General features: G+C 36.3%; 2 protein-coding genes across 13 annotated transcripts; one reads left to right on the top strand and one right to left on the bottom strand.

Moving 5' to 3' along the window:
• Positions 1–4,662: 4,662 nt before the first annotated feature.
• Positions 4,663–88,309, bottom strand: SLC30A7 (solute carrier family 30 member 7). Of its 2 annotated transcripts, XR_008997077.1 has the most exons (12): positions 88,061–88,309; positions 87,740–87,841; positions 75,092–75,205; positions 70,960–71,047; positions 70,163–70,289; positions 52,405–52,548; positions 48,835–48,885; positions 45,205–45,340; positions 27,100–27,172; positions 26,216–26,306; positions 18,435–18,584; positions 4,663–8,559 (listed from the first exon to the last, which is right to left on the bottom strand). XR_008997077.1 is itself a non-coding variant. In XM_036883825.2 (11 exons), the coding sequence occupies exons 1-11, from the start codon at positions 88,138–88,140 to the stop codon at positions 8,512–8,514; spliced, it is 1,131 nt and encodes a 376-aa protein (XP_036739720.2). In that variant the 5' UTR covers positions 88,141–88,306; the 3' UTR covers positions 4,663–8,511. The 2 variants fall into 2 exon arrangements, 1 of the variants encoding a protein (XP_036739720.2); XM_036883825.2 differs by lacking the exon at positions 27,100–27,172 and having other exon boundaries at positions 88,061–88,306.
• On the top strand, positions 87,732–115,730 carry EXTL2 (exostosin like glycosyltransferase 2). Of its 11 annotated transcripts, none has more exons than XM_057500478.1 (6): positions 87,732–87,860; positions 89,034–89,119; positions 89,405–89,554; positions 109,899–110,326; positions 110,950–111,020; positions 113,756–115,730. In XM_057500478.1, exons 3-6 carry the CDS (start codon positions 89,421–89,423, stop codon positions 114,242–114,244), a joined length of 1,122 nt encoding a protein of 373 aa, XP_057356461.1. In that variant the 5' UTR covers positions 87,732–87,860; positions 89,034–89,119; positions 89,405–89,420; the 3' UTR covers positions 114,245–115,730. The 11 variants fall into 11 exon arrangements, with proteins under 11 accessions (XP_057356461.1, XP_057356460.1, XP_036739724.1 ...); XM_057500477.1 differs by having other exon boundaries at positions 89,034–89,134; XM_036883829.2 differs by having other exon boundaries at positions 87,754–87,860; positions 88,974–89,119.
• Positions 115,731–121,998: the final 6,268 nt, after the last annotated feature.

The following is a 121,998-nucleotide window of genomic DNA, read 5'->3' as shown; positions in this document are numbered from 1 at the left end:
GCCACTCAAGGTACCTAAACTGGAGGACAAAGTGGAAACTGGTAAGATTACTTTGTCACTGTAACAGGGTGGCTCCTGTGGGGAAGGAAGCAAGAACTTTAAAGAAAGATTGTGTAGTGAAGTATTGTAGTAAATAACTTGCCTAAACCTTTGTGTAAACAGAAGAGGCAGCTCTGAGGGGGCAGTGATAGGCCAATGTAGACTTTGCTGAGGCCAGAGGCTAACTCCGGACAACATAGTCCCTGACAGGTGCTCTAGACCCAGTGGGTCAAAGTCCAGTGTGCTGAAGGGCCAGCAGAAGGTAATCAGGAAACCAGTGTTGGGGAGATGTTTTAAAAGGGCCTGACCAAAGTCTGATTCAGCAGAAATCCCTTATACTTCCTAAAGCCAGAATTGTTTCTGTGTTGGGCGGGAAGGTGGGGGGGACGTCAAATGGAGGTGGCTAGAGCTGGGTGTGGAATAGATGGGAAGCCAGTTCCTCATAGTGACTGTATGCAGTCATCTCATCAATGATGTCCTGAAATAGGGCAGCAGGAATGGAAAAGGTGAATTGGTAAGATTCCAAAGGAATGAAGGGAAGGACTTTTGTGATAGGGATTCAGGAAAAAGAGGTGGCAAAGGCAATGTTTAGGCTTCTAAGAATTCCATAAAGAGTTCTGACAGAAATTGGTTGTTGGGATGAGAGACGAGTGGAAAAGATAAATATATTGTTTTTTCTTTGTTGAATCTGAGATGCTAGGAGTTCTGCCATGGATGTAACAAGAAGCAAGCTGCTGATGACCAGTGATTAACTCCTGCAAACCAGAGGGAAGGGAGACACATTACTGGGAATATGGTTAGAAAGGAAATGTTAGAAGCACACATAGACCACATGAAAGGTGTTTGACAGCACACAGAGGATAAAGCCCTTATTGTGAGGCAGAGACTGAAAGCAAAGAGGCTACTTTGATAAGAATATATTTGAGAAGGTGGTATGAGTGGGATTTGGGGTTTTGTGGAGCATTTAAAAAAGAATTGCTTCTGATTAGAGGGGAAAACATTTGGAAGGATAATGGAGACTTGATAATGTCAGATGCTTTTGGTATTTATTTCCTATAAGCTGAGGTCATCCATAGAGAATGAGGTGAAACAATAATTTGGGGTTAGTTGGAAATACCTGGAAATAAATCCTTCGAGATGTGTTTATGAGGTGAAATAAAGAGTAAGAGCCACAGTGAGGATCTTCACAATGTCGAGACATTTCCAATCTCCTAGCACTTTACTTCCGATGAGTTTTGTGTTTCCTGGCCGAGAATATCATTCATCTTTCCCTTTCGTTCCTTAAGTTCTCTGGAATCATTTCCAATTAACTGTTAGGTTCACAGTGTTGTTAGTTCATCAAACTGATAAACACAGTTCAGGTAAAGATTTTTAAACAAATTTTATTGGAAGAATTTTGATACAGTTGTTTTCTTTTTAAATACATCTGAGATTAAACAAAATACATACATTAATGTCTTCAAGTAGAAAAAAGTGAAATACACATGATGGATTTGTTGTATTATACTTAGGCAAATCATAATTGCTCACTTTAGCATATTCAAACCAAATTACAACATAGTCTTTGAAATTTGACATTATAACCTAGCCATGTACTCAAACTTGCTTAGAAATGTTTTGATGCCATAATCTTCGCCAATGAAATCAAACCTAATCTCAAACTTGGCCATATGTTTAGATATTAAAGACAGGGAGATAAAGTGTCATGGTGTTTAGAATATACTAAGTAGGGACTTGGCAATTTTTTTTTTTTTTTTTTTTTTTTTTTTTTTTTTTTTTTAATAATTATTTTTTATTGAAGGGTAGTTGACACACAGTATTACATTACATGAGTTTCAAGTGTACAACACAGTGGTAGAACATTTATATACATAATTCTAGGTTCCAGCTATCACCCTACCAGGCTGTTACAATATCTTGACTATATTCCTTATGCTATACATTACATCCCGGTTACTAATTTATTTTACCATTGGAAGTCTGTCCTTTTTTTTTTTTTTTTTTTTTTTTTTTTTTTTTTTTTTTTTTTTTTTTTGTGAGGGCATCTCTCATATTTATTGATCAAATGGTTGTTAACGACAATAAAATTCTGTATGGGGGAGTCAATGCTCAATGCACAATCATTATTCCACCCCAAGCCTAATTTTTGTCAGTCTCCAATCTTCTGAAGCATAACAAACAAGTTTTTACATGTAGAACAAATTCTTACATAATGAATAAGTTACATAGTGAACAGTACAAGGGCAGTCATCACATAAACTTTCGGTTTTGCTCATGCATTATGAACTATAAACAGTCAGTTCAAATATGAATACTCATTTGGTTTTTATACTTGATTTATATGTGGATACCACATTTCTCTCTTTATTATTATTATTTTTAATAAAATGCTGAAGTGGTAGGTAGATACAAGATAAAGGTAGAAAACATAGTTTAGTGTTGTAAGAGAGCACATGTAGATGATCAGGTGTGTGCCTGTAGACTATGTGTTAATCCAAGCTAGACCAGGGCAATAAAACATCCACGTATGCAGAAGATTTCTCTCAGAACGGGGGGGTGAGGTTCTAAGCCTCACCTCTGTTGATCCCCAATTTCTCACCTGATGGCCCCCCTGCGACTGTGCCTGTCTTAGGTTGTTCCTCCCTTGAGGAATCTTACCCGTCTCTGGCTAACCAGTCATCTTCCGGGGCCATACAGGGAAATGTGAAGTTGGTAAGTGAGAGAGAAGGGGACTTGGCAATTTTTTATTCACAGTATTTCCCATATAAAAGATCCATTTTGTTTACCAATCAAACTCATAAACGTTGGGGCAAAATATCATTTGGGAAGAAACAGCACTGAATTTGCTATTAGAGGAAGCATTGGGATTACTAGCAAACTCTTGACAGAATGCATCTAGTTCAAAGTAGAATCTTCACTGAGGCTAACTAATGCATGATATGTGATACATAAAATTCAAATACTGAAATTCAAAATGAAGCTTTTTTTCACTAGTAAAAAATGTAAGTTTTATGGTGGCACCAGCAATGACAAGAGATGAAAGAAAGTGAAATACAGAGGAGCTCTGCTAAAATTTAGTAGAGAGGAAAAAGAAAACAGCTATCCTAGGAATATTTAAATAACTAATAACTACATGTAGTGTCGTTTTTATAGAAGCACCCTCAAGATACACCTCTGAAAGAGTTTTGATTGATAATACATCTAGGGATAAGTGAAATAGAAAACATACACAGGTCCTTAAAGTAATATGAATATGGCAATTCTCCATAAAAACAAAGGAGACAAGGTGGTTTCTCATTTGGCAATACAAAATAGGAAAATGCAAGTGACCCAGGTTCCACAGTCCCAATTCTGCAAATTCCTGTCCAACAACATGCAAAATGGGTAACATTGCTATACTTCCACTGTTCCTGTATTAAAATGAATGAGCAGCTCACGGGCTACTTGAAAAAAAAAATGGCCAAAGTGAATATAAAGCCACTTATTTGTGCAAAAATGCCAAAGAAAAGCTGAGGTGTCTCCTGCAATAAACAGTAAATTATTGGCTTTACCTGTCCCCAGTTCTTACTTTTGTATCCACTACTATCAACAGTATTTACTCACTAGTTAACCAAAGATGTACTAAGCATGTAAGTGTAAATTCATTCTAAGTTTGGGGATAATAGGATTTATGAGACAGTCACATTCTTCTTTTTTGCAGACTTCCAACATCACAAAACACTACAAATACCAAATTTTTAAAGCCTTTTTCAGTTCCTTTTAAGCAGCTTACTCTGTCAGTAAAACTTTTTGTAAAGGTCTTAAAAGTGCTTTACAGGAGCTCCTATTTATTGCTCATTAGCCTGCTCAGTTTATGTTCAATGGCAAAGGTAGGAAGCGGTATGAGAGCAGTGAAAGAAGGAACAAGCAGGGTAGAAACAAAGTATATATAACAACTGTCCCCCATAACAATCTTGTCATGATAATTGTTTACTGGTTTTACAGGAGAATGTTTAGATCTGCTAAAACTTCTTGGATCTCTAATGACATTAAAAAGCAAAACAAAACAACAGAGTAGTCTTCAGAAAAAGCACTGGATTTAGCCAGTGCTCTACCACTGGCTGTCCCCCACCCAGGCAAGTCATTTAAATTTCCCCACAATAGCTTCCTCATCCATAAAATGGGGTTAAGAATTCCTTCCAAAGATGTTAGGAGAATCAGAAGAGAAAAATATATTTGAAAATGCTCTGTCCATCATAAAATAATGCAAAATCCTTTCTTTATAGAAATGTGAGGATTTTAAATGTGGTAACATGAAAAAGGGTACACAAAGAACCTGACAAATACTAAATAAAAGTTAAACCCCACCCTTTGTGTATAATTTGTGGTTAGGAAATGCTTAAACATAAACCAAAAGTGCCCTTATCAAAAAGATTCACATCCATTTGGTCTTCCAGAACTGTATTTCTCTGCAAATATTTTTTTGATACCTAATTTTTCATTGTATTACATCTCTCCATCCTATGGTGATGTGGATCACTGAAGCTTCTGAGGGAATCATTGCATTAAAACAATCCTCTTCCATTAATAAAACTTCTAATGAATGTTCTTCAAAGAATAAAATAATTTCCTTTTTCTGCCAAAGTTCTTGTGAATTGGAAAATAATGTGTTTCAAAGACAGTAACAGAAAACAATGTAATGAATGCTTTTAATGAAGAATTGAAAGTAGCAGTTTTGTTCTGAGATTCTTAAATTTTCACCCTATCGAATTAAAAGATTTGCTCTATGTAACATTCAATGCCCAATTTGGGGTGGCTTTTGGAATAATGTGAAAAATTCAAAAGGTCTCCAGTGACTGAAAACTAAAGTAACAAGACTGAAATGATACGACCTGTGAATTAGCCTCGTTTCTAAAAAAGTACCCGTTCACAAAATATAAATGAAACAAGAAACTAAGCAATCCTTAAATAGGACTTTGATTTATCCTAGGGCAATTAACAGAAAACTTCACTCTCAAGTTAAAAGTATCCAATGCATAGATGTTACTTTGTAAAAATCAGGAACTAGTTTCACAAGAGTAAAAAAGTAAAAAAGGGTAAAAAAATTAATTATAGCTTCCATAAAGAATACTATGGAAGATAATATTCTAAACCTCATAATTAGATATGAAAAATAAAACAATAAAACTCCATTTATAAAGTGCCTTAATGTACCAAAAATGGAGGTCAGATGTCCCTTATTTACAGATGCTTTTCATCACGTTTACAGAAAGGCAAATCTTCCAAGGAGGGACAGGCAGCATGACGGGGTCGAAAGAATTCTCCCTAGACTTGGAGTCAGAAGACCTGGATTCTAGCCTCGACTTTACCACTATCTCTGTGACCTTGAGTAAATGAGAGTTTTTCTGAGCTTCTAATTTTCTCTTCTGTAAAATGAGAGGCAGAATGAGACTCTTTCTTAGGACACTCCCCTTTGATTTAAAATTCCATGTTAAGCCACGAAATATTTTTGTTCTTGAATCCCAACATTATATAAGAGGATGTGATCATATTAATAATCACTATAAAATTGATTATTCCATAGTATATGGTAAAAATATAGAACTCTGATCAACTACCTTTGGCTGCTTCACAAAGGTGCACAAAAGCCACAGTATTTTGGTTACTGGTGTATATGTGTGAGCTTAACTTAAAGAATGCTGAAGCATTCTGGATAAGGGAAATCACAAATGCCAGTATCATCTGCCCCTACTTCCTGTGTCTCTGCAGAAGATAGGGTAGGATGACAGTGTGAGGAGCACTGAGCTACAGATAAATACTGCCCTTCACAAAGGGACACAGGAATAGATACTGCCCTTCACAAAGGGACACAGGAATCGGCAAAATAAGGAAGTCATACATACGTTATATAAGCCCGTCATCTTGATCAGTAAACTCTAAATTTAAAAACACAAAATTAGTACAAGTATATTTCTGCTTGGGTAAGTTTACCTGCAAAGTAAACTTTCCCTGAGTAATACAGGCTTGTTCTCTAGGAATATTTTGGTTTTCAAAATACTAGCAGAGATATTTTTTCCCAAAAAATTTAACTCAACAATAGGGACATCTTACATTTATTTTATGACAATAATCAGGTAGTATTTCTCAATGAAATTACCTGTTTTTGCAATACCTCTGTGCTAAGAACACTGATAAGACACATTACTCAGAGTGAGAAAAGGTTGCTTTTTCCTCACACTAATTTTTTACTGCAGCACATGTAGGTTGAGGACACTGAATTAGAACATAAATGACAACCTTCTAAATGATAGGAGCTACACTCTATTGTAACAGGTGCAAAATTAGGTTTCCTACCAGTCTAATACTCTGTATACTCTGTCTTATCAAGGAAAAAACATACTCATGCACTTCATGTATTCAGAAATAAAGTGACGCACATTTTGACAAAACGTCACTTGGAATGGAGGGTTCAGGGAAGGGTAGAACTGGATCTTCAAGATGCACTGGCAAATTTTGTAAGACCGTGCAAATACGAGCCCCATATGGGAAATATCAGTACAATTACACGTAACTAGTTATTAAAGGCACACACCAAAATCCCTGCCTCCCTCTAGATGTGCCATTTTCCAACATATGCCAAAAAACACAGAACCCAGGCTTCTATCAGGCTTGGTTAGTGGATGCAAATTTCCAAATGACTACTTAACATTTATAATGAAAAAACCAGTACCATTATCAGGACATTTCCTTTTATATTTTTCCTCCTAAAAACATCTCAACCACTGTTTCAGTTAAGCACATTCTACTGCAAGAATTCTTAGCTTTAGAACTGCCTGGCAGTAAGTAAACATGAAAATACTACTTAATCATCTGCAAAAAGGGGCCTAGGAACAATTCAGGGCAATCTGTTACAATTTAGAAAAGCATTAAGAAAGTAGCCTAGTTTTCCTAATAGAGGACAGTTCATAAATTGTAGGTCAGAAATAGGGGGGAAAATTATCCAAAACTTAGATAAAATCAACAGCAATTTCTTCCACATCAGTGAAAAACTGATTATTGATCTACAATCTAAACATTTCCATTCTGCAGGTTTTTTTCCCTAGCAATTTCAATTTTTTAAATTTAAAAGGGATAAGATCCATTGTGATAAAATGAAGTACAATGGAAAAATGTCTATCCAGATCCCTATTTTTTCATAGAACACAGAGAATATTTCAGTGTTCAAGCACCTGTCATCTCAAAATGCAATTTTATTTTTCAAATAAAGAAGAACCTAAAAATAAACTTATTTACTAACTTCTAAGATACCTGGGTTAGGAAGAGTTCCATATTACCACATTTTCTCTATACCTTTCATAGTTCAAATGCAATAAAATGCTGCTTTAAGATTCCTGAAAGCAACTGTATTTATGCAATGCTTGCACCAGAAAACAAACCAAATGACTTGGCATTTTGAAGAATGAAAAAGTAAAATAACATTGTCACAACTATGTCTGCCTTCACTCTACATTGTTTTTTCCTTTCACTAATAAAATCCATAAATGGCAAGAAGAGATAGATGTTTACCTTAGATACAGTAGTTTTTATAGAAATTTGGAATTTCAAGGAAATCAAAACAACTGTCTTTATCAGATGAATTTGCAAAGGTTTGAAAACACAGGCCGCAAAAGAATTTAATGTGATAATTGAATTTGATTTAAAAAGCAAAATGACACCTTTAATTTTTTTATGATAAAGCACTAAAAGGAAAATTATCATATACTTAAACCTAAGCTGGAAGTACATAAAAAGACAATCTTTATACACTAATGTGAATCTTATTTTGTACAAATTATAGAATATTCATTAAAAAAAACATATATGACCTTTGATGATACATTTCTATGCTGGCAAATACATTTTCAGATACAAAGGCACTTTGAAAACCCAATATGGTTTGGTTCATAAGTTTGCAAGGTACAAACAATTTTACAAACATATGATTATACTGAAGAACGTCAACAATTGTGACATTACATATAAAACAGATTTCCTTTTTTTTTTTTTTTTTTTTAAATAACACTAGTTTTGTGGGAATGAAAGCAGTGGTTTCCAGCAGCTTCAGTGATGACATTCCAGATAACCAGAGGCCTACGATCTTGATTTTTTTACTGGTTAGGAGAGGATAGGAGTAAGGGCATTTGAAATACGGACAAAAAAAAAAAAGAAAGAAAAACAACCTCTTGGAATAAAACTAAAAACCTCAGAAATCAAAATGGTTTGGAGGGAAGAGCACAAAAGACAAGACCAAAAGTCCAGGAGAGATCCTCTTAATTCTGATCCCTTAGCTGTGAACTCGCATCAGAGAACACACAGCTGACTGCCCGGTCTAGCTGGTGCTGGGAAGGTGCAGTGATGATTTGTCTATTTTAAAAAGTTAGGTACAATGTTTTGGATTGTGCAGTACCAATCCAAAAACTAGGTCCCCCAAAAAGCATAATTTCTTTTCATTCATTACATGGCCGCAAAGTCAATCTGTACATAAAGCTGTCTCACTCCAGCCTGAAAAGTTAAGAAAAAAAAAATTTAGAAAATCAAACAAAACTCATGTTGAAAACTCATTTTTTTTGAAAAAGGAAAGAACTGTTTTTTTCTTCTCCTTCTGAGAAATGATTGTCCATTTTTCATCATGAAGTGCCTGTAATTTTATTTTAGAAATAAGAATATTCATCAGCTGCAATGAAGATTCTCCATTTACTTCTACAAAAGAAATCCATGCTACTGACTACATACCCTGAGCAAGTGAATTTTGGAAAAATGAGGTTACCCATCCACCATTACTCTGCTAAAGGACACCACAGTGCTTTACTAGTTGGCTACTAAAATCATAAATTAATCTAGTCTAAATCTTCCCATGATCACTGATGAGTAAACACTTAAGTATAGCTATCTACTAGTTATTTAGTTATTTTCATTCCAAATCCTCTCTTCGATTTTGAGTATGACCTCACTAATCAATGTTACGCTCTCAAAATTGCCCCCAGCTCTCCTGTATTACTTACTGTATTTGCTCTCTACAATTCCTGTTCTCCCTTTTCTCTTGAACCATTTCATATAAACCTTTGTTGCCTACAGCTCTTTGCAGAGCTGTTTGTCAAGGGCACCTCTAAGCTGTTAAGACCAGTACTCTACTCTCAGTCCTCATTTTAACTGCTTCATCTACCAGCAAGGACACAGGTGACCACTGCTTTCTACTGAAACACTTTTTCCCTTCTTGGCTTCCAGACAATACTCACTGGTTGCCCTTTTAGCTTATTTATCAGTCTTTCTCAATCCCCATTGCTGCTGCTTCCAATTATTCTCTTATCTTTGAACACTAAACACTGAAATATCGAAAGGCTCAGGTCTCAGATCCCTTCTTTTTCTATACTTGTTCCCTAGATGATCTCATGTAGTATCCAGACTTCCAGGACCATCTCTATGCTCGCACCTCCCAGATTTGTATTTCCAGATGGAACCTACCTACCATTTGCTTAACAGTCTGACAAGCATCGCACACAGCCAAATTGAACACTGTTTCCTCCCCTTAAACCTGTTGATCTTATTTTTATCTCCTATAGCTCAGTTCCACCCTAATGATGCAACTTAAAGACCTATTTTTCTCTCACAGCCAACCCATGAGCAAAACCTGTTAGCCTTATCTTTGAAATAACTCAAACCCAGAATCCACCGTCTCTTGCCTAGATTTTGCAATGGCCTCTGATACAGTTTTTGTGCTTTAATAGTAGAGCAACTACAATGATGTCATTCCATCACTCAAAACCTGTAGTATCTTATCTTCCTTAGTCCTTCCAAACGCCTACAAAGCCCACCCATGACCTGGCCCCTGATCTCATGTCTTACTCCTCTCCTGTTCACTCAGCTCTAGCCACACTGGCCAGTCTGCCTGGAACAATGTTCCTCGAGACAGCCACGTGGCATACTCCCACTCTTGTCGTATCTCTGCTTAGATGTCAGTAAGGCCTACCCTGACCATCCTATATAAAATTCATTCAATTCATTCATCCAACAAACATTTACTGCGACTCTAGTATTCTCTGGCACTGTTCTGTCCCCTGGGAATACACAGTGAACAAAATAGATTCTAAAAAAATTCCTTGCTCTCATGGAGTTTATATGCTATTGGGTGCTAGAGAGGAGGGGAGATGGTAAAAAGTAAATATAATATGTCAGATGATGATATACATGCTATAGGAAAAAAAACTTGGTACCAGAAACAGTAAAGGCCTCATTATTCCCAGTCTCTCTGTGCTGTTTTCTCTATGCATAACACTTATTACCTTCTCATATAAAACCTATTTGCTACATTGCTGTGATTATTGTCACTGTCCCACTACAATGTAATCTATCCAAGATAAAGGATATTGTCTTTTTTTTTCATTGCTGACTCCCAGAACAAGTAGTACCTGGCACACAGTGAGTGATCAATAAATATTTGTTGGATGAACTGAAATTCTACTAAATTCCTTCTTTCAAATAAAAATGATTTTTTAAAAAATTAAAACATACAATCAGTTATAAGCACTTTCTTCTCAGTAACACAGAATGAGAGGTAAATCAGAATATCTTCCAGAAAGGGAAAACACAGAGTGGGAGCTAAAATCTATTAATACTACCTTCTTACAGTAATTTCTGGCATGGCTTTTTTTTTCCATTCAAGTGGAGGGCTCTGCACAGCACTAATGAACTCTTGCAGGGAGTCAGGACCGACTCTAATGAACTAGAAGGCTGCACTGACCTTAGAAACTTACCAACTGTGGGGAGGTTGGGTTTCCTATGGCCAGGATCCTCACTGAACTTAAACCACCTGAATGATGTAACTGGCCTGTTGCTAGGCTACCACCTCTACACCTTTAGGCAATAAGGTATTATTGCGCTATATAGAGAGCTCGGCCCAGTGCTCTGGGCAGAGAAAGAGATGGACCAGGAGAACAAACTGGGTAATAAACCCTTTCACCCCAAAGAACATTCTGCTGTCAATTTCTTTGGACACACTGAATCCATAGCGAACTTGCCCAGGGCTGAATCCCTTTGGCAAGACACCAACACAGAAGAGTTTTTAGCTTTTTTACCTCATTAAAAAAAGAAAAAAATACATGCTAAAAGTTAAAGCTGTTATTCAAATTTACAAACAATACATTTACTAGCACCCTCAAAGATGCTTGTGGTAGAAAATAGACAGAATACCTGTATCATCATGAGCTAAAATTAAAACGAATCCATTTTATCATTTTTAATGTGTTGATAAGTACCAATCATACTTATCTCACAAAACTGTCATATGCTCATCCAATATTTAACAAATATTTAATAAATCCTTGCTACATACCAGGCACTATTATAAGGATTGTGTGTGAAAAAGAAAGGATTTCATAAGCTAAAAAAGGCTAGTAAAACAAATAATTATGATTGATTACAATTATATTTGATTTACTCAACCAAGATGGCCTCTGAAAGAACTGTACTGAGAAACTCTTCTGCAAAATACTTGTATATCTAACCTTATGAGAAAACAACTATTGCCCAATAAACTGGCTTAATTTCTTCTCTTGTTTAACAAAATTATTAACGAGAGTAAAACAGGCAAAGTTGGGCTATTAGTGATCTGCCACTTTTCTAACCCCCGACTCTAATGCCCTTAAGATGGTAATAAGAAATGAGGTTGCCCCTGGCAATAAGAAAAAGGAAAAACAAAGAGGCTAGGTAAATTGATCTTTGCATAATCATGAGTTAATCACTCAAGCTGATATCATTCCCCTGAGGGGCTACAGCTTTACACAAATCTCAGACTAACAAAATCATTTTGTCTCATCCATCTGTCCTGGTGGGGACAGCTTTCAGTTTTCCAGCTTCCCATTTCCCTTTCTAAATCTCCTCAATGTAGAGAGAAAAGCAGGATTTCCAAAGGATCCTATAGTATGTCATCTACTTAATGAATGCAAACTACATTTGCTATACAATCTATTCACACCACAAAGACCTGAAAAATACTCTAGCAGATCAAAACAGGACTCCATTCCATCAAATATTCTACCAGTGGGGTGACACCAGGAGTCAGAGGCAGACTGAGGGGTTGTTTTTAAATAGTGTAAATCATATAATATTCACTGTGTCTTATATTTTGAGAATAATGTATAAACCATAATTCAATCAATACTTCTTTAAATTGGAGAGACAGCTCGTTATATTTAACACATGTGCTCCTGAGAATATAAATGTTAACCTGGTGTCACAGACTTAGAATATCCTCAATAAATATTCATTTGTTGCAGAAAGAAAAACAAATCAAAAGTAGACCATTTAGAAAAATAAACAGGAATATGGCTATAAAAATTATTAGTTTCTTGCAGAAAAGAAAACAAATCAGAAGTAAAACATTTAGAAAAATAAACAGGAATATGGCTATAAAAATTATTAGTTTATTTGTATTCCCTACCTATTCATCAAAACTATAGAAACTTTCTACTTTAGTTTTAACTGAACACATGATATTAATCTTTATCCCTTTAAAATGAAGTCTTAAAAAACTGCCTTACTCTTCAATATGAAAACTGAATCATCTCAGAATTAGTGACACAGTGAGTGAATATGGCAAAACTACAAGCCATGAACAGCGATTTGGGCCTGGGTTCCCTTTTGCATAACCTGGGCATAATCCCACCTGTCCTGTGAGGACCGCTGAGTACGTTAGCGTCTGGTACACGGTGATCTCTCAGTAAAAGCTAGATGCTGCTTCTGTTAATTGTTCCCGCCACTCAACCAACCAATGAGCACTTAAACCTTGTGCATTAATTAAAAACAACAAACCTAGGGATTTGTTTGCTTCACAGCCTATGGACATTCACTCCAACCTCTGCTGGAGGTTGGGTTCTGGTGGACATCAAGTACATATGATGAAGATAATGGGGTGGATAAGGCCAAAAATGCAGAGCTGGCAAGCAAAACCAATACTTACACAAAAAGATTCAAATCCCCTACAAACTGGAAAAACAACAGAAAGATTAGAAAGATAACTAGCTACCCAGAAAGGGGCAACAGCTTCTCTCATTCCCTACTCTACCCCTCCAGCAGCCATGACAATGTTGGGTGGGTGCCGTGGACAGACAGGAAGGGATTAGGGGCCCAGGAGCATGGAGGAGGTGGAGGTGAAGGTGGAGGTTTCTGACACTTGGGGAACTTCCATTTGGGCTGTGAGAAGGCTTTTTGGTTCCTTCCTGCATATCAGTGTCCACTTCTATTTTGAGGCTCAGGAACAGTACACAAAAAGCTGAAGCAGGAAGCTGGGGGTTTAGGACTTAACAGGCATAACAGAAACAGGCAAAGAGTAGAAACGATAGAAGAAATCTAGGTAGAATTTCTATCAGGGAGTAAACAGCATGTATTTAGGCTTGATTATCTTCTGTGCTTTGGGGAACAGAGGAGGATAATGAACCCCAAGCACATTCTAGATTTTTCTCCAAACATTATTTCTAACAAGTGTATTTTAAAACTTAACAGATCATAACAGTCAGTTTAAAACAAGAAATATAAAATGTTTTATATACATGTTTAAACCGAGTATCCCAGTTTCTCTTTCTGTTCATATATTAAACATAAAAAATAAGCTTATATATTTCCACAATTCCTAGATGATAACTCATATTTTTAAAATAATGCAAAGGGAGAATGGGAGAGAGGATTCTTCTGTGCCAACACAAAACCTTGTAGTTTAAAAATTGGATTATCACTTAATAATCCCAAAGGAATATAAATACTGAAGAGACTTCACCAATTCTCTTGTATTATTCTATATTCATACACAGCAATCCAACTTCTTTAGCCATTAAATTTTAAATGATGATTACGCAAAATGAGAATAAAAAGGACACACCTAATATGCAATTCTAAAATAGTCATTACGCTTAGTTTTATAAACAAAATAGGAAGCTATAATTCACAAACTTTGATGTTGGTCTTTTCAATTTACAGTTATCCTCATATAAATTTTAACAAACCCAAACTATTTTTTCTTTATTAAGGTAGCATTGATATGCCATCTTATGCTCAGGTTTCACATGAGCAACATTGTGGGTACCATATTCCCTCCTATTATCAAGTCCCCACTACATACCCCATTAAGTCACTGTCCATCAGCATAGTAAGATGCTACAGAGTCAGTACTTGTCTTCTCTGTGTTGCACAGCCCTCCCCGTGACCCCCTATATAATGTGCACTTATCATAATATTCCTTAATCCCCTTATCTCCCCCCTTCCCACCCACCCTCCCCAGTCCCTTTCCCTTTGGTAACTGTGAGTCCACTCTTGGGTTCTGTGAGTCTGCTGCTGTTTTGCTCCTTCAGTTTTTGCTTTGTTCTTATACTCCACAGATGAGTGAAATCACTTGATACTTGTCTTTCTCCATCCTGCTCATTTCACTGAGCATAATACCCTCTAGCTCCATCCATGTTGTTGCAAATGGTAGGATTTGTTTTCTTCTTATGGCTGAATAATATTCCATTGTGTATATGTACCACCTCTTCTTTATCCATTCATCTACTGATGGACACTTAGGTTGCTTCCATTTCTTGGCTATTGTAAATAGTGCTGCAATAAACTTAGGGGTGCATGTCTTTTTGAATCCGGGATCCTGACAAACTAAAAACTATTACATAAATTCTGATTTAAGATCAGATATATAAGAAAGACACCTAAATGTGTCATAAAATCAGAAAGTGTAATTATTGCTGAGAAAATCCTTCTTTGGGATTTTTGGAACTAAGGCATCTAAAGCATTAATGTCATACTTTTCTCAAAAATAGAGCAATTTGAGATTTATTACCTTTGATAAATAAAATCTATAAATAATTTGTTAATTTAAAAGTTTTTAATGTAAAAAAATTTAATTTCACTTCATATAATGAAAATGTTACTACAAGCTTTGGTATATACCCATAGCATACAGATATGCATTACTAGGGTATAAGCAAGGAAGGAAAATACATTAAGAAAATATTTCAATTCTGTATATGTCAGAACTAAAACAATGATCACAAAAAATTTCTAAATCATTAAATGTATGGAATGAAAATACGTAGGGTGACTCCCCTCTCCCTACTGGAAAAACATCTGTTGAGCCATCTTCACTGCACACCTCGGAGTCCCCAGTCTCCGCAAAGAATGAAATAAAGCTGGCTTGACCTTGGTTGATAAAAAAGGCTTAAAATATTTTTTAGACCTTAAAATTTTCAAAACCAAAATACAATTTCCATAACTAAAGAAACAGCTGTATAAACTTTCAAAGTCAGCCATTTTAAAAGCCAAGACTTCTAAGGTTACCAGAAGCACCTCCCTCCACCTACTGCAGTTACAACTTCGGCAGCTCCTGAGCCACAGACACAGCTGTTCATGCATTTCTATACCTAGACTTTGCATTTCTTCCAAAGGGAAAATTGTGACTAAATGCCAACATCTTAGGAGACTATTACGAGATGTCCCAGAGATCAACAGAAGCTCACACCATGAATGTGAAGAACACAGTATAACCAGGAGAAAACTTAAAGGAGAGATTAGTGATCTAGAAGCTGCAATGCAGAACAAGGGTATTTATGAGTCCCATTCTCCTGTTGCCTCAAAAACAGGGAGAAGGTGTGAGAAGGATTCAGACAACCTGCGAAGGTCTTGCATGCTTCGTTTTGAATGTCATAATGTTACAGACTTATTATAGTGTCTGTTAAAAAGAGATCTAGTTCTTAAAATTCTGGAGCGATACCAGCATATGGTTTTGTAGTAGAGTAATTCTTGCTGTCACCTCATATAAGATTACATCATTAATTATTCCCAAAGAAACATAACTGTGTATTTTTCTTTTTAGAGAAGAGAGATTGTTTAATTTATGCTAAGGTCCTGAATTTAACTAAACTGCAAATATGTTCTGTGGTCCATGTCTGAAGAAATGATGTATCTGTCTGTCTTTCTCTATTTCTCTCTATATATACATCTCTACCATCTTTTGGTGCTTGTGGTTAAAAAGACCAATGGGAGCACAACAATATTTTTTCTGTACTTAGCATATGTAAAGATGGGTTTTGGTCAAACACAGTTTTAAGAATTTGTTTATTCAAAAAATTCATTATATATGTATATTCTTCTATGTATTGGGAATGTAAAATCATGTTTATAAAGAACTTGCAGACAAATATGGCCAACATCCAAAAGACAATGAACAACAAATGCTGGTGAGGATGTGGAGAAAGGGGAACCCACCTACACTGTTGGTAGGAATGTAAATTAGTTCAACCACTGTGGAAAGCAACATGGAGGTTTCTCAAAAAACTGAAAGTAGAAATACCATTTGACCCAGGAATTCCACTCCTAGGAATTTACCCAAAGAAAACAAGACCTCAGATTCAAAAAGACATATGCATCCCTATGTTTATCACAGCACTATTTACAATAGCCAAGATACGGAAGCTACCTAAGTGTCCATCAGTAGATGAATGGATAAAGAAGATGTGGTACATATACACAATGGAGTATTATTCAGCCATTAAAAGAAAACAAATCCTACCATTTCCAACAATATGGATGGAGCTGGAGGGTATTATGCTCAGTGAAATAAGCCAGGCAGAGAAAGACAAGTTCCAAATGATTCCACTCATTTGTGGAGTATAACCACAAAGCAAAACTGAAGGAACAAAATAGCAACAGATTCACAGACTCCAAGAAGGGACTAGCAGTTACCAAAGGAGAGGGCTTGGGGAGGATAAGTGAGGAGGGAGGGAGAAGTGGATTGAGGGGCATTATGATTGGCACACATGGTGTGTGGGGGTAATGGGAAGATAGTGTGACACAGAGAAGAAAAGTAGTGGCTCTGTGGCATTTTGCTACACTGATGGACAGTGACTGTGGTGGGGTGTGAAGGGGGACTCGATTATATGGATGAATGTAGTGAACACAATGTTGCTTATGTGAAATCTTCATAAGATTATGTGTCAATGACACCTTAATAAAAATTAATTAATTAATTTTGGAAAAGTTAACTGGGCCATGCTAGATAGATTTTATCCTGTGGCAACTGAGGAGCCTCCAATGTTTTTGTTTTCAGTTTTTCATTTTGGAAAAATTTTAAGTCAAGAATAGTATAATAAATACCTATTTTCCATCACCTATAATCACCAATGTTAGTTAGACATACTGATACTTTGCCTCTAAATCCTTTTGTATATATCTCCTAAGAATAAGAATATTCTTCTATAACCACAATACCATTCTCACACCCAATAAATTGAACACTTACACAATTATATTAACTATTATTATGCAGTCCATATTCAAATTTTCTAATAACCCAATAATTTCCTTTGTGACTATTTTTCCCCATCCAAGATCCAATCAAGGATCACACATTGCATTTAACTGTGAAATCTCCTTCAATCTAGAATAATCCCTCTGCCCTCTTATTTTATTTTTTCTTTCATGACATTGACACTTTAAGAATCGAGGCTAACAGTATGCAGAAGTTTCTACTAGCTGGATTTGTCTAGTTGTTTGCTAGTGATTAGATTCACACTAACCATTTCAGGCAAAAGCACTATACAGGTCACGTTTTGTTCTTCCCATTGCTTTACATCAAAAGGCAAGTCAGTTTTTAAGCACAGATTTTCAAGGCACAGAAACAGTTCCCTCATTAAATCTATATGGCAGCAATGTCAACATCTAGATTTTTTTACCAAATATTCCCAGCAAACTAGATAAGAAAGAGAATTTGTGTCCTCTCTCTCTCTCCTTAGATGTTTTTGACATGATGTTCTTATTCTTCCAATATATATGGAATAACATAGTAATCACTCTTACTTTGATTAGTCTCATGACTATGTCAATTTATGATGGCATAAGCATTAACTGAAATAATTTGGTTGCAGGCATGCACTCACTAACACATGATTCCAAATACAGTATTAACATACTGTATAATAAAAACAGCAATATTAAGTTATTAAATTCACAGAATTATCTTTGGCTTTGCTAGCACACAAAAACATTAACATAGTCGATTTTTAGTTAAAGCATTATTCTTATTCCAAATGCTACTTAGAATTTTTGGCTTCAAACAACACCTAACATGTCTTATAAAGGTATCACTAATGGAGAATCTACTTTTTCTTAAAGAAATTAAAATCAGGACAATGATGAGTAAATAGGATTATCTTCCTTAAGAACATAAACCAAACTAGGGATTCCAAAATTTGTGGTTGAAAAAAAGTACTTATATGCTTACCTTATAATGTAGTATACATATATATTTAATATGTTAAATAATACATTTTGTGGTACATACCTTTATGTAAAACTAGTAGATAAATTCTAAGATCCTTAAGAAGTTAGTAAAAAAGTCATACCTGTGTAAAAATATTATGTGTTTGGCTTAAAATCCACCTGGCATCAGCATCAGGTGCTACTACTAATTTCAAGGTCCCAACATAAACGTCAGAACATAAGGTCCAGAAGTGCTGTTCTTGTAAATTGTAAACTCCTTGCAACTGCTGCACCTAAAATATAAAGGGAGTTATTAACATCATCATCAAGTATAGCTCCTCTCCACTGCAATTATTATGCAACATATCAGTAAACATGGTCTACCCTCTAGTTTAAAATAGAGGTTGGAGCTACTTGAATTATTAACAAATATCTATTAAGCACTCATTATGCATCAGGTACTGTATCAGGTGTTCAGGAAATATGCACGAACACATATCAAAATAACAAAAAAACACAGGGCACAGATGAGAGAGCCCTGAGAGTGAAATTCACATTATCAAATACAGCAATCAGAGAAAAAGTATGAACACAAATGAGCTAAGAACTAGAAGAAGAGCAATAAAGTAAGCTCAAAGAAATAAGAAAGAAGGAAATAAAGGATAAAAACCAATGACTCATAATTAAAATACTAATGGCATTTTTCATAGAATTAGAACAAATAATCCTAAAATTTGTATGCAACCACCAAAGAGCCTAAATAGTAATCTTGAGAAAGAAAAACAAAGCTGGAGGTATCACACCTCCTGACTTCAAACTATGTTACAAAGCTACAGTAATCAAAACAGTATGATACCAGCACAAAAATAAACACATAGATCAATAGAATAGTACATACAGCCCAGGAATAAACCCATACTTACATGGTCAATTAATCTACAACAAAAGAGGCAAGAGTCTTTTCAATAAATGGTGTTGGAAAAACTGGACAACTACATGCAAAAGAATGAAACAAGACCCTTTTTTACACCAACAAAAAAATTAAACTAAAAATGGATTAAGGACCTAAATGTAACACCTGATATCATAAAACTCCTAAAAGAAAACATAGTAAGTTCTTGGACAGTGGTCCTAGCAATTTTTTTCTGGATATGTCTCCTTAGGCAAGGGAAACAAAAGCAAAAATAAACAAGTGGGATTACATCAAACTAAAAGGTCTCTGCACAGCAAAGGAAACTGTCAACAAAATGAAAAGGCAACCTACTGAATGGGAGAAGACATTTGCAAATGATATATCCAAAAAACAGATAGTACAATTTATAAAAATCTAAAAAGCAAAACAAATGAACAAACAAGCAACAAGACAAAACAAACTCAGAAACAGACTCATAAATTCAGACAACTGGTGGTTGTCAGATAAGCGAGGACAGGTGAAATAGGTGAAGGGAATCAAGAGGAAGTTTATAACAAACTTCCAGTTACAAAATAAATAAGTCATGGCAATTACAACTATAGCATAGGGAATATAGTCAATAATACTGTAATAACTTTGTATGTGACAGATGGTAGGCAGATGTCAAATTCCTATCTTGTACCCCTGAAACTAAAATATTACATCAAATATTACAAACTTCTTTTTAAAAATTCAATGATCCAGAGATTTAGAAACTGATAAAATTCAAAAATATCAAAACAGTTCTTTGAAAACATTAATGAACTAAGGAGTCAGTGTTTCTTAATGGGACATATTTTAGACAGGACAATTCTTCACTGTGTCAGAAACTACAGGACCTTTTGCATCCCCAGGCCCCAGGGAACTAAATTTCAACATACACCATATCTGAATCATGTGACAACAAAAATGCGAGGATGTCTCTAAGCTTTTCCAGTGGGTCCTTAAGGTTTCCACAGCCTTAAGTGGCAAGACACATGCTGATGGAGGTTACACACACACACACACACACACACACACACACACACACACACACACACGAGTTGAAGACAGCATTAACTCTAGTCTGGATTATTGTAATAGCTTATTAACTGGTCTGTTTCCAGCCTCTTCCATCTACTCTCAACAAAGTAACCCGAGCAAGATCCTGTTACTTTAGGTCAGATGCTTCAAGTCCACTTTTCAGTACCCTCCAACAGCTTCCCATATCACTCTGACTAAAAACCAGTGCTTTCACAATGATTTACATGGACCCATGTCACGTGGCCCCCTTGTCACCTTATTTACCTCATTCCCACTACATTTCCCCTTGCCACCTCTTCCTCAGCTACTCCAGCCTTCTCACCATTCTTTGAAAAGTCAGGCACACCTCTGTCTCAGAGTAGCTGCCATTCCCTCTGCCTAGAGTGTAACTTCCTTCCAGATTTCTGCGTGGTCCACTCTGGGTCTTTACTCAGATGTCACTTTCTGAGTAAGTTACTGTTACTCCTGTGGCCTAAGTCTCCTGTTACTACCTAAAATCTCAATGTTTCATTTTTACATTTCTCTACTTTGTTTTACTTTTCAACATATAATATCACACATTCTATTATTTATTTATACATTTATATGTTTTACTGCCTGTCTCCTCCAGCAGAACTGAAGGACAGAACTTAGAAAGGGCAGAAACTTATATCTGTTGTTTTTATGTTTTGTATCCTCAGCACTTAAAACAGTGCCTGGCCCAAGTAAGTGCTCAGTAAGCTGTGTATGTGTGTAAAACGAATAAAAACACATTTTAAAAACCCAGACAAAATGGATAAATTTCTAGAAATACAGAAAATGCTATAATATGAGAACAAAGTAGAAAATGTGAAAGGACCATTAACAATTTAAAAGGTAGGCGTTAATATCCAAAATATATAAAGAACTCATACAATGTAATAGCAAAAAAAAATCTGATTTAAAACTGGGCAGAGAATCTCAATAGACATTTTTCCAAAGATACAGAAATGGCCAACTGGCACATGAAAATATACTCAACTCACTGATCATCAGGGAAATGTAAATCAAAACCACAATGAGATATCACCTTACATCTATTAAAATGGCTATTATCAAAAAGACAAGAGATAAGTATTGGTGAGGAGGTGGAGAAAACAGAACTCTTGTGCATTGTTGGTGGGAATGTAAATTGGTACAGACACTATGAAAAAATGATGGAGGTCCCTCAAAAAATTAAAAATAGATTTACCATATGATTCAGCAAATTCCCTTCTGGGTATTCATCTGAAGAAAAAGAAAACACTAGCCAAAAAGACATGCACCCCCATGTTCACTGCAGCATGATTTACAATGGCCAAGACAGGAAAAGAACCTAACTGTCCATCAGATGCTAAAACGTGGCCTGTGTGTTTATGTCAGTGTAAATCTACACATCTATAGACACACTTTATCCACATCTTTGGATTAGTCAGTTTCTGTAGGCATCACTCCTTCATCTGTTCTTTAGGATAACTATAAGAATGTACTTGTACTGCTGTTTCTATGCAGATAGAAGAAATCTATTCAGTTAGGTTGCTCTTCTACTAACAGTAGACCATTCTGTGAGGATGCCATTAGAAAAATGTGGAGGGATACGGAGTTCAAGCCACTGTGTCGTCAGAACCCTAGAAGAGGAAGACAAAGGCTACCATGACCTCTTTCTCCAGTACAAGCAGTTTTTTAAAATGGCACAGTGGATATTGTCTCAACTTTCCTACCAACTGTTTTGAAGTTATAGAAAATAATGCCTACCTTCATCAAATTCTGATAAAAATAAATATTTCTGATAGATATAAGTTCAACTTTTTCTTAATTAATGATTACTTAAACATCAGAGAATCTCAGAATTGAAAAAGATTTTGTACATTTGGTCCAGACTTCTATTTATTGTAAGAATTCCTTCTATGACATTTAGTTGGTCATCCAGCTTTCTGACCATTTCCAGGAATCAACAGTTAACCTCTTCTCGAAGCAATCTCTCTTTTTAAACTGCATTAACTGTTACAAAGACCTTTCTTATTGAGCCTGTCTTTAAGTTCTTCAGATCTGTTCAGAGACATTAAACAATAACACTGACTTGGGCATCTTTGTCTTTTTTTCTGATTTTCAAGGGAATACATCTAATGTTTTACATATTTTCTGCATATTTTTGGTAGACAGCTTTTATTAAGTTAAGGGAGTGGCCATCTAATCCTTTTTTTCCTCTCATCATATGCTGAATTGTATTAAGTAATTGTAATGCTTTTATTGGAATAACTATTCTTTCTTCTTATTACTTGAAGAGTAACAGCAATAGAATTTTTTATGTTTATTCTTTCCCTCTTATGATAAACCCAATCTAGTCACGATGTTATTTTTTAATATAGTGTTGGATATAACTTACTTAATTCATAAGAAAAATTAGCTTATGATTTGCTATCTTTATCTGGTTAGGGGTCAAGATTATTTTTTACTGATAGGAGGTAGCATCTCCTATATTCTAGAAAAACTAAGAGGTTTATTCCTTGAAAGTTTGCCCTCTGGGACTGGGCTTTAAGAGAACTTTAATTACCTTTTCAATTTTTTTTTTTTGTTACCATTAAAAAATTATTTTTTTCTATTTTAAAAATTGAGGTATAATTGATATATTAGTTTCAAGTGTACAACATAATAATTTAATAATTGTATATACTGTAAAATAATCACAAGTCTAGTTAATAATCATCACTACATACAGTTACAGAACTTTGTTTTCTGGTGATCAGAATTTTTAAGATCTACTCTCTCAGAAACTTTCAAATATGCACTATTATTAATTATAGTTGGCATGCTGTACATTACAGGCCCATGACTTACTTATCTTATAACTGGAAATTTGTACCTTTTGTTTCCCTTTAACCATTTCGCCTACCTCTACCCCCGGCCTTTGGCAACCACCAATCTATTCTCTGTACATCTATGAGTTTGGGTTTTTTTGTTTTGCTTTGTTTTAGAGACCATATGTAAGTGAGATCATATGGTATTTGTCTTTCTCAGTTTGACTTACTTCACTTAACATAACGCCTTCAAGGTCCATCCATGTTGTTGCAAATGGCAAGATTTCATTCTTTTTTTTTTATGGCTGATAGACAGATAGACAGGTAGACAGATGACACAGTGCCTTGAACTTGGTATCCCTCCACATTTTTCTAAATGGCATCCTCATAGAATGGTCCACTGTTGATGAAACAACCTAACTGAATAGATTTCTTCTACCTGCATAGAAATAGCAGAACAAGTACATTCTTGTAGTTATCCTGAAGAACAGACTAAGGAGTGATGCGTACAGAAACTGATTAATTTTAAAATGTGAGTAAAATGCATTTATAGATGAAAATCTGTGTTGCTTTTTCTATTATGATAGTGTGATAGAAGGAAGCACATGAGCTTTAGAGTCAGAGTGATAGGGATCCTGGATCAGCTACTAGCATTTGTGACCTTGGATGAGATACTTAAATTCTCTGAGCCTCAATTTTTCCTATGGGAAGGCAGATGAAACTTAACCCTGTATGGTTACTGTTAAGAACAAAAACAATATACATAAACAAACACATAATTTAGGGACCAGATTATAGTAGACATTCAATAAACGGCCCCTTTCTCCTCCACAGTTATGCTGACTGGCCCACCTTAAAACCATAACCATGAATATCAAACGGGCAACACTTCACTTTCTCTCTCTCAGAAAAAAGACTATTTTACACCTTCTTTTCCCTCTGACTTTCTAATCTCTCTACATTTCATTGCCTTGTAAATCACAGAGAAAACAGAAGAACACAGACAACCCTTATCCCAGAGCACCAAATTCTCCTCAACTATGTCAGCACTCTCTGCCTTCCCCCTGAGGATACAGCACCCCTGGATTCCATCTACATTAATTCCTCCACAGTGCTTCGGATCCTATCCTTTTTCACCTTCTCAAGAACTTCACTCCTTCAATAACTACCTTCACTACCATATCATCAATTTCTTCCTCTTGGCTGGACTGTTTCTATCAATAACAAATACACTCCAGAACAGTGCTGTATAATACAAAAGTCACTAGACACATGTGGCTATTTAAACACATGAAAGTGAAATTACATTAAAAGATCAGTGGTGCTTGTCACACTTCAAGTGCTCACTAGACACATGTTGCTTGTGGTTGCCATACTGGATAGTGAGGATCATGGAACATTCCTATTATTGGGGAAAGTTTACAGGATGGCACTGTTCTAAAATATCCTATTTTGAAAACAAACAAATACCCTCACCCCTGATCCTACATCCATATGGAGGCCACTGACTCATTTCTTTGTCCCCTTTAACAACATTTCTTAGAACAGTTACCTGCAGACACTACCTCCACTTTCCCAAATCATTTTCTCCTTAATCTACTCATATCATGCTCTCCTCTCCGAACTCTAATGAAACTGCTCTTATCAAGGTCATTAAAGATGTTCATGATGCTATACTCGTACCTCAGTGTCCCACAGAAATATCTGGGGCAGCTGATTCCTCCTTCCTCCTTCCACTCTGGGACACTACACTCTTCTGGTTTTCCCGGCTCCCTTACTACCACTCCTTTCCTGTCTTCCCAGCTGTTCTCTCAATCTGCAGTTGAAAGAAGAGCTAAAGAACAGAGCATGAGTCTTCCAAGGTAACCTCATATAATCCTCATGTTTTAAATATCATTCATGTATTGATGACTCAAAACTCTTCTTAGTCCTAATCAGTCTCTAAAGCACCAGATCTGCATATCTGCTACTTAACTGACATTTCTCTTAGAAGGATAATAGGCATTTCAATTTTAACATATCATGAACAGAACTCTTGATCTTAGGGATTTTCTACCCTCAGATTCGCATTAATTCAGCCTCAATCTCAACAAATGGCCTTAGCATCTATTTAGTTTTGAGTCAACATTTTTTCTCCCCTCCACTAATATAATCCATCTCCAAAAACTTATCCCGAATGTTTACACATTTCCATCTTCACTGCTGCCCCTGTAATCCCAGCCATGATTTTTTTCCCACTTAGATGACAAAAGCTTCATATCTGGTTTTCTTTGCTTTCACTCAGCCTAGAATTTGTTCTCTAATAGCAAGCAGAGTGAGTGAGCTTTTAAAACATAAGCTTAATGCTTAATGATGTTCTCCCTGCCTAAAAGCTTTCTAATGCTTCTCACTGAACTAGAATTAAACCTAAACCTCTTAGTAAGACCAAAACCTCTATATGATCTGGCCCCTGCTATTCTCTCCAAACTTTCCAGCCACTTTTCCCTTTATTTATTATGCTTCAGCCATAGTGGCCTTTTTTCTGTTCTTCAAACGCTCTAAATTAGCTGCAGCCACAGGACTTTTACATTAGCATAAAGTGTTCCTTTGCCTGGAACACTCTTCTCCAGGATTTCCATAAGCTGGTTCCTTCTTCAGTCTTCTTCAATATGACTTTCTCAGTGAATCTCACATAGGCACCCATGTCTATCTACCACATGACTTTGTTTTGTTTCTATTATAGTAGTGATCACCGGTATTTTCTTATTTATCAATTTATTGTTTAGTGCATTTGTTTGCCCCCTAGACTATAAACTCTTTGAGAACAGAGACACTGTCTTGTTTATCATTACATCCCTAGTGCCTTATCTGGCACAAAGTGGGAGCTCAAAAAATATGTTGCATAAATGCTTATATCACCTGCTACTTTTATCTACATTTTAAAAGAAGTGTTTGATTTCTAGACAAGGGCAATTTCTACCATATTTTCTTTAGAAAAGTTCAACATTTTCCGATGATTTTATTCTAGTTTGTATAAGTGGCATTCATGGTCAGCATTCAATCTTGGAAGAAATACTAAATTATACACACATGCTACCCATATTTGTAAAAGTTAAAAACCCTAACGGCTTAGAAACAACATAAAATTCAACGGTTTAGAAGCTTTGAAACTTACCCTCTGATAGCACTGAGGCAGAGTATTTTCCAACAAGGGAGGAGTTCTCTGCATTAATATCCCAGCAGACTCTTTTAAAAGAGGAATAACGCTAAAGAAAAGGAAGACAACAAATTCACTAAATGCACATGCTGACAATTTCATCCTCTAAGAAAGTGATAAAATACCTTCCTGTAGAATATAATAAGATTTGAGGAAAAAGAATTCAATCATTGTTCTAAATTTTTCATGTGATCAGTAAGTTATTATCCAAAATAAAAGTTATAGGGCTAGATAAAATATATCAATGTATGAAAAGCTAAACTTATACTACTGAAAAGTATTGGAACATCTGAAACTCAAGACACAGATGTTCAACTGTTGTTTAAAATACAACTTCAAATGGCCAAAATCCTCCAACACAGTTTATAAAGCTTATCATGGCTGACTGATACTTAACAGTTATCAAATATTTCCATGCATTTATCTGGATAGTACTGTTAAGGAAAATACAAAAAAAATAATATGGCACATTAGTTCATTTGTCCAATATTTTTCCAACTTGATTATATACCAGGGTTTTTTTTCATTATTTAAAAAATAAAAAAGCCTGGAATATCTAGTGAATCAGCACCTCTAATGATAGGGCTAAAAAGTCTGTATGTATTGATGCAACTAGCCCTCAACCAGTACTTGGAAATCACCACTTTATACTATCTGGATGATTATATTAAACTATTGCATTAAAATCACCCTCTCCCTTACAAAAACAATACTGTAATGTGAGGGTGATTTTAATGCAACAGTTTTCTACACTAGCTACACATCAAATTCACTTGAGAGTCTACTTTGTGTTCATCTCTGACACTGAATCAGAATCCTTGAGGGAAGGTCAAGGTATCCACGTTTTTTAAAAGCTTGCCAGGTGATTCCACTGAGTCAGCATGGTTAAGGCATTGCTCTACTGCTTGAGGCAGACTAAGAGAGGAGATCAGAAATAGCTTCATTACACTTAATAGCTTAAATCAGTGCTCTCTTTTAAACTATAGAACCTCAAAATTTCCAAAGTAAAATCACTCCTGGTTATAGCTTTATGAGATGGAGATAAAAGAAACATATACTTTTCAAGGGAGGTAGAAGTTGAAGTGTACCTTAAAAGATTACTGGTACTTCTCATATAAAGAAAGGAAAGAGAAGGTATTAATGAAGACCCAAAGGAACAGATGCAATGCCTGTCTTGTGCACTATTTTTTCCTAAGTTGGCCTAGTAAAGTGCTGGTTACAAAGTGGGCCCACAATAAATACTTGTTGGCTAAATGAATGATAGATAAATACATATTAGATGTCTTAGCATCTAAGTTAAAAGATAGCTAACAGCCACAGGGAAGAAATTAGGAGACTGTTCCCATACTTTAAGTATACTTGGAGGAGGAGAGTAACAACAGGACCAGAGACATCTTGGAAAATTAAACAGATATTGAGAGAAATAACTGGTGTCTAACTGGATATAGTATAGAAATAATGAAGTAACATCAAGGATAGGCCTAGAAGACTAAAAGTGTGGAGGAGATGGCAGGAATGAAGATGAAAAGCTCACTGTGGAGAGAAGTTTAAGTCACATTCAAATGGTGATATACTTTAGTCAGATAGTAATTTAAGAGCCAAGAAAAATTACGTTACCCTTGATTCCTTCTTCTCTTAAGCCCTCCCATGCTATAAATCACCAAGTTCTCAAGATTTAACATCCTAAATCTTTCTTGACTCCATCCCCACCCCTTCACTTGACTATACATGTCTACAATAATATCTGTATCTTCAGCTGGATATTGTTATAGCGGCCTAAGTGGTCCCTTTGCCTCTGGTCTTACTTCTCAAGTCCTCTGTGACAGGCAGTGTCAAAGATGGATTCCAGACCTCTGTCTGCCTAGTATTCATGCTCTTGTATAATCCCCTCCCCTTGAGCAAGGCCTGGACACACTGACTTGCTGCTCATGAACAGAGTATGGCAAAAGTGATGACTTGTCACTCCTAGGATTAGGTTAAAAGACTGGCTTTCATGCTGTTCAGCACCCTCTCTTGCTCTCCTGCTTGCTTGCTCATAGCTGCCATGTTGTGAGTGGTCCTAAGAGGCCCAAGTTGCAAGGAACTGAGAGATACCACTGGAGAGGAACTGAAACCCTCAGTCCAATGCCCAAAAGAAACTCAATACTGTCCACAACCACTTTAGTGGGCTTAGAAGTGGATTCTCCTCCGAATGAACCTTGGTATGACTGTAGCCCTGGCTGAGACTTTGCCACCTTGTGGGAGACCCTGGGCAGGAGATCCCAGTTAGTAATGCCCAGGTTCCTGAACCAAGGTAAACTGTAAGATATTAATGTGTGTTATTTTAGCTATTAGGTTTTTGTTATGCATCCCTAGATAACTAATAAAACCATTCTTTATACAGCTATTAGATTAATCCACCTAAAATCTGTATCTGACCATTAAAAAATCTCCATTAAAAATCTGTTAAAAGCTCCCCATTGCCTGGGGGATTAAGTGTAAGCTCTTTAACATGGTATATTTTTGAACCTGGCCCCCTCCAGCTTCATCTCCTATCCATCATTTTAAGCTCTCTAAACATAAACATACTTGCAGTTCACTTTTTTCTTTTTCCTCCTCCCATATGTTGGCCAATGCCATAACCTTTGCCTATAATGTCCCAGAACTACCCTTTAGTCTGGCTTCCAGGCCTTTAAAATCACAAGTGTCACCACTTTTATGGTATATTTTCTGATTCCTGAGTGTCATCTAAACTGTATGAAATATCCTCTCTGTGCCTCTACAAAAAAAATCTGTGACATCTTAGAAGAAAAAATGGGTGGAAGGCAACTGAAGTGGGGCAAAGGATTTTGTCAATGAAAGAATATTGGTTATTCCTTTATCTAACCTGATGAGTAGTGTCTGTTTCTGTCTGCTATGCTGTTAACAAGCAGGTGAGGATTCCCAGGCTTTAAAAAAAACAAAGAAAAACATAATGGTAGTCTAAGTAGGTATAATTCAGCCATTCAGACATTTTTCTTTCCTCTCTCTGTCTTCATTTCTCAAGAAAAAGGATTAGTCACAGAATGTTTTTATATACCTCATTTACAATGCTTATGTCTTCCTACCTTCCTTACTATAGTTCTTGGAAAATGAGGCACAAAAATGGATCCCTTAGAATAACTGAAAATAAGTTTTTTTTTTTCTATGTGTCTCCTAAACTTAGCCACTTTGATAATTTCTTCAATCTTTATCCCAAGGAACTGCTAATAATGCCTGGAGATATTTGAGATGGAAAATGCACTCACATGGAAATCATAATAGTTGGGCTCTAATTCTGCCATGAAATAGCTTTGGACAAATCATACAACCTTCCATGGCCTCAGTTTTCTCATCTATAAAATGAGACAGTGGATTAAAAGTCAAGGCAATTTCTCCATTTTTCACTCAAAAAGGGAAAAAAGGGCCAAAGTATAATAATAGAGAGGAAATATATTTGGAAGGCAAACCAGTTTACTCCATCATCATTAGGTAATCCAACAAATGAATTTTATTTAATCAGTACAAATAAACAATTATTAAGTATACGTTGCTTGGCACCAGATTTTCCTAAACCAGAACAGAACCTAACTCTAGAATTGTGGAAGTGGAGGTTTAGAATTCCACAGTAATTTGTATACACACAAATGCACACCTAGAGAGTAGAGTAAACATACTTGCAGTTCACTTTTTTCTTTTTCTTCCTCCCATATGTTGGCTCATGCTATAACCTTTGCCTATAATGTCCCAGAACTACCCTTTACTCTGGCTTCTAGGCCTTTAAAATCTCAAGTGTCACAACTATGAAAATAAGACCAAGTCTTTTGATCTCAAATTCAGTTTTGAGAAGTTCAAGTCAACAAACATGTATTATATGCCTCCTGTGTGCCAAGCATGGGAGAGGCACTGGAAATAGATAAATAGTACACAATACCTTACTTCAAAGGAATTCATAACTTCTGAAAAAGCTTACAGAGAAGTCAATGAAATGAAGCAATAAACACTTTTTCAGGGCTGATTATTTGGAAGAAGGCACATTTGAGCTCAAAATAACTAGTTTATGCCTATAGCCATTTTCATTTCCCATGAACTTTTGGTGAACAGTTTTATCAGCATGTTGATAACCTACTTCTAAACATACTTTTAAAAATAAAGTATGGAAAAAAAGGAATAGAACAGAACATGGACTCAACAGCAACAGAAGGCATACAATATAAGCAATGGTATTACTTAAGCAATAGGTGTCAAATAACTTAATGCAAACAACTATTAAACTATTTTAATATTTAATGTTTTAGAATGCCTATATCTACTCTAATTTTCTCCCAGAGAGTTAAAACACAGTAAGAGATGACTGAGCCTAATCTCTAATAATCTTTGAGATGAGCCTTAAAACATTAAGGACATTCCCTTAATACAGCCTCTCCATTAAGTCACCAGAACAACCATCTATCAATTTATCCAAACCTTTGTTTAAATTTTTATGTGTATATTTCAAGTGTGTTTCCTCCCAAAGTCTGCTACTCCCTGCCACTTGTAAAAACAAAACAAAACTAGCACTTCCCTTTTTCTTCTAAAATTCACTTTCACATGTTTGAGGATTCTACAGATGGTGAAGACGTTCCATGATCACAGGTAACACATTAGAATTAAGAGGAAATTAAGAGATAACTCATTTTAACATTCAAGAACCATAATGTAGATAAACATTTTAATAAAGTTAATGTTACAGGTAAACATTTATTTTAAAATAACTAAATAAAAGACATCATTACTGATATAAGTAAATAACATGAGCGCATTTTTTTTTTTTTAGTAAGGAGCCAAGAGGTTTTTACTGATTTTGCCATAGTATAAAATTTGGAATGGTTACCTACTTAGATAAAATTTTACTAAACTTAGATAAAATTTTACTAAAATGTTTACATTCAGTAACAGCAAGCATTTCACCAAAGCACATGGGTATGTCACACTCATTTTCTCTGGTAGTAATTTTAAAATAATGTAAGAATTTCAGCAGTAGGAGCTATATAATTAGGTCATGAAACAATGGTGAGGGAGAAAAGGTGCCTGCTAAATCACCTTGTGGTATGCAATTTAGTTACTAGAATCAAGGTCAATTTCTGTAATAATTTCAAAGGTCATAAAAAGTGTAAAAGAAACCTGTAGCAACTCTAGTTTTGCCATCCAAAACTGCATTTAGCTCAGGAGCTTGTGTCCATGTTTTTCTGATTAACTATGATAATGGGGAATCATAAAACAGATTTTAGCATGGATCTATCTAACCATAATGAAAGGATAAGGGGAAAAAGACCAGCTTAGCAAATTCCTGCTTGAGCTAAGACTTAGAGCTGCATCCAAACCCAAAATGTAAGCATTTGGAAACAATTAGAGGTTCACTTCTGGTTGACTAACTCAATTCTAACTTTAACAATGAAATACCATTTTCCTAGCATATATAAAAAGGAATGAGTCATTAGGTACATTAGTTTACCAGTAAAACAGGGTCATGGTTTTATTTTTCCAAAGCTGAAGTTAAATCAAATTTACAGTCATATAATAATAAACATAAAATTACTGTAAAAGTTTAAATGCTAACAGATTAAACAGCAACAGCTACTACTCTTTACTGCCAATAACTTTGCAAATTAAAATATATTCAAATCTTACTTCAGAAGCAGCTTTTAGTGAGTCTCACCATTTCAACAGTAAATAAAATTATCTAGCAGTAATTATAATCAAAACCAAAGAAAATGATATACATCATGAAAACATGAAGAATAATCAGACTAGTGGTAATCACAATGCTTAATAAAAAATTTCAGAAAGCTAAAACTATTAGATCTGAGAATAAACATCTAATAATTGAAACATAATTACTGATTTAACTTTGATTCAGCTTATGGGCTAAGTCCACCTGTGTATTTCCAGAGGTTTTTATGGTCTACAAACATAAAGATAGCTGTACTTTTTAAAAGCACCCCAAAATTTGAAGATCTGATATATGTCATACACTTGAAAATGTTTAGTTGACAAAAAAGCCAAAGAAAATTGACCCAATATTGTAATGTACTCTATGTTTAGGCATGGTAGTCCTACAGCAAACAGAAAATATGTAGTCATATCTGCATAAACACAATTATTCATAACGGTGAAACATCACCTAGAAACCCAGGCTCTTATGTTGAGGTAGTGTCTTTCTGTTCATAGATTGCTGAGTATTTTTATCATAAAATAGTGCTGAATTTTGTCACATACTTTTTCTACATTGAGACCATCATGTCTTGTTTTCCTTCATTTGTTCATACAGATTTTCATATGTTGAACCATGCTCACATTCCAAGTATAAGTCCCACCAGGTCATAATGTATGATCCTTTTAATGTGCTGCTAAATGCGATTTGTCTAGTGCTTTGTTTAGGATTTTTGTGTCAATACTCATCAGGGATATTGGTCTATAGTTTTTGTTTCCTGTTGTGTCTTTGTCTAGTTTTGGTATCACGGTAATGCTTGCCTCATAGAATGAGTTTGGGAGTCTCCTCTCTTCTTCAATTTGTTGGAAGAGTTTGAAAAGAATTGGTATTAATCCTTCTTTAAATGTTTGGTAGAATTCACCCGTAAATTCATCTGGTTATGGATTTTCTTTGTTGAGATATTTTTGATTACTGCTTCAATCTCCTTACTAGTTATAAAGTTGTTCAGATTTTTAAATTTCTTCATAATTAAGCCCTGGTAGGTGAATATTTTTAGAAGCACATCCATTTATTCTAGGTTATCCAAATTATTGGCATGTAATTATTCATAGTCCTTAATGATTTATTTCTACAATATCAGTTGTAATTTCTCCTCTTTCACTTCTAATGTTAGGTATTTCATTCTTCTGTATTTTCTTCTAAATCTAGCTAAGGGTTTGTCAATTTTGTTGATCTTTTCAAAACACCAACTCTGGGTTTTGTTGACTTTTTTTCTATTGTTTTTCTATTTATCTATTTTCTCTATTGCATAGCTCTGCTCCAATGTTTATTATCTCCTTCTTTTTGATTTTCAGTTTAATGTGTTCTTATTCTAGTTCCTTAAGGCAAGGTTAGGTTGCTGATTTGAGATTTCTTTTTTAATGTAGGCATATATTGCTATAAATTTCTCTCTTAGTATTGCTTTTGCTGTGTCCCATAAGTTATGATTAGTTTTGTTTCTGTTTTCATTTGACTCCAGACATTTTCTAAATCCCCTTGTGAGTTCTTCCTGGCCCATTTGTTGTTGAAAGTGTTTTACTTAATTTTTACATATTTTTTGGGTTTTCGGGTTTTCCTTCTGCTACTGATTTCTAATTTCATCTCATTGTGGTCAGATACTTTGTATAACTTTAATCTTCTAAAATTTGTTAGGACTTCTTTTACCTAACAGGTAATCTATCTAGGATAATGTTCCATGTGTGATTGAAAAGAATGCATACTTTGCTACTGTTGAGTGGTGTGATCTGTATATGTATATAAACCCAATTGGTACATAGGTTGTTCAAATCTTCTTTCCTTATTGTTCCTCTATCTGGCTGCTCTATCCATAATTTAAAGTCTGTAGTATTACTGTTGCTATTTCTCCCTTTCTTTCTATAAATATTTGCTTCATATACTTGGGTGCTCTAATGTTAGGAGCATATATATTTATAATTGTTTTATCTTCTTGGTGAATTGATCCTTTTATTCTTATATAATGTCCTTCTTTTTCTTGTGTGACAGTTTTTGTCTTATATAAGTATGGCCACAGTTTTTGTCTAAAAGAAGTATGGCCACCCCTGATCTCTCTAGGTTCCTGTTTGCCTGGAATATCTTTTTCCCCCTTTCACTTTTAGTCTATATGAGTCCTTGGATCTAAAGTGGATCTCCTGTAGGCAGAATAAAGCTAGATCTTGTTTCTGTTTTATCTGTTCAGTCTATGTTTTTAAATTGGTGTTTCTAAGTGGTTTACATTCACAGAAATTACTGGTACAGAAGGAAGTACTATTGCTATTTTGTCCATTGTTTTCTGTCTTGGAGTTTTTTGCCCTTCTTGTCCTCTTTTGCCATCTTCCTTTATGTCTCATTGATATTTTTGTAGTGATGTATTTTGATACCCTTCTTGTTTCCCTTTGTGTATATTCTATAGTTTCTTTGTGGTTATCATTTCATGTGATAAGTTGCTTTTCTTTTGCTGCTTTCAAGATTCTCACTTTATGTGACATTTAAGTTTTACTATTATGTGTCTCAGTGTAGGTCTCTTTAGATATATCCTGATTGGAGTGAAGTTTATTGAATTTGTATATTCATTTCTCTTCTCAGATTTGAGAAAGTTATGGCCACTGTTTCTTCAAACAGGTTCTCTGCCCCTTTCTCCCCTTTCTCACTTTCTAGGACTCCCATAATGCATATCTTATTTTCCTTGTTTGTAATCCCTCAGTCTCTCATTTTTTTCTTTTCTCTTTTTTTTGGGTGGGTGGGGTGGGGGAGGGGGCAGGGGGACTCTTCTGCCTCAGTAATTTTGAAAGTCCTATGATTGAATTGACTGATTCTTCTGCCTGGTCAAATTGACTGTTGAGTCCCTCCAGTGAAATTTTCAATTCAGTTACTGTTATTCTTCAGTTTCAGGATTTCTCTTTGGCTCTTCTTCATAATTATTGTCTGTTGATATTGATATTGCCATTTTGTTCATGCATCATTTTCCTGATTTTGTTTAGTTGTCTTATCTGTGCTTTCATTTAATTGGGCAAGCATCCTTATAATGGTAATTTTGAATTCTTTATCTGGCATTTCAATGTCCCCTTATTTTAGGTTTAGTTTTTTTGAGATCTAACTTGTTCCTTTAAATGTGTCATGGTTTACTGTTTCTTTATATCTTATTTTTTGTTGCTGTTGGGATTTTGGCATCTGACGAATCAGCCAACTCTCCATACTTTGTGGTCAGACTTTGTCAAGGGAGGACTTTCTCCAGAATTCCAGAAACTGTCAAGTAGTTTCAGGGTATGTGTCTTCACTGGGCTTGTACAAGTAATTTCCTATTTGAAGAGGTTTGCTGGCTTCTATTAAGGAGTTCCTCCTGGTGTCTGTGTGCAATATTGTGGCCTTCTGGAGCTGTAGTAAATCATGGTCCTGCGGTTCCACCTAGTGTCTGTCTGTGGTACTGCAGACTCTAATGCACAGTTGATATTCTCAGGGATACCCAACCTGTCTACCATTTCTGTCAATACTTGGACACAAACAAGAAAGACAACAGTCTCTCAAGCAGCTTCCCTAAAAGTCAACTGGAAGGATGTCAAACTCCTTTCCCCAGTGAGAAAATGACAGTTAGGGTTTCCTCCCAAACACTCCATCCGTGTAGAGATAAAGGGTGGGAGTGGCTCTAATATGAGAACGTGGAGAGTGCCACAAATTTCCTACCAAGCTCCCATGCAGTTGGCTTCCCAGCAGCCTGGGAACAGGAACCTTTTTCTCACAGAGGTTATTTTGTTTATTTGTTGTGTTAAATCTGTTTCCATGGAGGAAACGGATTCTAGGGATTCCTGTTCTGCCATCTTGCTGATGTCATCCCTTCCTTATTCTCTTTCTTTTTTAGGGCTGCATAGAACTCCTTATTGGTGGGCATTTGTGTCCTTTCCATTCTTTGCTTATAACAAATAAAGTCATAAAGAACGACCTTACAAATATATCCTTTTATTGCCAGTTTACCTTTAGGGTACATTCCTAGAAGTGGGAATGCGTAATCAAAGGTAAATGCACATATAAATATGCTAGATATTGTCAAAGTTCTCTCATCAGAAATAGTACCATTCTCATTTCTATTAGCAATGTCTGAGAGTGCCTATTTTACCTATACCATTGCCAAAAGATTATTCAAACTTTTGGATATTTATCTACCTAGTAAGAAGTGGTGTCTCAATGTAGTTTTAATTTACATTCCTTTTTTATGAGTGACGCTAAATTACTTTTATATGTGCTGCTTATATGTTTAAAAGTCATTTTTATTCCTTATCCTGCGAACTAAATGAACTTATACTTTTGCCCATTTTTCTATTAGGATGTTAGTCTTTTATTTTTAGGAGCTCTCTCTGCTTAAGGAGGTTAGCCCTTCATGATCTAAGTGGCAAATATTTATACCACTTTATTATGCCTTTTGACTTCCCTTCTGGTATTTTTTTTCTATGCCAAAGTTCTTTTTTTATGTAACTTAATCCATCTATCTTTTCACCTACTGATTTTAGGTTTTGAGCCATAGTTACCCCAATATTCTCATGTTGTAAAATAATTCATACATACTTTCTCATGGTATTAGCATGTTTTACTTTTATAGTTCTAACCATCTGGAATTTATCTGGATATAGAGTAGATACAGTTTCAAAGGCATCTTCCTCCAACTGGTTATCCGGCTATTAGAAAGCCCATCTTTTCCCACTGATTCAAAATGCTGCTTCATTCCTAACTAAATTGTTGTTTGTACATAACTCTATTTCTATACTTTCTAATCTGATCCATTCATCTGTTTGTGTTTCCAGGCATCTCTCACTATTTTAATAATAAAGACTTTACATTGTTTATCTTTTTCTCCCTCACTTTTCTTGGAACTTCCTCCTTGTCTTTCCTTATAAGTTTTAAAATCATCTTTTATTACCCTCTCCAGAAAAAAAAAACATGTTGGTATTTTTACTAGGATAGTTTTAAATTTATAAATAAACATAAGTTGACATGTTTATTATGTTGATTCTTTGAAAACTCAGTTGACAAAAAGGCACTACTCTCATTTACTTTTGTGTGTTTTAGAAGTGTTTAAAGGTTTTCTCATAGAAATTTCACATATTTTTGTGTCTTTTTTTTTTTTTTGCTACTGAAAAGGTATCTGCTTTTAGTAATATAATTCAACTGGATTTTGCTCATATGTAGAAGGCACTTATTTTGTACATCAATTTTATATCCATAACTTTACTAAATTATCTATTTGTCATAGTTTTGCATTGATTCTCATGAGTTCTAGAGAAACACAATCATGTATTTTACATAAAAGAATAGTTGACCCTTGAACAATGTGGGGGTTAGGGGTAGGGGCATCATCCTCCTGTACAGTCAAAAATCTGTATTTTTGCCTCCCCAAAACTCAAACTACTAATAGCCTCCTGTTGGTTTTATGGTAGTAAATGAAAGCAGACACTAGTATCTACACACATTTTATGCATTCATAACATATCTTTTTCTTAATTTTTTTGATGTTTCTAGGCTACGTGGTTTGTCTACAATTTTTTTCAAATTGTCGCAAATCTCCCAAATCTTTTCCATTAACTCTATTGACAAAATTTTGCATATAATTGGACCCGTGCAGTTCAAACCTGTGTTGTTCAGGGGTCAAGTATAACCTCTTCTTTCCAATCTCTAAGCTGCAAATACCTTTTCTTGTCTAAAGTTATTGGCTAATGATCACTAATACATTACCAAACTTGCTCTATTCCTTTTAATATTTCTAAGACTGTCTGCAGCCTTTCTTAACTAGGCTTCCTCATCTGAACCACTGAACACACAAATAACTCAAATGACTATTTCTCAAGTCTCCCAAGGATAGTAACATAACCAATACTTTCCAAAAGATGCACAGATTAAAAAGTTAATAATTACATACAATAGATGCCTTAGGGCATTCTCTCCCAGAATGCTTGCTGAGAAAGGATGTTAGGCCAATCAGTATTAATAAATGCTCTCACTATGATGGGTTTCATATATGATTCAAAAATACAATTATGCAATAATGTTCCCATATGTTCAATTTTACAATGTAGATAACATATACAAATACTAAGTTAAAATATTAAGAAACTGTTTATCTTTATCTTAGTCCCCAAAAGTCTAGTTCATAAATTATAACCACAAAGGCAAACCACAAAGGAAACTATTAGGCAACACCCAAAACCATTTTTGAAAAAGAAAAAAAAAAACAAAAACCTCCATAATTTCTCATATACAACTACTTGAAGATATGGCTGCTTAAATACTTTTAGAAAACAGTTCTTTTTACTTAATTTGGCCACAAATAATTATCTATTTAAATACAGGATCAACAAGATTTATCAAAATCACTATCTGGTCCAAATCCTGTATTCATGACCAATGATGATCACCTATGATTTAGAATTTTAAGTTTATGTTTTGTTTTAATTAGTACATGTTCTTTTCATTTCATATGTCCATTTATGACCTATTACCTGTCATTTCTAAAGCCTGTCCCTTAATTTGCCTATAAAAGTTGAGCTGTATTTTTCTTTAAAATGATAAATACATTATTTTTAAACTTTTGCATGTAACAAAAAGATAATTTCTTTTGTTTAAAGAGTTTTTCTTTCTATTTACAAATGATTATGATAAAAGGTACAAAAAGAAAAACATATGTTCTATGTTTTTGTGGTACAAAAAGCACCACAAGGTAATAACTGGTGAGTTGCAGAAAACTAATTTAAAAAAAATTCTAGCAAAGCTTCAGAAATACCACACCAGTAACAAAGCTGCTATCTGTATCCTGTTTATATTTTCCCATAATGCATAGGTACCCCTTTGAAGAGAATAAAAAATCAATCTGCAGATCTATATAAAGGGCATCACTTTTAATTCACATTTTCATTTAAAGCTACAGCTAATTGTTTGGATTTCTGTACTTTAAGTTATGAATCCCCTTTGCATTCCAAGTCAGCTACTAATGGGAAAAAGAGAAGCAAAATGCTCTGAAATCTCTTTCAAGAAGTGTATTTTCAGAAGATAAAAAATTATACTCCGTTATGCTTAATCTCCGGCTTTTCACTGGGAAACAGAATTCATCATAGTAGAACCCAGTTTTACCCAGAGGTAACACACCCTTTGCCTGTGTTTTATTATAAAATTTTGAGAGAAAATTCTTTTTCTAAGAAACCACTTTCACTGTGAAAGTGAAAATGGAACACTGGGCAGCCTGCAAAGGAGAGACGTCTATTTCCATGGCCTGTTCTCAGTGGAGGAACATTTAGATCCAGAGAATGTATAAAGAGCCTATAAAGAGTCTATAAAGAGTCCTGTTATTTCCCATGCTCTAGGTGAATTGCAAATAAATAAATAAAAATTAAGGATAAGGAAAATTACTTCTTTATACTCTTAATTTGTTAAGTCTGTAGGAATTTTCATCAATTTCCTAAAATCAGCTTTGATTAACTAGGCAAACTCTTAACCAATTTGAAAAACATCCCAAAATGATCTCCTTGCAAATATTTCATCATCATTTAAGTAAATTAAGTTTGCTTTCTTAACAGAAAAATACACAACTGGAATGTCTTTATTTTGTATTTTGGAGCTACTTTTCTTATACTGCCCTCCATTTATAAAAATTATACTTCTTAAAGGCGAAAGAACCATTGGTTTACCTTGAGACATCAGGAAAGAAGCATAATTTTAAAATTATACCACCCAGAGAGACCCAAACAACATTCAAAGATGGAGATATATATACATATTTTTAAATATATTTTCCCCTCACACATGTAAAGAGAAACATTGCTTTAGGTATGGACTCTACAATAACAAACCATTCTATGTGTTACCCTGTACCTTGTCATTTATTGTCATTGAATTAAGAACTTGCCACCTAATAAATGATCCCCAAACCTTATTCACTTAAAATAATAACTGTTACTTTTATCTGTTATCTAGAATCTGTGTATGTTGTAACGCTGACTAAGCTTAACAATCAACACATATAGCAGAAACTCCATAATTTAAGAAAAAAAAAATGACTGTAAAGAAAATATTAACAGTGGTAATGTGACCTGACCTTTAGTTGCTGTGATCCTGACTGATTTTTTCTTATTTCTTCATGATTCTGATCATACCCCAAGTTTTCTATAATGATGAGAGAAGGCTAAAAAATGTTCTAACTCAGAATAAAATTTTGTATATGTAATACCCAAAAAGAGGCTCAGAATAAAAGAAAAAAGCCAAAAGAAAATCTATAAAATATGGTTCTTAGCTGGTGGAACTATGAGTAGTTTTTTTCTTTATCTTTTTCTATTCTTTACCAGGTTTGTCAACATAATTATTTCCATAATTAAAAAAGAAGGAAAATTACTTTTAAAAAATGCAGTTGTCAACTACCCTTCAATAAAAAATAATTATTAAAAAAAAAAAATGCAGTTGTCATTAAATTCTCAGCCAATTCTATGAATAGCCATAGCATGTTCAAGCTCTACCTGAAAACTGGCTGTCGCCCGAGGACACTTTTTTCCCTACAGTGCTTTAAGGACGGTATTTTCTCTACTACACTCCATGTAATATTGGGAGTTGTGATAACGTAAATCCCTCCCTGCTTATCACCATTTCCAGATCATTGCTTCTCCTACTTCCCCCCAAAACACAGTTCCTTTAAGGCCTATGCCATGAGAATATTCCACTCTCTTCCCATCGTGAGTACCAGTATTACAATTGGTGATAGTGCCCCTTCCATTACTAGAGTTCAGCAATGGGCTTACAATCTCTCCACCTCGACCCTTTCATTACTCAGTGTAAATATCCATGTGGACAATCCATCCAACACATGCGGCCTCTCTTTGGCAATGTAATCATGGATCCACCTGTGATCATATTTTAGACCTTAAGCTCTCAATCTCAAGTGTCTTACAACCTGAAAACTCTTCCTACTTCTCGAGCTCTTCTCATTCTTCCACTCTAACATGTCTCCCAGAAATTCAACCTACTAACTCTATCACTTCTTTTTCTTTTGGCATCTATCACTACCTTTAAACGTTAAATTCACACCACTATTATCCAGGCCTTATTCCTTTCTTACTTTCCTTCTTATGCACCTGACAAAACCACAGACCTGTTAAATCCAACTCTCTGTCTATGCCATACTTTTTACCAAGTAGCAGAACAAAATTAGAGAAAAACACACATACCAGTGTGCTGGTTGTTTTCACTTTCAATTCATCACCACAAACTTCAAAGTGGGTCCTCAGTGCTGCCAGGCAATCACACTGCTCCCCTTACCCCTGAAGGCCTTAAAAAGGAACTGACTATAGCTGCTGTCTCCGTGTTTCTTCCCTTCTCATTCTCTCTTGAAGCAACTCTGAACAGGCTTTCATTCTCATCACTCTTCAGAGTACCTCATTTAAGCTACCAATTATCAGTCCAGCAGCATTTAACAGGGTTTTCTGCTCCTTCTTGTTTGAAACACTTTCTTTGCATGGCTCCTTAAACAGTGTGTGCTTGCATTCCACTCCCCTGACCCCCTCACTGGCTGTTCCACTTTACTCCCCTTTGCTGGGGTTGCCTCTGTGCCCCACCTTCCCTGGGCTCAGTCTTTAGACCTCTTCTCCTCTTTATCAGTACTCATTCTCTGAGAAAAGCTATCCAATCTCATGGCTTTAAATAGCATATATGAGCTGATAACATTGAAATTTTTATCTTCCACCCAACCTCTTTCCTGAACTCTAGATACATGTATCTACTGCTCTCTGCCCTGCACATGACACTACAGCCACATTGCCCTTCTCCCTGCTCCTGACTCCTGCCAGGCACGCCCCTGCCTCAGTGTTTACCTGAAGTTCCTCTACCAGGAATTATCTTCCTCTGAACAGTCCCATGTCCCTCTCCTTCACTATTAAGGTCTCTGTTCAAATGTCACCTTATGCAGGGGACTTTCCAAGCCCTTTTAAAATAGTGCCCTCTGCCCCTGCTTCATAGCGTTTATCACCATATGACATTACATTATGTATTTACATGCTCATCTGCTTTGACTTTATATCTATCAGAATATAAGCTTCATGAGGTTATAAAGCTACATAAATCCTATGTTATTTACTGTCTAGCACAGAGTAGGGACTAAAACATTTATTGAATGATTTTAAGATACGTTAAAGTTTTGTGTTTATCTCCAAGATGTGGGCTTATGAGAACATTTCAATAGATAAGGTGTACACTTAAGTAATGTTTGGGTTTTTTACAATCAAATGTGTCACTTTTATGACCAGAACAAAGGAAAAGAGCAAAAAATAAAAATGTTAAAGCTTAACAGTAATGAAAAAGAATCAAAGTATATGAATTTGAGACTATATATTTATGTAAACTATTGAGAAAAAGTCATATAAATAAGACAGTCGGATTTCGACAGAGATGACATATAGCTGTTATTTTGAAAGCCAACTGTAGTTGATTGATTGTGGCTGCCGGAAACACGGTATTGAAAGGAACTCTGAGGCTACACTGGGTTGATTAGAAAAGAGGAATGTTCCCCAGGAAAATGGAAGGGGTAGAATTGTGGCATTCATGCCAGATAAATGCCACTGCATGTCTTGAAACCTACATGTATACAATTACCAATCCTTTCTTTTCGGCTAAGTGCTCCCAAGAATTCCACATTGGCACATCCACCACCTACTTGCCATCTCTATATAAATGTCTACTAAGAGATCTCAAACAACCAGAACAGAACTTTTGACCTGCAGTGCTCTTAAAAAACAAATATTACTCTTCCCATAGTCTTTTTTCTTTTAACGCCTTCATTCACTTTATTGCGCATGTAAAATTTAGGAATTATCCTTGATTCCCTTCTGTCACTCAAACCTGAACTAAATATTCATATCCATGAGCAAATTTTATTAGCTCTACACCCAAAGCATTTTCTAACTTTATCTGTGTCTCTCTACCTCCTATATTAGCACCTTAGATAAAGCCACTACGGCCTCTCATTTGGTCCACTAGAAGAGCATTCTAGCTGGTCCACCTTTTCATAGTCTTGCTCCCTTATAATTTATTACCTATATAGCAGCCAAAATGATTTTTAAAATATAAATCAAATAATGTCATTCCACACAGTTTTCCACTGCACTTAAAATAAACCCAAACTCCTAATTCTGGCTGTTTTTCCCAGTTTCCCAGGCCTACCTCTCCATCTTTATTTCAAACCACTCACCCATTCTTCCCTATGCTTCAGCTATATCAGCCAACACTGTTTTCACTATAGGGCTTTGACACTAGCTGATCCTTAGACTAGAATACTCTTCCTCTCACAGGCTCTCTTGTGATACTCAGATGTCAGTGTAAGTGGCCCCTCTTCAGAAGACTTCCCTTATCACTCAGTCTAAAGTAGCCAACTCAGTCATTATCATCCTATGCTAATTCTCTGCACATACATATATCACCCTGATATTTGAGTGGTTTATTTATTAATTTATTTGTTGTTTCTCTCCTGCTATCATGTAAGATTAGAACAGTATCTTATCTTTTTACCACCCTGATGGGAGGGCCTATATAATAAATACTTGTTGAAAATGATATGTGCAATTTTTAAATGTGTTGTACTTCAGTAAAAAAGTTGTGTGTATATGTGTGTTTATTTAATTATTCGTAATTGTGGAATAACTGAATGGGAACTAAGAAGGAATTCTCTATTTGGGATTAGGGAAAGTAATTCTCTAAGGCTGTAAAAACATGAATTTATTTTGATTCAAATCCAAAGTATACCAACTCTTTGCCTAGTGGAGTCCAGTGCTAACTTTACAACAATGAAAAAACAGTTTTCCCCCCTGGAGCTTAAGAAAGAATAAAATTAAGTAAGGCCATTACAATAAAGTAAGTAAATGTTGGGAGAGGTATAGTAAAAGGTGCAATAGGCACACCTCACCCAGCCTGAGTCAGGAAGTGCTTCCTGAAGGAAGTGCCATTTAAGCCAAAACCTGATCTGAAGGATGACTAGCTGTGATGTATGTACTTGGGGGAAGGGAGAAGGGCACTCAGTGTAAGTATTTTGGAGAGAGGAAATATGATCAATGCCTAGAACCCAGACAGCTTATAACATATTGCCAGGAAACTAAAAGTAATTTACTTTGGCTGGAACACAGAACATAAATTGAGAGAGCGTGAGAGAGGTAAATGGTTAACATATGAAGCCTCACTAAAGAGTTCAGACTTTAACTAGACAGTAAGAAAGAGTCATTAAAGAATTTAAAGTAAGATACTGTTTCTGTGAGTTGCTTACTAGTACAAACAATTTAAAGAAATATAAAAAATAATCTGTGTTTAAAATGTATACCCCATTTTTTAGACAAAAAATCTGTACTTATGACTAATTTATAAGATTATAATTTCATTGTAATTAAGTCTATCCTATTCAACTATAAGCTATGAAAATCATCATAATCTGCCCTCTAGCTCTGTTATTACAAAGAAAGTTTTACTGATAATAAAATCATACAGATAAATATATACATACATATATATAAATAACACTAAATAATTCAAGACTAAAATAAAGGCCCATATTATTCCATTATTCTGATAAAAACTAAACCAGTAATAAAATGTACCTCAGGGTGAGATAAATTTAAGAGATAATTACAATCTAATTCAACAAAGAGATAATATACAATCTAATTCAATAAGTATTTATTGAGAATTTATACACACTCACACTTTTATACACACACTGGCACTATAGTAGGCAAAAGAGAGAGAGAAAGAGCTAAGAGACAGTGTTTCTCAAGAGTTTTATAACCTAGATAAGGAGACAGACATGAATACATATCAGTAAGCATTTTTATAAGACTTCTGAAATGATAATGATTTTATAATTAAATAGCTTTAGAAGAAGGGACTTCAGTATTATTCTGCATTTGATAGAGCAATGATTTAGAATAAGAATCTAATTACAGTTAACACATTCTATATTTCCAATGTTCTGTTCTACAGACAGACCACTGGATTCAAGAAAATAAATTGTAGACCAAAAATTTTAATTGCTGAATGCCAAAAAGAAACATTAAAACTTAGACAAGAAATAAACGATAAACACAGAAAAAAATAGTAAGATGAAAAGAGAAATAATCTACACAGGAATTTGTTAAAGACCAAAGGAAGTTTAGATCTGTAATTTAAGTAGCATATTTATCTCTTCTAATTTTAATACTTGAAAGTAACTAACACTTACCTTATAACTATTAGCATGGCTATCAGGATTGAACAAATAGGATCTGCTATCATCAAACCAAAATTTTGCATCATGATGGCAGAGGCAATTACACCAATACTCCCAAGTGTATCTGCCAGAATGTGTAAAAATACACCTAGAAAAAAAGCATAATCAGATCAAAATATCTTCTGAACCACTGAAAATGTAAGTACTTCTTAAAACTATATTCTTGGTTTTATATATAAAAAACTAATACCAACGTGAAAACTGGAAAGAATGCAGATTCACTGTTTAGTAACGTAGGACTAGTACCTTTGGGAACTGAAATCATCTTTCCTTTTTCAAACCAAAAGGTGTTAAAAGAGCTGATTAGCAAATTATACTTATTGTTAATGAGCCTTAACATTTTCATATAATACACACTATGAAATAGAGAAATAAGCTAATTTTAAAAATTGTTTGAGCACATTCATCTCCAATTACTAGAGTACAGAAGTCAACAAATAATTTTGCTCGAAGAAAACTACTTTAGCCTGGAAGAACAGCTCCAGGAAACATTGTTAACTACAAATATATGTACACACAGAGCCCTCTGCTGGTAATTAAAATTATTACCACTTGAGACTACAATTTCCTATGGGCCCTAACTCTTCTAATCCTGATATACTTATGAAATTATATTGAAGGTTTTATTATCTAAATTACATTCTAAGCTCAAACTTGATATGAAAGAAAGCAGAGATTTGAATATTTTAAAATGACATAACTATGTTTTGAACTTTTAATAATAAATATTAACTTGGTAGTATACTAATATTCAAACTGTCCAAACCTAGATATAATACTGTGATATTTGTGATTTATAGTAATAAATATATATTTGGTCTTCATCCCTTTTTCTAGTGCAGAGCTCTTAAAACCCTTGGAATTTCCTAAATGATAAGAGCTGCAAAGGTGTCTCTTGATGTTAAGGAGGTTACTTTTGGACCACACATAAGGTTGGGGGCTGACTGACAGGAGAACCAACCATTTGATTTAGAGGATTGGAAACTTTCAGTCCCACCCCCCTGACCTCCAGGTGTTGTAGAATTGGTTGGTGGTGAGGGAACATCCCTTCCCCATCAGAACTGGGTGCAGAATCTTAGCTGGTGATCAGAAGTGGGATCACAGCCAAAACCCATTAAATATTAACATTTAATAATTGACACTTGACTGGAAAATGCCAAGACATAAGTTTAAAATATATTACTTTTAAAAAGACTTAACTAAGACAATAAATCATTCAACATCTAGATTTTTAATAAGTGAAATTTATTGTATAGCAAAACACTGTCAAACAGATGTGAACCATACATTGCTAAAAACAATATTCTTCAAAAGCATCAACTACTCTATCTGAAAAGAAATACCTAATGTATAAAAAGCATGTGTCTACTTTAGAAATACTTATTTTCCTTTTTATTATTGACTGGACCATCAAACAAACCATTTACTACTAAAACTTGAAAATACTTTCTAATAATTTTTAAATTATTAGAATCTTATTAATCAAGGAATCTTAATATTCTCTGTAAAAATATTATACCAAGTGTAATTCACCCCTTAATACCTAATACACTTTTTCATTTGTATAGAGTATTCCTCTTTATAACAATTCTTCAAAAAGTTAATGGCTCTTTTTCCTATATAAAAATACTATGACAAGAGCATACTTATATACTTAAAGGAAAAAATTGTTTCTCTGGGGTATTTCAAATAGCTAATAATTAAATAGGTTAACAAGTATTGGGACTACATTAAATTTTAAAAATAAAACTGAAGAAAAATGCACATCAAAGTGGATTAAGGTTTCTGAACTTCAAATGTCTTAAGTGACATGTGATTTTAAATCTTCATATTCTTCAGTCTGTGTCTTAGTAGAACCAGAAATGAAAATATCTAAATACTAAAAGGAAAAAGAAAATAATCATACTTTCTTGATTTTTCTTTGATTGAAAAGTCTCTGGCTACATCTTACTTGCTGTCCTAAAAATTGGTTTTATTGGTAAATGTCATGAATTATCTAAGCCCTTCTTACTTTCTAGTAACTGATTTAAGAAGAAAAATGAAGAAAAAAATAGAAACGAACATATTTAACTACATAAAAGTTGAAAGCCTTTGAAGACTTGATAGATACTAATATTTTAAGTGCCCAAGAAGCTAGAAAGCCAGGGGTCATATTGGAGATGTAGCAAATAACTAAAAAATTCAATTAACTCTGTTTTTCTTATTGCATATCTAACATGCAAAAGTTTTAATACCAGACAGTTAGCTATCTACTGGGCTGCTACAGCCACTGCAAATTAATAGATACTCAGAAAATATAAAGAAATTATCTCAACAGCTTGTATAAAAGATAATTAGGAAGGCAAATCTAACCTCTCTTCCCTCATCTTGTGATGACTTCCAAAACTAAAAATAAACTCTTATTATCAAGGTGAATTTATAGCATTGGATATAAATGCATTACATATGCATAATTACAAGCTATTTCAGGAAGTGCCATTCTAAACCAATTCTATATAGTTTACAAATGGAAAACTAGTGACTGGAAGACACATTTAATCCTCCTGAAATAAACTCCTCAGTATGAAGGAACATATTCACAGTGAAAAAATAAAAAGCAAGAACTGTATCAAGGAATAGTATAGCAAACTAGATGCAGTACAGATTGGATTACAGGCTACTGAGAAAGTCAGACTGAAGTCAGAAGTTAATTAAAGCAGGGAGATGGAGAGCTGGGAATTAGGAAACTTTAACTATAAAGTCTAAATGGAAATTCTGAGCCAAAGATCAGCTCACATCCCAAAAAATGTGATGTGTAATAGTTCAGACTAAATGTAACAGTTCAGACAAGACTAATCTTTGATTTGTACAATTTTGTAATATATCATTTACATTACACATAAGTTCCCTGTTTAAGTATAAACATTTGATGTCTATGGATATGACAAAGACCACACTTTGCATGACATTTTTTAAAAATGCATAATAGATTTTACTTTTTAGAGAAGTTTTAGGTTCACAGCATAAGCTTAGCAGAAGGTACAGAAATTTCCCATATATCTTTTGTCCCCATTCATGCAGTCTCCCAAATTGTCAAAATCCCTCACCAGAGTGGTATATTTGTTACAACTGATGAAACTACACTGACACAATCACTGTTATCCCAAAACCAATAGTTTACATTAGGGTTCATTCCCGGTATTGTACATTCTATGGGATTGGATGCATTACATTTTTAGCTCTAAATTTTCTACAACATACATACATACTGGATATTATTCTTTGAAAAATTATTTAATAATCCTACAAAGGCAAACATGCTACTATGGTTACTCTAGTCATAGGCATGGATATTATTTATATTTAAGCAGTAGAGTTTCTGAACATTTTAATCTTCCTATTAAATCTGAGAAAATAGCCAATGACAATTAAAAGGGTATTTGCTAATATAACTAATAATACATTAAAAATATGACTAGGAAGGCTAACATTTTAAACACAAAATACTATATTATATATTTGTCTTAAAGGAAATTTCAGATAGCTCAAATCTATGAAACAAGTTTCATAAAACTGAGAAATTATACAAATTGCTTGTCATACCTTGTAAAATCTGTCTGCTGGGTCCTGCTGTTTCTTTAAAGGAGGGACCATCTGTAGAGAGTTAAGTTAAATTATTTTAAAACATGTCTTCAATTCTTGATTCAATTTTTGCAATTCAGAGTACTTTTCATTCAAATGTATTGTGAAGGATGCATGACTACATGGGCACATCAGACCTACAAAATTATTTTTTAGATTTAATATAATAATTTAATGGGTATAGATACGGGCAATTTCAAAATGTGTCAGTGGTACAGAGTACTTAGGAAATAATTGTATTAAGCAACCTGCTAAAAAAATAGTAAATCAGAAACACTGAAAGTCTTAACTATTCATAACATACCTTATGATACATCCTGCTATACTAATTTTACAATTGGAAAACTCAGAAAAAACAAAGTTTTTTGCCCGAAGTTATAAGAAGTCCAAGAAATGAAGCCAGGGCAGCATCTAGGACAACTGAACTATAGCAAATAATGGTTCTCCAATAGCTTCTACATGGCTGTGGCAAGCCTTTTACACAGAAAAGATAAAAATACGTTTTTATTTTGCCTTTATGGTGAAAAAAATACTGCAATTTCTACACTTAAGTACTCTCAAGGTACTAATCAGCTTTAACATCAAAGCAGAAAATACAGGTAGACAGTGTAGAAAATCAGCAACATTCATTGAAAGGGGTCATCAGGAGCACTGACGAGCTCTCTGATCAGGACTAACAGACAGCCTGTCTGGGGTCATGGTCCTTGGTCCACAGTATCAAAGAGCTGACAATAAATATCCTTACTACAGCTTTGCTAGAAACTGTGACAAATGCCAGAAGACGTATAAAAGCCTGAGGATGAACAGCAATTTCTATCTGGATATGACATTGTGGTATGGGGAGAAAGATGTAGCCACCTTGAAAATCCTGCTCATAGTCAAAAGCGTAACTGTTCTAGAAACTCAGTTCCCGATCTCTTGAGATTTCTATCTGTAGGGAGCAGATCCAGATAGATATTTTTGACATAATTATATGAAATGTATATTCTGCTATACTACTATAGTAGCTATATAAAACATAATTCCCATTTAGGTAAAATCTAAAAGTCCTCCTGGATATAAAATTTGTTAGCTGTGGTTTGTTGCTTACCAAGCCCATTTCTTCTTCATCTTTGGTAAACAACTAAACTACATTACCCAGGCTCTCTTGAGTTAGGTGGTGTATGTGACTGACTTGAAAGCAGATATGAGAGGTAAACCACTTCCAGGCTCCTAAGAATGTTTCACATGATTTGCTATGTACTTGATCTCCAGTTAGAAGCAGAGAATCCAGTGGAAGATTCCAAGGTTAAGAATCCCAAGAAGCCAAGAAAGGAGGCTAGATTCCTGAATTACCACAGGAATAGAGCCCCCACCCAACACACCATCAACCCAAGAGTCAAACATAAAACTTTAATACTTAAGTCACTGAGATATGAGCAGTTAAAGCAAGCACACAAAAACCAGCCAGTTTTAATCACAGTCAAGCATTCTAATAAATACAAAGCTCACAGTATTTCCCAGGGAGACTAAAACATCTTTTATGGGCAAAATGGAATCATGGCCCTATTACTTTCATATCCTAAGACTGACTTTTATAATACCAAAGGCAGAATGACAGTTAAGATCAGGTTTTGGAGTCAAGTTCCCTGTGTTCAAAGGCTAGCATTTCTGCTTCTTCCTTACTATGATCTCTTTATGCCCTGATGTCTTATCAGTTCTTTTTTCTCACTTACCCTTCTCCCCTTGGCCAAAAAAGGCCTTTCACCTACTTAGAATCTTACTAAAGTGCATTGCTCAAGGTATAAAAATAATTCTAGGGCAACAAACAAGAGATCAACTGAAAATACTGGTGTTAGTGTTAGAAAACTAATGACTCTAATGACTGGCTAGCAATCCTTTTGTAATCAACATGGTTTCTACTTTTTTGCTTTTAATAAAATGTAGGGATTAGTAAATGACTGCCAATTTATATATCATAAAAATAATTTGTGATGACTGATCACTATGTAATTTCTAGAATGTAATTCTGAAGGTATTCCAAGAATTGACTGAAACTGTTATAACGGAGTTCCTTCTACTTAAAGTTTCTTAGTACTTAACATTATAAAGATAAAAAATAGGAACAGAATTGATGCCATAATCTGTTCTAGGCTACTAAGTGTTATTTACCCACAAACTGAGGAAAGAGCTCCAATCATCTCATTAAGACATATATTTCAAATAAAATATTGCTTTTTATGATTATATACATCAAAATTTTAGAATACATTTTAATTGACTTTGTAGTAGTAATAACTTCATCCAAAAGAAATGTTTTAGGTCTTATGTTCCTAGGAAATAAAAAAAAATTGAATGTATACACATATTTTACTGCCAAAAAGCATAACATATAATCAGTTAGACTTAACACAAATAAACTCCATTATAAAATTCTGGAAAGGAAAGGGAACAGAAACAGGAATTCAAGGAGAAACAGGATGCTGTGAAATTTATAATTACTTCTATGTTTTTGAATAGGTGAGAATGGGTCTCAATTAGAGTCTACTGACTATTTCATAGAATAATACAGAAGTTTCACTCTAAATGAAAAATTTTCTAATTTTTCTAAAAAAAGGATTTCTAAAAAAATTGTTTAAATAATTGAAAAAATATAATTTATCATGTATTACATTTTTAGAAATCATTGATATATTATGTGTCACAATTTATAATGCATTATAATACATTTTAGAAATGATCTTAAAAATGTTTGAGGGATACACAGTATTTCAAAATTATTTGAGGATGCATGTGAGCAAAAGCAAGGTTTTAAAACATAACAGTGTAATACTTACAAATACATAACAAATTTTAGAAAATTAAAAATTAAGGACTCAAAAATCTCTAATGTTCCTTTCATATTCTCAAATCTAAAGTTTTAGGATTCAGTCTATGTGGCAAGTACACATAATATTTAAGCATATAATTTGTTTAAAGATAAATTGTGTCACCTAAGCAGATTCTATTAATCTCTATTTCATGAATAAACTATTTAAAGTATAATTTTAAAGTAAGACAGTAGTTAATAAGTAACTTATAATGTAGAACCCAATGCTATATATGTAAGTTAGCATATAAAGATTTCTAAAGAAATATGGAGATAAATGTCAGGTGATAGTCATCAAAAAATTACACTGAAAATGTGAAAAATTGAAAACCCCTATCATATTTTTATAAGCCTTTACATAGCACAAAAGGCCTCATCATACTTAAAAAAATCATGACATGCATTTGCTAAATTCCAATTGTTTCTCATTCACTGATATTCATTTAAAATAGCATTTAGTAAGATACACTTACTAAATTAGAGCTAAGCCCCTGTCTTATACTGTTAATTTCATTTTATACTAAAAATAAACTAGCCCTGGGAACCATTTAATCCAATTCATTAGAAAGGAAGTTGACTGCAATACCTTTTTAACAGACTACTTCAACTAGAAAAAGTAATCCATATGGAATTTCTACTTATTTGGAAGGCTGTCCATCTGAAAGTCTTTAGACTGTACTCACCGTGAGAATGAAAGTGTCCATGGCCATGAGCATGATCATGGCTATGTGCAGCACCATGTTTCAGTTCATGACTATGGCAATGCTCTCCATGTCCATGTACCTGATCTAGAGCACCATTAAAGAGGGAATGACTATGTCCATGGCCTAAAAAACAGTGTTAGAACAAAAAGTATGTAAAAATATATTATATAAATGTTTACAATAATATTGACACTTGTGAAAAGAACTGGCTTTAAAACCAGATTCAATTCAATAAACACTGACTTGTAAAAAGTATTATTAATTCATTAAAACAATACTAACTGAGTTCTTACTATGGAGTACAGGAAGGAAATGAAAGCATGGAGGAAAGTGGTAATCTTTACTACAAATGAAAATAAGTGAGAAGCACACAGAAATATTTAAAGAGATCAGATGATGCTATTCATTCAAGAAATACTTTTTTTGGAACATACTATGTTATAGCAACATTTTAGGCACTGGGGATAGAGCAATGAACAACACAGACAGAAATCTTGGCCAAAACTTGTAAAGTACTATTACACACACTAACAAAAACAAAACAAGATGTGTGTATATAGTCACATTGAGGCAAAGGCAGGGAAACTGCTGCATTTGGCAAAAGGGTAATTAAAGTGATATTAAAACAGGTAGAATCCTTTGAAAACAAAAAACAAAAACAAAACAATATATAGAATCCTCTATAGCAGACCTAGAAACTATTAAACCATCAAAGATCTTACACAAGCTATTAAAAACCACTGAAAAAGACTGCATGTTACCCAATTCAAAAATATCACTTACATTCTAAAATCTTAAATATCAATAAATCAAATCTAAAAAAAATCTAATCTGAATAATGAGGAGATCAACTTCTGGAATGGTGGAGAGGGGATGATGACAAACTAGCTCTCTCTCTAAAACAAAAATACAGAGAACACACTAAAAAATTAATCACTTCAGAATTCTGGCAAGTAACTAAAACCACAAAATGAACATATCCAAGAGAAATTACCAAACCTCAATTAGATAGCAGGATCTTTGTTGTTTCTACATGGAGTGATTACCATTCCACTTCCTGCCTCAGCTTAGCTGAAAGTAGCTAAAAGCCAGAAGCATTGCAGATAAAGGACAAATCTAATTTCTTCTGAAGCTAGATGGCGAAAAGCACCATCTCCAAAACATAGACAATATTCCATCCAAACTTTCAGTTCACTGGAAAAATCTCTATTCTCAATGTAGTGACTATTAGACATAGAGCTCAGCTCTAAAAATTCACTGGCCACACACTGCAGGAAATGAAATAATTCAAGGCAGTAATACAAAAAAGAAAAAAAAATTGGAAAAAACAGCTTTGAAAAAAAGAGGGTGAAGTAATCTGAAGCCAGAGTCATTATAGTATAAAATGTCCAGTTTTCAACAAAAACATAGTAAGATATGCAAAGAAAGAGGGAAGTATGCCACATACATAGGGGAAAAAAGGCAGCCAACAGAAAATGTTCTGCAAGAGGACCCAGATTTTGGACTTAGTAGACAAAGACTTTATTTCAGCTATTATAAATATATTCAAATAATTAAAGAAAACCATGTCTAAGGAATTAAAGTGTAACAATGATGACTCACCAAATAGTGTGTATCAATAATGAGATAGAAATTATAAGAAAGAACCAGAAATTCTGGAGTTACAAAAATACAATAACTGAAATAAAACATCTACTATATGTGCTCAACAACAGATGTGAGCTATAATTAGTGGAAAATGTGAAGATGTATCAACAGAGATTATCCACTCTGTAGAGCAGGAAAAAATGAAAATTAAGAGAAATAAATAGAGCCTTAGACACCTACGGAAACACCAAGTGTACCAAATTAAGTATAACAGGAATCCAAAAAGAGAAGAAAAAGCAAAAGAGATAGAAAAAGTATATAAAGAAATAATGACTGGAACCTCCACCAATTTGATGAAAAATATTAATCTTTATATTCAAGAAAAGGAAATGTTAACTAGAATAAACTCAAAAAGAACCAAATCTAGTGATGTCATAGTCAAATTGATAAGCGTCAAAAAATTTTTGAAAGTTGTACAGGAAGATAAAAGTGACAAGGGAACCTTAATAAGAATACTGTTTACTTCTCCACAAAAAAAAAACATGGAGGCCAAAAGACAGTGGGATAACAAAATCAATATGTTAGAAAAAGACTCAACTAAGAATTCTAAATTCAACAAAACTCCCCTTAAAAATAAAGAAGAAATAAGACATTTCCACATAAAACACTCCCTGCAAATAAAATGAAAGGACACAAAATAGCAATTCAAATCTACACAAAGAAATAAAGAGCACCAAAAAGAGCACCATAAGGTGAGGGGCGGAAGATGGCGGCGTGAGTAGAGCAGCGGAAATCTCCTCCCAAAACAACATATATCTATGAAAATATAACAAAGACAACCCTTCCTAGAATAAAGACCAGAGGACACAGGACAATATCCAGACCACATCCACAACTGAGAGAACCCAGCGCCTCGCGAAGGGGGTAAGATACAAGCCCCGGCCCCGCGGGAGCCGAGCGCCCCTCCCCCCAGCTCCCGGCGGGAGAGGAGCAGGCAGAGCTGGAGGGAGACGGAGCCCAGGAATGCCGAACACCCAGAACCAGCCATCCGGGCCAGAGTGCAGGGCCCTCGATACTGGGAAAACAGGGCAGCAAGAACAGTGAGCAGGCACTGGAGGCTGGGCAACAGAAGACATAAGAAAAGCGCGCGACCAATTTTTTTTTTTTTGCTTTTCTGCTGCTTTGTTTTGGCGAGCGCTTTTTGGAAGTCTTAAAGGGACAGGGACCCCAATACTAGGGAAACAGGGCAGAAAGACCAGTGAGCAGAGGCCTGAGGCTGGCACCGGAGAATAAAGAAAAACGAACGACCACCTTTTTTTTTTTTTTTTTTTAGTTAAAAAAATTTTTTTTCTTGTTTTTTTTTGTGGTCGTTTTGTTTTGGCGGGTGCTTTTTGGAAGTCTTAAAGGGGCAGGGCGGGTCACTTAATCCAGAGGTAGGGAATCCGGGATCTCTGGGCACCCTAACCCCTGGGCTGCAGGGAGCAGGGAGGCCCCTTATGGAGATAAATAGCCTCCGAGCAGCTCCTGCTCCAACGCGACTCCACCATTTTGGAGTAGCTGCCCGAGCCAGGCCACGCCCACAGCAACAGCGGAGATTAACTCCATAGCAGCGGGGCAGGAAGCAGAAACCCTGTCTGCGCGCAGCTGCGCAGCACAAGCCACTAGAGGCCGCTGTTCTCCCAGGAGAGGAGGGCCACAAACCAACAAGAAGGGAAGGCCTTCCAGCCGTCACTTGTCCCAGTTCTGCAGACTATTCCTATCACCATGAAAAGGCAAAGCTACAGGAAGACAAAGATCACAGAGACAACACCAGAGAAGGAGACAGACCTAACCAGTCTTCCTGACAAAGAATTCAAAATAAGAATCATAAACATGCTGACAGAGATGCAGAGAAATACGCAAGAAAAATGGGATGAAGTCCGGAAAGAGATCACAGATGCCAGAAAGGAGATCGCAGAAATGAAACAAACTCTGGAAGGGTTTATAAGCAGAATGGATAGAATGCAAGAGGCCATTGATGGAATTAAAATCAGAGAACAGGAACGCATAGAAGCTGACATAGAGAGAGACAAAAGGATGTCCAGGAATGAAACAATATTAAGAGAACTGTGTGACCAATCCAAAAGGAACAATATCCGTATTATAGGGGTCCCAGAAGAAGAAGAGAGAGGAAAAGAGATGGAAAGTATCTTAGAAGAAATAATTGCTGAAAACTTCCCCACACTGGGGGAGGAAGTAATCGAACAGACCACGGAAATACACAGAACCCCCAACAGAAAGGATCCAAGAAGGGCAACACCAAGACACATAATAATTAAAATGGCAAAGATCAAGGACAAGGAAAGAGTGTTAAAGGCAGCTAGAGAGAAAAAGGTCACCTATAAAGGGAAACCCATCAGGCTAACGTCAGATTTCTCAACAGAAACCCTACAGGCCAGAAGAGAATGGCATGATATATTTACAATGAAACAGAAGGGCCTTGAACCAAGGATACTGTATCCAGCACGACTATCATTCAAATATGACGGTGGAATTAAACAATTCCCAGACAAACAAAAGCTGAGGGAATTTGCTTTCCACAAACTACCTCTACAGAACATCTTACAGGGACTGCTCTAGATGGGAGCACTCCTAGAAGGAGCACAACACAAAACACCCAACATATGAAGAATCGAGGAGGAGGAACAAGAAGGGAGAGAAGAAAAGAATCTCCAGACAGTGTATATAACAGCTCAATAAGCGAGCTAAGTTAGGCAGTAAGATACTAAAGAGGCTAACCTTGAACCTTTGGTAACCACGAATTTAAAGCCTGCAATGGCAATAAGTACATATCTTTCAATAGTCACCCTAAATGTTAATGGGTTGAATGCACCAATCAAAAGACACAGAGTAACAGAATGGATAAAAAAGCAACACCCATCTATATGCTGCTTACAAGAAACTCACCTCAAACCCAAAGACATGTACAGACTAAAAGTCAAGGGATGGAAAAACATATTTCAAGCAAACAACAGTGAGAAGAAAGCAGGGGTTGCAGTACTAATATCAGACAAAATAGACTTCAAAACAAAGAAAGTAACAAGAGATAAAGAAGGACACTACATAATGATAAAGGGCTCAGTCAAACAAGAGGATATAACCATTCTAAATATATATGCACCCAACACAGGAGCACCAGCATATGTGAAACAAATACTAACAGAACTAAAGGGGGATATAGACTGCAATGCATTCATTCTACGAGACTTCAACACACCACTCACCCCAAAGGATAGATCCACTGGGCAGAAAATAAGTAAGGACACAGAAGCACTGAACAACACAGTAGAGCAGATGGACCTAATAGACATCTATAGAACTCTACATCCAAAATCAGCAGGATATACATTCTTCTCAAGTGCACATGGAACATTCTCCAGAATAGACCACATACTAGGCCACAAAAAGAGCCTCAGAAAATTCCAAAAGATTGAAATCCTACCAACCAACTTTTCAGACCACAAAGGCATAAAACTAGAAATAAACTGTACAAAGAAAGCAAAGAGGCTCACAAACACATGGAGGCTTAACAACACGCTCCTAAATAATCAATGGATCAATGACCAAATCAAAATGGAGATCCAGCAATATATGGAAACAAATGACAACAACAACACTAAGCCCCAACTTCTGTGGGACACAGCAAAAGCAGTCTTAAGAGGAAAGTATATAGCAATCCAAGCATATTTAAAAAAGGAAGAGCAATCCCAAATGAATGGTCTAATGTCACAATTATCGAAATTGGAAAAAGAAGAACAGATGAGGCCTAAGGTCAGCAGAAGGAGGGACATAATAAAGATCAGAGAAGAAATAAATAAAATTGAGAAGAATAAAACAATAGCAAAAATCAATGAAACCAAGAGCTGGTTCTTCGAGAAAATAAACAAAATAGATAAGCCTCTAGCAAGACTTATTAAGAAGAAAAGAGAGTCAACACAAATCAACAGTATCAGAAACGAGAAAGGAAAAATCACGACGGACCCCACGGAAATGCAAAGAATTATTGGAGAATACTATGAAAACCTATATGCTAACAAGCTGGGAAACCTAGGAGAAATGGACAACTTCCTAGAAAAATATAACCTTCCAAGATTGACCCAGGAAGAAACAGAAAATCTAAACAGACCAATTACCAGCAACGAAATTGAAGAGGTAATCAAAAAACTACCAAAGAACAAAACCCCCGGGCCAGATGGATTTACCTCGGAATTTTATCAGACATACAGGGAAGACATAATACCCATTCTCTTTAAAGTTTTCCAAAAAATAGAGGAGGAGGGGATACTCCCAAACTCATTCTATGAAGCTAACATCACCCTAATACCAAAACCAGGCAAAGACCCCACCAAAAAAGAAAACTACAGACCAATATCCCTGATGAACGTAGATGCAAAAATACTCAACAAAATATTAGCAAACCGAATTCAAAAATACATCAAAAGGATCATACACCATGACCAAGTGGGATTCATTCCAGGGATGCAAGGATGGTACAACATTCGAAAGTCCATCAACATCATCCACCACATCAACAAAAAGAAAGACAAAAACCACATGATCATCTCCATAGATGCTGAAAAAGCATTTGACAAAGTTCAACATCCATTCATGTTAAAAACTCTCAGCAAAATGGGAATAGAGGGCAAGTACCTCAACATAATAAGGGCCATCTATGATAAACCCACAGCCAACATTATATTGAACAGCGAGAAGCTGAAAGCATTTCCTCTGAGATCGGGAACTAGACAGGGATGCCCACTCTCTCCACTGTTATTTAACATAGTACTGGAGGTCCTAGCCACGGCAATCAGACAAAATAAAGAAATACAAGGAATCCAGATTGGTAAAGAAGAAGTTAAACTGTCACTATTTGCAGATGACATGATACTATACATAAAAAACCCTAAAGACTCCACCCCAAAACTACTAGAACTGCTATCGGAATGCAGCAAAGTTGCAGGATACAAAATCAACACACAGAAATCTGTGGCTTTCCTATATACTAACAATGAACCAACAGAAAGAGAAATCAGGAAAACAACTCCATTCACAATTGCATCAAAAAAAATAAAATACCTAGGAATAAACCTAACCAAAGAAGTGAAAGACTTATACTCTGAAAACTACAAGTCACTCTTAAGAGAAATTAAAGGGGACACTAACAGATGGAAACTCATCCCATGCTCGTGGCTAGGACGAATTAATATCGTCAAAATGGCCACCCTGCCCAAAGCAATATACAGATTTGATGCAATCCCTATGAAACTACCAGCAACATTCTTCAATGAACTGGAACAAATAATTCAAAAATTCATATGGAAACACCAAAGACCCCGAATAGCCAAAGCAATCCTGAGAAAGAAGAATAAAGTAGGGGAGATCTCACTCCCCAACTTCAAGCTCTACTATAAAGCCATAGTAATCAAGACAATTTGGTACTGGCACAAGAACAGAGCCACAGACCAATGGAACAGACTAGAGAATCCAGACATTAACCCAGACATATATGGTCAATTAATATTTGATAAAGGAGCCATGGACATACAATGGCGAAATGACAGTCTCTTCAACAGGTGGTGCTGGCAAAACTGGACAGCTACATGTAGGAGAATGAAACTGGACCATTGTCTAACCCCATATACAAAAGTAAACTCAAAATGGATCAAAGACCTGAATGTAAGCCATGAAACCATTAAACTCTTGGAAGAAAACATAGGCGAAAACCTCTTAGACATAAACATGAGTGACCTCTTCTTGAACATATCTCCCCGGGCAAGGAAAACAACAGCAAAAATGAGTAAGTGGGACTATATTAAGCTGAAAAGCTTCTGTACAGCAAAAGACACCATCAATAGAACAAGAAGGATCCCTACAGTATGGGAGAATATATTTGAAAATGACACATCCGATAAAGGCTTGACATCCAGAATATATAAAGAGCTCACACGCCTCAACAAACAAAAAACAAATAACCCAATTAAAAAATGGGCAGAGGAACTGAATAGACAGTTCTCCAAAAAAGAAATACAGATGACCAACAGACACATGAAAAGATGCTCCACATCGCTAATTATCAGAGAAATGCAAATTAAAACTACAATGAGGTATCACCTCACACCAGTAAGGATGGCTGCCATCCAAAAGACAAACAACAACAAATGTTGGCGAGGCTGTGGAGAAAGGGGAACCCTCCTACACTGCTGGTGGGAATGTAAGTTAGTTCAACCATTGTGGAAAGCAGTATGGAGGTACATCAAAATGCTCAAAACAGACTTACCATTTGACCCAGGAATTCCACTCCTAGGAATTTACCCTAAGAACGCAGCAATCAAGTTTGAGAAAGACAGATGCACCCCTATGTTTATTGCAGCACTATTTACAATAGCCAAGAATTGGAAGCAACCTAAATGTCCATCAATAGATGAATGGATAAAGAAGATGTGGTACATATACACAATGGAATACTACTCAGCCATAAGAAAAGGGCAAATCCAATCATTTGCAGCAACATGGATGGAGCTGGAGGGTATTATGCTCAGTGAAACAAGCCAAGCGGAGAAAGAGAAATACCAAATGATTTCACTTATCTGTGGAATATAAGAACAAAGGAAAAACTGAAGGAACAAAACAGCAGCAGAATCACAGAACTCAAGAATGGACTAACAGGTACCAAAGGGAAAGGGACTGGGGAGGATGGGTGGGTAGGGAGGGATAAGGGGGGGAGAAGTAGGGGGGTATTAAGATTAACATGCATGGGGGGGGTAGGAGAAAAGGGAGGGCTGTACAACACAGAGAAGGCAAGTAGTGATTCTACAACATTTTGCTATGCTGATGGACAGTGACTGTAAAGGGGTTTATAGGGGAGACCTGGTATAGGGGAGAGCCTAGTAAACATAATATTCATCATGTAAGTGTAGATTAGTGATAGCAACAAAAAAAAAAGGGCAGTTCCTGTGTGGTAACCTCCAACGAGTTCTACACAAGGGTATAAAGGGCATATAAAAATGTAGGCAAAGGGTCTGTTTGTGTTTATACAGAGGATCAAAGCCTAATTGGGCTACCCCGAAAATGAACTAAGATACGATATGAAAAAGAACTTCCAACATCAGCACTCTCTGGAAGACTCATGCCAGAAGATGATCATCAAAAAACCCCAACAAAGATCCACGCACTGCTACAGCTGTAGATGCACTCATCCCACCAGTTCCTGGACTTGCCATGGGAATGAGGAAGGAGATATCTAAGCTGGCCTGTGCATACAGTAAAACAACAAAATTGGACTGGATCTATACTGTTGGAACTCAACCAAGAATTGGGAGAAGTGCAAATTGTAGTGCTCCAAAATCTTACAACTACAGACTATTTACTGTTAAAAGAACATAAGGGATGTGAACAGTCCCCAGGAATGGGTTGTTTTAATTTGTCTGATTTCTCTCAGACTGTTCAAGTTCAGTTGGACAATATCCACCATATCATAGATAAGTTTTCACAAATGCCTAAGGTGCCTAACTGGTTTTCTTGGTTTCACTGCAGATGGCTGGTAATTACAGATATGCTTTGGTTATGTAACTATACTCCTATTATGTTAATGTGTGTGTGCAATTTAAGTAGTAGCTTAAAACCTATACATGCTGAAGTTACTCTACAAGAAGATATATCAAAGAAATAATCAATCTTCCCATGTTTTCTTCCTCCTGCTACTTCTATAGCTTTTCTCCTTCCTTCCTAATTACAACCCTTAAATAGAATTCGTGCCTCATATCAAATTTACCGAGTATCATAATTCTTCCAAGTGGTAAAGATACCTCAAGACAAATGCTGGGCATAGAAGCCACAGGGCATAAATATGCAAAGAAGTAAAAAGCTAACTTTTTCAAACAATAAGGCTTCTCTCTCACTTACCAACTTCACATTTCCCTGTATGGCCCCGGAAGATGACTGGTTAGCCAGAGACGGGTAAGATTCCTCAAGGGAGGAACAACCTAAGACAGGCACAGTCGCAGGGGGGCCATCAGGTGAGAAATTGGGGATCAACAGAGGTGAGGCTTAGAACCTCACCCCCCCGTTCTGAGAGAAATCTTCTGCATACGTGGATGTTTTATTGCCCTGGTCTAGCTTGGATTAACACATAGTCTACAGGCACACACCTGATCATCTACATGTGCTCTCTTACAACACTAAACTATGTTTTCTACCTTTATCTTGCATCTACCTACCACTTCAGCATTTTATTATAAATAATAATAATAAAGAGAGAAATGTGGTATCCACATATAAATCAAGTATAAAAACCAAATGAGTATTCATATTTGAACTGACTGTTTAGAGTTCATAATGCATGAGCAAAACCGAAAGTTTCTGTGATGACTGCCCTTGTACTGTTCACTATGTAACTTATTCATTATGTAAGAATTTGTTCTACATGTAAAAACTTGTTTGTTATGCCTCAGAAGATTGGAGACTGAAAAAAATTAGGCTTGGGGTGGATTAATGATTGTGCACTGAGCATTGACTCCCGTATACAGAATTTTATTGTCGTTAACAACCATTTGATCAATAAATATGAGAGATGCCCTCACAAAAAAAATAAAAAAAAAAAAAAAAAAAGGACAGACTTCCAATGGTAAAATAAATTAGTAACCGGGATGTAATGTATAGCATAAGGAATATAGTCAAGATATTGTAACAGCCTGGTAGGGTGATAGCTGGAACCTAGAATTATGTATATAAATGTTCTACCACTGTGTTGTACACTTGAAACTCATGTAATGTAATACTGTGTGTCAACTACCCTTCAATAAAAAATAATTATTTAAAAAAAAAAAAAAAAAAAAAAAAAGAGCACCATAAAGGTAAGCATGACACTTACTTTTTTATAAATATACTTTTTCATTTGTACCTTGTTTCTTTTATATATTTTAAGAAAATTGCAAAAATAATTATAAAACTGAATTGAGGAATGTGCATCATAAAAACATGTAATTTGTCTGATAATAGTACAAAGGAGGGAAGTGGGAATGGAGATATACTGGGGCAAAGGTTTTGTGTATTATTAAGTTACTATTAATCTGAACTAGACAGTTTTAAATTAAGATGCTTTTTGTAATCCCCAGGGCAATATTAAGAAAATAATTTAAAAGTATATAGTAAAAGAAACAAAAGAATTAAAAAGGTACATTAGAAAATACCTATTTAATTTAAAAGACAAGATTAGAGGAACAGAGTAACAAAAATGACAGATATAGAAAAAAAATGAAAATGGCAGATGTATCTTAGTACTAATTACATTAAATTGTTTAAACAACATAAATATAAATTATTTAAACACACCAATCAAAAGGCAGAGATTGTCAGAATGGATGAAAAAAACTATGATCCAGCTATATTCTGTCTACAAGAGATAAATTTAGATCCAAATATACAAATAGATAGAAAGTAAAAGGATAGAAAGAAGTTAAAAAAAGAGAGAGAACTATCAAAATATCAGACAAAGTAGACTATAAGTCAAAAATTACAAGAGGAAAAGAAGAACATCTTATAATAACAGGCTCAGTCTGTCAGGAAGATATAATGATTAAAACCATACATGCACTGAACAGGAAAGCTTCAAAATACATAAGCATAACCAAAAAGAATTGACTGGAAAAATAAGCAATTCAGTAATATATACACATATTGTGAGAGACTTCAACACCTACTTTCAATACTGGATGGACAATAAGGTAGAAGATCAACAAGGAAACAGAAAATTTAACAACTATGAACAAGTTAGACCTAACAGACATCTATAGAACACCCCATCCAACAACCGAATACATATTCTTCTCAAGTACACATGAAACATCCTCTAGTACAGACTAAATTTCAGGTCATAAAATAAAACTCAAAAATTTTAAAGGAAAAAAATCATAAAAAGACCTTGAATGGCAAAAGCAATCCTGAGAGGGAAGAATAAAGCTGGGGGGATTATGTTCCCTTCCTTCAAGGTCTATTACAAAGCCACAGTAATCAAGACAATTTGGTACTGGCACAAGAACAGACCCACAGATCAATGGAACAGAATAGAGAGCCCAGACAGAAACCCACACATATATGGCCAATTAATAAACAATAAAGGAGCCATGAATATACAATGGGGAAAAGACAGTCTCTTCAACTCCTGGTGTTGGCAAAACTGGCAGCTACATGTAAGAGAATGAAACTGGTTACTGTCTAACTCCAAACACAAAAGTAAACTCAAAATGGATCAAGGACCTGAATGTTAAGTCATGAAAACATAAAACTCATAGAAGAAAACAGGCAAAAATCTCTTGAATAAAAACATGAGCAATTTTTTTCCTGAACACATCTCCTCAGGCAAGGGAAACAAAATCAAAATGAACAAATGGGACTACATCAAACTAAAAAGCTTCTGTACAGCAAAGGACACCATCAACAGAACAAAAAGGCATCCTACAGAGAATTTATTCATAAATGACTTATGCGATAAGGGGTTAACACCCAAAATATATAAAGAGCTCACACACATCAACACCCAAAAAAACAACCTGATTAAAAAATGGGTGAAGGATCTGAACAGACACTTCTCCAAAAAAGAAATGCAGATGGCCAACAGGCACATGAAAAGAAACTCCACATTGCTAATCACCAAGGAAATGCAAATTAAAACCATGATGAGGTATCACCTCACACCAGTTAGGATGGCCAACATCCAAAAGACAAGAAACAATAAATGCTGGCAAAAATGTGGAAAAAGGGGAACCCTCCTACACTGTTGGTGGAAATGTAATTATTTCAAACATTGTGGAAAGCAGTATGGAGGTTCCTCAAAAAATTAAAAATAGAAATATGATTGACCCAATAATTCCACTCCTAGGAATTTACCCGAAGAGAACAAGATCACTGATTTGAAAAGACATATGCATCCCTGTTTATTGCAGCACTATTTACAATAGCCAAGACCTGGAAGCAACCTAAGTGTCCATCAGTAGATGAATGGATAAAGAAGAGGTGGTACATATATACAATGGAATGTTATTCAGCCATAAAAAGAAAGCAAATCCTGCAATTTGTAACAACATGCATGGAGCTAAAGGATATCATGCTCAGTGAAATAAGCCAGGCTGAGAAAGACAAGTACCAATTGACTTCACTCATTTGTGGAGTATAAAAACAAAGCAAAACTGAAGGAATGAAATAGCAGCAGACTCACACACTCCAAGAATGGACTAGTGGTTACGAAAAGGCAGGGGATGAGGTGGGTGAGTGGGGAGGGAGAAGGGATTAAGGGGCACTATAATTCACAATCACAATATAGGTAGGTCACAGGGAAGGCAGAACAGCATGGGAAAGACCCATAATGATTCTATAGCATCTTACTATACTGATAGGCAGTAACTGCAATAATGGGGGTGAGGACTTGTTAATATGGGTGAATGTTGAAACCACAATGTTGCTCATGTGAAACCTTCCTAAGATTGTATATCAATGATACTTTAATAATAATTTTTAAAAGTATGTCATCTGATCACAATGGAATTAGATATCAAAAATAGAAAAAATTAGGGAAATTTACAAATATGAGAAAATTAAAAAGTGCACTCTAATTGGTCAAAGCAGAAATCACAAGAAAAACTGAAAAATACTTTAAGATTAGCAAAAATGAAAACATGACAGCAAAAGCTACAGGTTATATTATAGAAATGGTTAGAAAATAATTTATAGCTGGATATGCCTGTGCTTACAAAAGGAAGACCTCAAATCCATAACTTAATACTCTTCAAGAAATTAGAAAAGGAAGAGCAAACTAAATCCAAAGTAAAAAGGAGAAAAGACATAATAAATATTAGAGTAGAAATAAAATTAAATAGAGAAAAATCAATTAAGACCAAAAGAGGATTCTTTTGAAAAAGACTGATTTAGTTGAAAAATATCAACATAATTGACAAACCTTTAACTAAACTGACAAGGAAAAATGAGAAGGCACAAATTAGTAAATTTAGGAAAGAGGATATCCTTGTTGCCCTTATGGAAATAAAATTTTAAAAATTGATTTAAGAAGGTATACTATAAACAAAAATAAGTTAACAAACTAGATAATTCAGATGAAATGTACAAATTCCTAGAAACACACAAACTGCTGAAACTGACTCAAGAAGAAATAGAAATCTGAGTAGACCTGTTACAAGCAAATCCACTGAATTAATCATTTAAAAACTACCAACAAAGAAAAATTCAGGCCCAGATGGCTCTGCTAGTGAATTCTGCCAAATATTTAGAGAACACCTGTACTTCACAAACTCTTCTCCATCACTGCCCCACCGAAGAAATAAGTAGAACAGAACAAAATACTTTCCAACTCATTACATAAGTTGGTAACACCATACAAAGACATCAAAAGAAAAGTACATACCAATATCCCAGAATACAGATACACAAGTCTTCAAAAAATACTAGCAAACCAATCTAGCAACACATAAAAAGGATTACTAACTATGGCCAAATGGGATTTATCCTGAGTGCAAAGATGGTTTAATACCCAAAACCAAGGAATGCAATACACCATATTAATAGCATAAAGGATAAAAACCAACTCATCATCTCAAAAAATGAAGAAAAAAGTTGTTGACAAAATCCAAAACCCTTTCATGGTAAAAACACCCAGGAAATTAGAAATAGAAAGAAATTTCCTCAATCTGATAAAGGATACTTCCTAAAAACACACAGATCACATAACTAACATCATGTTTAATGCAGAAAAACTGAATGCTTTCACCCTATAATCAGGAAGAAGACAAGTCTGTACTCTCTCACCACTTCTATACTGGAGGATCTGGCAAGGGCAATCAAACAAACAAAACAAAATGATGATATTCACATTGAAAAGGATGAGGTAAAACTCTCTATTTGCAGATGGCATGATACTAGAACATTCTAAAGAACCCACTAAAAACATATGAGAATAATGAACAATTTCAGCAACGTGGCAAGACACAAGATCAACATACAAAAATGAATTATATCCTTACTTTGGCAATGAGCAATCCAAAAATGAAATTAAGCAAACAATCCTACTTATCATAACAAGGGCAGTGGGAAAGGCAGGGAGGGAGGGAGGGAGGGAGGGAGGGAGGGAGGGAGGGAGGAAGGAAGGAAGGAAGGAAGGAAGGAAGGAAGGAAGGAAGGAAGGAAGGAAGGAAGGAAGGAAGGAAGGAAGGAAGGGAGGGAAGGAGGGAGGAAGACTAGGGTCTAGGAATAAACTTAACAAAAATGAACATTAATAACTATAAAACACTGTTGAAATTATAGAAGCTCCAAATGAATGGAAAGGCATCCTGTGTTCATGGATCAGAAGACTTAACATTGTTAAGATAATAGTACTTCCCAAATTGATTTACAGATTCAGGGCAATTCCTATCAAAATCCCAGCTGCCTTTTTATTTTTGCAGAAATTGGCAAGCTGATTCTAAAATGTACAAGTAAATGTAAGAATCGAGAATAACCAGAACAACCTTAAAAAAGAGGAAGAAAGTTGGTCAATTCACATTCCAACTTCAAAACCTACTTCAAAGCTACATTAATCAAGACCTAAGGATAGACATATAGATCGGTGAAACAGAATTGAGAGTCCAGGGATAAACTCTCACATTGATGGTCAACTGATTGTTGATAAGGGTGTCAAGACAATTCAGTGGGAGGAAGTAATTTTTTTAACAAATTGTGCTGAGGCAACTGGGTATCTCTATACAAGAAAATGATACTGGACCCGTACCTCACAACATACACCAAAACTGATTCAAAATGGATCACAGACCTAAATGCAGACCTAAATGAATACATCTTAACCACAAAATTTAAGGATGGTTCCTCATGAGAAAATATATAAATGTAACTAGTTTTAAATTACCTAAAGGAGGACAGAACATGACTAATTCCATAGATGCAGGAAGAAAAAGGGAATATCCTTAACCTGATAAAGCAGTTTTGTCAAAACCAGACCGCAAACCACAGACCAAATGGTAAAGCTTTAGTAGCATTGTTGAAGCAATTGTTTTCAACCTTGACTGCATGTTACAGTCAGCTAGAAAACTTTAAAACATGCTGATGTTTGAATGTCTTCCTCCAAAGACTCTGATGTAAATGTTCTGGGATTAAACCTGGGCATCAGTGTTTTTAAAGTTACCCAGGTGATTACCAGGTTGATGACCCAAGAATATAAGCTTATAAGTATTTCTAACTGACACTGTGCTGGAAGTTCTGGATATGCAATAAGACAAGCAGGAATAAAACTCTTTATTTTTAAAAATAACTTTCAACTACCTAAAAATGAACCAAATGAAAAATATAAAGATCTTTACTAAAATACCTAAACAACTTAATAAAGGACATAAAATGTAATAGGAATACGATGTCAGTTCTCCACAATTAAACATAAAGACAATGCATTCCTAATCAAAATCCCAAAAAGATTTCTCATAAAATTTGACAAGCTGGTGAAAACAAGCAAATGAGCAAGATAGGCACAAACAACCTGGGGAAAGAAAAAACAAACAACAGAGACAGAACTTAACCCAGCAAAATAGTAAAACATAAAGTTTACTTCAATTATTCCAGTGTGACAGTTGGATAGGCAAAGATAAGCAGACAATAGCTGATATATAAGGCAATTCAATACAGGACAAATGTGTCTTTTTACATCAATGAAGTGAAAGGTAACTGGTGCTTGGAAAACTGCTTATTCATAATGAGGAAAAAAAGTTAAGTCCATTACAAAAATAAATTACATATAGAAGAGGGAACAAAATGGATGGGGGAAAAAAACATCAAACCAAAATTTAACAGTATTAAAATATAAGAGAATATGTTTATGACTCAGAGTAAGAAACTCCTTAAACAAAGAAGAAAACATGCCAGAAAAAAAAAAGACAGAAAAACTAGACTATACCAAAGTTAAGAACCCTTATATAAAACTTTAAAGACAAGCCATAGACTAGAAAAAGATATTTGCAACACATAGTTAGTATACAAAATATATAAAAATGCTTATGAATCCACTAACAAAACAATAGAAAAACAGCAACAAAAAAAAATTGTAGAAGAGGAAAAACTTGAATGACCTAAAAATATACAGAAAGATTTTCAACCTCACTACTAATCACAGAAATACCAAACAAAATGAGACACTATTTTTATCAATATGTTAGCAAAACAGTTGTAAACCCATAATAAGTTTTGATGTGGGTAGAAGGGAATTAGTAATGGCAATTATTGCTGGGGTAAATGTAAATGATAGTCCTTTTGGAGTCTAATTTGCTAATGTCCATGGAAACTAAAAACTATATATCCTGTGTTTCAGCTATTCTACTTGTACTCTAGCACAGTACAATTTGAAGAACTTTCTGTGATGATGGAAATGTTTTCTATCTGCTATCCAATATGGTAGTCCGTGTGAAATGTCACTAGTGTAACTGAGGAACTGAACTTTTAATTATATTAAATCTAATTAACTATAATTTAAATTTGAATAGCTACATATGACTAATGGTTACCATACAGGACAGTACAGCGCTAGAAAAACACCTGCATGTGTTCACATGGATATACTTCAAATACAATAGTGAAAAACTGGAAATGACTTAAAGTCTATACATAGAGGACTGATTACATAAATTATGGTATCCCACACCATGGAGTTTTAAACATCTGTTAGCAAGGGAAGGTAGACTAACATATAACAAATGGAAGGATCTCAAAGACAGACTGCATTGTAAATTTTACACCCACATACACTATAATTTTTTAGTAACTAGATGTGTTTTGTGGTTTCTGATGTTTGTTTGTTTTATATAAATGGTTTTACACTGAACAGATGAGCTACAGAGGTCTGGAAGGATCCACACCAAACTAATAACATGTATAACTCTAAGATGGCTCTAAAAGAGATGGGCATGGAGAACTGGAAGAGATGATTCAGGAAGACATTAATAAAACTCTATTAACGTATTACTTTTGTTATGAAAAGTCAATATAGAATTTAAATATTAGTTTTCAAAACTGAGTAATTATGACAAAAAGCAGAAAATGAAGAAACAAAAGGTTCTAACCATCATACCAGAGCCATGAGAATGTCCATGACCTCCATGCTTGAAAACAAATATTCCTATTAGGTTTACCACAAACCCAAGAATTGAAACAAGAAGCAGTCTCTCATGATGTACATCTGGAGGGGCTAATGCTCTCTAGAAAATACATAATACAAACAAACAGCATTGATATAATTTCTATTGATCAAGTGGTAAAAACAAAAAGCAATTTGATAACATTTTTAGTTATTTTCGGAATTAAAAGCACTCCAAAAATATATCTCAAAAGTTTACAGAAATAAACTCAGCACTCACATACTGTAGAAAAGATAACAATTACATTTTAAAATAAATACAAATATCTAAAAGTGTGAATATTTGGTCTAAAACCTATCCCTCTTTGGTATCTCAAAGTATTGCCATTCACCCTCAAGTTCATTAAACTTTAAATTTTCTCATTTCTTTTTTTTTAATACACTAGGTATAAAGGATTCATTGTCAAAACTCTCAGGTTCTATTTTAAGAACTATTTCCAACAGACATCACTACCTAGATTGTGTCTTTAATTTTCACAGTGTCAACACTTCACTCATAACTTATAAAGCACTATCATTTGTTTTCAATTTTATGTAGTTTCACATATACTTAATTTTTTCAAGTATTTTTTAAGCTTCTCTTGTACATATATATTTTAGTTAGTCCAAGACTGTCCTCAATAAATACTTAATGATAGTGTGAAAAACAGTTCTATTACATGTATCTTTAGTTAATGAACATTTTCATTACAGAAACATAATATATGAACTCTAATCATTATCTACAATACCTCAACTCCTTCTGAGAAAATAAAAAAAGCAGTGAAGATCAAAAATAGGCCATTGACAAAGCCAGCCAGAACTTCCGCTCTAACATACCTAAGGAAGAGCAAAGTAAACAACTGAATTATCATTATTTCTTAAAAATCAAACAATAAATGTATACACATCCAGCCTAAACCATATGGTTTATATGGTTCAAAGAGGCCAGCAAAGTCCCAGAATTTATAGTGTTTATTTTATACATATTGTAGAAATAAGGAAATGAATTTAATTATTATGAATTACATGTAACAGATCGCTGTAAAATACATAGATTTCTCCAAACCAATCAAAATACCATTTTGGAGTAAGTAGGTTTAGAAAGATCTTACACAGAAACATAAACCTCAAGTTGCTACTGAAGAAGGAAGAACAGGACCAGGTAAGTAGGCAAGAGGGAGGATCCAAAGATAAAAAATAGAAGAAAAGGACTTGAGAGGAATTTTTATAACTTAATAACTCTTTCTTTTCTAAGAACTCCTAATGTTTTCTGTTTTGTGCCTTTCAGCTTTCAAATCTTTGGAGCTTTGATCTGAAGGAAAATAAAATTATTTCTGAATTATCCCAGAGACAACTTGAGATTTATATTTCTATCACTCATTTTCTAAGATTAATAAATTTAGCAAAATCTTTTCAATTACCTATATTTAGGATCAATTCTAGCTTCAGATAATTCTAATTAAACTATTTTTAAAATACCTGTCTTTTTCTCCATGGACTTCTGAAACTTTCTGCTTCCTACCTGCATGAGGCATTGGGGAAAGATTTTATTTTTCCATAAGGTATATTTGCTTAGTTAAAGTCATTAGAAAAACTTTAACTTGGCAGTTTCACATGTTCAAACATTACCCAAAGGGTGATGATAACAGTTAATTATTCTGGCCCTTAAACAATAGGAGCATTAAAAAATACTGCTTTTTCTAGGTTTCTATGTTACATCTAGATAATACAATTTTTAATATAAAAATATTTTTAAAGCAAAGAGAACAAACCCTTTAAAATGTGCTCTGTCCAGTTAGGTTGGAGTTTGTCCTGTCAAGTACCTTCCACCATAGCATATATTTTATACTCAGAAATAATGTACATTTCTTCCTTCTGACACATACAAAGAATTAAATTAATGTATTATTTGTCAAAGTATATACCTTTTTCCCAGGAGATAAAATTCACTAAATTCAGCCTCCTTTCAATAACTCACACTTAGGAAATCTATCCAGTGTATCAGCAGGGTCACTGACCCAATTTTGTCCTTAGTTCTACTAGATTTCAAGGTCAAAGGCAAGAATGTTTTTCAGGCACCTTTTCGTCCCTCTAAGCTTAGCTTAGTAGATGACCCATAAATTCTAATAAATTGTTGGACTAAAGTGATTTAATTAGGTTTAATGTATTTGCTAAATTTGGTTGCAGGATCAAAGCAAAAAAGCTGTGAAAAAGGAGACATGTTTGCCTTTACAAATGACTATGTTTACTTGAACAGAGTGAGTCTTGGAATTAAAACTTACAATTCATGAATGCACTACTGCCTAATTAAGTATGGTGGTATCTGGGCTCTTCAGCCATGGCAAAAAGGATACAAGTATATGTACATATGTATAAGGCAAGTACATAAGGCATCTGTCTACCTATCAGATGTATATTACTTTTATGCTGGCTTTGCTATTTCAAAAACAAGAGTATGTCAAGACACAAAGATGATGTTTATGTAAAGAAATACTGCAAAGTCTGCTGCATCTCACATTCCTCCTATTGTTTCTTCATTTGCGGTCAGTGCACTTGTGATCCTACTGAACTGGGGGTCTGGGATTCATCCGCAGGCTCAGCCTACTCAGTACGACTTTGATGTACTGGAAGCTGTTCTACTACTGCTTCTTACTACTAGAGTGATTATCAAGAGTTTCAAATGCTGTATCAGTTTTTATTCCTTAAGTTTTCCCTTCAAAAGAAAAAAAAAAGAAGACAGGATAAGAGATTAAAGTGACAAGAATAACTCTCTTATATCAACTATTGAAAGTTGAATAGTTGCTATAGTACTGAAGGTATTCAAAGCTATTCCTAAAAACCACCTTACAGCAGGAGGCTATGTATTCTAAATGGAAAACAGTAGAGACCTTAAGAATTAAGGAATGGAGAATTTTTAGAGTCAGTTACTATTTATCCAAAAAGATTACTGAATAGGATATTCTAATTAGACATTCTATATATATAATATATATGAATTACTAATTTTCCAACACTAAATTTTAACTTTATATACAACCTATCTTTAATGATTAAAAATACACTTAAGAATCTTACAGCTATATACTGCCATGGAAAATGTTCTTTTCTAAGCTGTTTGGATTTTTAGATACATAGGATCTCTTGCTCTATACTATAAAAATAGTAATTTTAGTGTTCTTTGTCTTACTTTTTATAATTGTAAAAATAACCCTATGACTTTGGTAATACCCCAAATCAGCAAGTTTTATAAGAGAATTTCACATATCTCTCTCTCAACGCTTATCACAACATACAGTTTATCATGGTATTTTTACAGAACTGCTTCCCCCTCAGTTCACAAGTTCCCTCAAACAAAAGCCGTATCTTATTCATTTTTATATCATTAGAAGTTACAAAGTATTTGACTCAGAGTGGGCCCTCACTAAATATCTGAAGAGAATGAGAGCATGTGCAAGAAACAGAGTGTGTGCTTGTTCAAGAACAAAAGCAAAGCTGGAGAGAAAGAATAAGTGGTGAGGCAGCAAGAGTAAAAGAGAACAAAGGGCATAACAGACAATGCATATAAGAGGGTGGATGTGAACACAACAGGGAGAAAGGAAAAGCCTATACAGGAAAGGGGGTGCTCAGGGAAGGAGAACTAGTGAAAGAAAGGATGGGAAAGGGAGAGAAACAAGAACTAGGGCTGAAGAGGTTAAAAGAAAGGGAATGGGACAATAAGAAAGAGCCTGATAGATACAGTGGTATATGGCAGAGGGAGAGAGCAGGAGAAAAGAAAGGAAAGAGAAAAAGATAAGAGGGCAGGAGAAAAAGAGGAATGGGCGAGCAGAAGGAAGAGAGAGAGGGAAAGACCATGAGCAGAGGCCCAAGTTACTACTGGGAGAGAATAAGAGAGAGGGGACGGGAGTTCAGGAGAGATGAGAGAGAGAAAGAGTGTGAGCATGGGGGTGAGAGTAAGAGACGGAGAGAAAACAGGAAAGGCAGTGAAGGAAGGAGGGAACGTCGGAGAATACTCACAGGGAGAAGGAGGCAGAGGGAGGAAAAGTAGGAAAGCTTTAACAAGCAAGCGGGTGAGGGGGGGCCCAGGAAAAACAAAGTGGGTGGGAGAGAAAGAAGATATATTTATGTGTAAGCAGTTCTCAGAACTAATAATCCCACTGCAAAATAGTCTATGAGCTCAAAACCAAAACAAAGGCAGAGTAAACCAAATAAATGGAAACTCCACTGCTTCCCCTAATCAGAGATGGTAAAAAGCAAACTTTCCCTCTAAGGGTACTAAGCTCAGGAGTGACACCAGACATTCCAAAATAGTCCCATCAGCATATAAAACACTGTCCAATATTTTATTAAGAATCTAAATTCAGCAAGAGTTTGACAAGTATTTTACATAAAAGCAGAGCTGAAGAACATAAGCAATACAAAGCCATATTAAGAACCAATGATTTTAAGTAAATTAATGGAAAAATATCCTCCAAAAAAGAAAAAGAAGAAACATCACCATTTTCATATACTGAAACTTCTTTTTGAAGAATAAAAAGAAAGTGTAATAACAATCTTTTATCAATAATTAATCTAATAACAATCATAAAAATTTTTGGTAAAATCAAGATGCCTACTGATAAACAAAAGAACTTAGGTGTGAAAAATAGGTACATATTGTAGGTTCCAATTACATACTATTCAAAAATAGGATAAAACTAATCCATGGAGTTAGGGAAATGGTTACCCTTGGGGAAATGTGGGGAAAGGAATTAGATGGAGGCATGATAGGGTTTTAAGGGTTCAAGTTACACAACTGTGTTCAATTTGTGAAAATTCATTGAGCTTGAGATTTGTATATTTTTCTGTTTCTTATTCAATTAAAAGGTTTTTAAAAAGTCTTACCCATAAGAGAAAGCATCATTATCTCTCCATTTTGAAATAACAGATGCTGCCAATCCAGCCAAAATGGCAGTGCTATCGAAAAACATGTGAAAAGAGTCGGAAATCAAGCCTAAGCTGGAAAAAGAACAAACACATTGGCATATTACAATAATAACCAAATAGTAGGCATGCTTCTCTAAAAATCTCTAAGATTCAGTCTCTGCTCAACAGGAACTACTCTTTTAAAATGACAACTGAAATATGATATACAGAAAGATATTAAGTATAATTTCTAAACATCTAAGAAGGAATCCCTCACAGCCTCTGCGCAAGGAATAGCCCAGCTGATACTTAAAGAGGGGCAGAAACAAAGCTGTCTGCTGCTGGGCGAGGGGCAGGACTTTGCCTACCCTCTGGTCCCTGACAAAGGTCAGAGGCCACTGAAGGAAAGAGAGAAAAAACAGCCATCTATACTGGGGGCAAGGATGAAGCCAGCTTGGGTCTAGGATCTTACACTGATACAAAGCAAAGGTCAGCTATTATTGGAAGTGGAACAGGATACTTGCTCCTTCTCATAATACAAGGTTGCGGGGATGGGAGGAAAAAGGGGCAGGATTATTAATAATGGGTTATGAGGGGACTTTAAAACAAATATAATTAACATCTTAAAGGATGGGGTATAAAGCTGGAGGAAATTCATGAACCAATGAAGATTTTCCATAGAGTTAGAGAGTACAGAAGAATCAAATTGGAAATAATAAGAACTTTAAAAAAAAATCACACTGTTGAAGAAAAAGAGTAACATACATGGGTTTCTGAGCAGACAGGACAAAAAGAAAAAGAATAAATTAGGTCAACAGAAATTATCCAAAGGAAAACACAAAGAAGAAAAGGAGTGAAAAGACAGAAAAGACTGTTCAAAACCTATCAGAATATCAAACAGACTAAAATACATGTGTTTAGCTTCTCGGTAATGGAGAAGAAAGAAAGAACAGGGTAGAAAATGTATTTAAGGACAAAATATTTAAAAGTTTTCCAAAATTAATAAAAGAAAACAAAGCACATATCCAAGAAGCTTAATGAATGAATCCCAAGCAAGGAAAAAAACCTATACGCCTCACAAATTGCTGAATATCAAAGAAAAAGAGAAAATCTTGAAAACTGCCAGGAAAAAGAAAAACTGGGTAAGAACAAAGATAAGATTAATAGTATATTTTCCATCAGAAAATACTCAAGGCAGAATACAATGAAGTAATGTTTTTTTTTCAGCCTGTCCTTTCCGCACTCATCTACAGCAGGAGTTGCAAACTATAGCCTATAGGCAAAATCTAGCCCACCTGTTATTTTTGTAGTTTCATTGGAACACAACCACATCTGTTCATTAACGTATCACAATGTATATGGCTGCTTTTGCTCTACAATGGCAGAGTTGGGAAGTTGTAGCACATGTTGTATGGCCCTCAAAACGTGAAAATATATACCATGTGACCCTCTACAGAAAAAGTTTGCCAACCCTGATCTACAGGTGTGTATTGTCACATGGCAGGACCTCCTTTAAGTGCAGGTCTGTTCCTGAGTGCTCAGTTCCCTTCCACTGACCTGTTCCCAAGCCAACACCACAGGCATAATGACTACAGCATTGTAATAATTCTTGGTACCTGGAGGTGAGGAGAGGGGACAAGGCTCTTGTGATCCTCTACTTGTTCTTCAAAATGGACTTGGCTCCCCCTCCCCAGGAGTAATGTTTTTAATATTGAAAAAAAAGAGTATCAACCTAAATTCCTTAATCTAGCAAAATATCTTTCAAAAGGGATGGCAAATATAAAAATTTTTTCAGTAAATAAAAACTGACAAAATTCATTTACAGAAGACCTGAGTTAAAAGAGTAAGTTCTTCAAGTGGGAACATGGTACCAGATGGAAAGAGATTTGTATAAATAAATATGAAGACCATTGAAAATGATAAATATGGGAGTAAATACAAATGATTATTTTTCCTACTCTTAATATCTTTAAAAGAACATTGAGAATAGAAAAACAAGAGGAAAAATCAACAAACAAAAAGTTAGTTCTTTGAAATATCAACAAAATTCACAACTTCTAATTACACTGACAAAGAAAAACATCAAATTACTAAAATCAGGAATGAAGAAGAGACATGATTACTGACTATAGAAATAAAAAAGATTATAAGGAAATACTATGAACAATAACTATAGGCCAATAAATTAGATAACTTGGGTAAAATAGACAAATTCCTAGAAACAAAACAATCTAGCAAAACTGACTCAAAAAACCCTGAGTGATTTATAACAAGGAAACATATTGAACTACTAATTTTAAAACTTCCAGAAAAGGAAATCTCAGACCCAGACAGCTCCACGGGTAAATTCTACCAAACATTTAAAAAACAATAAATATCAATTCCTTACAAACTCTTCAAAATATAGAAGACGAATACCTCCCAACTCATTGTGTAAGACCAGCATTACACTGATACCAAAATCAGACAAAAGTTATCACAAGAAAAGAAACTATGTGCCAGTATCTTTTGCAAATACACATGCAAAAATCTTCAACAAAATACTAGCAAATTGAACCTAGCAATAAACAGAGTACACCACAACCAAGTGGGATTTATCCCAACAACAGACAGTTGGTCTAACATAATCATCTCAATAGATGCAGAAAAACATTTGACAAAAATCCAACACCATGCTTTTAAGACAAAAACACTCAACAAACTTGAAATATAGATAACTTCCTTAACTGATAAATGACATATACAAAAAATCCACAGCTAATATCAGCATCATTAATGGCCAAAGACTTAATGCTTTCCCCTAAGATCAGATACAAGATAAGGATGCCACTTCTTGCTACAGGGCCTAACAAGGTCAATTTGGGCAGAAAAGGAAATAAAAGGCACCCAGATTGGAAAGGAAGGAGTAAAACTATCTCTACTTACAGATAAAGAGCTCTTGTATACACAAAATCTTAAGGACTCTAAAAAAGAGTCCTTACAGGATATAATGATCAACATATAAATATGAACTGTACCCTTATATAGTAGGAATATAGTGATGAACAAAAATGAAGAAAAAAATCCCATTTACAATAGCATCAAAAAGAATGCTGAGTAATAAATTTAATAAAAAGTACAAAATTTATATTTTGAAAACTAAAAATTGTTTAAGAAAATAAGAAATAAATGGAAAAGTATCCACATTCATGGATCAGAAGACAATACTGTTAAGATAGCAATACCTCCTTAATTGAGCTACAGATTCAACTCATTCTCCATCAAAATCTCAGCCGACTTCTCTGGAGAAATTGACAAGTTGACCTTAAAAGTAATATGGAAAAGCAAAGACCTAGAAGAACCAAAAAATACTGGAAAAAAAAAATTTAGAGGACTCACACCTTCTCAGTTTCAAAACTTATTACAGAGCTATAGTAATCAAAACACTGTGGTATTGATAGAAGAATAAACATATAGATCAATGGAATAGCCATCCCAGTCCAGAAATAAGTCCTCACAATTGTAGTCAATTGTTTTTCACAAGAATACCAAGACAGTAATGGTGGAATAAATAGATGAATAGTGTTTTCAACAAATATATATAAACAAATATGTAATAGATATATCAATATATGATATATATCAACAATAGCACAAGCAACAAAAGAAAAAATGGTAACACAGACTGGACATCATTGAAATTATAAAACTGTGTTTCAAAGGACACTATCAAGAAAGTGAAAAGATAATGATGTACTAGCAGAAAATACCTGCCAATATATCTGACAAGGAGCTTATATCCAAAATAAATGAAGAACTCCTAAATTCTTCCAAAGATTTTTTTAAATGAACAATCTTAAAAATGAGCAAAGGATCTGAATAGACATTTCTGCAAAGAAAATATACAAATGACTAATAAGCACATGAAAAGATATTCAACATCATTAACTACATTGCAAAGAAATGCAAATCAAAACCACAAGAAACAACTTCACACCTACTAGATGTCTAAATTAAAAAGACCTATAGTAAGTGTTGGTGAGGAACCTTCCCATACAATACTGATACATGTAGAACATGGATGACCCTTTAAAACATCATGTTAAGTAAAATATACCAGTCACAAAGGATCTATGTGATTCCATGTATATGGATTGTTCAGAGTGGACTAATACATACAGACAGAAAGTAGACTAGTAGATGTTTAGAACTGGGGCAGGTCAGGGAATGAGGGAATTGCAGGGTGATAGCTAGGGATATAAGGCTTCCTACTGGGTAATAAAAATATTCTAATATTGATTGTAGTAGTTTTACAACTCAGTGAATATACTAAAAGCCATTCAATTGTTCACCTTAAATGGGTGAATTGTATGGTATATGAATTATACCTCAGGAATGCTATTTCAAGAAATGATAACTGACTTAATTAAAGAGGAAGTCAGCAAGCTATGGCTCACAGGCCAAATTTGGACCACCATCCATATCTGTAAATAACTTTTTACTGGAACATAGTTAAACTCATCTGTTAATATACTGTCTATGGCTACTACTGTGCACCAACAGTAGAATGGAAAAATTGTAACACAGACCTTATGGCCCTTAAATCTAATACTCTGTTGTTTACAGTTGGCTAAACTTTGATATAAAGCAAAAATAGGAATACTGCACTATGGAGTTTATAACATGTAAAAGTGAAATGTATGACAATAATATACAAGATAGAAGAAAGAAATGAAAGTGTATAATTGTAAGGCTCTTACATCATTTAAGAGTGACATATTATTTGTGGTAAGTTAAAGATTCATATTATACATGCTAGAACAACCACACACACACACAATAGCCACTAAAGGCAGGGTACAAAATCCTACTGGAAATAGGATGTTACACCAACACAAAGCAAATGTCCTGTTACCACTGGAGGAAGAGGAAACTCACTCTTGCCCAAGACCATCCACACATACATAACAGACTTTGGCTGTTGTGGAAGGATGGACAGAAATGTTGAAAAAAAACATACTCCCAAGGCCAAGATTCACAGGACCTGCCTAAAACTGTGGGAATGCCCCTCTTCTCTCATCACAAACCTAGTACTGACTAACGAGAAATAGCAGTCTACAGCTTGTGTGCATTCTGGGGGCAAGCATGAACATGAAGGAGAGCTTCTATGACACACGCACACAGAGAATACTCTAAGCAAAAGGCCTAACCAACTGATGGCCTTACAGAAGAGGCATACCTATTTCTAGTCATAAGTACTATCACCTCTGCTCCTCTTTACTTGCAATGTCCAGACTTTAATGAAAAATTCAAGATACACAAAAAGAGCAAGAAAAGTAACTCACTGAAAGGATAAAGCAGTTAACAGAACAAGACCAAGATACTAGCCCAAGATAATTGGAACTAGCATAGCTCTAATTAATATGTTAAAGTATCTATGGAAACAGTGAACAAAATGCATGAATCAATGGGGAATTTCAGCAGAGAAATGGGAAATATTCGAACAAGATTGAACAGAAATGCTGGAAACAAAAAAATAAGGTATCAATGATGAAGAATTATCCCAATTGGTTTATCAGCAGACTGGACATAGCTGAAGAAAGAAATCAGTAAACTTGAAGACATGTTAATGGGAATATTCTGAAAGCAAACATATCAGCAGCTCAATCTTTAAAAACAGGAAGTGTCAGAGTGGTTAAGAGCACTACTTCTGAAGTCAAAACCCATCTCCACAACTTACTAGTGTTGTGAATCTCAAGTTGCCTAACAACTTTTTATCTCAATTTAGCCACCACTTAAATAGAATAATAGCAAAAAGTGTCATAAAACATTCTAATAATTGAGTTAATATATGTGAAACAGTATCACAGTGCTTGCCATATTAAAGCCTTATCAATATTCCTATTATTCCTATTCATGTAATAAATGATACATTAATTATTATTAATATCTGATAGTATCTTGTGCTCCCAACAAGACCCTCTTAACATTTGGCTAGATGCTAGAGCTTTCTTCAATTGTAAATGCTACAAACTTAAAGTCAAAAGCATTTTTCACCTAAGTAGAAAAAGCAGTTTTTAAATTTCCTAATTTGGAATAATTATAAAATTAGAAATGAAGTACAAAACATTATTTATCCACACAAAAAAGTACAGTAACTTACAAATCTCAAATCATTACAAAGTAGTTTGGAAAATGTCTTAAATTTTAACATGAACCTTGTATATCTCATTCAAATATAGATGCATATCAGTATTGTCTGTACTCATCTGATACCCAACTTAAAGCAGAACGAGAATAAGTGGAAAAATGAAAAGGCTGAAGGAGAAAACTGATACCTGAGGATGAGGTAAGGGTCTTGTTATTCACGCAAATCTTTCAGATTTGTTAAGACTTTTCCTTGGATAGTTAGATCACCATAACACAGTATACCCTTGGACATTAATAGCTATATAATACTGAAGATAATTTATTATATTTTGATTATGAAAGATCAATTTGATGAATATCTTCCTACTGTGTTATGAAACCACTAATTTAAGACATTGCTTGTGCTGTTATAAAGGACTAATATAGTAAGTTACTTTAAAAATTTGGTTTCAGAAAACTATTCTGACAAAATATAGTTGTGTTGCTGTAATAAACCTAACAATGATAACTTTAACCCATCTTGCAGTAACTTTACAGTATTTTACAACTAATTTAAGAGCCAATTTCAGTAACTATGGTAGTCTACATATTTAATAGGTTAATTTTTTCCTCTTTATAGATGGTTTTTAATGTTTTTATTTCTTAATGCAAGGGTTTCATTCTAAGTATGACTTTCATTTTAAATGGCTATTAATTAGTTGTAGAAGAAGACAGGGTATTCATTTTAAATAAATATAAAGAAAAAAGTATTTACTGGTTTATTGATGCAAGCATGTATTTAGTAAAACCTGTTATGAGTTGAATTGTAACCTCCTCCAAATTCCTAAGTTGAAGTCCCACATTTCTGGAACCAAAGAATGTGACATTTACTTGGAAATAAGGTCGTTGCAGACATAACTTGTAAAGATTAGGTCATTAAGGTGGACCCTCTTCCAGTATGACCAGAGTCCTTATAAAAAGGGGAAATTTGGAGACAGACATGCACACAGGGAGACACCAAGTAAAGACAAGACAGAGATCAGCTGATGCTTCTACACGCTGAGGAATGTAGCAGATCGCCAGCAAAGCAACTGAAACCAAGGTAGAAGCATGCAACAAATTCTTCCTTATAGACCTCAGAAGGAACCATCCCTGCCAACACCTGATCTCAGAATTTTAACATCCAGAACTACAAGACAGTATTATTTATGTTGTTCAGGTCACTTGGTTGCAGTGCTTCCTTATAGCAGCTCTAGCAAATTATTACACACTATCTTTTTTTTGAGAAATGTATACATTTCAATGGACACCAAACACTGCCTTAATGGGAGAAAAAAATGGTAAATCTCTTCTGTATACTACAGCAATCAAGTTCTCTTTTAAAGAGGTTTAGATATAACATGGCAATTTTAATACTCATCAAAATGAAATTTAAATTTTACTTTGTCATTAAAATGTTATTTTTAGTATGTCATAAATTATTCTACCTGAAAAATTATAGCCTCCTCTTAAGTGGAAGTACATCAGGCTCTCTTAAAACATTGTGACATTAGATCTTTTTATTTATATCTGGTACCATGATTTGAAAATTACTCAACTACAACCATGTAGTTAAACTCATGTGAAAAAAAGTCTACTTATAGTTCTCTCTCTGTTTAGTCATAAATCAAAATACTGCTCATGAGGAATATCAATTTTATTGCCCATCTTCAATACTAGCAAATGTTTCTGATTATAATTATCATTTAAACTATAAGGCATAAGTATCTGTGTAAGTAAGCAGAGCATAGAGAATATTTCAGGTTATATGACTTATGTATAAAATGTAACTTGATAAAGAAAAATTAGCTGCTAAAAGCAGCATACTTGTCTTAGGCTCCTATCTTTAAGCCCTGTCAGTTTCTCTAAGATGTACTTTAAACTTTAAAATGACTACTCTCTAAAGATACTTTAATAAGAAAAGCTTCTTAGGGATTTAAAAGAGAAACCTGATCACTAAAGCAAAATATAATAAATGAGAACAGACCATATGGCAAAAGAAATTTTTGAAAAGGATTTTATTTAAGGTCTACTGGAGGCACAAACAATGGGAAAAATAAAGAAATGGGAAAAGAGACTAAGAGGCATATAACTAAATACTATAGATCTTGTTGTTTGGATTTTGATTTGTAAAACCAACTGCAAAAGAGAATTTATGAGATCATAAGGGACATCTGAACACTCATTTACTGAACATTTAATAATTAATTATTATTTTTTATAGGTGAGAAAGTCATTGGGTTATGTAAAAAAAGGGTGGCTCTTATCTTTTAGAGACTCACAAATGAAGTAGTTATGAAAGAAATTACATTATATTTGTTGTCTGCATTAAAACAATCTAATGCAGGTCAAACAAATGAAACAAAATAGGCCACTTGTTGATATATGTTAAATCAACATTTATCAGCAATGGGTGATGGAAACATGAAGTCCATTAAATTCTCTATTTTTACATATGTTTAAATTTCATAATAAAAAATTTTCAAAAACATCTGTTTTAACTAAGCTAACAGTATATAAAGGTTGTCAAAGATTAATTCAAAATTGAAGATAGGGCATAATTAAGATAGGTTTCCATGAGATGGAAAGGGGTAAAGAAACTATTAACTATCAATTTGATAACAAAAGATTAGAAAATCCTTTGAATTGTCACATTTCTAAAAGTTGTTAAACGAAAGGTACAGTGGAAAACCCCACAACTCCATTATATTACATTATATATCCCTTACTTAAAAATAAAAATCTCAGCAAAACAGAGTACTTATCTACATTTTTAAGGTAAAAAATAAAACTAGAGGAAAACAGAAATCATCACCACAAGCTGGTAAGTAATGTCTTTTGAGAAGGCAAAATTAATAGAAAGACTAAGACATATAGAAGTTTTAAATTTACAGAAAAATGTGTGACTAACGGAAGGATCTTTCTTTACCAAGGAATTACTTTACAAACATGCTATGACATATTATATAGAAATAGGATTAAAACAATATCCAGTATTGCTTAAAGCATTTCTTGAACAAATATTTACTTTGCTAATACAAAGACATTTACCTTTACAGTTAGATGAATTTCCTCTAGGTCTAAGGGAGAAATGATTGTAACAACTTTGGTAAAAAATATTTCTGAAACTTAATTTTTTAACAGACAGTGATGTAAACATAAATAGAAGAGCACAAAACAAAGCGAACTATATTAAGATGCTAGAAAAAATCATAATGTGACACAGGATAAAAACTTGGATAACAGGTAGTAGGCTCCGCTGGTACTCTAGGAAGTAAAAAACTTCCTGGGCCTCGATTTTCCATCTACAAAAGAAGTTGGATTAGTTTATTTCTCATTTTAGACCCACTCCTGAGCCTATAGGGTCCATATATTCCCTTTCTTTCTCAGTAAAAATTCCTTAACTATCAACAGAATACCTGGTTGACTGGAACAAAGATGACATTTGCAACTAGGCATGACCATTTGATAAAGGTTAAGCCAGTGAAATGTAAGTCAAAGTGCTATGTACTAGTGTCCAGATAAATCTTTTTTTAATGTCTTTTAAAGACACTATACAAACTTTTTAACTCTTTTTCTCTCCATCCCGGACATTCTGCTGCTGGGGATAGCTAGAAATCTAACAGTCACCTTAGAAATAGAGTTTATGGTTAGCAGTTATTATTTGGGGGTTTTTCTGTAAGTTGAAATTGAAGTTAAACCGAAATGGTACAAAACCACCTTCTTACCCAATGTTACCCTGAGATTAAACAGCTATTCAACAATAAATATGTAAATAAAAATAAAATGCTACAAAGAAAAGAAGAAGGACAGATCATAATTGGTATTCCTACCATTTTCCTACTAACTTCTATGAGTAAGAGAAAAGGGGAGTTTGATGTTTTCCCCACCTAACAGGGATAGTTAGTATGTAGGTAGATTAATTCCACACACTGAAATATGCATGTATATATATTCCTTCATTCCTTCAGTCAGGAAATATGTATTAAGCTACTATGTACCATGTACTGAGGTGCCTGAATAAGAGAGAACAGATCCCGACTTTAATAAAGTTTACATTCTAGGGGAAAAGTAAAGGGCAGCGGATATTTAATGAGAGAAATACACAAAGATCTTAGCTACTGTTCTGATGACATATTTCACCATCAAAATATAAACCAACTATTGTTAAGTTCTTCCTTTAAAATGAAGAACCAGAATGATTTAACATTTGTTGCAACCTAGAACAATGGTTTCTATGAACCTTTATTTGTGAAGAGAGAGTATGTTTTATCCATCTTTTAATCCTATAATGGAAAAAAAATTATTGATATTTCATGTTCCTAACATCTTGAAACAACTTTTACAAAATGAAAATGAACATAGAAATGACTATGACAAAGTAAATTTTGGTGAGAACTTTACTCAAGGAAATTAAAATCAAATTGAACCTTCAGTAGCAGAAATAATCCAGTCACATAAAAAAATTTGTTTATCAGTCAACAAAGAGGACTAAAAATGTGGTGTCTAAATAAGACATAGAAAGCCAGATTATGAAAAGGCCTGAGCAATTTCAAAATCAGGCAAGGTTTCAGCAGGAACTCATTTGTATTCCCAATCCACTAATAAAAATTAACATTGGGCAGTAAATGATTGTGGATATGAAGATTAACATAATGATGAAAACCTACTAAATGATCTAGATATGAAAAACACTAAATCAGAGCTAGATTTCAAATCTGAAAGATACAACACAATCAAAGAGAGTAAACAGGAAAAGAGAGCCTAACGTCAGAAAAACAAGCCACCTAAGGGCAGAAGAACAAGTCAGGTACCACTAATATTTCCCCTATGTACTGATGAACATTGGCAAAAGGCTTGGAAAACAATGGTTTAAGTAATTTCCTCAATAAATCTCTATGGCTTAAAAGAATTACAGCATACCCAACTTTCCAGGAAAGAGGTGGTTTAGGCACTTTGAATTAGACATTTCACATAGTAATTTATGCAATGGAAGGGCATAGTTAATGTAATGTAATATAAAGTAACTATAGCTAAACTGTACATATGCAAACCAAGATATAGTCTTGATACAGTCAGCACATATGCCACCACATGGCATAATTTAGAAAGAGGAAACTATAAAATACAAATATTGCACATTTATAATAAAGTATGATTATGCTAATACAAGTTAAGACAATATAGTTCTTTTAACATGTACACCACATTGAAGGGTGTTAAAGTTGTACATATCTGATTTCCAAAGGATTAAAAATAGTTATTACATATATTGAGGTTTTATTGTTTCAAGAAGCCTATACACCCATGTGGTGACTAAACTAATAACCTTCACAATCTGCTGAGTATTCTCATAAAACTGAATCGATGTTTGAATTGAAAAGAAGTCCACTCTTTCATATTAAAGTATACATGTCATGAAAACGACTGATAATATCTAAAGTCACTGAGATAAAGATATTTATCTCAACAGAGATAAAGATCAAGGACAGCAATTCTTTCTGCGAACGGACATTAAAGGACCGAGACTAAATCTATTTAACTAACAGACAATAAAGCATAGATGGTATAAACCCTTAATCTGGAGTCCAAGATCTATTTCAAGGAACCCAAGAACACACCTGAAATTTTCTATAAAGTTTTGAGTGTTGGTTTCTATCAGACTCTCAAATAAATATGGGATTTAAAGAGGAATGACACCTAGAAGTATGATGGTCTTACTGTTGAACAATTTTACAAGACCTTAAGTTATTCAATAGCAAAAGCCTGAATAATAGTATTTCATTTCCACAGGGTTACAGCAGTTTCCCAAAATTTAAAGAAAAGGAAAACGAAAAGGTGACACCAAAACCCATTACTCAAGAGGTATAAGTTTTTTAGAAAACTGCGATTTTTCTACCGCAGTCAAGACCTGACGAAATCATGAGACAGGTTCAGCATAAAATTCGACAAGAGAATGGCAGTTTTTCTCTGGACATCCCCTTTATAAACCTCGTCCCCATTCCAAGACCTGCTTACAAGTTAAGTAGAATATGTTAGATATTCCCTCTCAGAATCTTAAGGGTGAAACCCAAATTGCCACTCCTCCACAGAGAGGCAAAGAACACTCCCCCAAAAAGAGGCAGGGAACAAGTTTCTTCCAATTCCAAGAAAGTGGGCAAAGGTAAGACCTGTAGAGATGAAAGACTCTCCCTCTGTCAAAATGAGAAGGGGATTTGTCACTCCTGTTTGACATAGTTGGGGGAGGTGGGGTGGAGAGGCGGAGCCCCAAATCTTAAGAACTGATGCCTGTGACGGGCCCCAGATCTTAAGAAATGCAGCCACACCAGGTTGGTGCGGGTATGAGAAAGCGGCTCAGCAGCAGAGGTGGTGGGAAAGGCAAGACCTGAACCTCCTGGTGAGAAGCTACGTGGCACTATGCAAACTGTGCTTCGTCTCTCCCACCCCTGCTTCCGCCCCAACCTTTTCCCCGTTGGTTACCAGTTGCTCCAGATGCCGTAGAGTAGTTCAACAAAAGCGAAAGAGAGGTTCAGGCACAGGAAGAAAAACAGGTTCCGGGACGTCTTGTCCGACAGGATAGACCTGGGCATGGCACAAGTGGGTAAGATTCGGGAGAGTCAAAGGGATGCCGGGACCAGGGGGCTGGGTCCCTCTTTCAAGACCCTCCCAACCCACACGCTTTCCTCACAGCGAACGAGGGTGTTCGTGACGCTCCCGCCCTGGACCTCGGGCCATCCATAGGTCTGGGCCTTCTCCCCTCCTGCCGGACACCCCCTTCCCCGCAAACACAGCACCCCGCACCTAAACCAGCCTGAGATCTTGCCGAACAGATTGAACTTGGGTGGTTTGTATTCATCGTCCTTGATGGACAGGGGCAACATCTTCTCTGCCCGGCTAAAGCCCAGGTCTACTCCCCTCTAGAAGTGGCTCCGTGGGTGATGGTAGTGACAGTAGTGACGCCTCAGATGGGAATCCCCAGCGCTTGTCTCCGGCCGCGCGCCGCTTGGGGACACAGACAGACACACACTCGAGAACTCGCCGACTTCCGGCCCGGGCCGCGCAACGCGTCCTGGGACGCGAAAGGGGAAGGCGGGGTCGAGGGCGGAACCTACACGGCAGAGGGCGGGGTCGAGGGCGGGGCTCAGCGGGAGCAGCGTAAGGGCACAACTGCTGGGAGTTCTAAGAAGCTGGCCTGCAGTGGAGTCTAGCCCCCTGGACTCAGCAAGGAAATCCTGAAGAGGCGACTCGCAAACTGGGTGGCTGGGAAGTGTAGCACCCTCTCGATACCCACCCAGACTGCCTACTATTGATGTTCCCGGATGCGCTCAGCGCCTACCCTTTCGCCACTCTCCCACTACCATTAAATCCAGGTGCATTAGGTAACAATGTTTAAGAATTCAGACCGCTTTGGGTTTTCCTGCCGCTAGTCCGGAGGAAGCTCAAGTGATGGCTTTGCTGAGTGAACTCTACGGGCACCCAAATCCTAGTAATTCACCCCAACTCTTACCCCAAAACAGTGTTTGGCCCTTCTATACTAACACGCAGGAGGCAATCAATAAATGTTTCGAAAGAATGTTAAATGTATTTAAAAGAAGTCTTTTAAAGTGAGCATCTACGAGGTAGTACTAGAATTAAGGTTTTGTTAAGGCATTGTTTCCCAGACAATACTGTGACACCCCAAAACTCTCGAGTTCCTACTCATCTTCACTTCCAGGTCATGTTGGGGCCGCAGCTGCGATTATGATTCTTGTCGGAACCTCACTGCCCATTTCAGGGAATTGCAGAAGCTGACTCCGTGAGATGGGAGGCCGCACGGACAGCAGGGACAAGAGCCTAGACGGACTGGCCAGGACATCCAGGGTCTGTGGAACACGCGTAGGGGCTCTTTTCCGGGAAATTATTTGGGTGAAGTCAGATGGTCTATCACGTGAGTGATTAAAAGTTGTTACGTTGGGGAAGAAATCGAGGGGAAGGAAGATTGGCTTTTGGAGGTGGGCTAAAAACTACAAAACCGAGCTTCTTGGGAACTGCCTTTTATTCTAACAGGAAGTAGAGCATCACCGAAAGGGAGGGGAGGCCGCCCAGGATCGGTACCCCGCTTCAGGCGCTCACTTTGCGGGAGGCGTTTTTTTTTTTTTTTTCCAGATTATCAGTCCAGTGAATGAGGCAGCGTGGATGCACGCTGCTGAGTTTAGGGGGAAAAAATGAGCAAACGACACGTTCCATCCTTTTTATGATAACCAAACTGCAAGCTAATAAAATCGTCTGGCTGCACTGCAATCTTCTGCACTCGAGGTGAGGAAATAGCAAAATGCTGTAGTATGTAAAAAAATTTTGCGGTGAGGATATATGCATATTTTGTTCTCGTTCTTGGAACTTTGTGTCTGTGTCGCGGGATTGTGATTCGGTGGTTTTATTTTTGAAAATACAATTTACTTATTCTACAGTTTCTAAAAATGTTCATATTAATTAAAACTGCTGTGTAAAAACACCTTGATTACTGAAATTAAGTTCTGGAAATAGTGTTATGGAAAATATTGGAAAGCCTGGACTGGATCACTGACGGAAGAACCAAATGGCACTTGGAGGTCTTGGAGTGTTGAGGCTTTATTTCACACCGGCGGGCTCAGAGGGAAGTAATCTCCCAAAAGTCTGAGCCCTGAGCACAAGCAAGGGGAGCAATTTGTATTATTTTGATATGTGGCATTTCAGCATGCACAGGGCAAAAGAGGAGCCAGGAGGAGGGAGCTGGGAGTGCTTTGCCAACTGGAGGAAAAAGGCGGTTTGCTGACCTTGACGGCTGTGTTGAATATTTTCCTTATCACTCCTCCCTCTGATGCCCCTTTAAACACTTCGTTTTAGGGGGCATCATCTTTTTGGTTTGTAATAGGGTTATAATGGCTTGTATTTATACTTTTAATTGCTTGAGCTAAGACTTTTTTCCTTGTGACTTTTTCATTAAAGACCTGAGTACTTTATGAAGAACACAAATAATTATGTTTTTATGTATTATAGGTTGAAATGAGTCCTTCAGATTTTGATAAGCCTGTGCTTAACAAAAATATTCAGTTTTTTTCAGTCCTAATTTGTTTTTATGCAGCTGAGCATTACACTCAGGCTCGTTTATTTGAGTGTGAGAGGACAGGTGCTAAAGGTGGAGGGCCACTGAAGGAAGCTCTCTTAGATGATGACCATGCACTTCATAACTTTCGAAACATTATAGAGAGGTACTTTGGAAATGCAGGCTGAGACTTGAGTTCAGCTAGGAGAGACAGGTAAGCACAGCAAAACGACTTAATGATTATCCAATAGACAATAGAAAGGGCAACTTTTTGAGGAACAGTTTGGTCAGAGGGGGCAGCAGCAGAGAGTTTAATTCCCAGGATGAGAGATTCTTTTCCAGCGAGGGCCAGAATTCACTGCGTGCAGGTGTCTAATTAGTCAGAGGGTAATCATCAGATGCGGAGGTGGAGAGGATCTGGAGGTCTGGCTGGTCTTTCTACTGATGTATCTTTGTACAAGTATGGGCTCTTCTCACTCTGGAATGATGGACCCATCCAGTGATGCCTGTAACTTTGAGGGCAGTAGGAGTGGTTAGGACAACAATGTGGGGCCCAGTCCACTGAGGTTTGAGGGGGGGGTCCCTTTTTTTCAATTTTTGACTAAGACTGAGTCCCCAGTCTGGAAGGAATGTGCTGGGGTCCCTAAAGAGATCAGGGCTCTTTCTACGGTATATTGCTGCAGCTTATTTAGGGTGGCTTTTAAGGCTGGGAGCTGTTACTCTCTTGTTTCTTATCTGGTGTAGGTTCCCTGGGAGGCTTCCTAGACACAGGGGAGGGTGTCTATACACTAATTCAAAAGGGGAAAAGCCTTGAGTCCCAGGTGTGCACGAGCATGCAGGAGAGCCAGGGGCAGTAAGTAGGTCTGGCCACGGAAGGCCAGTTTCTTGGCAAAACTTAGCTAGGGTTCCTTTGAGGGTGCGATTTATTTGTTCCACTTTACCTGAACTTTGTGGCCTGTATGCAGTGTGAAGTTTTCAGGTAATGTTGAGAGATTTAGTTAAAATCTGTACTGCATCTGCTACAAAGGCAGGTTAATATTGCTTTTTGAGGAGGGCTTCTAGTGCAGTTTTTCTTAGTTGGGTGAGCTGATGGTATTTGCTTACTAGATGCCTTCCAGTTGCAGTTGGGACAAAGATGTGTCTGTCAGGCAGCAACCATCATTTTTTTTTTTTTTTAGGGTGGCTCCTTCAGCCATGGCCCAGTCTTTCTCTTTTTCAGTGTACTTGGGTGGAGGGGCCTCCACTAGGGGCGTTAGGGCCATGGTGAGGGAAGGAGCTTTATCTGTTCTTATTGGCTGCTGTTTTAGCTGCCTTATCTGCCAGCTGGTTGGTTCCCCTGTGTTATAGGTTTTCTTTTTGGTGTTCTTTGCAATGCAGAATTGCTACTTTTTCTGGGAGCCAGACAGCCTTGAGGAGGTTTAGTATTGTGCCTGCTGAGAGTGAGAGGAATTGGTGTCCCTGTGTGTTTAAGAGGGACACAACAGTGTGGGGGACCTTGACATTTATTTTTTTTGTCCCAGTGTACATTTATCTGCTTTTATAATGAATAGAACTGGCTGCCAGTGTCCAGAGGCAGGGTGGGCATCCTGCCTCAATTGGGTTTAGTTATTTTTTTTTTTCTGACAGGTATGCAACCAGCCGCTGCCCGGGCCTAACAGTTTATGTGATGCTGGAATCTAGCTCCAGCTGAGGGGTGGGATGCCCGAAGGTGCAGGACAGAGAGTCAGTTGGAGGGAGTCTCTCAACAAAATGCTGATGACAGCTTTATTTATACCATTTTGCACAAGGATATGATTATTTTTTATTTGTTCTTTTGATTATAGGCAAGGTTTTTCTTTCTATTTCCTTTTAATCTATATACATGATTAGCCAAGAGTTAGGTGATTTTTCTCTGTTCCTTGACCTAAACTTTTCTTAGCAACATGTACTCTATTGTGTCTCTGGTTTCTATGCAAAGCAGTTTCTAAGTAATGTATATGACCGTACAAGCATGCAGCATGTAGCATTGACTATGGAGTCTATCAGCTCAGGGTGAAATACAGGTCACTTACTGCCACAGTTAGCTAGGATCTTTTCCCACAAAGATGTTCTTGAGGCTTTAATAAATTTATAATCAATCTAAAACCAAAAATTTATATCTTCATTATACACCTCTTCATAGGGCACAGTAGGCAACAAAATAAATTTCCTTATCTTATCCATATGTTTCTTTCCTCTGGGCGGATACCAAAATTTCCCTGATATATAATGTGCAGGTCCCCATGGCTCTATTACTGTAGGAACTAAACAAGTTTTTACATGGTGAACAATGCAAAGATGCAAGATAAAAACAGCAAGCATGATTTAGTGTTGTAAGAAGGCAAGTGTAGGTGATCATGTCTGTGCCTATTGACTAGGTATTAATCCAAGTTAGACAAGGGCAATAAAACATCCACGGGTGTAAACAATTTCTCTTAAAACTGGGGGGGTGAGGTTCTAAGCTTCACCTCTGTTGGCCCCCATTTTCTCACCTGATGGCCCCCCTGCAACTGTGCCTGTCTTAGGTTGTTCCTCCCTTGAGGAATCTTACCGTCTCTGGCTAACCAGCCATCTTCCGGAGCCATACAGGGAGAGGTAAAGCTGGTAAGTGAGAGAGAAGTAATGTTCTTTGAATAGGTTAGTTTTTCACTTCTTTGCAGATTTATGCTCCATGGCTTCTATGCCCAGCACTTGTCTTGAGGTATCTTTACCACTTGGAAGAATTATGGTACTTGATAATTTCACATATGAAGCACAAATTCTAGTAAAGGGCTGTAATTAGGAAGGAAGAAGAGAAGCTATAGAAGTAGCAGATGGAAGAAAACATGAGAAGATTGATTAAGTGTCAGACAGGGTTATTCCATTCAGTATTCCCCCATAACTCTATTTCTCTAATTTTCCTATAAAAGTTTTCATCATTAGTTTCACTAGCATTGCAAATAAGGAGGGCATTACCACTTAGGTGGAAATGGGGTTGTCATTGTTTGATTAACTAACTGCAGGTTTTGGTATTCTATGCCAAGATTGCCATCTGACCCCTGCGTGTTCCATTCTTCAGGAGCACTGGCCTGAAAAGCTCCTGGGAAGTTTATGTTCTCCTCCTTTCTATGCTGCTTATCAAAGGTTAGCTTAGCCTTTGGCAAAAATGCAAGCAAAAGCAAAGCCAATAGTATAATGGAGAAAAACAAAATCAAGGTGGATAACGGGGAGCCAGCTGCGAAGGCCCCCACTTTGTGGGGGTCTTCCTCCAGCCTGAGCTTTGCTACACAGCTTGAGTAGCATGGCTCCCAGCAATGTGAGAATTTCGGGGGCTTTTTTTCATGTATGAAGAGACTGAAGGGCTTTTTTGTATCTGGCAGGCCTAGGGCTGGTGCCTGTTCTGAAGCAGCCTTTATTTCCAGGAAGGAGGCTCTTGCACCTTCTGTCTAGACAGGGGGTTCTCAGTGTGGCCCCCCCCAGGAGGCTGTAGAGGGGTTTTGCCATTGCCGAGAATTCAGGAATCCAGATTTTGCAGAACCCAGCATCCCCCAGGAACTTCCATATGCCTTTCTTCATCTGGAGCTGGGCTAAGGAGATAATGACCTTTTTCTTCGGCCCTAGTGCCCTTTTTCCCTGGGTGAGGAGGAAGCCCAATACTGGACTTGTGGTGGCAGATTTGTGCCTTTTTCATCCTGAGTCTGACAGGATTTGCAGGAGGGCTTTTGTGCCTTTTGCACAATTTTCCTGGGTGTCACTGGCAAGAAGGAGGTCATCTACATACTACAGGAGGGCGCGGAAAAGCTGGCAAGATCTGCAGCCAATGCCTCTCCAAAGAGAGTGGGTGAGTTCTTGAACTCTTGCGGAAGCCATGTCCATGTTGATTGCATCTGCCACCCCGTATCCAGTTCAGTCCATTCGAAGGCAAACGAGCTGGCTTTGGGGGGGGCCAGCTGGAGGCAGAAAAAGGCATCTTTTAAGTCTAGGCAAGTGAACCATTTGGCAGACCCTGGGATCTGGCTGAGGGGGATATACAGATTTGGGACTGTGGGGTGTAAAGAAACAGTCACTCTGTTAATGGCTCACAGGTCTTGAATAGGCTGGTGCTCTCCTCCTGGCTTTTTGACTGGTAGAAGTGGGGTGTTCCAGAGCGACTGACACTCGCTTAGAATGCCTGCCTCTCTGAGTCTGATCAGGTGTTCCTGGATGCCTGCTCTCGCCTCTTGTGAGAGGGGGTACTGCTGCTATCTTTGTGGCTGGGCCCCCAGAGTCAATTTTACAATGACAGGGGCTCAGTTATAAGCAAGTCCAGATGGGTTGTCTTCAGCCCATACTGAGGGGAAGGCAACTCTGAATTTGGTGGGCTACTTGAGAGTGTCTGGCACAGAATAGCCTCCACTCCTCTTCCCTAGGTGCGGTTATTGCCAGTACGAGGGACCCTGGCACTTTTTGGCCTGGGTTTAGTTTGATGCTGGTGCATCCAGTTGGTTCAAAAGTTATTTGGTCTCTGAGCTTTGAGAGTATATCTCAGCTGAGGAGGGGAACGGGGCACTCGGGCAGTAGAGAAACTTATGTCAGGCTTTGTGGTTTCCAAGTTTAGATTGGTGGGCTTGGAAAAAGTGTTGCTGGACTGCTTATGTCTCAGTGGCTCTGAGAATAGTTGCAGTCTTTTTACTGAAGGGGGTTACAGGGAGGGTAATCATAGAGTGTTCTGCCCCTGTGTCAACCATAAAAGTCATCTGTTGTCCCCCCACTTTCATTTTGACTGTGGGCTCATGGGGGCCAAGTGTGAGAGAGCCCGGTCCTTGTCAATCTGAGTCTATTCCTGCCAGGCTAGTGAGCCTTTCCCTGTGAGGCTCCTCCCGGCAGCGACTGGGCTTCGGGGCTTTGCCTCGGTTGGAGCATTCATTCTTCCAATGCCCCTTCTCCTCACAGTAAGCACACTGGTCCCTGGCTTTCCACTCTTGACGGCCAGCTTTTCTCTGCCTTTTGGTCATCTCTCTTTCTTTTAGGGCAGCTACCAGGAAGCTGGCCTTCTTCATTTTTCTTTCAGCGTCTCTGTCGGCCTGAACTTCTCTGTTTAGATATACTTTGTTGCCAGTTTTAATCAGTTGAGTGATATTTGTCCCGGCAAAGCCTTCCAGTTTTAGGAGCTTGAGCTACCAATGAGGTGTTGACCATTTGTTGGCTCCTAGTGACTAAGGATTAAAGGGGGTGTAGATGCGATAAGCTTCACATAGTCTTTCATAATAATCCTCAGGAAACTCTCCTGGTTGTTGAGTGACTGAAGATACTTCAGTCATGTAAATAGGCTTTTTTGACCTGGCTTTGATTCCCCTGGAGGAGGGCATCCTGATATCGGCGGATCTGGTGCTCTCCCTCAGGGGTGGTGAAGTCCCACTCAGGGCGCTTCTCAGGGACAGCGATTTCAGCCCATGCACCCTGATCAAGGACCCTGGCTGCCTCTTCTCTGTTGTGAATAGGGTGTGGAGAAGCTGTTGGCAGTCTTTCCAGGTTGTCCAATGGGTTTGGAAGAGGGATTTCATGAGATCAACCAGGGCTTGTGGCCTTTCTGACAGGGTGTTGTGTTTTTAATTGAGAAAGTTAGTTGCAGAGAAGGGTTGATAGTAAAGCATGGACCAGCTGGTCTGGATGCCTTTCAGGCTCCCGCATCTCTTGCACCGGCATCTGAAGGGTGCCTGCTCCTGGCCGAGGGCTCAGTCTGGCTGCTGGTCCAGGGGAGAGTGGGTCCACTGGTTCTGGAGTTGGCAGGGAGGCTGATGGTAGCAGGGTGTCTGGGACCAGGGGCTGGGTGCTGCCAACGTTGGGGGCACACAAGGTGGGGACAATATTGGCTCTTCTCTGGATCACCAGCAAGAATTTGCAGAGGCTCAGGCTTCTGTTGATTCTTTGTGGGCTGTTTTGTTGAGGCAACTAAGACCTTACTTTTTCCCTGCTTGTTGCAAGCCAATCGACCCAAGGGGGAAGAGCCTGGGCAACTTCTAACCAGGTGTTAAAGTATGGGAACGGACTAGGATGACCTGGATCTCTAAGGATGACCCACCAGACTCAGTGGATTGTTGGGACATCTAGGATTTCTTCTGGAGGCCACTCTACAGTAAAGGTGGGCAATACAGATTGACACAGGGTTTTCAACCTGCTGAGAGTTAATTTTACTCTGTAGTTTTATGAAAATCCCTTCCTGAAATTCTTGATCGTAGTATCAAGGACTGTGGGTTTACTGTGCCTTGACCCCATGATGTGTCCCTGGATGGTGCCGCAACAACAGATAAGGGAGAGGTGCCTCTTCTAGAGAGGAGACCAGTCAGATGCCCATCCGTTTGCGATCCTCTCAGAGACTTTGTCAGCCTTGACTAAGGTGCACCCGTATAAGTCCCAGGCCAGGTCAGCCGAAGCTGAATCACCGTTATGTCATGGCGGCTGACCGCGAATGCAGATGACAGCCCACTCAGATTCCATAGTGCAGGCCCTGGAATCACAGATTCAGTGCAGACTGAATGACTGCAGCCACCTTGCACACTCACTCACACACACTCAGACCAGAGTTTAAACATCCACCCCCTGGGAATGTCTACCTGTGAGACTTCTAAGAAGTCTCCAGGAGGTGATCAGGCTCCCCTTCCACCCCAACAGGTAGGACTGGGTGGGTCAGGGGCCCTGGGGCCTTACTGGATTTGACTTCGGAACCAGATCCTCACCTGCCAAGCCTCCTTGAGTCCGGAGGGAACAGTGGAGCGGGGCTGGCCCAGGGCAACAGGGCGGGAGACTGTGGAGAGATCAGGCAGGGCACGCCTTTTCTGTTGCTATCTCCTGTTTCATCACCGCCCCGCGGTTGCCCCAAACCAGTGGCAGCAGTGGGCCAGCGCTGTCGGGTTTCCCAGTCAGGGAACCAAATGTTATGGAAAATACTGGAAAGCCTGGACTGGATCACTGACGGAAGAACCAAGCGGCACTCGGAGGTCTTGGAGTGTTGAGGCTTTTCACACCGGAGGGCTTAGAGGGGAGTAATCTCCCAAAAGTCTGAGCCCTGAGCACAAGCAAGGGGAGCAATTTACATTATTTTGATATGTGGCATTTTGGCTTGCACCGGCAAAAGAGGAGCCTGGAGGAGGGGAGCAGGGTGCTGGGAGTGTTTTGCCAACTGGAGGAAAAAAAGCGGTTTGCTGACCTTGACGGCTGTGTTGAATATTTTCCTTATCAGTAGTATTTTGTCTTTGCTGTTTTGGCGTATATTTCATTATTTTTACTTAAACATAGACATATTTTCAATTAGTAGTATTTACTTATATTTTTTAGGAAACTTTTACATTAGCCGTAGACTGAATTTTACTGCAGTGCTGAGGAAACATTAAGTGGGTGCAAACTAGGTTTAAGACAAATATTTCCATGGCAATTGGACTCTTCTCCAAAACTGCTTTATTTCAATATGATGTAACTTTGGGGGGATGCAGTTATATAGAAATAAGCAAATTTCAGCAACTGATTTCCAGCGTTTTCTTAACTCATCAAGGTCAACTGCAGCTTGAGTCTATATTTTTGTATTGTGCCTTTGAAAATAAATTCTGCATTTTATCCTGTATTGCTGGACATGAGAAGTTGCTCAGCTGGTTTATGGAGAAATCTTCATTCCCTTTTCAAATAGTTTTGAAATAAGTTGGAGAAATTGAAGTTCAATTTCAGTTATATTGGTTTCCTGGGATTCCCAAATTCTCCAGCTCCCTACCCGCAGAGATACAGTGTGTGATCACAAGTCCGAATGCATGCTCAAGTGAGTGAGTTGTGATGGGAAATGTCATGAAAGACCCAAGGAAAGACCTGGAGATTCCATATGAGACATGAGGGTTTATTGGGACTTACTACAGGGAGTCCAGGAGCAGCTGGCTGGAGGAGGTTGCACCGCTGTATGGAGAAGGAAACAAACACTATGTGTGTGCCAGGGGTGAGGGGAAAAAGACTATGTGCTTTGCAAGAAGGGATCATTCTTGTGTCACCAATACTCTGAGGAACAAAGCCTTGGCCAGAGTTGTTCACTTCTCAGTAAGATATTTCCATAGCTAAGGCAGGCCTGCATTTGGCCTGGGTGGTCAACATACTGTCCAATGAGTGGCCTGTCTGGACACATGATTATTCTGGGACAAAAGATTACAAGCAAACAGTGCCTGTTCCCACATGCAGATACTACCAAGAGGGCCCTCTCCTTTCAAAAGGTGGCAGTGTCACTCTGCATCTTTCAGTCTTGGGCGGCATAATTACCAACTTCAATACCAAAGACATTTTTACTGAAAACATGAATTGGACATTAGTTAGATCAGGAAAAGTTCTATGAGTGGAAATACTTGACTATGACTCATAGTCATCTTTTGTCCTCTTCAAATAATATTTGTCCAATATATGTTAACCAATATATATTGTCATATTAAAGTTTGAAATTATTTTCATTTATTCAACAATCATGTAATGATTATCTAGGATGTGCCAGGCTCTGTTTTGGGCACCAGGTTAGTGAGAATGGGTTGCAAAACCTGATAGGTCAAAGTTCTTTCCCTGGGGGAGTTTTATGAGAAGCAGCAGCTGATGTGAGGAGAGGTTAGTGACAGGCAAATTAGTCCAGGATTTTAGAGCTATGTGATGTTTAAAATGTGCAGAAGGATTCTATAGCTGTCACTCAGTGAGTCCTTTGATATATATACTAAGCCATCCTTCTGCTCCAGCCATCCTGTTGCTCCTTTAATAATTTATATCATGAAAGAATATTATTTTGGAAAATCAAAAATAATTCTTCAACTCTATTCAGATGACCATTACAGATGTAGTATTATTAAAAGACTTCAATCAGAATTCTTAATCCCTTCATATGGTATAAGATTAAATGAGTTTTTAAGATTATAAAATAGGTAATGAATATTTCTAAACTAATAAATAGATTTCTACCCTGAACCTCTTAAGATTTCTTTAGATCATCTCCTATAATTGCCTTAGGTTAACTACACAGACAATAAAAAAGAAGAAAACCCCAGGTTTTCAGACATGTGATTGAGGACTGTAAGGAATGAAGCATTTATGGGGCAGAAACTTATCTCCAGTCAAGGTTCCAGCTCTTTTTTGGGCAATAGTCAGGGAGGAATAGGAGGGATGCCATCTCTCATTCCTCATAATCAACTCTGGCATTTATCTTCAACCCTATTTTAGACCCTGTGTTTTTTAAGATGCTTCAAATTGAATGTCCAATGAACTTTTAATGTAAAAAGGAGTTGTGATGGTGGATAAAGCAAAACAGATTTCAAAGTCTAGAAATTGAACATGTGCAAATTGCTAATGCATTCAGAGGTTTTGCTCCATGGAGTGTATGTTCTGGTTTCAAGTGTGTAAACTCATTAGATAGTTGGAATGATGTGAGCTTATTCTGCCTCTGAATACTTAAGAAAACAAAAATATAGCAGTATTAGCTCCAATCTCATAGGAAGACATCTACCTCTTTGTGTAAATGTAATTTTTAGAACACAGAATAAAAATTTTTCATTTTTAAAAATAATTCAAAGCCTATGGTCAATGGCATTAAAAGCATTTTTAGAAATTTCCTACTGATTGACAAAAATATCACAGAAAATTCTTTGATTTCCCTTACTAGTGCCAAGAGACCCTGTTACTATCAGTTACAGAAGCCATAAGGAAAATATTTTTAAAAATTAAAATTTTGCCATAATGAGGTAAGTACCAGTATTTTTTTTTTCGCTTTTTAAAATTTGTGGTAAAATACACATAACATAATATTTGCTATGTTAACCATTTCTAAGTATACAGTTCAGTAGTGTTAAGTATATTTACAATTGTTGAGCAACCAATCCCTAGAGCTTTTCCATCTTGCAAAACTGAAACTCGGTCCCCATTGAACAACTCTTCATTTTCCCCTTTCCATAGCACTTGGCAACCACCATGCTATTTTTTTGTTTCTGTGAATTTGTACTCTAGATACCTCACATAAGTGGAATCATATAGTATTTGACTTTTTGTTAGTCACTTATTTCACTTAGCATAATATCCTCAAGCTTCATCCATGCAGTAACATGTATCAGTATTTCCTTTTAAAGGCTGAATAATATTTCATTTCATATATATATATATATATATATGACATTTGGGTTGCTTCCAGCTTTTAGCTATTGTGACAAATGCTGCTGTGAATGAAGGTATAGTACCAATAAGTAAAGGTGAAATATTCTTGTAGACTAGAACAAAGTTGAAAATAGAGATTGTGCAAAAGACCCTGAAAATACAAAGTGGCCCAAGTGTGCAATTCAGGAGTTTGTCGTGACATTCTTTCTGTGGTACAGGAAAAATAATTTAATATTCTCAATCTCCATTACACTATCTACAAAACGGGGTGGATATATTTTAATTTCCCTCTCTCTAAAGATTAGGAAGATTGCCAGTTTTATGTGATATTATATAACATAAAGGGGGAAGGGGTCTGACAACTGCCATTACTATTGCTAAGCTCTGCGAAGACAGTAAGTGTGTGGTCCTGCTCATTACCATCCCTAGTGCCTGCCACCTCTAATTATTTGTTGCTGGACAGATATCTACCATGGTTATTTTGACCTTCCTCTAATAAAGTTAAGAAGCTCATATGAATTCGGATTGCTTCTATGTTAAGTTTGATGTCAAAAACTGTAAGTCATAATTTGTATGCATGAAATCTGTTTTTCTTAGAGAAGCAATTTTGGAATGTGAGTTTATTGCTGAAAACCAGTATTATGTAAAAGAAAGATCTTTCCATAGGGTATTCCAGGCATCTGTTGCCTAACAATCTTACCTTCCCTCTAGTTTCCTGTGACTAAAGCAGAGGAATTCAAATGAAAAGCTTCAGTATTCCGGAATGGTAAAAATAATATATTTGCAAATGTACTTGGTTTCTTTTTAACCCATTTTTGGAACTAATTTTGCATAGCACTGTACTGAGCTAAAAATGCCTTTCTATTTCTAGGCTTTCTCCTTAGGATTCATTGACTCCTTGGATTCTTACAAGTCATGGAATGTTCCTGTTAGGAATGAGGCCATTCCTACTCCTACCTTAATACATGTCATGGGATGGGTCATCTGCAAAGAGCATCATCATTATCATCATAATAACAACAATTAGTCGGCCATTCCAGGAGAAAGAGGCAAGGCAAAAAGGAACTTATATCTAGCGTACTTGAGACCCATGCACTTGGAGGTAGTTCCAAATGGCTAGGTTGAAGGAGACAGTGCTTTAAAAAGACTTTACACATAATATTTAGTTCTTATCTCCTCTTAAATCAATGGTAGCAAAACAAATCTAATAATTGATAGTAGCTGCCTGCAGAAGTATTGAGAAAGAATATAGTAACTTCATAAAGGCTTAAGAGGAAACAAAATGCCAGGACTGACTGGCACCCTTTTGCTTTGGATAATGGGGTGAGGTTGGGTAGGGAAATGCAGACACCAGTGCTCAGTGTCTGCTATCCCTGTTTTAAATGCTGCGTTGGTATTCATTTGAACCTGATATGCCAGCAGGAGGACTTGATCTCTAATGTAACCAGTCTAGAAGTTCTTCCCATACAACCTGCAGTGAGAAATGAACTGTTGCAGCCGCGTCTGTCTATTCACATGTGATATTGTAGTAAATGTAGCTATTTCTTAATATGTCTTAGCAATTCTGTTTCACAACTATAGTCTCAAAATGCAGTAAGGCTAAGACAAAGCCTTCTCAATGACAGGATTTAAAGTGGCTATCAATGGTCATATATATATATATGCAGTTAAACTGTCAATAGGAAAGATGAATCACTTTCACCTTAATAGTCCACAACACAGTTCATCCAGAATGTGGTCATCTAAATGATCTATTTAGAACACTGTGCAACTGACCAGAAACAGAGCAAGATTATGAGATGAATCTGTTACTACATGGACCCTTTTATTATTTATTATCATAAGTTTATTCCTATTTCTGCCTTTCATATTCTTCAATAAATAATATTTAGTAGGAACACAAAAGAGCTTATTTTGATGTGTTTAGACTTGTGAAAGAAGTAATGGGAGTTAAGAAAAGCCTTACAAGCATAGATGACCTCTTTAGGTGGAAAAGTGTGGAAAGCATTTAGAAAGGAGAGAGTAGCAACTGGGAGAGGATGAGGAAAGTGGTATGTCTAAAATAAGAGTGAAAAATATTTCCTGAATATGGGGAAGATTCTAAAAGCAAAAACCCTTCCTAGAGTACTGTATGGCACCTGGAAAAGACTCGTGAAGATAAGTGGCCTTTCATCCGCTGTGTCAGGCATTCTATATTTTGCACTGAAGTAAATTCTAGTTTATGCTACTTAAAAGTTTAATGGAAGAGGCTCACTATGGACAGTAGTGAACTGACACCTGAGTAGTTTTCTCACTTAGTTTTCTTTTTCTGCCCATTATTCTGAAATGTATAGGTTTTTGTCAGTGTCTGAACTCAAACTAAATTTTCATTTTCTGACTAAACTAGACTTCTATTGTCTGTTGGTTTAAGTCACGTATGCTATCTGCTGGATTAAGTAATAGAACTGGTTATTGTTAGCTCCTGGAAGCTTGTGGAAATTCACTGGGATGATATCTAAAATCTGATGATTTTTCTCCTATAGCAAATCAGCTCATTCTCTAAGAGTTTCCATGAAAACAGGAATCAAAAGTATTTTAATACAGAGTATTTTTGAGAAGATGTGGAAAAAAAAATCAGAGTTCTAGGACATCTTTTATTTATCAAGTGGATTGGCCACAGAACTGAAGGTAGAGAAGTGACTTGTGTCTGAGTCCACATTCATGGCTTGTTGTCTTAGTCACCAGATGGGGGGAAACCCAGGTCTTTTACGTAGAGAGAGATTTCTTGGGTACTGTCTAGTCTTAACTTATATTACCTAGAGTTTATTCTGTTAGTTTTGGGTATTTCTTATCCATGTGAAGTTTAAGACATTTTAAGCAGATTCCCTCACTCCATTCAACCAGAGATGTGGGTACTCAGTCAAAAAATGGGCCAGGCAGTCCTCTTGATTACATAGACTAATGGTAACTGCCCTCAAGATAGTCAGACTCAAAAGGAGCTAGAGATACAGTCAATAGTTGTGATACCTGGAAACAAGGTTTAGTGGCATTATGTTCTGAGTTTCCAGTGAAGATGGAGAGCCATGAGACGGACGTTCACAGGAAGGGGATTTTTGAAAGAGACTTGGTGGGTGGGGCTGGGAGTGGGAGTTTGTCAGGGGAAGAGAGGGAAGGGCTTTGTAGGTGGAGAAAATAGCACATACCAGCCGATGGAAACATGGATATCGGCATCTTGGCTACAGGTACCAGAAAAGGGAAGTCCTTTTGGAATTTGGCACCAAATGGCCATTCGCAGATTGAGCAGTGTGTGTCATCTGCCTGCCATGAACCTGGCCGGAAACAGCCCCTTAGTTATAAAGCTGTCTCTTCCCACTCTTGCTTGTTCATGGAAGGAAAGCCCAGGTTCTGAATTAGCTTCTCTGTTCCACCTTGGAAATGATTTTATGTCTTGGCAGCTAAGAGCCCTTTTCTGAGCATCTATATTCCATAATAATCAGTTTTGAGACAAGTACATATTTTGGAGAATGTACAGAGGAGAAAACAGTCTGTATAATATGAGGCAAATCTAGTAGTGAAGTGGCAGAGTTATTGTTTTTCCACCATCTGTGGCATCAAAAAGAAAATGACAGCTTCTCAGTGTACGCCGTCAAGCTGCTCATTGCTTTTCTGCCTGATGAGTCAGAGGACAGAGCTAATCTTTGTTCATACTATGCTCTGGCATATTTGTTTTCACCTTCTGGCTCAGTAATTATTGCTTTTTCAGTCAGAAGGAACTAGCTCAGAGAAAAGAATTCTTCATTCAACACTGTTGCTTTGAGGGAACTTTGATAGATGATGTGGTGAATTACTGAGTAACAGGTGTCTGAAAATTCAAATTGCCTGATCCATGTAAAAACATGCATTAGACTATGTATTACTTGTTTTCTTTGTGTCCACATTTAAGAAAATGTCTTAAAATTTCAAATAATGATCTTCTAAAAGCTACTTTAATTCTCAGATATTTAAAAATTCCAGCTATTCCACTCCTAGGTATATACCCAAGAGGAATGAAAACATACGTTCACACAAACACTGGTCATGAATGTTCATGGCAGCATTATTCATAGCAGCAAAATGTGGAGACAACCCAAATGTCCCGCGGCTGGTGAGCAGGTAAACAAAATGCAGTACATCTGTACAATGGAAATTTATTTGGCAATTAAAAAGAAGAATGAGGTAGTGGTAAACACTATGACATGGATGAACCTCAAAGACATTTGCTAAGTGAAAAATGCCAAACACAAAGGCCATGTATTATGTGATTCCATTTGCATGAAATGTCCAGAATAAGAAAAATAATGGAGACAGTAAGTTGATTAGTGGTTGTCTGGTGCTGGGGTAGAGGGTCAAGGAAATGGGAATGGACAGTGACTGCTAAGGAATGGGCCCAAGGTATCTCCTTGAGGTGTTGAAATGTTTTGAAATTACTTATGGTGGTGGTTGCCTAATTCTGTGAATATAGTAAAAGCTACCTAACATATACTTTGGGTGAAATTTGTGGTATATGAAATAAATCTCGATGAAGTTGTAAAACAAACAAAAAAACCCAAACAACCAGCAAACCCAAGTATGAATCCTTACAGTCTCTTAGCGATACCTTAGTGCCTGTTCATGTACTAATTTTTTGACACTTTCTTGCAGAAGTTACCATAACAGTAGCGAGAGTCATAGACTGTACACTTAGGAGATTGGTTTGCCAGGTCTGCTGCTGGCTGGCTGCATGAGCTTGTCCAGGTTCCTTATGCCTAGACCTGGAGCTCAGGGGCCACCTGGCTGGCAGTCCATCCCCAGTCATGTCCAAGTATGTCTTGTTAAGTAAAGTGTCTGCAGAGCAGGGTTTCTGAACCTTGGCATTACTGCATGTTAGGCTGGACAATTCTTCACTGTGGTGGCTGCCCTGTCTGTGGTGTGAAGCAGCATTCTTACATGTACCCATTAGCCAGCAGTAGCCGACAGTCAAAAATGTCTCCAGGTTTTGCCAAATGTTTCCTGCAGAACAGAATTGTCCACGGTTTAAAACCCATGAGTGTAGAAGATGCTAGAATAACAGTTCGGAAATAACTAAAACTATGTGCTCTCTACCTATGAAGAACTAATAAGTTAACATGTGCAAAAAATATCATTTGGGGAATCTTTGATTTTGCAGATGATTAGAAGAATTGTTTTGTTTTGCTGACATTTACTGTATTAATCAGACCCCTATTTTATCTGTAGTCATGGATAGAAGATGAGCAGAAAAGGGGATACACTAAGAGCTCTCGGGTTCTCTTTGGAGTGAGACAGGGTGTCATTAAATATATACAAGCATAATTTTAAAAAAGAAATAAGGAAAAAAACAAAACCTAAGAGGAAGGTTTAGTAATTGAGGGCAAGATAACTGGGAGGTGCCTACATTTACCTTTTAGTTCTTTCCAAGGTAGACATAGGTTATCCAGATTTGTTCTTTCTCATATCTGCTGTTCAAAGCTCAGAACTGTGAATGATATGATAAATTTTTCTCTAAAGAAAGAACCAAAGAAAGCTATAAACTGAAATCTAGAGAGCCAGGCAGTCATCCTTATTCTTCAAAGTGCTCTGAAACTGTTTCTAATGGGCCTGCAGTGGAGTCCCAGGCTTCCCCTGTTCTCAGAGTATAATGCACCACTTTCATTGCAATCTGTAAACTTCTTGCTCTTCATGCTTTTCCATACAGATTAAAAATTTTACATAGTTTGTTGGGCTGCATTATTTAATAAATAACACGTGAAATATTTATACTGTTTCTAAAGACATGAATTATTCATATCTCCTGAAATATACTTGATATAGGTGAAATAAAGGATTAGGAGCTATCTCTGAAAGAAACTTCTGTGATGAATACGGGGATAAACTCCTATTTAAAGTACAGCTAAAACAAACCATCACTCATGAGTGTCTTTGATAATGTATATTTATGGTTGTCTGTAGTAATTACTCTTCATTACTTTTTCTAGACTAAAAATACTAGATAGTTATCATCTGCTTTAGAACTAGAAACATTTCTAAGTTTTACAATACACTTTCTCTCAGCTGTAGAAAATGAACATAAAGGTTTTAATCAGAGTATACTTTAATGTAATTGTCAGTTGATTCTTTACTCTGAGTACTTACAACTAGCTGTTTTTATACAGAACTGAAAAATATGTTTTATAGGGCCTGCTTTGGATTCAGTATTAGCAAGATATTCAAGGCTACTGAACCAAGATTATTAATTCATAATGGTTTGTCTTTGGTTGACTACATTAACAGTACGTGTTGTTTTAGGAAAAGGGTGCATACAAGGAAAACATTGTACTCCAAAACCTAAAGTTACTGTTCTTGAAAAATAAGCATGGTAAAGCTGAGGTTACTTCAAAAATAATTCATTTTATTCATATCTTAGAGTGAGGCCGTGATGAAAAGGGAAACACAAAATTGCCCTTCTTAACAGAGCAAACTGCAGAGAAAGTCAGGAGAGAATATGCTTGAAAGCTCTACAAGTAACATTGCTTTTCAAATCTGGACTTACGAAAAGTGGGAGCTGCTGAATGGCAATGATCATTCCCTGGCCCTTTTGGATAAGCTCTTCCTTTACTTGCATATGTCTCAGCATGCCATCACATCATGGAGTGAATGCCTCTGGCCCCTGTGGAATTCTCCATTCCCCACTCTCGTAAACTTCAAAGGGAGACGTTAAAGGCATGGTCGGGGTCCTTGCTGAATTAAACTGAGAGAAACAGTTTATACAATTACAAAACACACCCCACAGCATGAAACAAGAGGACAAGAATGTAATTGTCACTTTAGCTCCACCACTGCCAAGCCTCATCAGTGGAAAACAAAAGATTGATTGGATGTCATTTGGAAAACAAAGTGAGATGTCATTTGGAATCTAATCTGCTGGACAGGAAGTTTTAGACTATAGTTTTAGGACTGCCTGTGGAATGATGGCCTAACTGAAATGCCCATCTTAAACCACAAGGTGCAGAATCAAGAGCTTAAATAAACACACACAAGCTTTTCAAAGAAGATGGAGACAACCACAAATAAACTGCAGAGAGGCAATGCTATACAAAGAACAGTGGCGGTGGCTCTGTACAGTTAGCATACTACAGCTGTGAGTTCATGGTAAGAAGTCTGTTCCAGCTTTATCATATTTGTCTGTGTTAAGGAGTAGATGAGAATATCTGTTTCTTGTATAGCTTAAGAAGAGAAATTATATCAAAAAGAGAATAGACTGGATCAATAAAAGTCATCAGGAATAATATCTCATTCTTTGTGATTCTAAGAGCTCTATTTCTCAAAATTATTTGTACGATATTGTTTAGAAACTCCTGGGTGATTTTGTTTTCAGACTTCTTATAAGTAAGTTTCTTTGAACATTCTTTCTCCTCCTGTCTGGCTTTTGTACCTGAGTAGAGTAGTAGAATAGAACTAGAATGTATGCTAAGATGTGTATGAGTGCTCAACTGCCCAAATACAAAATCAGGACATTCCCAAGAAGCTTGTGGAGGCTTGAGGAGGAATAAGGGAAAGTCTGGAATCAGAAACAGAAATAGCAGAATGTAAAAACAGTAACAATGGAAAGCCAACCGTGCTCCAGAAGGTGGCAGCAGGGGTGGTGATGAAACTATTGGAAGCCAGGAAGAGTTCTGGGTCTCTGTAAAACTGTCTGTGAGATTTAACCTTTCCTTACATACATGACTGAGAGTTTTGATCAGCTAAAACGTTTTGAACAATGAATGTCCAAGCCACAATCCCCAGCCATTTGTTCACTGACTTTTCTCTAGCTGTCTCAGGCAGACCCTGTAGTGTGCATAGAGAGGAATAAAAGAGTACATAACCCATTACCAAAGTTGTGATCCTTGTGTACTGTTAGAGATGTTAGAGAGGCTGCTTTGGCAGCTGGAGAGCCCTGACGCAGGTTGATTCAAATCAACCTGGATTTGAATCCAGCATTACACTCCCAGTTCATGATAACAGCCCAACCTGTGGCAGCACATTTTCCAGGATGTAAAATCCTAGATCCATTTACTTAAGTTACTTAAGTTACTCAAGATAATCTTGAGTAATCTTGAGAAAGATATTTAACCTTGGTAAGCATCCATACTATTAAATAGGAGTAACAATAGTAAAAGGTAAAATACATGCTGTCTGTCCCCTGATTAAAACCCTCCAATGGCTTCCCTTCTGAGAATAAAATCCATACTCTGTTCAAGGCTAACAAGATCCCCATCATCGGGCCCTTGCTTATCCTATCACTCTGATTTATTCTCTTCATTAACACTATCTTAAATTATCTTTGAGTTTGTTTGCTTTGTTATCTGTCTTTCCATACTATTTTCTCTGCAGCTGACAACAGAGACTTTGTCCATCTTATTCATTGCTGTGGTCGCAGAACCTAGAACAGTGCCAGGTTCAATAGATGTTCAGTAACTATTTGTTTAATTTATTGAGTGAATAAGTACACACTATGACATGCAAAGAACAGTACGGGGCCTAGTAAGTAATAAACATACTGTAATTATCCCCTACAGCCTCTGCTATTGCCACCATTATTACTTGTCTCATGTATTAGGGCTCTGCATATGATTTCATTTGGAAAAAAGCTGGCTACCAGAAAGCAAGTTTAAAGTTAGTATACTGAAGTATACACATATCAGAACATTGAGGTTTACACCTTTTATATATACAATTTGTGTATGTCAATCATAATAAAATTATTTAAAAAACAAGTACACTACTAAGAGAAATAAAATCTCATTTGAAGAAATAACCTCAGTTTCAAATTTTTAGTAGTAAAACAAAGACAGGTTTTTAAACACACTGCTTAATTCTTCCCGTTTGGTGTGTAGATGATTTTTTGTCTGCAAATACAAAGCAAGCAGGTCCAGAAGGGAAAGTTTATTCATGCTACTTTATTATTATTATTATTATTATTATTATTATTAAGGTATCATTAATATACACTCTTATGAAGGTTTCACAAGAAAAACAATGTGGTTACTACATTCACCCTTAATATCAAATCCCCCCATACCCCCATACCCCATTGCAGTCACTGTCCATCAGTGTAGTAAGATGCCAACAGAGTCGCTGCTTGTCTTCTCTGTGCTACACTGTCTTCCCCGAGACCCCACACACACCATGTACACTAATCATGATACCCCACAATCCCCTTTTACCTCCTCCCCACCCACCATCCCCCACCCCTCCCCTTTGGTAACCCTAGTCTCTTCTTGGAGTCTATTTTCAGGGTACTTTTTATCCAAGGTCAACAAATCACCTTATCAAAGAGGAAGAAAGAAATGAATTTGAATCAACTAAAATAGGATTCACCTTTCTCCTCCTCAAAAAAGCAAAAACTAAAAACTAAAACATGGTGAGAATGTGAGAATGCTAGCAGTCTGTATTTTATTTCCATTTCTACTCCAGGTCTGGTCACATCTGCAAACTTCCTGGAAGAATGATGGGGATTCGAGTGCTTCGTTTCTCTCTGGTGGTCATCCTTGTGCTACTGCTGGTAGCTGGGGCTCTGACCACTTTACTTCCTAATATCAAAGAAGATAAGATGCTCACTCTGCGTAGGGAGATAAAATCCGAGGGCAAGTCCACCCTGCACTCCTTTACTCTCATAATGCAGACATACAACAGAACGGATCTCTTATTGAGACTTTTAAATCATTATCAGGCAGTGCCACAGCTGCACAAAGTGATTGTGGTATGGAACAATATTGGGGAGAAGGGACCAAGTGAGCTCTGGCATTCTCTAGGGCCTCACCCTGTCCCTGTGATCTTCAAGCCGCAGACAGCAAACAGGATGAGAAATCGACTCCAGGTCTTTCCTGAGCTGGAAACCAATGGTGAGTTGCCGCTGGGTCCCTCAGCAGGCAGAGCTGTGGCCAACCACAGCTGGGGGCGGGGGTGTGATTTCTGGCCTGCTACTTGTCTTAACTCTGTTGAGAAAAGAGGGAAATTTAGTCATATGAAAGCACTTTGAAAAACTTAAGGGGCAGTTTCCAAGAAGCAGTTTCCTGGGGAAGAAATCACATAACATTGTGCAGCAGTGACAAAGAGGTTAATGTGAAAGAAGATAAGCTAAAATTACGCGTTTGCATCACAGAAGGTAGCAAAATGCCATTTAGCTTATGCTAAATTATCTTCTGCCACCTCCTTTTCCTTCTCGTTCGTAGTAGTTTCATGAGATTGTAATTTGCTTAAAAGATCCTCAGTTTTATTCATGTTTAGGTTCATTAGTTTCTGGGATGATGGATGATAACTACATGGTAATTTTCCCTTCAGGCAGTTATAGAATCTATCACAATTCAACTAAAAACGTTTTCAGCTAGACAAAGGTCTCCAAAAATACATTTCTTATTTACTCATTTTGTTCAGAAAGTACTTCATTGGAATGAGCTATGTAGACACCATAGTTTTGTTTTCATTTCTGAACTGGTGGATTTAAATTTTTTTCCTTTCATTACAGCGGTGTTAATGGTAGATGATGACATGCTAATTAGCGCCCAAGACCTTGTTTTTGCTTTCTCAGTGTGGCAGGTAACGTTGCTATGTCTTTTATGCAATCATCAGTATAAATTCTTACCTAGTGGTTAGCCGAGACAGCATGGTTTACCACAGGAATCCCCCAAAACAGTGTAGATAATATTTATCTAGAAGGTAGATACATTTGTTATATGGTAGTCAAGATTTTCTCTGCTCAGGCCAAGCTGAAAGTTACGGCATCTTTTATCTGTATTTGATTTATATTTGGTGTACTGGGGAGACGAGATAGATGTACCTCCCAAAGGACAATGAGGAAATAATCTGGTACAGCAAAGATTAGAATCCAGAAATATTTTCCACAAGGCTACAGACCTGTGTCTCAAATGAGAAGTGTATTTCTATATAAATATTATATATAACTCTCACTAAAAGAAAGCATTTATTACACCTACAAAATTTAATCCTGATCTGAAAAACATTATTTAGAAATTAATAATTCTACATTGACCACTATGATGGCAGTTGTCCCTCGCCTTCCCCCACCCCCAAATTCTAGATGGGATAAATAGGCATAAACTATTCATTATTCTATGAAAACAACTCTTTCCTATTGAATATGACTTAATTGTAGCTGGCTTTCACAAGCCACACTACAGTGACCTACAACCAGAACTGCATACACGTACTCTGAAGTCCTGTCAAATAATTAACGCTGTACTGCACAAGAAACGGTCTAATTTGCACTATAGCAACTCTCCTTCATTAACTACTGGGGATATAACAACATTAGATATTAATCGTAAGTGGTCAAAGTATTCTGCAGATATCAGTATTCTGCACATACAACAGTCTCAAAACTTAGTTTTTACCTTCATGCCTCCTATACCGATCAACATATTCAACATAGCAGCAGTTTTCCAGCCCTATAAATAAAAGCTTCTTAGCCAAATGTTCTAATGTAATACTCCAGCTGTGAGACTTCTGTTTCAGGTGAAAAATCATTTACCTGAAATATTAGGGGTGGGGGAAATACGAGAACTGAGGTTAATTAGAACAATCAGAATAAACCATAATTACAAATGGATAAATACGATTTTAGGTTTTATTCATAAACATAACAATTTCAATCTTTTGCCAATATAACCTGACCCCTGAAGTCTGGGCCTGCTATTGTCCTGCATAGTGTAATGATTTGGGGTGTAGAGGCAAGCAAGATTAGAGCAGACATTTTTCTGTGCCTTTGCACACACTCCCTAATTAGGGCTTTCCCTATTCCTGCTGTAGCCATCTGCGAAACTTTCATCCTCCTAGATTACCTACATAATGGTGCATCTTCCCTGAATCCTCTCAACCTTTACTTCCCCACCCTCTGACCTTCCCCTTTAAGCCCCAGCAACACAGTTGCCCTTCTGTCCTTAGGCTCTCATGAGATTTACCCAACTGCACTTACAGCTTTCTCACAGTATGGTAATTCTATGTTTGCATATCTGAGTCATACCCTCTGTAGACTATGAAGTCTTTGAAATGGGGTTAACCAAGTTCTGGTGTGTGTGTGTGTGTGTGTGTGTGTGTGTGTGTGTGTGTGTGTGTGTGTGTGTGTGTGTGTGTGTGTGTGTGTGTGTGTGTGTGTGTGTGTGTGTGTGTGTGTGTGTGTGTGTGTGTGTCCTTAGTTGTGTGTGTGTGTGTGTGTCCTTAGTTGTGTGTGTGTGTGTGTGTCCTTAGTTGTGTGTGTGTGTGTGTGTGTCTGGTGTGTGTGTGTGTGTGTGTGTGTGTGTGTGTGTGTGTCCTTAGTTGTGTGTGTGTGTGTGTGTGTCCTTAGTTGTGTGTGTGTGTGTGTGTGTGTGTGTGTCCTTAGTTGTGTGTGTGTGTGTGTGTGTGTGTCCTTAGTTGTGTGTGTGTGTGTGTGTGTCCTTAGTTGTGTGTGTGTGTGTGTGTGTGTGTGTGTGTCCTTAGTTGTGTGTGTGTGTGTGTGTGTGTGTGTGTGTGTCCTTAGTTGTGTGTGTGTGTGTGTGTGTCCTTAGTTGTGTGTGTGTGTGTGTGTGTGTGTGTGTGTGTGTGTGTGTCCTTAGTTGAGTTGAGTGCCTATTCAGTGAGTGAAACTCAAATTTATGAGATTGAACTAAACCATTTAATTCTGCAAGTTCTTACCTCTTTCCCATACTTCACTGGTTTTCTTTTGTTTGTAGGTTTTGGTGGGTTTTCTCTTTCATTTTTTTAGTTACTCCCATCTTAATATTATTGTTTTACCACTAGCCTTTCTTCAAAGATCCTAACACATCTCATTTTAAAGAAGGAAACACTCAGATTTTAAAAAAGGAAACAACCAAGCCGAGAGGGGGTAAAAATACAACATTGTTTAAAATCTACAGCGACTTTCAAGAACCTTAAATTTTTAAATCTGCAGTGACTTTCAAGAACCTTAAAATCAACATGGAGAAACAGTAAAATCATATGTGTAGATCCATAATTTTATATACTCATCAGAAAGTAAAGCAATTTTCACAACGATCACATTCTATCTTTAATATCAGACAATATTTGAATTAAGAGAACATTTGTAAGGTCAGAAATTTTGTTAAGAGATTTGGGTTGTGATGGAATTTGACCTTAAAACGTACCAGGACATAGATTTATGAAGTTGCCTGAAGTAAGATGAAATTGCGATGTAGAAGCCAAGACAAAATACAGTTGACAAATCAGTTTAATTCTCTGTAATAAATCTTTGCCATTTTCACTATGTCTGCTGTACAGAAATGCCACACTTAATTGTTCTTTTTCCATTTTTCTAGCAATTTCCTGATCAAATCGTAGGATTTGTTCCTAGAAAGCATGTCTCTACTTCATCAGGTATCTACAGCTATGGAGGTTTTGAACTGCAAACACCAGGGTTTGGAAATGGTGACCAGTACTCGATGGTGCTGATCGGAGCCTCATTCTTCAATAGCAAATACCTTGAACTCTTTCAGAGGCAACCTGCAGCTGTCCATGCTTTGATAGATGAAATGCAAAACTGTGACGATATTGCCATGAATTTTATCATTGCCAAGCACATTGGGAAAACGTCAGGGATATTTGTGAAACCTGTAAACATTGGCAATTTAGAAAAAGAAACCAACAGTGGCTATTCTGGGATGTGGCATCGAGCTGAGCACTTCCTGCAAAGGTCTTACTGTATAAATAAGCTTGTTAGTATCTATGATGGCATACCCTTAAAATACTCCAACATTATGATTTCTCAGTTTGGTTTTCCATATGCCAACCACAAAAGTAAAATGTGAAAGTAAAAGAAACAAATCTCAAAACTGCTTAGTATTTGAGTAGCTTCTCCATGCTATGGTTGGGTTGTTTGTTTGTTTGTTTGTTTTTCTTCAGCAACATGATCATTTATCCATTCAGAAGTCTCAACAAAGGGAAAAAAATCTATAATGCTTCTAGGATATAAAATTCACCTGAACTTCAAAAAACCAAGAAGGCAGTGTTATGCAGACAGGTCTTATGAAGAGTTTTCTTCCATGGATGTAACTCCTTAGTAAGTGATTTTATTGTTTACACTCAGACTGTCTACAGTTTCTTTGACTCCTGGCATATGCCTTAAGGACCTAAAGCAGTCCATTTCCAGGAACAGAAACTCTCATTTCTCAGCTTTTTAATTAAAGGTTGATTGTTTTCATTTGAGGCCTGAAATGCCTCTTTGGCAAGTCTGTGGTGTAGGGAAGAACCATGTGAGGAGAGAATCGTCTCAATCTCACACAAAACGTGGGCAATGCGTGACTATCAGCGCTTCCCTTGCAATCCTTCCAACCAGCCCTTTCCAGGACTGAGAGTCTGGCATGCAGCCATCAGTGCTTCTATTTTTGTTGATAAGCCCTTTGCAACTGGGAGGGTCAATTTTAGAAGGATATCTAGTTGTTTGCTTGATTTTTGTGAAATTGCATGGGTCACAAAAAATTCTGCCTATGTTTCTTACATACAACTTACATACAGCAAGGAGCAAATGTGTTACTGGGTTCAGGTAGTGCATTTTGTCACTGAGTCTGACCTTGAGATTGTACATAAATTCTTACATTTTACATAATGTATATGTTGTTTAAGAAATGTGTAAAATAACTCTTCCGAAAGAACTGGCAGAAGTTAAAACCCTTCGTATCAAGAGATCTTCATCATTAGAGAATAAGTTATCTCATAGGTACTAAAGAGTAGTGGGTATTATACAAAAGTCAATCTCTTGTATTCAGAGCTTCTTTTTTTCTTTTTTCTTTTCAAAAAAGATGAAAAGAGCTATTCATGATGAAATTTCAGTTATACAGACAAGAAAAAATTAGAACTGAGTCATAGCTGAGGAATTCTATAGGGAGTCTGCATCAGCTAATTAAGTTGCCCACCTCTGTTATGTGAATTGGTATCTATCTGTCTAATAACACTATCTGTGGTCCTTGTTTACTACTGGTAACAAGGAATACTTATTTAGGTCTCTGTCTCTTCTCTTTCCACTCCTCCTCCTCCAATAATGGCATTATGTTCTCACAATTGCAAAGCTGTGAAAATACTATAATAATAATGGTTAATGTTCCAGCAGTGAGGTCTCTGTGCAGTTAGTTCTTTACATTGGTATGTGTATGTGTCTTAATGGAGTCAGATAAAACCAATAGAACTTGGAACTTCACTAAAAATCTGTGTTAATTATCTGCTTTGTTCAACCTTGGTAGTGATTTTTTTGCCTCTTGGGATTCCATTGGCAGATAAATAAAATAAACTTTTATCATCCAGGAGTTCTATGTTAATTTAATCAGACACGTTTTGGGGTCAGGATTTTTACATATTTCTAAATGGGTTAATAATAATACCTTGCTCAAGGTAAATCAGAATCATTAACTACATAAAGGAGAATTTTTCAGTAGGAAAATATTCCCAAATTTTAGTTCTCATTTTTGTGGTCTTAAAGTTAAGTATCCCATAAGGTAAACATACCAAGATTTTCAGACATTATACAGCAAATATAAAAAAGTGAAGTAGAATCTGTTTTACAAAAACTCTTGCTTTGTGGCTAGAATTCTACTAAAACTTTTTCCCTACATGCCTCTTATTCTTGCTCCAAATGATCCAGAGAAGAGATGATGTTCAAGTTTACACTGTGTAAGAAAGCAAGGTAGCTTAGGGGTTAAGTGTGCCAGTAGAGTACTTGGGCTCAAATCCTTCCTAGATCACATATCTACTTAACCTCTTGGAGCCTCAGTTTCCTCATCTGCAAAAATGAGAAAAATGTTTACCTAGGGGCTTGTTTTAAGTAATAAAGGAGATAGCCTGTATAAATAGAGCACAGTATATTGCCCACTTTAAATGGTCAAATGAAAGCTGTTGGGGTGTGTCACTGGTAAGTGCAAGTAATTCTACAACTCGTCACCAAGGTATTAGAAAGGCTCCTGGACGTACCAGCTGAAATATTTAGATATTGTTTCTAGATAAAAATGGGCAAAGAACCATGGCAACTTTCATCTCATTTCCTATATTTCAGATGCCCTTCTTATTAAAATGCTACATATTCATTCTAAATTTTGGCATATTCAGAACAATATAAAGAAGAAACATAGAGTCCAACACCACATTAACTATGGCTAAACACTTTTGTGTCTCTTCCTCCTGACTTTTCTAGGCATATATTTTAGTAACATAATTTCACTGATGGACAAAACATTATTTATATAGCCAATAACATTACCATTTTGTTTGGTAATTTATTGCTATTATAACAACATTTGGGTAAGCATTCTTGCCCTGAACAGACATCTTGGAGCATCATATCTATAGTGATTTAAAATCAAGCCCAAGAAGTTCAATACCTGGATCTATCTAGTAGAATGCATGATTTTAGATTTTTGGAGGCATAATTATATATCTCCAAAAGTATTGCCATAGCTACACCATTACCATATCTTGGCACCCGTTTCCCATCAGACTTAACCAACATCGCATGTTATTTAAATTTTTCTTTCATTTCTTTTTCAACGTACAAAATACTTGAATACTACAGGACTTGGAGAGACTCGAGCTATGCTAAGAACTCTGTTAAGAAGACTGAATAGACAGTCAAATAAAATATTTGAGGGCAGTGTAAGCTTCAGGAAGCTTCTTAAGTGCTTCTGGAACCTCTTTGTTCCCAGGCTTGAGTACAGGCAATGAGTTGCTGACCCTTCGCTGGTCCTAGGAATAAAAAATTTGGAAGCAGCAAAGAAATGCTCACACTTTTTCCTCTTGGAAAGACCTAGGGCTTCGGCCTCGAGTTCTGGAGTGTGTGTGTGTGTGTGTGTGTGTGTGTGTGTGTGTGTGTGTGTGTGTGCATGCATGTTCCCATGTGTGCACCTACATGCACTTAACGCAGAGGCAGGAGGAAGTGGGAGTAGGAGGATGGAGAAAAGGAAGGATAATGCTGTGATGGAAGAGGAATATGGAAATGCCAGATCTTTCTGTTCTGGATGGTAGGGCTTAAATGGTGAGATCCGATCATCCTCAATCCCATACTGTTTCATAAAACAGATTTTACTGTTCTGCTGAGGTTCTTCCAATTTTGCATTTTCTTTAACCCCATTCCTTCTCTCTTCCCTCCTTTTCTCCTTTCATAAAGTCTCTTTCAATATAAAATCCCAGTATTTTCAAAGATATACTAGCTTTGATGAAATGCAAAGAACATTTGATACCTTAGAAGCAGGCACCAAGTCCTGGCTACACTTAACCCCCTTATCTGCAGGATAAGGATGAAAACGCCTGCCCCCAAATTTCACTGGCGGCTTTGGGGTTCAATGGGCATCATGTGTAGAAAAAACTTCTAGTATCAAGAAAATGCAAGAATTGTTAAAAAGCCATTACAAATAAGAGAGAGAAGCTTGGCCAAGTGTTAAAGAAACTTGGTTGTGAATTATTAGCTGAGCTGTGTCCTAAAAAGAAGAGAGGATAAATATGCAAGTACAGAAAACAATTTAAGGAACTCACTTGATAAGCTTCAGCTCAGAATGGAGTATTTCAATGAAGTATTTAAACTAGAGATGACTCAATGCTCTTTCTCTTTTCATATGTGAACATTTCTCTTGAAAAAACATCAAATTCTTAATCAGAACACTTTAAGTATTAAAAAAAATAAATCTGAGGGAAGCAGTTTTAACTTACAGCAGTGGTTCTTAACTTGGGCTAATTTTGCCTCCCAGGGTTCCTTTGGCAATGTCTGCAGACATATTTGATTGTTTCACTTGGGGGGTATGCTCCTGGCATCTGGTGAGGACGCTGCAGACCCCCACCACGAAGATTAAGGGTCACAATGTCAATAGTGTTGACATTGAAAAGAAATACGGTAGACTTTATATTATAGAACATTTGATTGATAATTTATATATCACACAGTTTATCACAATGCAAGTTGCATTGCTGAAATTTTATCCTATATAAACAGCGCCTATTAGAACAAAAAATTAAGGTGGGGGGGAAATGTGTTTATATTACTGATGAGAGATCTAGTGCAGAAGTCGTGACCCCCAAATCTGATCAAAGAGCCAGACATTTCTTGGTTAAGGTTTATTTTTGGCTGTTTTTTTTTTCTTCTGATCCACATGCCTCATTCTGTTTTCTCTTCTGAAAAAATAGACAATTGAGCTTCAGTTTCTGAGAAGGACCTATGAAAAAATATGTATTTCTGAAGCACTACAGAGCAGTATTATGTAATGCAATGTATATTTTAATAACATCTCTAGTTAGAGTCAGGATGGTTGAGTTAAAGTAGGCTAAATATAAATTCTCAAATAATCACATTTATGTGTATATACTTATATGTATTCAAGTATTTTTTATTTAAACAGTAAAGTTAATAAACAGCTAGTAAAGACTATATAGGAAGGAATCCTGGAATGAGAGGACTAGGAAACATTTTTTCTCATATCAGCTAGGTAATAACTTACATAAATTTATCTTGTTTTCAGTTTCCATATCTACAAAAGAGAAAGGTGAACTAAATGATTAGTAAATTTATTTCCAGATGTATATCTCCATGATCCTAAGTCAAAGCATAGAATTGGTAGGCTTTAAGGGAGCCATGTTACACTTCTTGACAAGAAAAAATAATCCCAAAGAGTTTAGCTCTGTTGGAGTTTACCACCTTCCCTACACCCTCAGCCTACCTCCCAATGAGTCTTTTCTCAAAGTGAGTATTAATCTAATAAACACACTACCTTTGTGCTGAAATAGGACCAGAAATGCAACAAAGATGATGCAATAAAGAAGATAATGATGTCATCATTCAATGGTAAACACTGAATGGAAGGGGTTTTGATTTAAAAGATGTTTTACTTCTTAACCAGCCTCTGTTGCCACTGGCCTTTATGAAAATCCCAAAGGGAGATGCAACAGGCTGAGTAACCACTGGATCAAACTGAACTATGAATCAGAAATGATCAGATACAGCTGCTGATTTGTTAAACCCAGAATGCAAATACAAGTTGTAAAAACTAAATTTAACTGTTTGATTCTACTGAAATTTATCAAGCACAATTTTTGTGGATTTACTGTTTTACCAGCAGATGTCAGTGCAGCCTAGTTAACCTGTTTGGCAGATTAAATACCTCCCAGTGAACTGGGTGAAAATCTTAAAACAGCAGTTAAAAACTTGTCAATGTTTTTGATTAAAAACATCTTCTTAAGTGGAGCTATAGAAAAATATCAACCCTTCAAACACTATTAAGTTAAAATGGCCCTGGCCTAGGTAAATCATATCACATAAGTTATTACACATTATTATTATGAAAATAATTTATGTGACAATAGGATTTCTTAGTGACATATAAAAGACATGATCTTGATTTAAGTTGCAAATGCTAATCTGTGGTAAAATGTAAGAATAACAGCATTTTTAAAACTCACACATCATAGACACAAGAGCCAAACAAAATTCATTTGCCTCAGGTGACATATTTACAACTCCTAAAGAAACACATTAATTCCTAATGAATCCTAAAATATCTATAGTGTGATATCATTTGTTTTCTAGAATGTAGCCTTTTGCTTTTAGCAAAAGTTGTTAATCTAATGAAAGTAACAGGAGTGCATATTGCATGAGGAACAGTCACTTACATTATCCTCTATAATCTTTGTAACAGCCCAGCAATGTAGATACCTTTATCACCCACATCTGAGGATTCATTAACTGATATTCAGAGAGGGAAGGCAGGTGATCTGCCTAATAAATAAAGGTTACACAGCAAGTCAAAGTGACAGAAAGCAAGTGATTCTAAGGCTGTACGGTATTCTTTATGCAATACTCCATTCCTCTAAGAATGTTATTTTATGAGTTTGTATTAAAGAAGCCTCTCATTACTTTTTCACCATACTTAGAGTTCAGGCTGTATTTTCTACAATGATATGGGATACAATTAGAATTAGGAAAAAATTAAGAAATATGTGTAAAATTACTTTTAAAAAGCACAAGCCAGTTTCTTACAGTTAAATACACACTATATAACCTAGCAATCTCATGCCTGGGCATTTACCCAAGACATATGAAAATAGATCCACACAAAGGCCTATATACAAATATTTATTGAAACTTTATTCATAATCATCAAAAGCTGAAAACATCTCAAATTTTCATCTACTAAAGAATAAACATACTGTGGTTTATTCATACAGTAGAACGCTATTCAACAATTAAAAGGAACAAACTACTGAACAACATGGTTGAATCTGAAATCAGTAAGCCAAGTAGAAGAAAATAGACACAAAAGCCTACATACATTTTGATTCCAGATATATGACATTCCGGAAAAAGCAAAACTGTAGAGACAAAAAACACATCAGTGGTTGCCAGGGCCTAACAGTAGGAGGACGGAATTGGCTACAAAAGGGCATGGAGGAAATTGGGGCTGATAGAAATATCTAGATCTTGCTTGTGGTGGTGGTGGTGATGTACATTTATCAAAATGTATAGAACTATACATTTAGATTAGTGAATTTTATGTACATTTTACCTCAGTAAACCAGACTTTTTAAGAAAGTGAAAGACGTTTGACAAAATTCACCCTCCATTTATTATAAAAATTCTCAGCGAAATGGTTATAAAGGGAACGTACCTCAACATAATAAAAACCATATATGATAAGCTAATAACATACTCAACAGCAAAAAGTTGAAAGCTTTTCCTCTAAGATCAGGAACAAGACAAGGATGCCCACTCTCCCCGCTTTATTCAACACAGTATTGAAAGTCCTAGCCACAGAAATGAGGCAAGAGGAAGAAAGAAATGACACATACAAAGTATTAATGTCATTTGTAGTAAAAGTTATGAAGAGTTGAGTCAAATAACAAAGCATGAAAGAGATGTTAACAGCCTGTGTATATACCAGTGACGAAGAATATCTAATTTGGGAATGTAGGAGAAGAGAAGCCAGGGCTCTAGTATTAGCTGGCCAACCCACCTCTGTGTGACCTTGAATGAGGCATTACTTCTCCCCCAATCTCAGTTAATTTACTGTTAAAGAAATTGCATTAAATATTTAAATTCTTTAACCTTCTTGAACTTCTTAAACCAGCAAAACAAAAAAAGGACCAGTCACCATTCTGAAAGATCTCCCCCTACTGGTCACTACGGGGGAGTTCAGATATAATGTGCAGTTCCTTTAATAGGGACGCGGAGTTAGTAATATTAGCTTTATTATTCACCATTCCTTTGGAAAGGGAAATTATATAATTTGGCCAGCAGGTGTCATGCGCTCATCTATGAAGAAATGACAATTCTTCCCTAGCAGAATGCTTTTTAAATTAATATTTGACTAATATTTTCATCCGTAGTTGTTATGAGCATTGTTTCTCTATGTGAATGCTTAGAGGAAGGTAATGCCCTAAATATTTTACCTTTCCTCAATTGTTTTTTCAGTTAATCAAGCATGATAATTAAATATACATAGAAGAAAGAAATCTTTTACTCCATTATGTTCAATGGTCAAAGATTCTTAGAGAACAGAGCTGACTCCATGAACATTCCTTACCCAGTCTCGGAAAG

The sequence above is a fragment of the Manis pentadactyla genome, chromosome 4 (genome assembly GCF_030020395.1).
Source record: "Manis pentadactyla isolate mManPen7 chromosome 4, mManPen7.hap1, whole genome shotgun sequence".
NCBI classification, from domain to species: domain Eukaryota; kingdom Metazoa; phylum Chordata; class Mammalia; order Pholidota; family Manidae; genus Manis; species Manis pentadactyla.
This window is presented reverse-complemented; position numbering and strand designations above follow the sequence as displayed.

Excerpts from the sequence above, each read along its gene's own strand:
- SLC30A7 (XM_036883825.2), bottom strand. The coding sequence starts at position 88,140 with ATGTTGCCCCTGTCCATCAAGGACGATGAATACAAACCACCCAAGTTC. Across the intron at positions 87,842-88,060 it reads AAGATCTCAGGCTGGTTTAG|GTCTATCCTGTCGGACAAGA; the intron begins GTGCGGGGTGCT and ends TGCCATGCCCAG. Across the intron at positions 45,341-48,834 it reads CAGCAGACAGATTTTACAAG|GTGTATTTTTACACATTCTG; the intron begins GTATGACAAGCA and ends CTTTTTTTCTAG.
- EXTL2 (XM_057500478.1), top strand. The coding sequence starts at position 89,421 with ATGAGGCAGCGTGGATGCACGCTGCTGAGTTTAGGGGGAAAAAATGAG. Across the intron at positions 110,327-110,949 it reads TCCTGAGCTGGAAACCAATG|CGGTGTTAATGGTAGATGAT; the intron begins GTGAGTTGCCGC and ends CTTTCATTACAG. Across the intron at positions 111,021-113,755 it reads TTGCTTTCTCAGTGTGGCAG|CAATTTCCTGATCAAATCGT; the intron begins GTAACGTTGCTA and ends CCATTTTTCTAG.